This window comes from Rhinolophus ferrumequinum, chromosome 11, assembly GCF_004115265.2.
Source record: "Rhinolophus ferrumequinum isolate MPI-CBG mRhiFer1 chromosome 11, mRhiFer1_v1.p, whole genome shotgun sequence".
NCBI classification, from domain to species: domain Eukaryota; kingdom Metazoa; phylum Chordata; class Mammalia; order Chiroptera; family Rhinolophidae; genus Rhinolophus; species Rhinolophus ferrumequinum.
Window position 1 is genome coordinate 9,825,746 of NC_046294.1, and position 103,122 is coordinate 9,928,867.

The window sequence follows — 103,122 nt, forward strand, 5'->3', positions numbered from 1 at the left end:
GGTGGGGGCATTTGATGGTGTAGATTTGGGAGTCAAGAGCCAGGCTCCGCCCACCGTAAACTCCGCCCATCCCTGCGGGGTGGAATGGGCTCTGCACCAGCTGAGACTGCCCTCTTGTGGAAGGTCGATGGTAGCACAGGTGGTGGATGGGTGCCTCTAGCCTCCGGTGGCAATTTCATTCAATTGACACTTAGAGAGACTTCCATGTGGGGAACTCTGGGATGGGTTCTGTGGAAGGTGAAGAGAGAGAACCACATACCTGCCCTCAAACAGCATGTAGTTCACAAACACAGGTGACCAAACCGCAGGCCAGGATGAGAACGAAATGGGAGATCTGCTGGTGAGCAGTGTCCCAAGAGAAACACGTTTGAATGGGCCAGGAAAGATGGTTAGACTTCCGTTTCTGGCAATATGGTAGACAGCAAATGCTGAAAAGTTCTCCTGAAACAAAACACACACACACAGACACACACACACACACACACACAGGCTAGATAAAAATATTTTAAAACATATTTAGAAATGCATGGTTGAGGTGGCAAGAAATTAAGGATAATTTTCAGAGGTCAAAAATGACAAGAGCACATATCCAAAGAGATAATTGTTAGCAGAAGCAGAGGTTGCCCTGAGGTACCTGCTGATCCCAGGTGGCCAAGAACTTTATTTTAATGAGACAAAACCTAGAGCCTGAGCAAAGTGGACAACAAAATAAAATGCAGACCTTGAATAGGCTGGACAAGGCCCATCCACATTGGGGAGGGCAATCTGCTTTACTCAGTCTACCAATCAAATGTTAATCTCATCAGAAACACCCTCACAGACACACCCAGAATAATTTGAGACCAAATATCTTGGCACCCTATGGCCCAGTCTCATAGATACATAAAATTACACATCCCAAGTCATTTCAAGTGAGAATTGCACAAAGCAGTAAATAGTAGATTCAGACCTTCAAAAACTTTAGATGGAATTACGGTATATGTAATCTAAGGATGTTTCAGAGGCTTAAAGAAATAAAACTTAGTAATCAAAGATATAGGTAAGGAATGAGACTATTTTAAATGACCAGGGAGATTTGAAAAAAAATAAAATAAAGTAATACTTCGATCAATAAAAAGTATAATCTTCAAAACTAACAATCTAATGGACAGAGCAAACAGCAGATTAACAGCTGAAGAGAGAAGTAGTGAGCTGGACAACAGATCTGAAGAACTTACCCAGAATGCAGTACAGAGACAAAGAGATGGAAACTATGAAACAGAGGTTAAGAGACACGAAGGATAGAACAAGGATTTAAATAGGTCAGTCCAATTAGAATTCCAGATGGAAATGGAAACTTTCCAGAATTGATGAAAGACACAATCCTCAGATCCTGGAAACTCCCCCAAACCATGCATAATACGATAAATAAAAAGAAATATAGGGCTGACCAGGTGATTCAGGCGGTTGGAGCTCCGTGCTCCTAACTCCGAAGGCTGCCAGTTCGATTCCCACATGGGCCAGTGGGCTCTCAACCACAAGGTTGCTGGTTCAACTCCTCGAGTCCCACAAGGGATGGTGGGCTCCGCCCCCTGCAACAAAGATTGAACACGGCACCTTGAGCTGAGCTGCCTCCTGGATGGCTCAGTTTGTTGGAGCGCGTCCTCTCTACCACAAGGTTGCCGGTTCGACTCCTGAAAGGGATGGTGGGCTGCGCCCCCTGCGACTAGCAACAGCAACTGGATCTGGAGCTGAGCTGTGCCCTCCACAACTAAGACTGAAAGGACAACAACTTGAAGCTGAATGGCAACCTCCACAACTAAGACTGAAAGGACAACAACTTGACTTGGAAAAAAGTCGTGGAAAATACACACTATTCCCCAATAAAATCCTGTTCCCCTTCCCCAATAAAATCTTTGAAAAAAAAGAAAAGAAAAGAAATCTATACCAAAAATGTATAGTAGCAAAACTGCTAATCACTAGAGAAGATAGATGAACAAAGTAGTCTTGCAGCTAACTTCTTAACATCAACAACTGGAGCCAGAAGACAGTGGAAGAACAGCACAAAGTGCTAAGAGAACATAACTGTCAACCTTGAATATTTTTCGAAGATGAGGTTGAACAGATACATTTTCAGATAAAAAATTGAGAACATCCACAACTCTCCTCTCTCCTAAGGACATTCTAAATATGTTCTTTAGGAACAAAGAAAATAATCCCAGAGGGAAATTGTAAGATTCAAGTAGGAATGGTGAGGGAAGAAACATGTGAACATGGAGATAAATTAAATAAGCATTGATGGTATAAAACAATTGTAATGTCTAATTTATGGGGTTAGAAAAAAAAAAGAACCAGAAAATAATAACAAACGAATTGGTAAGAAGTGGTCAGAGTAGAAAGGTTTATTGTTTTTGGCAGGAGCACAAAATACTGACCAATTTTTGACTTTGTTAAATTAAATATGCATGAACTGCATATTGAACTGGTAGATCAATAAAAGGGAAAGAGGAGAAAAGTTGGCTATAAAGCCAAAAGAAGGCAGGAGAGGAAAAGAAATGAAATAAGAAAGGCAGGACAAACAGAAGGATGGGCAGCTTTCGGCCGGTCCAGGTGGGTGTCGGGTGGCAGGAAGGGCGCTGCTGATGGAAGGCACAAGCTCAGCAGAGGGAGGACAGCATGGTGAGTGAAAACATCATTGGGAATTGACGTGATACACCTCAAGCAGCCATGTTTCATGGACATGATGCTCTGAACAGGAAGCTGGAAGATGTACCCAGCTGGGTGCCCAAAACAATGAGCTCCGTTTTATTTATAATTCTTGAAGCCAGGATCTTTTGAACTCAGTTTGCAAGGACACCTAGTGCTTCTCCATCCTGTGGGGAGCCCAGGCATTTTTCATCCAGACTGTATCTCGCTCCTGACCTTGGCTAAGCAAAGTGGAACAAGCAGCCATACTGAGGGAAGGGCGGCTCTGACCAGAAGGAAGGAAGGGAAACCCTTGACCTGCCATGTGATGTACAGGGAAGTTTCATGCTGACTGATAGTTAGTGAGCATTTCCTATTGTGCCAAACATTTTATGTGGGATCCCCACCTTCCAGTTCACACAAAAACCCAAGTAAATAGGTTCTGTCCTTAGCGTATCCTTGCAGATAAGGAAACTGAAGTTAGAGAAATAATTTGCTCAAGATTCCACAGCTACGAAGCTATAGGGATAGGCTCTGAACTCAGGTCTTTCCGGCCCCAAACCCTGAGCTCTAACCATAGGCAATTCAGCCACATTTTTGGAGGGAGCACGGTAGGGGGAATTGTTTTTAGACAACAATAAAGACTTTGGCTGAATCACACAAGGAACCTCTGCCAGGAAATGCTCCCGCTCCATGGGACTCTAAACTCTGGACCACCCTCCCCCCAGCCCAAGTCAAGCTCACTCCTCCATCTCTGGGGTCCTGAAATTCCTCAGTCCTGACCACCATCCTGGAATCAGCCACATCAACCCTGTCTTCCTTGAGGTCCAGAGTTTTCAACCATAGTCTAAATATTCAGCACCTCAATATATATGCATTAGCTCTAATCACTAAGTCACTCATTCAACACAACTTTATCATGTGTTCTAGGTGCTGGGGACACAGCACTAAACAAAACAGATAGACGTTCCCTTTCTTACAGAGCTCACCTTTTAGTGGGAGAGTCAGAGAGTAAACAATAGACATAGTAAATAAGTAAATTATATGGAGAAAAGAAATAGAGCTGAGTAAGGGGGGTTAGGAGCACCAGGAAGGGGTTACAATTTTAAATAAGCTAGTGTCTCAGCCTGTCCCCTTCCCCAAATAACTTGCTTACAGATAGGCTATGGGAATGTGATCCCAGGGAACAGAGAGAGGAACAAGGAGGAGTGAAATAGGAAAATAAGGAAGGTCAATAAGAGGAAGCAAGATTGAGTTGGCCATACTGCGTGTGACTAGTGGTCTATCTCATGAAAAGGCTCTCAGAACTGTCCGCCACGTCCCACCGCCATTCCTGCCACCCTTGTACCAACACTGGGGTGACCAAAGGAGAGAGGCTGGCTAACACCCACAGGACAAAGCATCATGCCCATGTGATTGTAGGAGGCGTCCCTTGTGTAGACCTTCGAGGCGGGGCATTAACCTAAGACATAAAGAACTGCATGCTTTGTGCCCACTCCCACAGACACACCTATATGCCTCTACTCCAAATATCTGTGTCTCTGATTTTCCAGCCTTGCTCCTTCTAGGCCTCTGCCCAGGAGTCCATGTATATCCATACCTTCAGCCACTCTTCCTGCCGTATGCAGGAGATGACCAAAGGTATTCTCCCAGCTCTGCCTATGGACGATTTCCCTTCATCATTATCCTTTGGGGTCACCTCTGAGGCAGTGATACATCTTCTGTCCATTTCTAGTTAGTAACAGCCCATTATGCTGTCCCATTTGTGAACCAGGCCTGAGGTTTCCTCCTTCATCAAGGACGGCTCTCTGGAGGCCAGAGGTATGAGTTAAAAGGGATACATGGGTGCAACAGAGGTCGAGACCATCTTCTTCGTGTAACTTACTTGCACCTTCTGGGCCAGTCTGGGCCTGAAGCTGTTGTAAAATGAATCACCGCTGCCTTCTTCCTAGAGCTTCTCTCCTGTGTGTCGTCATACCTAGCTCATGGCGGGCCTGCCAGTGGCCTAGCCATTAGTGACCCATCGTCAGGCACAAGTCTCTAGCAGGGCCCACCAGGTGGTGATCTTCAAATGACAAGTGGCTCTCTGCTGCAGGAGTCATGGCTTTGCACCAGGATCCTAGAAGTTTGTGCTCAAATTCTCCTGCGTTAGAGCCTTCCAGAGATTCCAGGGCATCCTTATCCATCTGGGTGTCTCTGACATGACTGGAGTATGTGGGCCTTATAACCAGGGTGGCACAGCTGCTTGTACCACTGCCTGGACCTTTTGTGGAGCCTTCTCTTGCTCTGGGCCCCACTCAGAACTGGCAGCCCCCCCAAGTCACGTGATCAATGGGTCAGAACAGAAATCCCAAGGATAGTGTATGCTCCAAACTCCAAAGTGGCTACCACATACTGTACCCTGTTCTTGGTGGGAGGGGACGCAAGGTGCAAAAGCTTGTTCCTTACCCTAGAGACAGTGTCCCAGCATGCCCCAGACCTTGGGATCTCTAAAATCTTCCCCAGTATGTCAGCCACTTAAATCTTTGTGGGGTTTGTCTCCCACCTCATAGCACACGGACGACAGACGTTCTCAACCTTGTTGGTCTCAAGACTGCTGTATAATATTGAAAATTATCAAGGACCCAAAGAACCTTTGTTTAAGTGGGTTAAATAAATCTGTGGATACTTACCATAATATAAATTAAACTGAGAAATTTAACGTATTTATTTAATCCATTTTAAAATGCCAATAAGAAGCTCATTACGTGTCAATGTAAACAACACTTCCCCTGGAAAAATCACTAAGCAAAAAAGAGTATCATTGTTTTACATGTTTGCATATCTCTTCAATGTCTGGCTTTACAGAAGATTCTTGGATTCTCATATCTGCTTCTTCATTCATTCTGTTGAGCCAGGTTGCTTTGCTTGAAGTACACAGAGAAAAATCTGTCCTCGTGTCATGTAATTGGAGAAAGGAGAAGTATTTTTAGATAATTTTAGGTAGTTGCCTCTGATGGCACAACAACATTTGACAAGTGATGGTTTCTAAAGGTTAGTTGCAACATGGGATCTGAAATTGTATCAGTGAACTTTAATACACTGTTAAATTAGTACCCACTGATCTATCTTGCTTTGACGGGATCTTTTATCAATGCATGATTTTGTAATAACATGCCTCAGTCATTCTGGAACATACTGGCTCACAGAGTTATGCATATCTTCCAAATGTTGACATATTTCATTATCTAAGAACAAAAAACCACATTCATTAATATCATCTCTGATCCCATCAGAAGACTTTAAGTATTAGGAAGCTGTCAAGATCATGGTGGCAGATACGAGTTCTCTAAAATTCAAATTTTTACTTAAAAACTCCAATTTCATCACTGGCAACAAATGCTATCAGTTGTTTTCTTTAAAGTGACAGGTTCACTTCGGTCATGTTCAAAAAAACTGTCTGCCAAATCTTCAAATCTGAAAAACCATAATTTCAAGTAAAGATGGTGTTCCATTTAAAAAGGAAAAAGAAAAAAACCACAAGGTAGTTCAGCTGGCAAATCAAACAGCGCCAGTTCTCTTCCCATAGGTGACTATCCTACTCAGTATTCAGCATCAGTGCTGTATATGCACGTCTCACTTTGTCACATAGAATATTAAAGAGACAGGTGCGTAAGGATTATGATTTAATAATATTAATAACTTTCGCTACGTCATTGAGGACGTTCTTAAGTAACTAGCTATCTTTTTCTTTCTTCCTGTTTTTACTCTGAGTGCATGGGGTGATGAATTCAATGGCTGCTTGGACTAGTACAATTTAATGCTTCTGCTTTCATTCGTGTGAAGGCATAAGGAATGAGTTTTACGCATCATTGCTATTGTACCAGGCAAATGATGTCTTAATACTGTATTATGAAGATAGTTTTGACCTCACAGATCCCTGAAAGGATCTCAGAGACTCACAGGGGTCCGTGGACCTCACTTTGAGAACTGGTGGTTTCGAGGGACGGGCCGTGGTACTCAGAGCTGAAACCTGGCATTTTGAATATCCTAGCTTCGAATCTCCTGAGCTTTGCCTGAGACTGAGAAGCTCTCTTCGAGGGGCAGCCTTGGGGAGATTTGACAACAGGGTCACGCTGCCCAGTTGTCTCCTCTTTCCCGTGGGTAGGGTTTCAAGGCCTTTCCTTATCCTGATCATTCCCCACTGAACCTTTAAATGTGGTGCCTGCCGAACCCAACACTCCCTGTAGTGCCTGGAGTTGAGCAGTGATACACCCCGATACCAAATTTCACCTCTGTGTAATGATCCAAGCCTTAGAACCACCTTAGAGGGACTCTGAAAAATTAGGGAAGGAAAAATAAATCACTATCCTCTCATCACCTTGACAACCACAGTGATGCTGTGGCCTGGGTGGCCCCAAACAATGCTGACTCATCCTGAATGTACCGTTGATGAAAATCCCCAAGGCTGTTTTAGTCCTGCTACTGTTTAGCCACGTCATCCTGGCCCTTTCCTGTTGGCCAGGGGGCCCAAGAAGAGGGCCTGACATTCGGATCTGTTCACTTTATCCATAGACAGCTGTCCGGTGCTATCTTCTGGTGTCTGGAGTCCACGGGCAAAGACTTTACTAACCCTTCCCGCTTTGTGTGATCTATATGGAAATTTGAGTCTTGGATGACAACATTCCATAGTAAAACCACACTCACTGATGACGTATCTCTTCTGTATCAGTTTCCTGTGGCTGCTGTCACAAGTTACCACAAAGGTGGTGACTTGGACAACAGAAATTTGTCCTCCCAGTTCTGGAGGCCAGAACTCTGACTGATGTCAAGGCATCAGCCAGGCTGTTCTCCCTCCAGTGGCTCGAGGGGGGATTCTGTCCCTGGCCTCTTCCACCTGTCTGTTCTTTTCTATTCCTTTAAAGGCACCTGGCTTTCCTGGTGGTCATGGGAATGGAATGAAACACCAGTTCTCAACCTCATCCTGCAGCAACACAGCCAAGCGAGGGCATCTGTGGCTGCTACATGCCTTGCTGCTTCATGCAGGGAGTCCTGCATGAACATTGCAGCTGCCGGTTAATGCAATTCCTGGTGCCCCAGCTACACCCATGACACGCTGGGATTGACCCCCTCCCCACCATGGACTTGCCCTCCCCCCCAACACACATACAACATAGAAAGCTACTGTGTACAAATGTCTGCACAGAAGTCCAGGAATTGCCCAGGGCTGTCACTGTCCTCCCCTCCGCTCTGACCCTCCTCCTATCACGACTATCATGCTTTCATCCAGACAGCTCTATTTTTCGGTTTCCACCTGTCATCAAGCCCAGGATGCCCTACAAGTACAGGGAGTGGGTTGGCCAGGTATAGGAGAAGCTCCAGTTGTCCTGCAAGTGTGTGGCAGGCCTTGGGCAGGCCTGGTAGATAAGCTTGGCCCCACTGCAGGAGCCACATCCTGGCCACCCTGACAGAGTTGCAGTGAGGTTGTGCATATATGATGCTGACAGTGACCCTATGACCTGTGGGTGGTGGAACAGGTGTGTTACTAAGAAACCGTACCTGAAAGCCAGAACTTAGATTTAGATGTCACCGCTTCCTTTTGCAACCATGTAAAGTAATTGTGCTGGGTTTTTGAAGATGGGCCTGGGCGCCTAAGAGGTTAGGTAAGGCCCACTTTGGGACTTCCCACAACCTGGCACCTCTCACCTGGCCTGGAAGACTGTCAGGAGGACCTGGGAGAAGCCACGTTCACCAAGCATCCCCAGCCTGATGCCGCCATGAATGCTCGCTGACAGTGCAGCCTCTGTGTTTCCACACTCACTGGTAGCTGCAGCCAGATGTGCATGTGAGAAGGCTCATTTCACTCGCCTCCAGCCGAGCCATCTGCCAGGCCACTTCAGCATGTCATCGCACCGGGCAGGGAGGCTGCCACTTGTCTCCGTGTGAGCATGCTGCCAGAGTTGCCAGAACCTCTTCCATTTCAAGAGCAGTTAGATGATCTAGATTTTTATGTGAACACATCTGAATGTATAAAGACATAACTAGATGTAAGCACTTTTTAAAATTAAAAAACAATAACAAAAGCAAGAATACACACTTCGCACCATGTGGCCAAACGCTATCTGGGCTAAACCACATCTGTTTGTGGGCTGTGGTCACGGGCCACCAGTTCTGGTCTCCTCAGTACTGAAATTCTGCTCTCCAACCCCCTACACTGGCTGTCAATGTTAAACTCATGCCTGTCACTTCTAGCTTCAGTGACAGTCACTTTTAGCTTCAGAACGACGCTACTTCCTCTATCTACAAGAGGCAAATAGCCCCCACGTTTTCCCCGGGGAAGCAGATCCCCAGGACTTTCCCTAGTCACCTCACCCTAGGTCCTGGCCCTACACACTTCAGGGATGGAGACGGATCAGAAAGATAGAAACGGTGTTCCTATTTTCTTTGATGCTTTCCTCGCTTGGTTTTTTCCTGCTGGTCACATTGCTATAAGGACACGTTCCCTTCATCGACCACACCCCAAAGGTCACTGGCGGCAGGTCAGCACTCTCACGTGCAAGGCTCAGCCCTCTGGGATGACATCTGTCATATTCGCCACCCTGGAGCCCTTGCCAAGGCAGGACATAGTTAAGTCTGATGTGTCATGTACTTTGTCACCACACCTTGGTGAGTTTCCTCCAAGGACAGGTGGGGAGGCAGCGAGTCAGAACATCTGGGAGAGACTGGGACACCCCAGTCTCTGCCCACCTCATCTAAAGCACTTGTCCCTGACTGACGTGACTGAAATAGAATGAGGGTGGAGAGCTCTGCTTTCTCGCCATCACCCAGCCTTATGCATCGCCCCTTCAGGGGCTTGTCCCATCCGTCACAGCTTGGCTTCTTACCGGCTTGGCTTCTTACTGGCTATAAAATTTTAACAGCCCAGATTTGGATACTCTACAGCTTTTGCAAGACTCCATTTATGTTAGCTTTTAGCCTTCCTGATGCTATTCTTACAAATCTTGGCTTGGGACACTCTTTCCATTCATTTATTTAACAAATGTTTATTGAGCTCCACCTGTTTGCTAAGCACTGGGCAGTCACTGGGCATAAAACAGTGAAAAGTTAGACAAGTCTCTTCAGCAAATGGTGCTGGAACAACTGGACAGCCGTATGCAGAAAGTGAATCTAAGGCACAGACTTTACACCCTTCACAAAATTTAACTCAGAATGGATTATAGACCTAAATGTAAACCATAAAACTATCAAACTAGCAGAGGGTAAAAACCTACATACACTTGGGTGATGCTTTTCCACATATAACACCAAAGAGATGATCTGTGAAATAAAAAATTGTTAGCTGGATTTCATTAAAATTAAAACTTCTGGGGGTGGCCGATTAGCTCAGCTGGTTAGAGTGCTGATAACACCAAAATTGCCCGTTCGATCCCTGCATGGGCCACTGTGAACTGTGCCCTCCTTAAAAAAAAAAAAAAAAAAAAAAAAGCCCTCCTTAAAACCAAACAAACAAAAAATCTGCTCTGCAAAAGACAGCGTCAAGACAATTAGAAAACAAGCCACAGACTGGGAGAAAATATGTGCAAAAGATACATCGAATAAAGGACTGTTACCCAAAATATACAAAGAACTCTTAAAATTCAACAGAAAATAACCTGATTTAAAAAAATGAGCCAAAGACCTTAACAGACACCTTGCCAAAGTAGATACACAGATGGCAAATAAGCAAATGAAAAGATGCTCCACACCGTATGTCATCAGGAACATGCAAATTAAAACAACCTATTAGAATGGCCGAAATCCAGAACACTGACACCACCAAATGCTGGCGAGGATGTGGAGCAACAGGAACCCTCATTCGTTGCTGGTGGGGATGCAAAATGGTGCAGCTGCTTTGGAAGACAGTTTGGGGGTTTCTTACAAAACTAAATGCACTCTTACCGTCCAATCCAGCAATTGTGTTCCGTGGTATTTATTGAAAACTTACATCCACACAAAAACCTGCACACGGATGTCTACGGCAGCTTTATTAATAGTTGTCAAAACTTGGAAGCAACCCCTTCAGCAGGTGAATGGATAAACTGTGGTCCATCCAGACAATGGAATATTCCTTAACGATAAAAAGCAATGAACTATCAGGCCATGAAAAGACATGGAGGTAACTTAAATGTATATTACTAAGTGAAAGAAGCCAGTCTGAAAAGGCTGCATATGGCATGATTCCAACTATATCACATTCTGGAAAAGACAAAACTATGGAGAGAGTAAAAAGGTGAGGGGGTGTGGGGGTGCGCGGGGGGAGGAGAGATGAATCGGCAGAGCACGGAGGATGTGAGGGCAGCGCAACACTCTGTCTGATGATGTGACGAGGGGCCCACGTCACTAACACTTGTCCAAACCCACAGAATGTACCACCCCCAGAGTGGACCTTGGGTGATGAGGATCTGTCAATGGGCTTCATCGTTGGAAAAAGAAAATGGACCGTTCTGTTGGGTGATGTCAATAACGGGGGAGGCAATGCCTGTGTGGGGGCGGGGGGTGTACAGAAATCTCTGTGCCTGTCCCTCCATTTCCTTGTAAACCTAAAATTGTTCTAAAACATTAAATCTTTTTAAAAAAAAGTTCAACAAGGTCCTTGACCCAATGGAACATCTATTCTACTGGGGAGAGACAATCAACCAGTAATTAAGAGTATTATGTGCTCTGAAGACATTAAAACAGGACACTGTGACAGACATAAGGTGCTGAGACTCCATCAGGCAACTACTGAGGATGATCAGGGAAGGTTTTGGAGAGGAGGAGACATTTCAGTTGAAACCTAAAGAGAAGCAGCCAGCATGCTGTGACTTGGAGGAAGAGCAGCTCTGGCAGAGGAAACAGCACAGACAAAGGCCCTGAGGCAGGAAGTAGCTCAGCACAGGAGGGGAACAGGAAGAAGGTCCCTGTGGCTGGACCTGAGTGGACGTGGGGCTGCAGTGAGGCTGGAGGAGTGCAGGGGTCAGGTATCGATGGGCTTTGGGTCCAGGTGAGGGCTGCCTCTTAACCCAATCACACTGCAGGGCTCTAGGAGGGGACTGCTGAGGCCTGATTTTGATTTAGTCCGAGGTCTGTGTTCCTCTCAATCTCGACTCACCTGTGGGCTCTCTATGGCACCACACATGCTTCTTGCTGATGACCCTACTTCCTTCCTCACAACAGCACTTGCACAATCTTAATTGCATTCTGAGAACTTCCCCAGTCACTCAGGAGCCTGGGCAGTGGTTTACCCCGAGTTGGGTTACTATGAACCAGTTGTCCCTGCCACCAGTCCTCCCCCCTCCACTGGGCCTCAGCCTCTGCATCTGAGAAGTGGGCATGTGGGACCAAATGATGCACATGGCATTTCCAGTTCTATCATTTTGGCTTTGGATTGTGATCGGAAGAGGATGCAGCAAACGTGGGATCAGAGGAGAAATGAAAGTGAAAGAGGAGGAATTTCCTCCAGGCTCCAAGCCGGCTGGCAGAGGTGGGGGTGGGGAGGAGTAGGCAGGGAAGAAGGGAGATTTTTAGAAAGCTGGGAGGGCAGGGACTCTGTGGCCCAAACTTTCATTTCTCCTAAAAACACCCCATCGCACCATGTGACGCAGCCAGGCCACAGAAGCAGTAAAAGAGGAAGTGAGGGGTTCCCAGGATTTCTCAAGAAGCAGAGAGCTGGACAGAGGCTGAGCCGGGAGGGAGCACCAGAGGGGACGTGGAGGAGTGGCAGGGCAGGCTCTCAGGGAACAGGGAGGCGGTGGAGGAGACAGCAGAATGAGCCCCTGTGGGAGGGTTTCCCTCCCCGGAGTGCGAGCCAGGTGTCACAGGGGAGGTCACGACAGTTAAGAAAGGGCGACCAACCGGGGGGACCAAGTGGAAAGGAAGGGGAAGGGCAGAGAAGCGGAGAGACAAAGGGTGGACGGCGGGAGGGCGGGGCGGGGGGGTGGAGAGTCTGGTGGAGGAGGAAGAGTTAGGGGTGGGAGGAAGGAAGAAGAGAGAGTTGAGAATTAGGGAAGGGGGTAGAATCTGGGTAGCGGCGGAGGGACTCGAGGGGGAGAGAAAGAAAGGACAGGAGGGTGAAGGAGTAAATGGGGGGAGAGGAGTGAGCAAAAAGTAGTGCGACCAGCTGCGGGGTGGAGGACAAGAGTGGGGCCGCGGGGGAGGGCGGAGGCTCGGGAGGTGGGTAGGATGCCGGAGCCGCGCGCCCCGGGGGAGCCCCGAGGGCCGGGGGAGCGCCGGCCGCTGCTGGCGCGCAGGCTGCGGGGACCCCGACGGTGGCGGCGGGCGGCGGCGGCCGCGGTGCTGCTGGTGGAGATGTTGGAGCGCGCCGCCTTCTTCGGCGTCGCGGGCAACCTCGTGCTCTACCTGAACAGCGAGAACTTCCAGTGGGCCGGCGAGCAGGCGTCGCGGGCCGCGCTCGTCTTCCTGGGCGCCTCCTACCTGCTGTCGCCCGTCGGCGGCTGGCTGGCCGACGTGTACCTGGGCCGCTTTCGCGCCATCGTGCTCAGCCTGCTGCTCTACCTGGTCGCCTCCAGCCTGCTGCCCGCCACCGCCATCTCCGACGGTCGCCGCTCCTTCTGCGGCGAGATGCCCGAGTCGAAGCTGGCGCCCGCTTGCCCCTCGCCCGAATGCATGCGCCCCTCGCCCTCCCCCTACTGCGCGCCCACCCTCTACGTGGGCCTGCTGCTGCTCGCCCTGGCCGCCAGCTCCGTGAGGAGCAACCTCACCTCCTTCGGGGCCGACCAGGTGAGTCCCAGGGATGCCCAGGGAAAGGATGGACACGGGCGAGGCCAGGGGTCAGTCAGGATGCGCTGGCTCCCCGCGTGACCTCGGGCAAACCACTTCCCCTGTCTGGGCCCGGTTTCCTTATTTGAAAGAAGAGGGGGTTCTCATTCTTACCATAAGAACGATGGCAGCAATAGTAATAACCAGTAGTTGGCCCTCTTTGGCTATGTGCTACTTTTAACTCATGTCATCCTCTTAACTACCCATCAGGTGGGTAATGTTATTATGTCCATTTTATAGACAAGGACGCTAGGGTTTCATGACATTAATTGCCCTGTCCAAGGTCACATAGAGCGCAGGTCAAAGAGCAGGGATAGGGTAGCTGGCCTTCAGGCCTCACCATGGGCTTGTTCGGATCCAGCTCTGCTACTCACTAGCCAGGGGCACTCGGGAAAATATCTTAATCTCTGAGCCTTTCTCTGAACCCTTTGGACTGAGCATGGCACTTAGGAGACATTCAAGAAATATTTGCTAAATGAATGAGTAAATGCCTAACAAACATGGCATTTTAATAGCTCTCGTCAATAGGACATTAGACAATAATGTAAAATAATATATAATATGATTAAAACAACCACATGCGGTCTTGATGAGCAAAAACATACGCAGAACTGCATGCAGAATACGATTACCGCCAGGTGAAAAGATTAGGTGTCAACTAGAGGGGAAAAACTGGAAAAAAATTATAACAGTAGTGTAATCAGGCCACTGGACTAATTGTACATTTTCCCCTAATTGTCCCTGCTTTTCAAATGTTCTTTAATGGCATGTATTGCAATCATAAAGGGGACATTTCTAAAAGAATCATTGCATTCAGCTGGCATCCACAATCCAGTATCCGAAACAGTTTCCAGGGTCTTTGCCAAGGACTTACTCATCCAGCCTGTTTGGATTCCTTTGATTATGGCGCACTCAGTGACCCCAGAGCTGCCCTGTCTATTTCTCAGCCTTTCTTCGGACCAGGAGACCCCACTATCTGCCAGTAGGAATCTCTCATCTTCCCTTAATTCCACTCTTTCATTGACATCTCACTACACCCCCCCAGGTGCCCTTAATCTGTGCCCTTGACCTCACCGACCTCCAGAGGGCCTCAGCCATCCAGTGGCTCCTGTTTCTCACTCCTCCCGGTGGCAGAACTGGTCTGGAGGCCATGCCACTGGGCAGAGTCTCCAGTGGCATCAACAGTGACAACAGCTCCCGTGACCCTCCATTCACTGGGCCTGGGCTTTGGGCAGCTCGAGGCCACACTGGAAGACTGCCTTAGGGGTCTGGGCCTGACCCCTGGGACCGTTTGGAAACACTGACGTGATCTGTGGCAGGATGGACATCACTGGATTGGCGTTCTTTTAAATGGCTCTGGCTACAGGGCACAGAGTGGATGGGGATAACAAGAGTGGGGACACCAGAGCAGTGAGGGGCTGCTGCAAATTCAAGGGGGTCCTCAGAGGGGGGATGTGTGGGTGGGAGGGCTTGGCACCATCTGGCAGACAGCTCTACCCAGGAACCGTGTGTTTAACACACTGCTGGTTTCAGAAAGGGCCATCCATCTTTCCCAGCAAAGTGCTCTTTTATATCCTGAGTGGGCTAGCTGGTCTTCCCCTTAGAGTTGCAATTGCCATATTCATTTACACCCAATTAAGAAATGGAAGTGGCTGCCCAGAGTGAGACGTATTTAATTTTCTGCTTGAAAGTCTACAGCAAGGATTCTCAGTGAGTGGACGTGCCCATCCCTCAGAGGGCTCATTGCCAAGAGGACCTCTCAGAATCTCCAAGAGAAGGCAGTTGTAAAATGCATCTCTATGGACTATCATTTTATATTTGGGAAAGAAACAAAATGTTTACCTTTCCCCCAATGTAACTACAGAAAGTAAAGCTTGACAAAACCTTCCTGGCTAGTGGAAATGTGTATCTCTGGGTAGAAAGAGCGTGATGGAGTCTGAGATTTTCGGGTCACTGAAAGGGTTATGGGTTTAAAATTCTACAGAATCTTTTATCTAGAGCAGTGACCTCCAGTCCCCCCTGCTTTTTAGAAATGCAGATGTCCGGGCTCTGCCCCAGACCTGCTGAGTCAGAATCTGGGACCACGGTCTGGGAGCGATTGGGGCAGCCAGTGCCGCTGATCTGAGCCAGCAGACCGGAAGGGGGCCTGAGGCCTGACTGTTGCAGATTGATTCATATTCTGGATAAAGATTTTCAGTCCTTCTGCCCTTGCTGGGGGGCCTGAATATTTTTTCCTCTCACCCTTGGGCCTGTGTCTGGGACCACCTCTGTTTTCCCCGGTTGTGTCAACCTTGTTTGACTGGGCATATATCAGAGGGAGGCATGTCAAGGGAAGGGATGGGCCACAGTAGAAAACTCTGCGTCTCCAAACTGCAGAGGAAATTCTCGATTAGACTTCTAGCTGTTCTTTCAGTAATATGCGTACATCACATTGAATAAGGTGGAACAAACCTGAGGTCGTTACTGGCTTTCTTCTGATTGTAAAGGTGAGGCATATATATTATAGGTTGCTCCGTCAGAGACAAAGGGATAAATCAACCAGAAATGAACACAGAGGCATCAGAGATGTCTGTTGTGTATACTACTTGGTGACAATAAAAAAAAGTAATGTGTGTCCTGGGCATGAAGAAACAGCTGTGCCAACATGTACTGATCATTAACAAGCGACTCCCAAGAGAAGGGTTTATTCATTCATTTAACAGATACTTATTGAGTGTCTAGTTAGTGATCAGGGACTAGGAAAGTGCTGGAATGCCCACCCACTGACCCAAGAAGCGTCTCTGTGGGAGAGGGAGTGCAAGTACAGAGTATGTCATGACAGGGTGTCCATGTACCTCCTTGGCCCTCACTCTCACCCCTGCCTGGCAGGTCATGGATCTTGGCCGCCATGCTAACCGCCGCTTCTTCAACTGGTTTTATTGGAGCATCAACGTGGGAGCTGTGCTGTCCCTGCTGGTGGTGGCCTTTATCCAACAGAACATCAGCTTCTTGGTGGGCTACAGCATCCCTGTGGGCTGTGTGGGCCTGGCCTTCTTCATCTTCCTCTTTGCCACCCCCATCTTCATCACCAAGCCCCCCACGGGCAGCCAAGTGTCCTCAATGCTTAAACTTGCTCTCCAAAACTGCTGTCCCCGGCTGTGGTGCCAACGCTGTGCCAGGTAAGGAGGTGTTGTGCCAGGCTCTGGGTAGAGGGGGCCACCAAGCCTGGAGAAGTGCCTTGCTTCTCCTGGGGAGTCATGGTCAGTTGGGAGACATTCTGGTTCAGCCCCAATGACCTGCTCTCCAGTGGGCCAGAGCTGCCCCCTGTGACCGAGGATGGCAGTGGAGGTCAAGGTGGTGGTGGTGGTGGTGGTATTGGTGATGGGCTAACTGTAAAATGTTTGAGGATGTTAATGGTCTTGACAGTGATGCTGGTGATAAAGAGGGATGACGGTGTTAGAAGCTACCATGAAGATAGACACCGTCAGGGGTGATAACAATGGCAGCTGAGGTGGTGATGATAAAGATGATGGTACCAGGGAAGGTTGTTGGGATATAATATAAATAATTCTACACTACGCTGATGTTAAGTATAAGAAAGCCTAACAAATCAGGCAAACTGGCCCCTCCCCCATTAGCTGGCATCCAAGGAAGGAAGGCTCTGAATGACCTTGCACTTGCACAATGGCTCCCTTTGCCTCTCTCCTCCCTAAGTTAATCAACTACTTATGCTAAGCAAACCTGTCTCCAGACCTTGGAGGCAGTTACAGCTCCTGTCACTAGGATGTGGATGGAAAGGGTGTACAACATGCTTTCCCCCAACCCCGTGCATTGCTGTAGGATTTATTTTCATGATCCATTGATGCCTAAGAAACCACCAGAACTTAGTGGTTTAAGCAACCACCTTTCATTACCTCTCACAATTTTGTGGGTGACTGGGCCCAGCTGGGCACTTCTTCTGCTTGTGATGTCACCCGGGGCTGCAGTCATTTGGGGACTTGAAAGGACTACAACATCCAAGATGGCTCACTTACTGGCTGGCAGTCAATGTTGGCTGCCAGTGAGGCAGGCACCTGGGTTCCTCTTCATGTGGCATCGCCCTGTGGCGGGAGCATCTCACAGCAAGGTGTCTCGGTTGTGAGAGGAGGGAGCAAACATTCCAAGAGTGGATGTTCCAAAGCGAAGGAAGTGGAAGATATTGGTCCCCTTCTGTCGGTCAGCAGTCACAGGCTAGTCCAGATTCAAGGGCAGGGGAAATAAACTCCGCCCATTGCTGGAGTGGCATTTTGCACTGGGAGGAGAGAAGCTGATGATGGCCTTCTTTGAAAGTGACCACACTGGTATTGTTCCTTTTAGAATCTCAAAGAGTAAGGCAAGGCTCTTAGCCAAGAAGGGATCAGAAACCTGTCAGGACAAAGGGCAGAGGGTAAAGGTTGCCCAGTGGTTGATCTGTCCCCTAATAATGCTCCTTGTATGTCTACCTGTCCACTCCCTACCTCCTTGTCATGTCGAGAGAGGGCTGTCATGTTGAGGCGGATGGGCTTGGAGATGGCAAGAGGGGTTATTTTGGCAGATCAAGTCTGTGACAAGCAGGGACTGGGACTTCCTTGGGTCCCATGACAAATGGATGCGATGAGCCAAGGAAATCCCCCAAGACTGTTCACCACAATCTCTGGTCTTAACTCCCTTCAGGACCCAAGAGGACACAGCTGTAGGATGGAATGGGTCTTGATCAGCCACCACTGTGACAAAGGAGATGATGGTGATAATATTGACAGTGGTAGGGACAGCACCAAAAAAAACATGATGATAGTAATGAAAACTCCTCGGAGAGAATGGCTTTGGTGACTGAGCTCCTTACTAACGGTGATGGCAGTGAGGATGCTGGCACTGGTTGTGAAGGTGGCCCTGATAGTGGCGTGGAGGAAATAAGGGTTGAGTTGGAGGTGATGGCTGTGATAACTGGTGATTGGGGCGTAGGGTTAAACTAGGAGATAATGGTGGAGGTGAAAGTAGTGGCCATGGTGCTGGTGATGACAGCTGCCATTTTATCTGGTGTCCCAGAGACCCTCAAGGCGCCCGGCTGCTGCCTGACCAGAGGTCTCACCAGCCTGGCCCTTCCCCCCAAGAGGACATCGCCAACTTCCGGGTGCTGGTGAAGCTCTTGCCCGTCATGGTGACCTTGGTGCCCTACTGGATGGTGTATTTCCAGGTGGGCACCCCTGCCTCTGCTTTGGGAGGACTGGCTCCCTAGTCCCCTTACTAGTCTCATCTATCACCATAGAAGCCCAGGGTGTGCGGAAAGCGGAAAAGGGGTTCACAAAGTGAACTGCTGCTCTGCAGCAGCTGGTGGGGGCCTGGCACAAAGCCATCCCAGTAGTTAAATCCCTTGGGTGGCAGAGCACAAGGAGCCCTGGAGACAGGGCTGAGGCCCAGTGATTTGAATAAGTCACCCCATCTCTCTGGGCCTAGTTCCCTCGTGTGGAAAATGAGTGGTTTAGGCAAAGGCTCTACCAGCCCTGCAGCATTCAATATTCTCCAAACTTGGCATCTGAGGCCCAGAGAAGGTCTTCCAGTTGATCAAGGCCCCACAGCAAGTTAGGGGTAAGCTCAGTTGCACTGAGTACTTTGTAACAGTTGTTCCCATCCTGGCTGTGCCTCAGAATCACCTGCAGAGTTTTGAAAAGTAGGGATTCCCAAGTCCCACCCTAGAACTGAAATTGCTGGGGGAAGTCTCTGCTGTAATAAACTTCTCAGATGATCCTGATACTCAGCCAGGTTTGAGAACCCCTGCTTCCCACCACTCCCCAAAGGTAAGGTTAGTGGAGTGTGTGTGAGTGCATGCGTGTGTGAGTGCATGCGTGTGCGTGTGCATGCGTGCGTGTGTGTGTGCGTGTAGGGTGGTGCGTGTAGGGTGGGCAGCACCTAACCCAATCCCCAGACCACAAGGTGATTGCCTCCGGTATCTCCTTCATAGGCACCTTGTTTCAAGCTGCAGAAGATGAAAAGGGCCAGCCTGCTACTTGGGGGTGGCAGAGAGGTAGAAGGTGTCCGTGATGGGACAGGGACATGGTGGGAGGGTGTCCATGTGTGTCCATGGCTAATAGTCATACCGCTTGTCAGAATATTGACATCCTTCCATACCAGTTGATAAATAGCTGCTACCCTGAGCAACCCAAGTGTCCTGCGCTGCCCTAGACCCTCCTGTGGGACTCTCCTGGACCCCCTCCATTATATAACAACTAAAGGGGTAATGCCTATACCGGCCACCATGTCCAGAGCTATTCCAATGGGTCAGTGACTACACATTTCCTGGCTGTGTCAACCTGTGGGACTCAGCTTGGCCTTGGTGTCAGATGAGCACTTGCCGTGGGGACAGCCATGTCATTATTTCCCCAGGTCAACACTTATCCACGCCTACTCTATGCCAGGCCCTAGAGACACAAGTATCCAACCAGCTGTGCTCAGCTCTGGAATAAGGCCGCACGCACAGGTCACGGCCCTGGGAGCAGAGCAAAGAGAGCTCCCCAGCCAAGCCTGCTCCTGAGGAAGGAGGAGCATGGGGAGGGCACTTTCCCTTGAGGCCGGGGAGGGGACAGCTGCCCGGCTGCCTACTGTGTGCTACTGCTGAGGAATGCCTGCCTGGGAGTGGGAGCCTCCCGGGGCTGGAGGTGAGGTGGCCAGCTCTGTTCCAGCTTCACTTCCATCTCTCTTGGCAGATGCAGTCCACGTATGTCCTACAAGGTCTTCATCTCCACATCCCAAACATTTTTCCAGACTACCCTAGCAACAGCTCTGTAGTTCTCAGAGCCCAGGACAGCGCCTATAAGGTAGGCGACAACTCGTATGTTCAGCCCCAGTTCAGGCCGGGTTGGGGGCTTCCTCCTAGAAGAGGAGGAAGTGCAGCTGCCTTTATACTCCCCTACCCCAGTGGCACGGTGTCCTCGGTGGGTAGAAAAGGCACCTGGCCGGTGGGTGAACTTGTGCCACAGCCAGCCATCCTGCCGAGATGCTCAACTGCTCAACAGAATTCAGGCCAGCTTCACTCCCTCCCACTGCTTCTCTGAGCTGGCCTCACTGCCAATTTGCCCCAGGCCCTCAGATCAAGTGCACTAGGGTCCCTTCTCAACTCTGCCTTGTCCCCTCCCTCTCTGGGACACCTGCCTTCCACCAGGACCTTCCAAACCAATTCCTAGGCATTTCCGAGTTTCATAAAATCAAAGATCTTTAGAGCTGGCAGATGAATGACATATTTGCCACTCTACCTCCATTTCTTGCCCAAGGCAGACACCACTAATCAATCACGACATTCTTTATGTGGAGCCTGGGAATGTTTCCGGCAGCCACTACCAATTGATAGAAGTTAGAGGAACCTATTTGCCATCCCTGATTTAATCCCACCCTTAGTTACACAGCTGAGGTGCGTGCCTTCCAGAGAGAATAAAGGGCTGACTCTGGGTCACCCAGGGACAGTCTGGAGTCCAGGTCTCCTGGCTCCAGCCCTGAGTTCCTTTCACTCTGCTAGCCCGCCTCTCTTGGCTCCCTCTTGCCCAGATCCCAGAAGCCTGGCTCCTTCTGGCTAACGTGGTGGTGGTGCTGATCCTGGTGCCTGTGAAGGACCACCTGCTCGACCCTTTGCTGCTGCGATGCAAGCTGCTTCCCTCAGCTCTGCAGAAGATGGCGCTGGGGATGTTCTTTGGTTTTGCCTCCGTCATTGTGGCAGGTGTGCGGACCTAAGTGGAGGCGCGTGGGGAGGCAGGCCGGTCTTGTCTGGGGTCGGGGGAGGATGGCTCCTCTATAAGCTGATGATGCTGAAGCCTGGGGCTTGGGCCAAGGGTATCCTCCACCCATGGGTGCCGGTCTTGGCTTCCAGAAGATGCGATCTGAAGGAGACCCCCTCATTGAGCCCGGCCCCCCGTCATTTGACAGATGAGGAAACTCAGACCAGCAGAGGAAAACAGATTTTCCCCAGTGGGATGTAAACTCCCTGAAGACAGGGATTTTCTTCTTTTGTATTTACAGTTATGAATGATGCACGTGGGCGCTCAACAAACGTGGTGAATGAATGTTCTAAAGACACAGCCATGTGTTAGTGGCACATGGGCAATTTTTTAGAAAGTATTTATTTATTCTCTTCCTTCTTCCATTTCAAAAGGATTTGAAGCCACTTATAAAAAGGGGCTCAAGTAAAGCAGGCTTCTGTGCTATTGCACAAACCTCAGCCCTTTTCGCTTAGGGACTTAATCATCCTGAAGTTTCTTAGAGTCTCTGAGCCTCATCTTTGCAATGGGGATAGTAATTCATTCAGACCCAGTGCAGGGCCCAGGCTCTGCCCACATGAAACATAGCCTAGCCAGAGTGTTCTGAGGACTAAACAGGTGAAGTCTGTAAAGCACCTAGCACCATGCCTGGATCACAAGTAGGAATCAGAGGAATTAAAGCTCAACAAACAGTATTGGATTGCAAGGAGGAAAACCAAACTAGATGTTTAAAGCTCTGTACTTTAAAGCATTTTGTCCTATTTCATCATCACAATAACCCTGGGATTTTTATTCCTACTACCTGCATAAGAGTACTGGGTCTCAGCAAGGTTAAGTGATTTGCCTAAGGTCACACAGCTAGCCAGTGGCAGGGTCAGGATTGGAATCCAAGTCACCTAACTCCACATCCAGTCTTCATTTCACTAGAGCACAGCTGTCTCCTAAGCAGTGAAGGGGAAGGAAATAAAAGAAACTTGAAAGCCAGGTTACAAACTCTACTGTAATATTTGATGCTGTAGTAGAAGAGTCATGTGATACCATGGAAAGTGGACCAGCTTTGAAACCAGACACACTGGGGCTCAAATCTAGCCTCAACTACTTATTGACTATGTGACTCTGGGCTGGTTGTTTAACCTAAATTTCTTTCTTCATTTGCAAGAGTGCATATTAAATGCCTAGCACACAACAGGCTCTCAATTAATGAGAAACTGTTATTACTATTGAGTGCAAAACCTAGCTCTGAGCTTCCTAACAGCCAAGGCAAAAAAAGGGAAGCGTTAGAACCCAAATCTTGACACACACACCCTAGGCCAGTAGTCTTTTCCTTACCTGCTGCCTAGTCAGTCTTTGGCTACTTGGTGAGAATACCCACTACGTGCCAAGCTCTGCCATGGACTACGCTGCCTGGAGTGGGCCTGGCTGTAGTCCCCCCTCTCTCCCCCATCAGGATTCCTGGAGATGAAGCGTTTAGAGTACATTCATCACAACCAGACAGTGTCCCAGCAGATCGGGCACAACGTGTACTATGCAGCACCACTGTCCATCTGGTGGCAGATCCCTCAGTACCTGCTCATCGGAATCAGTGAGATCTTTGCCAGCATCCCAGGTACTCTGGACCCCACCCCTGCTCTTGCACCAGGGATGGGCTCAGCCTGGTGGCTCCTAGAAGTTAGAGGTTTCTTGGGCGTAGCCTCTAGAACTTGTCTGCATGGAGGAAGGCAGGGTTTTCTGAGTGGGGTTACAGTCACCCAAAGGGGTTTTATTAGCCCCTGGTTTGTGCCACGCACTGTGCTAGGCACTGGGGTTTTGGAGCTGGGGCTCACTCAGCTACAGGCGCAGGGGGAAGCTGGGAAACAGTCTCCCGAACAATACACCCAGTGGAGTGCTGTAGAAGTGACCATAAGGTGCTGGGGACGCCCCGGGGCAAGGTGAGGAGGAGACAGAACTCAACAGGTAGCAGCGAGGACCTCACAGGCAAAGGGAACAGCATAAGCAAAGAGCGGAGCCTTGTGGGGAGATGGGGGAGAAGGCCAGCAAGGCGCTGGGCTTTGTGGGTTGAGCCTGGTGCTGTTGAGGTTTCTCCCCAGGGCAACAGCTCCACCCCCAAGGGGATGGGGGCTGAGAAAGGACCCCATTAGAGATTTTAGACCTCTGGCTGTGTGAGGAGGAGGACTGGAGACAGGGGAATTTAGGAGGCATTTGCAGAGGCCCGGCAGGAAATGCCCAGGGCTGGGGTTTGGCCCAGGGCAGAGGGAACAGAGAGGAAGGCAGACATTAAGAGGAGGTTCTGAGGTTGAATGAAAATGACTGGGTGATGACACTAAAGGTAATCAGAAAGCATAGGGGGAGGGTGAACATGGCAGGGAGGTGGGCGAGGAGGAAACAGAGCTCTTGGGGCAATGTGGGGGCTGTTCAGGTGCAGGTCCACCTGCTGGGTGACATCACTGGTGCAAGGGCATCATCACAGCCAGGGGCCATCAATCATCCAGGGAAAGCCGGGATGGAGGCTGGCGGGGGTGAGGTGGGGGTTGTGGCCCAGTGGGCAGGGACCTGGGCCCCTGCTGTTCCTCCGCTGGCCCCTGAGGTCACCCATCCTCCCTTTGCAGGCCTGGAGTTCGCGTACTCAGAGGCCCCGCGCTCCATGCAGGGCGCCATCATGGGCATCTTCTTCTGCCTGTCGGGCGTAGGCTCGCTGTTGGGCTCCAGCCTGGTGGCCCTGCTGTCACTGCCAGGGGGCTGGTTGCACTGCCCTACGGACCATGGTGAGTGTGGGGGCCTCCCTGGAAGTAGGACACGAGTGAAGGGAGGTGTGGAAGGGAAGTGGCAACTGCTAAGTGCTTTGACCCCCAGCAGAATGAAGTAGCAAGCTGGACGCAGAGAATGGGCTTTAGCTAAAGTTGGCCAATCACCCACAGCATGGCTTCCCTTCCTTGGGCCTCAGTTTCCCTGTCAAAAAGGAAGCATGGAACTCAATGGACATCCAAGGTGCCTTCCTGCTTCTGGATCTCTGCCATTCTGGCTGAGGGGTCCCTTTTCCCTGTGGTATTTGTGTTTTAAGTCCCCTGAAAGAACAGCTAGCTAACTGGGAATTGTAGAGACCTAGGGCAGCCAGATGCTAGGGGCTATCTGCCCAGTGTCTTCAGATCCCACCTACCAGCCACACTGCTTCGGCTGCCAGCTCCAGGGGAGCCCTGCCCTGACCCAAATGTCAACCTCTTCTTTCCCCAGGGAACATCAACAATTGCCAGATGGACTTGTACTTCTTCCTGCTGGCTGGTATTCAGGCCGCCACAGCTCTCCTGTTTATGTGGATTGCTGGTCGCTATGAGAGGGCAGCTCGTAACCCGGCCTCCCAAAGCAGTCTCAGCAGGGATAGGGGCTGACATGCCCCCAACCCCACCCCCTCATTTCTCTCCACCAGAAAACAGACAGCGGCAGTCCCAGCTGGCGTTTCCTTCTTGGTTTATTCTGTACCCAACCTTAGGATGAAATGGTTCCCATAAATAAGGGGCATGAGCCCTTCCTCATAACCACGGTCCATGACAAGGGGCGGGGCAGAGGGGGCCTGGGTGGGAGTCCTTGCAGGGGACCAGGCAGGGGACTTGGATCAACAAGCACCAGAGGATGAGGAGGAGGCTGCCGGAGCCAACAAGGCTGGGCCAGGCAGGCCGGGAGGCGTCAGGAGCTGCCCCGGATCCTCTCCATGTAGCTGCGCAGCTCCTCGGGGTCCTTCAGTCCCATGTCCTCACACACCCAGCGGATGTCTTCCTCACCTGCCACCAGGATGGATTGCACGGCAGGGGCCCCCATGGGCTCCTCAGGCAGCTGGGCTGGGGGGGCTGGCGCAAACGTCACAAACTCTACACGCTTCCGCCGCCCCCCAGCTTCCTTTCGGGCCAGGGTGTTCGGGGAGCTGGTGGGGCCCCCAGCAGGCACTGTCGCCACAGTCAGGGCCTCCCCTCCCCCACTCTCACAGGGGCAGCCCCTCTCCCCCTTGGGCAGGCCAGGGGACTGCCGGTCCAGCTGGCGGCTCAGTTCCTCCTGATCTGTGCCCAGCCAGACCCAGTTGTGGGGCTGGGGGGAGGCAGGGTCAGTCGCGCTGTCGGGAGGCTCCTTGCGCTGGTAGCGCAGCACGAAGACCACACCATTGGCCAGGAAGATGAGGATGGCCAGACAGAAGATACCCAGGAGGGCGTACATGCCTAGCTCTAGGTCAGAGACACGCTGAGGGGCAGGAACCATCTCCTCTTCCTCTTCCTCCTCCTTAGCCTCTACCTCCTCTTTCCCAGCCTCTTCCTCTGCCCGCTCAAACTTGTCCCTCACACCCCCACTGCTCCCCACACTGCCTGCTGCCTGCCCTTCCCCACCCATGCTGGTCTCTATGGCTGGTGAACTCCGGGCAGGGCTGGATGGGAGGGCGGGGGCCGGTGTGGGAGCAGGAGGCAGCCCTAGCCAGGCAGTGCCAGAGGCCAGGGGCACGCGGTGGCGGCCTCGGCGGCAGGGCTCAGGTGGGTGCAGAGACACATGCAGGGGCAGCCCCTCGGGGCCCGCCCCACTCACCACCACCCCAAGCTGGGCACCCCGCCCCTCGGCTGGCAGGACGGCGCCGGGCTCCTCCGCCGAAACAGAGAGTCCCAGGTCACGGTGATCGTAGAGCTCAGCGGGGGCCAGGGTGTGGTCAGAGAAGGACAGCCATAGAGAGAGGGCCACCTCCTGTGGGGTACACGGACACAGGCAGAGACACGCGAGAGCACGCACGCATGCACACAGAGACCACTCCCACAGAGACAGGCCACACGGAGGGGGAGAGACCAGAGAGAAAACAGACACAGGCAGATGGACAAAACACAGGGAGAGAGGGGACGTGTGTCAATCACCTGTTGGCCACTCAGCCCCAGCGTCTGAGTCATTGGGAGAGTCCTCAGTTAAAGCCATCTAATCAACCTCCCACTGACACACTCCAGACAGACACTGTTTGATCATCTCCAGCCGAAGAGAGCTCACTACCTTACAGGGCAGTCAGTCCTCATGAAAACCCTAAGGTGAGGGGTTGAGGTACCACCCATCCCCCTGTCATCATCCCCCATCCGGAGATGTTGATTTCATCCCCCTGATCCCCAGCTGTCACCTGCTTTGGGGCGGGAAGGGATGACTGTGCCCAGCACGTGGCTGTGACCTCCCCGGGGTGGGCAGTGCCCCGGCTTAGGGCCAATGAGATGCCCATTACTGGCTGCACACGAAGCTCCAGCACTGAGACCTTGTCATCTGTCACAGCCAGCGCCTGCTCCCCCAGGATGGAGTCAGACAGCGGGGAACGCACCTGAGGATGAGAGGGAGCTGGAGGTGGGGGTCCTCATACACAGACGTCCTTTTCCCTCTGAGACCCCAGCGGCCCCACAAAGGGATCTGGTTACTGTTCCCAGCATCCACACAGGCTGCTCCCCCCAATCCTTTGCACCCCAACCCCATGCCCTGTACATACCTGGACCCCAATCCCACGCGTGGGGGACAGTTCCCTCCTCTCTCCAGACCTGGCCCCACATGCCTATCCCCAGCCCTTCATACCTAAAAATCTTCCCCATTACACGGACCACCGTATTCTCACCCAATCCCACTGGACTCATACCTCCCCAGGTATACCCTGGGCTCCTCTGACACCCTTCACACCTGCCCATAAACATTCTGGGGACCACCTACACCTTCCTCAGGAGGTCTGCTCACCTCGATGGAGGTGACGCCGGGCTCTCGGCCCACCAGGATGTGGCCGCCCTCCAGCGAAGCTACACGCGGGTCCTGCACGCGGGCGTGCGGTGCCACGAGGTGGGACACGTCCAGTAGCCAGTCGGGGCCAAGCAGGTGGGTGAGGCGACGGCCACCGTCCAGCGGGTGGGCCGCAAAGGGGACTAGGAAGCGCACGTTGGCGCGCTGGTACTGCAGACGGCAATTGCGGGCTCGCCGCTCTGCCTCCTCCGCTGCAGCAGCCTCCGGCTCTAGCGCCCTGCGGAAAAGTGGCAGCCCAGGGGCGGGCAGCCCAGGGGCGGGGCATCAGCACGGGCTCCGCCCCCAGCCCACCGTTCTTCAAACCCCGCCCACAGTTCTACCAGTTAGATCAGGTCCCTCCACCTGCAAGCACTGCGCACCAGCCCCATTCCTGATTGGTGCCTGTACCTATCCATCAAGCTGCTCTCACCCTCCCGAACTCGGGGGGGGGGGGGGGGGGGCCCAAGAAGAGTCCCGCCTGTCATGGGGAAGACCAAAGACACTCACTCTCTCAGGCCTGGGAGATCATGTTTCAGAGGCTTGAGACCACCTCACCCTTCGGCTCTGGTGGGACCCCCCCATATTTCCTGAGCTAGGTGCCATCTTAGGCTTGGAGGATACAGCAGTGAACAGAATAGACAACCCCTGCTTTCAAGGGCTTACATTCTAGGGGAGGGGGGTGGGGGGACGGACAGACCACAAACAAGATGGATCAGATAATACAGCATATTAGAAAAGGGTCTGCACCATAGAAGCGTGGCAGGGAAGGAGAGGGGGTGTGGAGGTAGGCAATAAGTGGTCAGAGGCTGCGTGGTGAAGGGCAGGGATGGATAGAAGGAACTGCAAGCAACCGGGCAGCTTTTCAGACCCCAGCTCGAGCCCATGGCTGTGTGCCCCAGGCCTTCTCTCAGTCCCAGAGCGACTTCGCCAGGACAGCCAGCTTCCACAGGCCTCCACTCACCCTTCAGCTGAGCTGGGTACCCTCCAGCCTCGGACCTGCTCCAGGGTGGTGTCAGTCAGCTGGATGCGTAGGGGCAGCAGTGGGGCCCACACCGTCAGCCGCAGCGACGCCCGCAGCCGGCGCCACCAGAAATCCACTCTCACCCCCTGAGCACCCCGGCTCTCCTTGCCAGCCACAAACACAGTGTCACAGGCCTCCGACACCTGTGGGAGGACAAAGGGTAGCGGGTGGGCTAAGCCAGGAAAGACTGGTTGGACCAGAGCCCTGACCCCACTCCCTAAGAGGGGGCACAGTTCTGTATTTTACTGTAGTGCATATCCTTAGATGAGATTTCACCATGCATCCGGCATCCATTCTCCCTGGAGGAACTAAGTTCACTTGGGGCTCAACTGGGGAAACTGGCTATTTGCACACAACAGTATTTTTCTCCTGACAGAGGAGGGTTTGAATCCACAAATTTGTCTCCTTGTTAGTGCTGGCCTCTGACTTTGGTGCTGGTGCTACCTGGCAATCAGCTACAGGGAGGTAGGCAGAGGTGGAGGGACAAGGCAAACCTACCCACCGGGAGCCCTCAGGTAGGAACCACCTACCCGGGATGGCCAGGATTTAGGAAATACAGGCTCTGGGCTTCCCCTCTTAGAACTTCAAAATGAGGAAAGTTGCCCAGCCCTTTTTTACCTCACAGGTCATTATGAGGCTCCAATAATAATTATTGTAATTATTTTTATCATTATATCGTTATTTTTATAACAGTAGGTGCCATTGTTTCAGGTCCTGCTCTCTGCTGGATACTGTTTTAGGATCTCTTAATTCTTACATCATCCCTAAAATATATTCCCATTTTAAAGCTTAGGAAACTGAGGCTCAGAGAGGTTGAGAGACTTGTCCACAATCACACAAGTAGTTGATAGCAAAGATGGGTTTCAAACTGAAACTTTTTGATCCTAAAGTACGTGCTCTTAACTCTCCCACAGCAGTTCATTTGCCAATGCAATAACGAACATGGAACTGCCTAAGTTGGGGGCGGTTGGAGTTGCATAGCTCCCACTTGACTCTGGAGAGAGGAGGTGGGAACAAAGGAAGTTGAAGCTGTGGCTCCCCCCATGAGGTTTCTGGTATCAAAAAGAAGCTGTTATCTTAGGAAACTGAATGCGGAAGGAGGAAAGAAGAATGTACATCACTGCATGCACAAATGCATACTCACATGGGGTTGGCACGTGCCACTCACCTGCAGGACCTGTGCATTGGCTGACTCACAGCCAATGTGCTCTGTCACCTCCACCAGAGCCCCCCCACTGTCCACGGTGACAAGGCGCACGGGGACATGCCGCGGCACTCCAGTCAGTGGTGCTGTATTTACCAGCTCCTCGGCCTAGGAGTGCAGGAGGAGCTCAGCCCAAGCTCTTCACCTCACTTGGCCTCCCACCTGGCTGGGCAGAGGGGGGACCACTTACCTTGGCCAGTGGGACAAGGGCTCTTATGTCACGCTCCGATACCAGGATCTCCCACACCATTTTGTCCTTCTCTGCTTCGGGGGCCTGGCCTGGGTACTCCAACTGCCACGTGACAGGACGAGTGACTGCCACGCCCCCACTAGTGCCGTTGTCCACCAAAAAGTCCACCCATAGGAACTCAGACAGTTCAAGGGGGCTGCTGGCCAGAAGAGAGAGAAACTGAGTCCTTGCTAGCAGCCAGGCACTGTCTTAAGCATTTCCTGTATTCATGAGGTAGGTTCTATGATTATCTCCACTTTATAGATGAGAAAACTAAGGTACAGAGATTATATAACTCGCCCAAGGTCATACAGTAAAAAGTGGCAGGGCTGGGATTAGACCCAAACTTCCCGGTTCCAGAGCTCAAGCTCGTATCCACTCTTGGCCCCTGTAAGATTAGCCACTTTTCTTGCAGCCATTTAACTCCTCCCTCTCCCCGGATGCTTGCTAGCTCTCCTGCCTTCCTCGGCCGCCTCCACTCAGACGTCTGCCTTCCATAGCCACCAGGCTGGCATAAACCATCTGATTCAAATTCTATGAGGGAGGAAGTTGCACTTCCAAGCCCAGGACGGGCACTCGACCCCCTGAATAATAACCCTCACAGCTTCCTGTGATCAAGCACCTGATATGTGGCCTGGATGCTGGCCATACAGTATCTTATTTCATTTTCACAAACCCGAAGGGATGCATTGTTATCCCCATTTTACAAGTGAGGAAACTGAGGCTCTGGTGGGGAGGGTAACTGGCTTGCCCAAGATTATTCATCCAAAAGATATCAGAACTAAGATTCAAACAGGAGCTACAAAGCTCATGGCCTTGACCCAGGCTCAGGGCACGAATATAGGAGTTTGTAAACTGTAAGAACTGCAGCTGGGCTTTGAGGAATATTAATGCCCCCCAAAAGGGACCCATTTGGTGTTGGTGGGAGGTGGGGTAGTGACTGTGAGGGCTGTAACTAGGTGGCCAGGATAGGTGGGCATCATCTGGAATAAGACTCACAGACACTCACCGAACCTGGCACATGACTAGGGATGGATAAATAGTAGCTGAATGAATGAATGAATGAATGAATGAATGCTATATTGGCTTTGTGCTGCATCCTTGGAGGAGTCTGCTCTTTGTGTCTACTGACATGGGAATATGGAGGCAGTAAGGCAGCCCCCTTCCCTGGAACCCCATAAATCTACCCACCAGCCCTCCCTCTCTGCCCCCGGTTGAGGGAACTGCACACCTGGAGTCTTGCCCTGTGGGCCCGGCACGGTGGCAGGTGATGAGGGTGGTGTGGTGCTTAGAGCCCTTGAAGCGGTCCAGCTTGGCAGTCCAGAGGGTGGGCTGGGCCGGGCGGGCAGCCGTTACATGCAGCCCCTTCTTCACCTTGATCCTGGGGGGAGGACACAGGTCGTTTGTCAAGGTGGGTACTGAACTGTGGGCAGGATCCAAGGGGGAAGACAAGAGGCTAAAGACAACAGGTTCCTGTCTGGCCTCCCCTGGCTCAGGTCTGAGTATCCTCCTCGCCATTCTCCGACTCAGAAGGACCCCATCTCAACACAGGTCATGCCATACAGCTCTCCTCCACTCAAAGACCCCTTATGATGCCCCACTGACCACAAGGTCAAATCTTAGCCTGGCATTTGTGGTCCTCCAGGGTCTGGTCCAGTTTCTGCAGCTGTGCCATCTTTCCATCACTCTTTGCGTTAGCTACCACATACACGATGCCACGGATACCTCTAAGCCTTGGAGTGAGCTGTGCCTTCCGCCTGGCCTGCCCTTCCTTTCTTCGTCTGCTCATTCTTCAAGCCTCCAACAACTCAAATGTCATGTCCTTTAGAAAGTGTTTCCCGTGACAGGATGAATTTCTCCTTCCTCCACCCGCTAATTCAAGCCCCCGCAACACTTTGTACCTTCATGAGAACATATAATCCAGCGCATGTTTGTCCAGCTCCCTGCCCTACCACTGGGGGACCCTTCGTGCCAGGTGGGGGCGGCCTTGCTCTTCTCTCCAGTGTAGAGATACAGGGCTGGGCATATTTTAAGGTCCAGGAAAGATCTTATGAGTGTGTGTGAGTGAGCACAGGAGGGCATGAGAGACAGGGAGATGGGACAGCCACCTGAGAGACCCATAGGGACGGGACACACACAAACCCAAAGATGGAACAGGCAAGTCACACTCTGCAAATCCTTGTCACTGGGAATGGGTTGTGGGGCTACTCGGTGGAGGTGGGGGGATTCCTACAGAAAGGGACACAAAGAGGAGGTCCTTGCTGTGGGGAGGAGTTGGGCTAGTCCAAAGGTGACGGACCTGTGCCGAGGATAGCAAGTGGGAGACCCTGTAGACGAGTGTGACGGGGACAAATACCCCTCCTGGGGCAGGAGAGCATTAACCACCCCAGGCACTGCACTTGCCAGTTTCCAAACCCTGTCCTATTTCCCCTCCCTAAAGCCTCACAGCTGCCCTGTGAAGCAGGCAAGTTCGCCCCACTGGACAAAGGAGTCTTGGGGATGTGTCAGGATAGGGGAGCTTCCTATTTCTAACTCCAAGTTCAGGGCTATGCCCACTGCTGGGTCCTGCCTGCTGCCAGGGCAACCACAGCACTTGGCCTGTAAGGGGTTTGGTGGACTCATATTTGCAGCGGTTAAGGATTCTAGTAAGGACCCCAAGAGGAGGAGTTACCTGGCCAGTCTTCCTGCAGAGGTTCCTGCCTCCAACCCACCCCAGGACCCAGTGCTCACCGCAGGGTCAGGACGCTGGCTGTGAAGTTGTGCCGAAGCAGGAGGGTGGCACTGAAGAGCTGGCCGGGCCGCACGGGCACATCAGGCACCCGCAGAGTCACTGCCTCATCCAAGGGCACCTCCTGGTACTGCGGTGGGTCCGCCGGCCGTAGCTCCACACTGCCCACTGGGAGGGCCTGTTCCCCGGGGTCCTGCTCCCCACCAGGTCCACAGCCCCCAGGGCCCTCGGCGGCCAGCTCCAGCGTGTAGGCCAGCTCAGCCCGTGTGATGGAGCCCTGGGAGAACCAGTGCGAGGGCAATTCCATCTCCACCACACAGGCACCCAGGGATGGCTGCAAAGACACGATGGCCATGGTTGGCCTGCAGGGGACGGTATTCCCAGCACTCATGGCAGGAAACCCAGAGCTGAAGTGGTCCCTGACAGGCAGGGCCAGCATGGGCCACAGACAGATCCAAGGTGACACAGTGAACTAGCAACAGGGCTGGAGCTAGGTTCTCCAAATGCGTCTACAGGGCCACTCTTCTACCTTTGGGGACAGTCTCATTCCAAAGTGAACAAATTCCAGTGCCTTCCCCTAACCATGCCCCAGGACCACCCTGACTACAACTCAGATTTCTCAGAATCCCAAAGTCCACAAAATACCTCTTTTCAGTGGATTCCTATACTAGAATCCAAAATAGTGGAAATTGCAATTATAAAAGTAATACTGACAAGCATGCAAACACTTGCTGAGGGATTGCTCTGTGCCAGACACTGCATTCATCTCATTTATTCTTTATTCCAACTCCACATGAGGTAGGAATTGTTATTACCCCATTTTTCAGGCGAGGAAACTGAGATTAAGTTACTTGCCCAAAATCATATACAATAGACTGAACCCCATAAGGGGCCCCAAATAACCCTTTCACAGTCTCAGGAAAGCTAGGAGAGCAGGAATGAAGTCAGGAGGTCCGTGAGCCCCCAAACTTCCCAGGAGTGGTAAGCCCTCTCTTCCCTACTCCAGGACCACCCTCTGGCTGGTGCAGCGGCAAGGCCAGCCTGGGTGGGGCCCGCCCACTCACCTGGAATCGGCAGGCTCGGTGAGCAGTACCTGCAGGGTGCGTGGCATGGAGCCGGGCACAAGGCAGGCTGCCAGGCCCTGGTGGCCAATCCTGCCCTTTGAGGTGGAAAAGGACCCGGGCATGGGGCTCTGCTGGAGTCACAGCTGCTTCCACAGACACGGCCCGTACGTCCCATGGGACTGGCTGTTGGTGGGGCTCAGTGACCCGAGGGACAACCTGGAGGGAGAATGGAGGTGTTCAACAAAGCAGGGGCTGGGGGGAAGTGAGATCTGGGAAGATGGGATGCCAGGCTTCCAATTCCAGCCTGGCACGAGAGAGGCTTTATGGGCCTCAGTTTCCCCCTCTGGAAAACAGGAAGCACAGCTGGGGCTGGGGCAGGCCCCTGAGCCATACACAGTGGACCTCAGCTCTGAGTCCTGTTAGTCTGGGAGTCCCTGGCACTCCCTCCTTCCTTACCTGCTGAGTGGCAAAGGGTGGGTAGGAGGCCCGGAGAAGTGGCTGGGCCCTGGGCCAAGGCTGCAGCAGCAGAAAGGTCTCCGATCGGGAGCCCAGAGAGGAGTTGGCAGGTGGGTAGCGGCCCACCTGCTGCACACGGAAGTGCTCAGGGGCACCCAGGAGCTCCAGGGCTGCTGGCAGGTAGACAGGGTCCAGGGGGTCCTGGTCAGAGTCCACTGAAGAGGGAGAAGGGGTAGAGATGGTGACAGCTCCAGTGGCAGGGGCTGAACTGAGCTCGGTCCTGGGCACAGTGGCAGTGGCAGGGGAGGAAGAAGCAGGTTATTAATATCCCACACCCCCAGAATGTGGGGGGAATCTCCCCATTGCACAGATAAGGAAGCTGAGACCCAAAGAGCCTTATGCAGGTAGCAGGTGATAGGGTCAGCATTTGAATCTGAGTCCAGCACTGGATGCCAGTCTCGAGCCGTTCCTTCTTCCATCTTCCACAGACCCAGGCCTTCCTCCCTCCAGTAGAACCTTCTCCATGTCTCCTCCTCCCCCATTCCTATTCTCTACCTAATTGCCTCCGACACCAAGGCATTTGTGGGGTACAGCTCTCCCCAGGTGAGCTTTGTAGTAGAGACCCTTCTCTGTCCCCGGGTCCTTGGCCAGACTTAGCTGGGCATCCACCCTCCCTCAACCTATATCATCACCACGACACTCTCACACCGGTTTCCCAAATTTACTCCATTCTTCCCTGTTCCAACTGGGTCCTGGAGTGCAAAAGTGGAAAGGAACCATCACGGTGGGAACCAAAATGGTGGGAACCGTGAGCCTGGAAGAGAGTCTGGTATCCAATAACCAGAAGGACAAAGGACCACTAAAACCATATTTAATTTGTACCAACTATTAATTAGCCTTAATAATATTAATAATAAACATTTTTTAATACAAACTGTATGCAAGCTACCATTTTAAACACTTTACGTGTGTTAACTCTTTCAGTTTTTGTAATAACTCTGAGAACTAGCTTCTATTACTATTGATCCCATTTTATGAATTTGAAAATGAGGCTAAAAGGTTAAGGTATTTGCCTGGGGTGCCACAGCTGTGCGTGGTGGAGCTGGGAGTCAGAGACTAGGCATCAACCACTGGACCACCCTGCCTCTCCACTCTCCACCTCTTTCTCCACCCTCTGCTGTTTGCAATGGTGTTCACTCCCTAGACTCTGGTTCTCTCCCTCTTCCTTCAGGGCCAAGAGTGAATATTGTCTCCTTAAGGAAGCCCTCCTTGATTGCTTGCCCTCCACTAGTCCCCTCTGTCATTTACACCTTTGGTTGCGTCCTCTGAATTAGTTCTCCTCTGGTGTATCAGCGAGGCCTTGTCTTACTCATGCTGGATCCCAAACTGGGCAGTGCTCCCTAGATAGGGTGTACTGAGAGCCTGGAGACCTGCATTTGTGTCCTGACTCTGCCTCGATGAAGGCTGGGTCAGTAAGTTAATGTCTTGGAGCTTCCGTTTCCTCCTCACCTGTAGAATTGGCATTTAGTGACACTGTGGACAGGGGAGGGCTTTGTAAACTGCGGAGCAAAGTCTGGAAGAGGGGTTATTGCTGCTGCATAATGGATGTGACAAGGCTTTCCTCATCCTTCCGTGTAAGGGGTTATTAGGGCTCCCACAGGGTCCCCTGGGGAGGGGAGCAGGTGGCTGAAAGCAGCCTCAGGGCCAGCTCCCTCTCCGTCCCACTGCTGGGCTGGGGGCGTGATGGTTTCAACCTCCTTCAACACACCAGCACCACCAGCACCACCAGCACCACCAGCACCACCAGCGAGCACGTTTCTGAGACACTCCACCCATCACCCCCCCACCTCCAAGTGTAACAGGTAAGTGACTAGGCTCCCTGGGAGTAACCCCTGGCCTCCCTTCCTCCTCCTACTCCACTGCCTGGATAATTACAAGATGCTCCAAGGCCTGACTCCCACTGACTCCCAGCACCCAGAACTCAGCTTTGTTGGTGGGTGAGGTGGGTAGAGAATGTCTCACTATGCCTCATTTTTCCGTGGCATCGCCCACCTAGCAGCCACAGCCCAGGACAAGGGCAATATGATCTCCACCCTAGGGCAAAGGGGAGTCACTGCCCCTTCCTCCAGTGATGGGGATCCCCATAAGGGCTCAGGAAGGCACTGATGGGACAATAATCTCTTGGGACTCCAAGGTCAGAGAGCTACTTGGGGCAGGGGGAGGGTAGCTACATATCTCTTAAGGACTCAGGAAAAGGGTCTGTTTTCCGTTCCTGGGGATGGGGGGTGGGGTTGTTGGTGGGAGGAGGCTAGGAGCCACGGGGTGCAGCTCTATGGAGGGCAGATTAGGGAGCCGGTGCGCCCAGGACAGGGGGCAGCCGGGTTAGATGCCCTGGCTGGAGGGGAAGATCGCGGAAGGCGCGGGAACCGAGTCTGGGGGTGACCAGGTGAGCCCCGGGACCCGGCTGGTTCTGGGTCAGGAAGGAGTTGTCAGGTTGTGCAAGGTGAAGGAAGCAGTGGTGGCGCGCGGCTGGAGCCAAGATCCCGGGGTGAGATCTCGCCAGCCCAGGGCAGGCTGAGGGCGAGCCCGCTGGGGTTTAGTCCGAGCACCCGCAGGTTCCCCACTTCTGGGCATCCCTCGTGCCTGGCCTTGGCCGGGACCCAGTCGCCCCTCGCCCCGCCCCGCCCCGCCCGTCCCGCTGACCTCTCAGGACGTCCAGGGCGAGGGCCACCAGGAGGCAGAACCAGGGGCCGTAGGGCCCCCGGGGAGCCGCTGCTGCGCGCCCCGCCATCAGGGCGCACATCCTTCCCACCGAAGGAGGGGACTAGGCGGGCGGCTCAGGTGGCCGCGGGCCGCCGGGCATCTCCCGCGCCCGCTCGGCGCCGGCCCTATCCGGCCGGCTGAGTCCTGGCCGCCGCCTGCCCGGCCGCCCGCCCGCGGCTGCAGTTCCCAGACAATGGAGCGGGAGCTGGAGCAGGAGGTGGGAGGGAGAACACGAAGCACATGGGCTGCCCCTCCGCCCCGCCGGGTCCTAGTGCCCTACGGATCTCCAACCACCCGGCGCCCCCACACTCAAAGTCGGCAAGAAGGCCACTTCCCTGGAGACCGAACAGCAGGAAACTGACCCACCTCTGCCAAGAGGGACGGGACGTGTTCTGTGCAATCCCTCTCGGAAGCTCCTGACAAAGGAGGAAAAAGTCACTTCCTCTGCCTCTCCCCCGCCCCCCAAGCAACTCACCTGTAAAGGCATCTGACACCTGAATCAGAACCAGAATTCAGAGACAAAGGGGACCAAGCTGCAGGCGTGGAAAAGGAGTGAAAGGGAAGCCAATAGAGCTACTGGGCCTGCCCTGACAGAGGCCTGAGCCACTCCTGTGACGGAAGGTCTCCAGGTGCAGGCAGCTGGAGTGTCGTGCCCAGCCCCAGCCCAGAGAGAGGCCTGTGGGCTTCGGAAAGCCTTGCCTCTCTCCCAGCCTCGCCTGCTGGGCAGTGTTGGGAGACGTTCCATAGCAGGGTTTCTGGCTGAACCTTAGCATCTCCTGGGCAGTTTGTAAAGAAAAAACCAGGCCCAGGCCCCTCCACAAAACAACTGATCTAATCTATGCGCAGGGTGGAGAACCACAGTGCAGGAAACTCCTGTCTGGTAGGGGAAGAAGGGAGGGCAGGCAAGTCTCCTGGCTGTGGGCCAGCCTTCGACAATCCTGCAGATGGGGGTAGGAAGGGGGTGGGGTGCCAGTCAGTGCCTGGGAGTTCTGTGATGGGGACATGCGTTCCTCATTCCTCGTTCCTCACACTCCTGGAGGGAAGGGTACCTGGTACCAGCCTTCATTCCTGCCTCCTCCTCTCCTTCCCTTTCTCCAGCTTCACACTGCCCCTGCTGGAAGAAGTCAGGAAAGCTGAGGGCTCTACAGAAAATGTGTTTAGCTGTAGAGGGAGAAATCAAAGCGATCTATCACAAACTTGAAGTAAATACATTTTAGACGGAACAAGGTAGTAAAATAGCGTGCACTTTATTGAAAACCAAACAAGCGCTGATAAAAATATATATCACTGCAGTTGTGATTCCACATCAAACCTTAATAGTAAGAACAGGGCATTTATTCACTCCTCACGTCATGTGCCGGGCCTGGCACAGGACACCCACGTCCACCAGAGCCTCAGGAAGAATGAGCCCGGTGGAAGGGTCGGCAGGCTCCCCCTGCTCCCTGCAGAGCATGTGAAGGGAAGGGGCTATAGTACGTCTCTGGCGTGTCTGCTCCGTGATGCTCCCAGGCCACTGGGGTGGCCCTGATCGGCCACTCCTTGGTGGCAGTGAGTGGAGACTGAAATGGAGACCCGCCTGGAGCTGTGCAGACACAGAGAAGAGTCATCCTTCCTCCTCAGCGTCTCTGAAATCCTGAGGGATCTGACGGCCACTGTAGGGTCCTACTTGCAGGCACACGCCTACGTAGGAAGCAGTCATCTTTTGCTTTGGCTGAAGGGGAATCAAGATCCTGAGAGGAATCACTCTCTTCTTGACATGAAGCAGCCACAGCGATACAGCACAGCAGCGGGCAAGCAGGGGGCCCGCTGGCGCGGATTAAGGCACTTGTAACAGACTCAGTGTACATCTCGGCCCCAACCCCACCTCCCTTCACTCAGGTCCCATATGCCCTGCCTCTTCTCCATGCTGGGCAATGAAGGGGATGGGAACTGGCCTTGAGGGACCAGGATTTGTTTGGAGTACAGGGCTGGAAGGAGACACACAGGAAGGGAGCTGGGGACTTGGCAAAAGAGGAGCCAGAGGGCAGGAAAGCCAGCGCATCAGGAAGAAGGTGAGGTGGTGGAAGAGTCACGGGAAGCCAATGGCAGTGATGTTTGCTGAGAGCAGATGCGGAAGCTGGTGGGGAGGCCCATCCAAGCTGCCCTGGCTGGGACAGGGTGGGAGCAGAGAAAGTGGTAAGAGAACCAACCCCAGACAGAGGACCAGCAGGGGGAATGGCCTTCCTCCCTCGCAGCGAAGGGGTCTGGCGCAGAGAGAAAGGTTCTGAGGGTTCAGAGATGGCAAGAGAGGGGCAAGGGGCTGGCAGGAGGGCCTGCAACCCAGAAGCAGCTCAGCTCTTTGGTATGACAAAGGTGGCGTTGTCAGGCGTCCTTCTCACTCCTCCTCCATGCTCCGGAACCCCTTGGCTGCTCGCCTCTGCCGCGAGCGCATTTCATCCACCTGGCGCTCTAGCACTCGCACCTTGGCCTCCAGTTGGGCCCCCGAAGCCCGGCTGCCAGTGAGCCGGCTCAGCAAGGCGTACAGGGTCAACAAGGCCAGGAGCAGCACGGCCCGGGTGGAAGGGTCGGGCACCGACCTTACCAGCGCCACAAAGCCGGCCAGGAAGAGGACAAGCTTCAGGCCCCACAGGATCCGCCCCAGCAAGGCCAAAACCAAGCCGAGGAACAGGGACAGAAACCAATAGACGACCAGGGCCCCTGCACCCCACAGCAGGAAGGTCTGGACCTGGCTGGGGCTGAGCTTCAGGCCCTCGGTGAAATGATCTCCTAAAAGGGGGAGAGTTACAGAATCAGTCAACCTGGAGTGGTGAGGGGACATGGGGGAAAGAACCAAAAAAGGGGGAGGAGTTAAACCTCTTTGCAAAGGAAAAATCCTTTCCCACAGGGTCACAGAGATGTGAGCTTAAATCCCAGCTCCAGTGCCTACTGGCCGTGGATAGATTCCTTCCCTTGGTTGAGTCTGTTTCATCTACAAAATGGGAGTAATTCTCTGGGCTGTGGGTAACGGTTAAATGAGAGACTATGGCTTAGCATGATGCCTCTCCTGACACGAAGCAAATGCCTGGTAGGTGGTAGTAGTTATTGGCCTACTCTTATGCTGGCCTCTGGGGGGACCTGGGAGGTGTCGACTAGCTGGGGACAAGTCTAGACCCTGAAAAGATAAACTCTTGCAAATAGGAAGTGGCAGGCTAAGCTCCCACCGACCTAAGCAGTTCTCTGTCACTCACCATCTAGCCCCAAGGCATTCAGCAGTTGTGCAGCGATCCCAGACAGAGCGAAGAAGGCCACAGAGATGGCTGAGGAGATGGCCCACGTCACCTGAGACAAGGTCTGTGGAAACAGCAGGGCTGAGCTGAGTCCATAATGAATGCTGCTTTTCTCCTCCAAGCCTCACCGGCACGGCCCCGGCAAGGCCAGGCAGGAACATCTCCCACCTGCTTCTCAGCCAGAGGTTTGCCCACCTGGGCCTGGCTGAGGGGTTCCTTCCCCAGCCACCTTCCAGTGCACAGAGATGGACAGCAGGCCATTTCTCTTTCCAGGGCATCTGGGCCCTAATTCAACTGATTTGCTGGAATACTTTGCTGGCAGTAGTAAGTGTATGTGGGTGGGGGTATCATCTAATCCCTGCTGTAGTCACCCTGTAAAATTGGGGTCCTCCTAGCGTCCCAGGGAATCATGGAGGTGTGTGAAGTAACATTTGTAAAGGACTAGGATGATTCCAGAAGAAAGGAGTCAATCCGTCCTACTATACTATGGATTTTATAAATGATTATCTCAGCTGTTTAGTATTACCTAGCAAAAGTCTGCGACGCCATGCTTGGAAGGCCATTAGGTAGAAGAGACAAACCTACTGTAAGCCCCTGAGTCAGCCCCACCCCCACCTCTACAGGTAAAGGAAGGATTCAGGTCTTGATATTTTGCCAATTTAAGTCTTAAGATCAAATTTAGACCAAAGTCAGACTCAACAGTCACCCGTGACTTAGGTTTGTAAAGATGGCTAATTTCCCAGGCTTTCGGGCTAGAAGGGACAGGAACAAGGCTAAAGGTGGGGACAGAGGTAAGGGCCCTCGGGTAGGAGTCAAACAGTGGGAGTGCAAAAGGCAGGTACTGTCTGGCTTCATTTTGTGGAATCTGGGGCTCTCTGTCCCAGGGAATCTGACACACAGAGGATGTGGAGTCAAGATGGGGTGGCCACCAACAATGTCTCCTCCTTTATGTTTCCTCAACGTATGTAGTCACTGCAGGGACAACCCTCCTTACCTCAGAAACCAGGTGCATGGTCTCTGGCCCAATCCAGGCGTCCAGTGTTCCACGCACAGATCGGCCTATCTGGCTCAGCAGATCAACTGGGGCCTCCCTCTTCTTCTGGCCTGGCTGCCCAAAGTCTCCATGGGCCTGGGACGATGCTGAGTGGAGGAGGACGAGGGCCACTAGGACCATCAGGACGACTTTGAACAGATGCTTGCCCCATGGCGAGCTGCTGCCTGAGCCTGCCATGGCTGGGTCTGCAGGGAGAGAAGCACAGGGTGAGCAGGGAGCCAGAATTGGCACAGCAACCCACTGTCCCAGACCCACCTCCAGCACCCTCCTCCACCCCTACTCTGTTAGCTAAGAAAGGCAAAACTGGGACTTCCAACTTAAGCTGGGCACAACCGTCTGTTTCACGGGTTCCTCTTTCACATTCTTTATCACTTGCATATTAATTAACCAGCGAGTAGAAGCCAAAGCCTTAGGGTGGGTAAGAAGATCTCTGTAAGGCTTACTCCAGTTCTAAAAATCTGGAGGCCTGTCTCTGTGTCTCAGGTGCTACGGGCATAAAAGAATTATAAGACTATAAGTCTTTGTCCCCAAAGAGGTTATAACCTATTTAAGATAAAGCTGACACATATAAAAAAATTTTTTTTAAATAGGATTACCACTGTATAACGATGTAAAGAAAAGTGCTTGGTTGGGTGCTCAAACACATGCCATTTGCTCTGTAGGAACGTCACGTGACCTGGGTATTAACCTCCTCCCCCTTACTGGTACAGATGAGAAGAAACTGACACTTAGGAGGTAAGCATTTGCCCAAGGTCACCGGGCTAAATAGGAATAGGATTTGGAGCGAAGCTTCTGCTCCCAAATCGCATACTCATTGGGAGTGAAGAGAATACAGTGACTCTCAATTGTGGCGCCTCCCTGGAATCACGTGGGCACTTCACAAAGGACTGATGCCACTGTCCCAAACCCAGAGGTTCTGATGTCACTGTCTGGATGTGGCCTAGGCTTAGACCTCCAAAAGCTCCCCAGGTGATTCCACTGTGCAAAGTTGCGACCCACTGACAGAGAAGGACCCCAACTCCTCAGCAAAGGGGTAAAGCACAACCTTTAAGGAAAGATATTATCATTAATAAAAAACTGTCCATGTGCCATCTATCTCATTTAATCCTCATAACAACCCATCAGATAGGAATTGTTATTATCCCCCATTTGACTGATGAACAAATTGAGGTAGGATAAGAAATAAAGTGGGGAAACCAGGATTTGAATTCAGGTGCATCTGACATCAGACCTCTCGCACACACCACCCTGCCGAATGGTCTCCAACAGAAGTCTCAGAAGTGATTTAGAAAGTCATACAATAGATTATTCATGAGCTAAGATAAACTTGGCATCTACCAATTATTTCCATGAATTATGGGTCACAATTCACTTAACTACTTTATGTTTTGTGCTCTGATCTCTTCTGCTTCATGATGCTCTAGGCAAGTTAAGACCCAACTGAAGCAGGTCTGGATCAGCCAAGAAAAATATTTTCAATCCCACCTTCTCTTTGCCACCATGCTTGCTTGAGAAATGTCCAAATACCCTGTTCTCTACTAGGCTCAGGAATGAACCTGTAGCTCCAGGGAGTTCCCATGATTCAGATCTGATAATCAGAGGCTGAGCCAGGTCCCTAAAGCGGGAGCAGCCAGGTGCTTGAAGTTTTTGCCGTTACCAGGGCACTCAGGGAGTTGCCCAGAAATCAGAGCCAACCAGATGAAGCAGTGGGAAGAGAAGATGTTCCTTTTCTTGTTTAGTGAGAAGGAGGAGGGTTTGAGAAAGGGTTATTTATAAAAATATCACATTCAGGGCAATTTCTGGCTCAGAAACAGCTGCTCTAAGTTCCTCCTGAGACCTGTAGGATCCCCAAGCAGGGCTGCAAAACATGCAATTCATGTGGAACAACCCCAGGCTGGGAAACTTACTCTTTCTGGCACAAATCAAGAACCAGATGGTTCCTGCCTGCCAGTGCTGGGAGATGAGGGAAGCACGGGTCAGTCCCTGAGCTATCTGGGTCATAACCACACCGGGGACTTAAAGAGCAGGGTTGCTATCTTGGGTTGGATTCTGTATCCAACGACCTCCACCAGGAGGGATCAGATGTCACCTCCTCGGTTCTAGAAGGTCAGGGTAACGTGATGTGAGTTGCTCCCCCACCCCCATGCCAGCCTCCACTTTCAAGTGGCCGCCTGCCCCAATCAAGGGAAACTGGGGGGGACCTTGAAATAAACTGTCCACAGTAAGACCAGCACTGCCCTGCCAGCTGACCTTCTGAAGTGCACCGGAAACCTAATCTAACAGGATTCTGGAGTGTGCCCTTTGCAGATAGGAGTACAGATTATTGGATGGTCCATTTCTTTGAATTGTTTTAACAGGATACCTTCTCATTTCTTCCAGGTTAATCCCAGGCAGCAAGAATCTGACCCACCACCATTATGCCTCTTTACTTCAGCCCAGTCAAACACTCGTAACAAAGAGAAGCCATGGTAATCAAGAGCAGAAGCAGTCTCAAGCGCTGAGAGGAAGTGTCTTAAGTGTCTTCACCCCCCTGCCTAGCCTCAGACCAATAGCAGGCACTCAACAACAAATTGTGTGTGTTTGTATACATACACATTTACATTGTGTGTTGTTTTATAATTTACAAAGTGCTTATTTCACTATCTCATTTAATGCTTACAACAATCTTATAAGGGATTGCTACCACCCACGTTTTACACAGAGAGGTCAAGTGGCTTGTTCAAGTTCACACAGCAGAACTGGGACTTGACTTCAGAACCCCAGATCTAAATCTTGCTCTTTTGCTCGTTCCACACCCGTACGCTGCCTCAGTAAGGCATGGTCCCTACTCCCAAGATGCTTAAAGTTCTCCCTAAAATCAACATGCTCAAAGTGAGAGGACATCAAGATTCCCAGGATTAGACCACACACCAGGGGATGACCTGTCCACTGAGCTTACAGGTCATTGTTTTGTACCAAGAGGTATAAGGAAAGCAAAAAATTGGGACTAGACCTGCCACTGCTGTTCAGGCAACTGTAGTATGGCGCAAGCAGGGCCAGGAGAACCCAGCTGGGCTGGAGAAACTGCTTCATGTACTGTAGTAGTGAGGAGGCACTACATGTTTAGGTGTGGTTTGCCAAGAGTGCAGGATGGGGCGGTCCACACACCCCCTGCCAAGACTCTTTGCTCTGGTTCGTTTCCTTTCACATTATGAATCACTACATGGCAGGAGGGGCAGCTGACTTAGTGCCCTCTGCTGGCCCTGATTTCTCCATCATTGTCCAGAGCTGCCCCTGTGGAACGGTGGTTCTCAACTCTGAGAGCCCATCAGATCAGCCTGTGGAGCCTGTCAAAGCAGGGATGCCTGCCCACCTAGGGCCAACTTTCCAGACTCTCCCAGAGAGCTCCGGCTTTTGTTTTCAGAGCTCCTGGGACTATCTGGTGCATAACTATAATCAGCAGCACAGGGAAAAGCCTACTCTAGGCAAAGCCCTGAAAGTGTAGCAGTATACAAAGGACCCTCAACTTTCCTCCCAGGCTCAGTTCTGCCACAAACTAGAAGCCACTACCTCGTGCCTATTACTTAATCAGAGTTTCAGTCTCAAGTGGAAAATGGGGTTAAGTGGGGTTAAGAGTTACTCCAAGGAGTTAACATGTTTCTGCAAGAACCTGGTACACTGTAAACACTTACAGAAGTGTTGCAAATGGCCAATATACCACTCATTACATTGTAGCAGAATTTAGCAGTTTATATGCCTGCCTCCCCAATTAGACTTTGAGCACCTCCGGGTCAGATTTGACAACTAACTTTTCTTGGAATCCGTAGCGCCTAGCACAGAATGATGACTAATACGTGCTTGTTAAGTGAATATTAGAAGGCCGCCAAGAAGCCATGGGGAGGTGGGGACAGGGGACTTATTTTAAAGTTCATCCAAATATGCAGCGGCCACCCTAGAAAGACAGCTGCATTGAAAGAAGGCTCCTAGACGGGCGAAGCTGCCACTGAGGGGGATGAAGTCAGCGTCCTGGCAGGTAGGGGCAGCCCTCGCTAAACCCTTGACAGCTGCTGCCCAGCAACTGTTTGGGGGCAGGGTGACAGGCAAAGGGGCAGTTTCCCAGCTTCACGGCGCCCACATGAAGGCCCAGCCTCCTGGAGACAGGGTGTCAGCGGCATGCGCTATTTCGAACAGTGCGTCCCCTGCCAAGCCCTGCTGGGTGGCATCGCTGGCAAGGGACCCGGGGCGGCGCATGGGTTCGGGGTACCCCAAAGAGCTCGGAGCGAAGCCGCAGGAAGCTGCGCCGTGGGGTGGGGGTCGGAGACGGCGTGCTCACCCCTGCCTCGTCCCCCAACCTGGCGGCTGCCGCGCCTCGGCCGGACCTGGGAGCAGCGTTTGCACCCCTCTGCTCCCGGGAAACGCGTGTCTCCCGTTACCTAGTAACGATGCCCCCAGTTGCATAGCAACGAGGATCCGGGTCCCCAGTCGGCTTCCCGCTCGCGCGACGTCGGACCCCTCCCCAGTGGTGCTCGCCTGGCCTCGCGGCTCCGCCCCGGCACCGCCTGTGGTGGCTGCCGCCTCCCCAGCCCTGTCTGCCCCAAAGCCCGGGTCTCGGCTCACACTCACCGGGCTCGGGCCACTGCTACCCTTCACGTGCGACTTCGCTAAAACGAGCCACCAAACCCGCGCCTTAACTCCGGGGTGCTGGTTTTCCGTCTGCGCACGCGCAAGGCGGGATGTGCTCCGGTGCCGGCCGCTCCCTCCAGGCCCAAACCCGGTGCCGTGTACGCATGCGCCTTACTCTCGCTTGTTTTTTTCTTTCCGACACGGTGACGAGTGGGATCGGGAGTTCGAGCAGGGGATGGAAGTCTCTGGCGGGAAAGGGGAACTAAGTGACTATATCTGGGCTGTAGAGTGGGTAAACTGGGTCTTTGAATTTGGGGTCGAAGCCTCTCCAGCCTCTGGGCATTTCGGGCAATGTAGTTCTCGAGTCCCGTGATGCCTCGTAGGCATTGTTCTAAGGAAGGGGCGCCCGAGAGCCCCTAGTCTTTTGAGAAACTTTTCGCGCGCTAAAAAGGCACAAAGGGAAAAGGTGTTTGACGTGCAGTTAGAGGCACCCAATGGTGGGGAAATGCACCTGCACCTTCTGAGAGCAATTTCACACCCGGACTCTGGAGATGGCTCCCAAAATGTTCATTTAATTTTATGCAAGGAAAGGAACAAACTCCCAGACCTGAGCTCTACCAAAAAAAAAAAAAAAAAAAAAAAAAGGCGGCATGGCGAGGAGGAGCGACCAAGGATTTGAAAGGAGGTGATCCCTTGCTGGCTTTGTGATTCCAGGCACGTTGCTTCATGTCTCTGAGCCTCATTCGTTTCCGCATTACTATAAAGTACTATAAGGTCCTAAAAATACCATTTCACAGTAGGTGTGGAGATTCACTGAAGTAACAGAATGAAGATTTTAAAAAAAACATCCAAGCTGCTGTCCAAATGTTGTGATCACATTGGCTGCCATTGGAAAGCTCCCCTCCGATGTTAAAGCAGTTCCTGAAACTCAACACTCTAAAATGGAACTCTTTTTCCCTCCTCTACCTGAATCAGCCTTCTAAGTCTGCCTTCTTCCCAGATCACGCACTCAGTAGCAACCAGTCAGTCATCAATCCCAGTTGTTTCTTTTCTTCAGACGTTTCACAGTACATCTCTCATCCATCTTCCTCTGTCTGGATACTCATCACTTCCTGCCTCTGCTAAGGGTCTCTCTGTCTTCCCCAGCCGTCTCTGGTAGCATCCTGGAAATAGTTGGAACTTTACATTTGCTTTTGAGATTGTTTCTGATTTGTAGGACTACCACCAATCTCAGGTCACAGACTTTCCCGTGCAAGAAATGTAGCTTTCCCCCACTATGACTAGCTAATTTCTTTTCAACTCTTTCTATATGAGTGGTGGAAACAATCTCAGACAGTTCAGGGTTCTTCCCACCCTTGATTTTTCAGGTTATACAGACCTTTTGGAAAATTAACATGGGGGTGGTGGCGGGAGGGGGTGGGGTGGGTGGGGGGATTCATCTAATCCTCAGTGTCTGTTGTTTGAGCTGCATTGTCCTGCCCAAGCCTCTGTCATGTCAGATGAATTCGAAAAGAGTCTGGAGACTTTGCTAGAAGTAAATTATAAAAATTAATTCAAGGGCTTTAGAGTTTGCAAATTGGAAACGCAGCTAGGCAAAAAACAAACAAACAAAAACAAACAAACCCAGGTGTGTCCCAAAGAAGAAAGAAAAGTTAAGAGTTCATATAGTTAAACGAACATTTTTGAGAATTATCAGTCCTGCATTCTTAGCCCTAGGATTGGTCCCAGGTGGTTATCAGTCAGGCAGTCTGGATGATGGATGCCAGGTGGTCCAGGAGATGGGCACCAGGAGGTCTGGTCTTGTCAGTAGTCTGGATACGTGAGTCCTTCAAGAGGTAACCAAAATTATCTGGAGGTCTGGTATATGTCTGGATGCATATCCAGGCATTGATGCAGGACTGGAAATTTCAAAAAGTTTAAGTTCCCCTGCTAATTAGAACAAGAATGGAGTCTTTCCTCATGCCTCAACCTTCATGTTAATAATTTTAGCAGCTTGGTTAAAATGCCTCAGTTTTATATATCCCTGATCTTCACTCTTTCCTCTGTCACTTGTCCACACAGTTTGCCACAGAATCTACCTACGAAATGCAGCTTCTTTGGAGTTATTGGCCAATGTGTTCTCTTGCTTTCCAAGCAGCCTTGGCCCTGGGAAGCAGGGCATAGAGTCCCTTTCTTGGGGATCCATCAATAACTACGCATATATACCTTTCTTCCTGTGTCTCCCTTCCTAGCCTAGGGAATTTTTATCTCCTCTGTGGGAAGGTTGAGATTGGGGGAAGTAGGGAGGAATCTGAGATCAAGTTCTTACCTGTAATATTTACTCCAAAATCAGTTGCCCTGAATCCTTTCTATCGCCTGAGGGGCTGGCTTTTGAAACACAAAAGGCTGGAAAGGACTCCCCTTTTCCTCCATCCTTCTGTCACAGCCATAAGCTCCCCAATATAGGGATACCTCTGGGTTTGCTCATAGTGGGAGCCCCAATGCCTAGTTCAGTGCCTGGACTAGCATACAGTGGGTCCTCCATTAAGATCTGTCAAAAAAATGAATTACTGGGTCTCTTGCCTTCCAGTCTGTCCCCTTCCAACCCATCCAGTAATATCTTCCAGAGGAATCTTCTGGAAGTGTGGTTATCATTCCATAGCTCAGTGGCTGTTCTTCTGCCAGCCCAATCAAGTCTAACCACCTCTAGCTCAAGACCCCACCTAAACAGATCCATTTTATTTCCTACCACAGCCAAGAACTTAAGATGCCTGGTCTGTCAGGCAATCTGTCATTCAACCAACAACAGTTATGAAGTTTCTGCTATCTGTCAGGCATTGTGTTACACTCTGAGAAACAACAGTGACCAGAGAGCACAACTATGGTTCCTGCCATCAAGGAGTTTATGGTCTAGCGGAGAACCCAGACATCAAACAGATCCTTGTGAATAATTGATTATAGTTATCCAAAGTGGCTCAGAGGAATATTACAGACTACTGTGGGCACTGAACTTCAGTGAGAGGTCAAGAAAAAGGCTCCAGAGGAAACACCACTTAAGGTGAGGTTGAAGTTTATTTTGGAGGGGATGGGAGAGGAGGAGAAGGGAGGAAGTTGAGGAAAGTGTTCCAGGTGAAAATACTGGAACCAGCCAGAGTAAGTTTGAGGACTTGAAAGACCAGTGTGGCTGGAGAGAAGATGGGGTGAGACTATGGTGGTCGGCATGAGCTAAATGGTGCAGGACTTGGGGGCAAGTTTCCTCTGCCAGAAACACTGTTCCTCATTCGGGTCTCAACAAAAATGTCACCTCCTCAGAGATGCCCTCCCTGAATACCCTGCTTAAAAGTAGCCTATTCCTCCCATCCACAGCAGCTCCTATCTACTTTACTCTGATTTGTTTTATTCTTAGCACTTACCACTCTTTGGAATTTTTTTTTTTTTTATGTGTTGATTGTCTATATGTCTATGGCTCCCCCCTTCCCCGCAATAAAGTGTAAGCTCCAAAGAAACCTTGTCTTTCTTATTCACCATTTGTATCTCCAGTTATCAGCTAGGAGTTACCCAGTCAATATTTGTTGAATGAATGCAAAGCCTGGAGAGTAGTGGGAACAGATTTTTCATTGAAAGTAGATCACTGGCTGTTCCGTGGAAAATGGAGTAGGAGGAGGCCAGGTTGAAAACAAGACCAATTAGGATGCTATTTTATTGATGCAGGGGAGAGATGACAGTAGTTTGGCTTGGCTTTCGGGATAATGATAACAAACATGAATATTTATATTTTACTTACTATGTGCCAGGCTTCGTTCAAAGCACTTTTTAAATATCAACTCCTAGCAATAACCCTATGGGTTGTTAGTTCAACACTTGTTATCACTGCCCTATTTTACAGATGAGGAAATTAAGGCAGAGAAGTTCACACCCATTACTAGCTGGGTGGAGCTGGGATTAGAGCACGCAATCTGACGTCAGAGTCCATGCTCTTGGCCACTAAGCCATAATACCCTTCACACCTGCAACTTTTATTCTTCTCTCCAAGCCTTTGCTTGTGCTGTTCCTCCTTTTAGGATTCTTCCCTTCTATCTGAATATTGCCCGTCTGTTAAAGTCTAGCTCATTCACACCTCTTCAGCAAAGAAGACTTCACCGACCATACCTGGATGTCCTGCTGGTTGGTCTGGATCCCTTATAGTCCGCACCACGTTCTGTACATGATTTCTGGGAGTACCTTATAGATATCCACAAAGAACCCTACACCATCTGAGTTGGAAGGGAGGTGGAAGTCATGTAGGAAAGGGGAGATCGCGGAGCAAATTGGTAATAGGGACAGGCCTAGAACGGTTTCTTGGTCGGTGTTAGTTTCTCAACCCGTCTGCGTTGGCGCTTTCTTCACCGGGTCTCCTAGCAGAGTCTCTAAATTCTCACTGCATTATGGGAAATGTAGTTTCAGATCTCCTCCCGCGGCCCCTCCCTTCTCCCGCACTCGGCGGCGCTTAACGGAAGGAGCCGAGCCGTTCCGGAAATAGTCGAGTGTCCCGTGGCGGGCCCTTTCCTGCCCGGCTGCATTCTGGGAAAGGGCAGTTTCCGTTAGGGGCAGGAGGCTGAGGCGCGCGAGCCGCCGCAGTCCCACGTGAAGGGCTAAGGGAACATCGCTCGACTGGGGCAGCTCCCCGCTCGCCGCGGGGCTTCCCGGAAGCAGCGGGGAACCGGAAGTGGCCCGCGGCAGGTCAGAAGCTAATCCCGGAGCCCGGTGTGTGGCGCCTCGGAGCGCAGCGACGGCGCCATGTCCCTGATCTGCTCCAGTGAGTATTGGCTGCGGCCGATCGCGGGTCACAGGAGGCCGGAGAGCCGAGCGGGAGGATCTGCGGGCTTCTCAGGCGCCGGGGCAGGGGCGGAGGTGAAAACGGGGCTCCTGGGAGACAGGGCAGCGGCCTGTCAGCTCGGAGGTGGTCCTCCTCCTTAGCGTGGGGTGCATTTGCGCAGCGCTTCACAGTTTACGTAACGCCTCAGGTTTATTGTCGCAGGCATTGCTGAGCTTAACCACCTCGTTTACGCAGTGGAAACTGAGGCCTGGACACAGGGAGCTGGTGCAGGGGAACCAGCTCTGGTGTAGGAATCAGGATACCCGAGGGCTTCTGCAGGGTCCGCCTCCGATTGGCTTTGCGATCTGGTGCAGGGCCCTGGGCCTCAGTTTCCCATCTGCAAAATGAGGGCATTGTACTGGGTTTTGTAGGGGGTCCCGCTCGGGTAGGCAGAGCTTCTGCAACTTGTGAAGGGCACAGTGAATTAGAGGTAGTGACAGGGCTGGAAGCCAGGTCTCTAGCTTTCAGCCTCGGAGGCGAACATTTGTAACGCCTTTATTGGTGTACAGCGCACTTCCAAGCCTGTGAGCTCATTTTATCCTCACGCCAATTCTCCAAAGCTGAAATAAAGGTCCGCTTTCTCAGACGAGGATGTTAGGCTCCGGGAGAGTGTGGCTTGTCGAAAGCTGCACAGCTAGTAAGTGGCCGAGCAGGGTGATGGAGCCAGGTTCTCTGACCCGGAATCCATGCCTTTTTTTCATGCTTGTATCATCTTTCCTTTTGGTATTTTATCGTGGCTTGCAGATGTTTTCCATCCTTGTTGTTTCATCATCCCTTTCTCTATTTGCTTCCTAATTCTCAAGCCCTTTACTCTCAGAGCCTCTCCATAAATCAAAAAGAAAAAAAAGGGGGATGGGGGGAGAAGGAAGGGCCCTGACAGCTAGGAAAAGGAACCCTTCACATTGAAGAAATCACAGTTTGTGGAGTGTTTTCACATTCACTGTTTCCTTTCAGTCTTGAGGAAGCTCTTTTCCATCCAGCACCATCCTTCCTCTCATTCACTCATCTGGTAGGTGTTTACCGAGTGCCTGCTGGGGATCTGCATCGTACTGGAAGCCAGAGACAGCTGCAGTCTCCTCCTGGAGGGCTGCACAGACCACTGAGGCAGGCGTGTAAATGATACCTCTGTTGGGGGTGACTGTGAGGATGAGAAATCAATGGAGAGTGTTTACAGTCGTGCATGGCAAACAATGAAATGTATCATATAGCACTTGTCACATTGCTTTATCATTTCATAGTCTGACAGTCTATCTAGGCTCTAGACTGAGATTTGAGTGGCTTAATGTGTGTCTCCAAAGCATCTTTGTTCAGAAATGAGACGGGCAGCGCTGATTGACTGCTCTCCAGGGGCCTGGCACATAGTAGTTGTGCAATAATTATTTGTTGAGTGTAGGAGAAGCTAGATAGGTAGCTGGAAAGCATGCTGGGGACAGTACAAAACTGGCTTGGTGTCATGTCTTAATTCCTGTTAGTTCAGTGTGGGAACCCGGGGTCTTGTTGGGGCCGGCAGCAGGTGAGGCATCCCCTTGGCCCAAGTTCCCTTTCACCCCCTGAGCTCACGGCCTGCCTTTTCTCCACAGTCTCCAATGAAGTGCCAGAGCACCCATGTGTGTCCCCGGTGTCTAATCATGTCTACGAGCGGCGGCTCATTGAGAAGTATATTGCAGAGAATGGCACAGACCCCATCAACAACCAGCCTCTGTCTGAGGAGCAGCTCATCGACATCAAAGGTGCCTAGGGGCTGCCTCAGTCCAGGGTCATCTTAGCTCCGAGCCTGAGACGGGGGAGGTGGTGCCAGCTCATGGGAGGAGGGGCTAGTGCCCTGGCAATGCAGACTAAAGGGAGAAGAGTGGCGGAGAGGAAAAGCAAGGGTCCCCTGGGTTTTGGTTCTTCATACCTGCTTTTCCTCTCTCGGCAGTTGCTCACCCAATCCGGCCCAAGCCTCCTTCAGCCACCAGCATCCCGGCCATTCTGAAGGCCTTACAGGATGAGTGGGTGAGTTTCTGGAAGAGAACTAATATCCTCCCCACTTGAAGAGAGTGATCACTGGACTAGGACTTGGGGGTGGGAAGGATGGAGCATTATTTTCTCTTTTGTGGGGCAGGATGCTCACAGAGTAGGAGACTGGTTGTTGAAGTCACACAGATCTGAGTTCTACACTGAGCTCCGCGTGCCCTTGGACAAATCACTCGTATTCGAGTCCTGGTTTTCCTGACTGTACAACACAGATTAGTGTCTGTCTCTCGGGGTTTTGGGAGAATTAGAATAAAATTAGATTAGAAGTTGCATGACATGAGGGACTTGTTTAATTCATTGGTATATCCCCAGCACCGACAGCAACACCTGGCACACAGTAGGTGCTCTAAAATAGGAATGAATGAATATATCTTGAGGGACTGCCTGGCGCAGTGCCTGACACAGTGAGGGCAGTCAGTAAATAGCAGCAGCGTTTTTATTCCCTTTTGGTGAGGTGATGGCATGACATCTGAGATTTGCCAGTAAATTAGTGGAGCTGGGGGTGGGGAAGAGCTGGCTCCCACTCCTGTCCGTGTGCCCAGTGTTGGGGCAGGGGCTAGGAGCTCAGGAGTCGCTCACTCTCTGGTTCTGGGCCACTCAGATGGTGCTGGGGTCACTGATACTGTTCTAGGCCGTGAGCATTGGCGGCAGTGTCCTCTTCTCGAGGGCTGACGCTTCTGCTGGGTGCACCCCCTCAGAGTGGTATCCCCCCTCCCAGGATGCAGTCATGCTGCACAGCTTCACTCTGCGCCAGCAGCTGCAGACCACCCGCCAAGAGCTGTCCCATGCGCTGTACCAGCACGACGCCGCCTGCCGTGTCATTGCCCGTCTCACCAAGGAAGTCACTGCTGCCCGAGAAGGTGCAGCCTCTCCCCACTCCCCCCACTCGGGGCTGGTCCTGCTTCATCGTATCCCATTTCTAACATTATCTTCTCTCTCAGCTCTGGCTACCCTGAAGCCGCAGGCTGGTCTCATCGTGCCCCAGGCTGTGCCAAGCTCACAGCCAAGTGTGGTGGTGAGTGTCGTCTCCCGGCTCCCCCTCCGCCCCCAGCCCCCGGCTCCTGGGGCTCTCCTCCTGCCAGGGTTTTTGACATTCCATGCCTCTCACCTGCACCTTTCTTCTCTTCAGGGTGCAGGCGAGCCAATGGATTTGGGCGAGCTGGTGGGAATGACCCCCGAGATTATCCAGAAGGTAGGTCGTGCTTTCACTTGGTGGGAATGCTGATGGGCCCTCACTTTTCATCAGCTGCCTCGAGTCCCATGTGAATAAAAATCCCATCCATTTGGGGATAAAGGAGGGTCGTGCAGAGCACAGAGTCGGACCAGACTGCCTGCCTGGGTTTGTATTTTGATGTTACCACTTTTAAGCTTCACGGCCTTGATTTGACTTAATCAACCCCTCTGTATCCGTTTCTCTTGCTTTTAAAATAAGAATAATAGTGCCTACTTCGTAGACTTGTGGGAATTTAACAGACTGTAATTACTGATAAGTGCGACTTGTAGCTCTTCTTGTTATTGGGGTTCTTGGCAGATATTAAGATATTTTGTTACACGTTTTCATGTTTTTTCTCTGAGGAAGACAGGACAGGAATTAGCATTTTTATTTTACAGATGAGGAATCTTTGACTCAGATTCAAAGGCGCAGCTCACAAGAGGCAGAGCTGGCCCGCTCCCAGGTCCAATGCTCTGTTATATTTCTGAAATCCGCCTTCACAGGACTTGATAGTTTGTGTCTTTTCCAAACAGTTCAGATTGTCAACCTGCATCTCAGCTCTCATCTTAGTGGCATAGACCTGGTCTGGGAGCTCTGCCATTTATCATCTCTGTGGCCTTGGGCAAGTGACTTCACTTCTCTGAAGCTCAGTTTCCTCTGAAACAAGGTCATCAGCACCCGCCGCATAAGGTTGGAGTGCGAGTAAAAAGAGATAATGCTTGTGAGCCTTTAGCACAGACCTCGGCAGACAACGAGTTTTGGGGGTCACTTGTGAAGGCGTAGATGTGATCAGCATCCAATATACTGTTCTTGGAAAACTCGTTTGTCTCACGTCGAGTTCATTCCCCTCTCTTCCCAGCTTCAAGACAAGGCCACAGTGCTGACGACGGAGCGTAAGAAGGTGAGTCCTCTCCCAGAGCCAGAAGAGAGAGGTGGCCTGGTGGCCTTGTTGACCCCTGAGGAGAAAGGGGGACGGCTGAATCCTGCGCTCACTGCCGCTTTTCTTGGGGGGCTTTTCTTTTCCTCAGAGAGGGAAGACTGTGCCTGAGGAGCTGGTGAAGCCAGAAGAGCTCAGCAGATACCGGCAGGTGGCCTCTCACGTGGTGAGTGGCCGGCTCCCTGTGAACTTGGAGACATGCTGTTTGCTGGGGTGGCGTGGGCCAGCCTGCAGAGCAGTGGGCAGAGAGCTGAGTTGTCAGGGCTTCTCGTCCTGCCCAGCTTTCCCAGTCAGGCAGTGAGGGACGTGCTGCATCCAGGCAGCAGGCCAAGTGCAATGGATAAGGAACAGAAGTCACTTGTTCCCCGGGGCTGGGGATGACGGTGGGGGAGTGTGTGGCTCTGGCCTGCCTTGATCCGGCCATGACCGGGTTCGGTGTGGCTCTCTCTGCACAGGGTCTGCACAGCGCCAGCATTCCCGGCATCCTCGCCCTGGACCTCTGCCCCTCCGACACCAACAAGATCCTCACTGGTGAGAAGCGGCCTGGCCTGGAGGGTGCACGCTCTTGTCCTCGTATGGGCCTGGGGCAAAGGGACCTGGAAGGGCCTGACTCATTTGGAGATCTCATCTCGGTCCTCTCCAGGTGGGGCGGATAAAAATGTCGTCGTCTTTGACAAGAGCTCTGAGCAAATCCTGGCCACCCTCAAGGGCCATACCAAGAAAGTCACCAGTGTGGTGTTTCACCCTTCCCAGGTAAGGGCTTCTAGCCACTCTTGGTCCCTCATTCCTGAGCCCTTTTCAGTGGTTTAGGTCCCAGAACCAGTCCTTCACCCCCATGCTGTCTCCCTGGTGAAGTGAAGTGGGTCCGAGAAAGAGCTCTGACTCCAGAGTTGGCATTTAGGGGACTCTGTTGGGAGTCATGGGGTTCCCCTTTACACTATATAGAGTCCACTAAAGCAGGGGCCTTCGACCCAGGAGGAAATGTGTACCCTGGAAAAGCATATTCATTGAAATAGTTTATGTTAGGAAAAGGAAAAATCCTCCCATGTTTATAATACAAACTACAGAAAACAAAGCTCAACCAAGTCTTGAGTTGCGAATCTGAGGAAGTATTCCCGTGGTCATCCAGCATAGGGGGTGCAAACTACACTGACTGTCGAAAGCGGTGTGGGTTAAAATAGATGGAGAATTGCTGGTTTGATGGTAAAGGCAGGTCATGTTACCAGGTTAATGACATTGTGGGATTTGAATCTTTAGAACTAGGACACTTGGGGTCTGGACTGTAGGACGGTGGCTGAATCAGTGCTGCTCAGTCAGCCTTTTCCCTGTACCTTAAGGAGATTAAAAGAGTAACGTGAATTTTTCATAAAACTAGTTATTCAAATGAAAGCACTCCTTTCCTGCTTACTGGTGTTAATATTTCTCTTATGAAATCACATTGATGAAAGATGGTAGGTTTTACCTTATAGTTTTTAATGTCCTAACCAAAATAATTGGTTGGTGACACTGTAAGTCCTCTCTCTGTCACATTTTTTCCTTAAGAATCCTTAAGTGTGGGATACACTGAACATGCCCTTGCAGCTCCTTGCAGACCCAATACTGTTCAAACCTGTGCTATCCCAGATAGTAGCCAGTAGCTACATGGGTTATTTAAATAAACAAAAATAAAAGATTCTGTGCCTCAGTTGACAGCCACATTTCCCTCTGGTCCCAGAAGCAGGGTGTAGGAAATTGCACTCTGGTGCAGTTATCCTTTTCACCACTAGGTGGTGAGGCCTCTCCAAGCCAGATGCTGTCTGAGTTACCATTTTAATATCGTTTACCATTGGTTCGCTCAGGCATCAGTGGGTGAATGGATGGTTCCAGGCAGGGCAGGGCTGAAAGGAAAAGCCATTGTTAGCGTTGTGTCATCCCCGCCCCGTTCATGAGATCGTTATGGTCCACCCAGTCTCTCTGATGTCCTGCCTCTGCTTTCCTTTCAGGAGCTGGTGTTTTCTGCCTCCCCAGATGCCACCATCAGGATTTGGTCGGTCCCAAATGCCTCTTGTGTACAGGTTGTTCGGGCCCATGAGAGTGCTGTGACAGGCCTCAGCCTCCACGCCACTGGTGACTATCTCCTGAGCTCCTCTGATGACCAGGTGTGGTCCCAGCCAGAGCCCTGAAGAGGCCTGCTGGTCCCCGAGCTTGAACATCCCGGGAGGAGGGCACATCTCACCAACCCAGCTGGTTCCCCAGAACCCCAAGGAGAATGTCTCCTCTCTGCGGAGAAGAGCTGGCTTTACCTGGGTTTGCTGAGCCAGGGTCTCTGCTCTTCTGAAGGGCACCCACTTCCTTACTGGCTCCATTCTCTCTGCTTTTTCAGTACTGGGCCTTCTCTGACATCCAGACAGGGCGTGTGCTCACCAAGGTGACAGATGAGACTTCTGGCTGCTGTAAGTTGTCGCAGAAGCACTGCGCTCTTTCCCTTTATTTGCTGTTTATCATTTATTTTCATGTTTGATTTGCTCATTTGTTCTTGTAAAAATACATTTGCTGCCAGTCCCTGCTGAGTGCCATGGATTGTGCTGGGCACTGTGGGGCATGTGAAGAATAAGGAACCCACCTTTTGCTACGCGTCGCCTCTCCCAGCGGGCTCTGACCACAGGTCCATCTCCCCTTCCCCACAGCTCTCACCTGTGCGCAGTTCCACCCCGATGGACTCATTTTTGGAACAGGAACCATGGACTCTCAGATTAAGATCTGGGACTTGAAGGTAGGACATGGTGGCCTCCATTTGAGGCCTAAGGGTCAGTGTGATTAAGTGCTTACACACCTGGCCCTGGGGGTGTCCAAGGGTGGAGAGAGAGTGGCTCTGTGTGTGGGACATGAGAGGAGTGGCCTGTGGTCCCTGGGCCGGCCACCCACCCCTGCTATCCCTGTTAGCTGTCCTTCCCTGAAAGACGGAGGAGGACGTCTCAGACGTAGGAGTTCGGTGAGCTCCATTCTCTCTCTCATGACCCTTGGGTGACATTTTCCTGTCCCCCCCAACTGTAGGAACGCACCAACGTGGCCAACTTCCCTGGCCACTCAGGGCCCATCACCAGCATCGCCTTCTCCGAGAATGGCTACTACCTGGCAACCGCGGCCGACGACTCCTCCGTCAAGCTCTGGGACCTGCGTAAGCTGAAGAACTTCAAGACACTGCAGCTGGATAACAACTTTGAGGTGTGCCCCTCACCCCCAGCCCTCTCTGTTGCCTCCTTATCTGTCGGTTATTCATTGAGTTAATCTAAACTGCTGTTCTTTATCCCCACCTGCCCCTTAGTTTCTGTTCCCCTCGTGTGACCTCTGTTCTGGCTCTGGCAGGTGAAGTCGCTGATCTTTGACCAGAGTGGTACCTACCTGGCCCTTGGGGGTACTGATGTCCAGATCTACATCTGCAAACAGTGGACGGAGATTCTTCACTTCACAGGTGGAGGGCCGGCCCTGGGGTCCTGGGGTCCTGGGGTCCTCGGTGTTCTGGCCCAGAGGGAGTGGGGAAATCTCACTGGGTTAGGAATTTCTCGGGGCAGGCACTGACTTGACTCAGCAGCCATTAGTCACAACCTGAGGCAGTAGAGTTTAGTGATTAAGAAAATGAACTCAAGGCTCAGTTTTCAGGTTTAAATGCTGGCTCTACCACTTCAAGTCATGTGACATTGGGCAAGTTACTTACTTAAGGTCTTTGGGGCGCAGCAGTACACGTTTAGTGGGGTTGACAGGTTTAGAGGAGTGTGTGTGTTTTTCGAACAGTGTCTGGCACATAGTAAGGATTGACCATTGTTACTATTCAGTACTGTGACTTGGTGCATTGTGGGGTTAGAGCAGGAGTACGAGAGAGCCAGTCTTTGCACTAATGGAATTTCTAGTCAGGTTAGGAAGGCAGACATAAATGACTTCATAAATAATTATTTAGTTGCAATGGTAAGTGCTAAAAAAGAAGAGTATAAAATGCTGAGACAGTGGATAAGAGGGTCGCTAACCTAATAGTTGTCTGGTCCCGGGTATTTGACTTTCCCTTTCAGTGTTGTAGCTTCTCCATCTTTAAAATGGATATATTGGCAGTGCTTTGTAGATTGTGCCAGCTGGTGATGCGGAGGTGGCGTGCGTGGTGGCCGGGTGCCTGCTGCACACTTGGGAGCTGAGTGGCAGCTGCTGCTGTCTTTGTTGATAAAATTTTCATCCTCATTAGCAGGTTGTGGGCAGGATGCGAGATATTTCTCCCACCCCCACACTCCCCTGAGCCCTGCTCAGTGTGTTGTGTTACACAGGTGTCCGAGCCTAACCGTACGGCCTGGGCTTTAACCCTTCACTGGACCCTGCCGTTTGGGTGTGGAGCAGAGTGAGGTGGGGTGGCAGCTGGCAGCACAGGGGACCTTGTCGTGCAGAGCTGCTCGGCCCCCGGTGTGATCGGCACTTACTAGAAGGAATGGGCACTCACGTCGGGAATTAGCCGAGTGTTGTCCAGCGGCTTCTGCCCCTGCTGCAGCCCTGCCCTGTGTCCGGGGCTCAGGCTCCCTAGAGTGGGAACCCCATGAGCCAGAACGAGCTGCTGGACTATTCTAGTTACGAGCGAGGAATTAGAAGTAAATAGATACCAACAAGCCGATGATTGAACTTTAAACCAAACTGAAAACTCAGCTAACTGGTTACAAATGGCAGGTAGTGAGCTGTGGAAGGGCAGGACTCGGGGGTCTCAGTGCCCTCTGCCAGGCTCCCAGTCAAAGCAAGCACTCGAGCTGAGCTCAACTGCAGTTGCCCCGAAAGCTTAGGTGACGGGGGAGTTGACAGTCCTCGATTCGTTCAGCCCGCCGAGAAACACTTGGGTGGCTGCCGTGTGCTGGGCACCTCCTGGGGCCCCGGCGTACGTGTGCGGGTCAGACGAGAAGCCCACCCTCGGGACATTAAAGTCTTGGGGAAAACAGACAAGTAGTCACACGCAGTGTGACGAGCCCTGAGCGGGGGACTGGTGGGTGCATGCTTGTCATCAGGGGTCGGTGCTCAAACCCAAAGCGGAAAAGCCTCTCACCATTGCCTCTTGTCTCTCTCCTCAGAGCACAGCGGCCTGACCACAGGGGTGGCCTTCGGGCACCATGCCAAGTTCATTGCTTCCACAGGCATGGACAGGAGCCTCAAGTTCTACAGCCTGTAGGGCCTCTCCCTTTGACGGGAGCTGGGCCTCATCTCAGTGGTGGGGTAGACTTAGGCCTGGGGGTGGGGGGAGGAAGGGGAGAGAGACTACTGGGGGGGAGGGGTCACGGGGCGGGACATCCACATCATTTCACTCTGGTCTGGGTGGTGGCCTGAGAGCCGTGGCAGCATGGACCACCCTCAGCCATGCAGCTTCCAGGCCCGACAGGAATGGACATGGAGGTACAGCTGTCACCCTCGGCAGGCTCAGGGTGGGGGCCCAGGGCCTCTCCCCTCATGTTGGTCACTGAGTTGGTGGTGGTGGCCATTCTGCATCCGCCTTGTTTCAGTTCCTGGGAGACGGGGCGAGGCTGAGCCAAGGGAACTGAAAGGGTTGGGTACGAGGGCTCATGCAGGATTTTGTAAGCAGTGATCTAGTTTCATTAAAAAAAGAACAATAAACATAGCCACCTCCCTGTGTGTGTCTGTAGCAGGAACACCCGGAGCTGGGGGGGTCCGGGGAGGGAGCACGGAGCTGGACATTTGCTGTCAGGAAGCCAGTGTTCGTTTCATGGCTCCCTTACCCCACCCCACTCCAGCCCCCCATTTTTGATTGCATGACAGAAATCAGAGAAAACAAAAATAAGTATACAAGCCATTTGCCAGAATGTATCTTCCATGTCCCTGCAAGCCTTGCCATTGTGTTTAGAGTGTCTCCTGTTGGTTGCGCTGCCACTTGCCTTGTGGGGTGGGCTTCCACTTGAGCCTGGAAGGGAGGGAGAAGTGCAGGGAAAAAGGGCCTTTTGTTGCGGTAAGGAACTGTGAGCATATGAGTATGGATTCTTTGGTTGCAGGTGAGAGGAAACCTGTCCCCAACTGGCTTAAATCAGAAAGGAGATTTTTGTAACTGGCATTTGAAAATCTGAAGTACAGCCGATTCCAGGGGAGACAGCCAGTAACTAGTAAAAAAAATGAGAAAATGAATGGACCATGTAGGGAATTAAATAAAGTAAGGTCATGTGACTGGTTCAGCTTGGGTGGTCAGGAAAGGCCTTTCTGAGGTGACAGTTCAGCTGAAGTCTGAATGACGGAACTGAAAGCCAGGAGGACTTGCAGGCGGGGGAGGTTCTAAGGCTGGAGCGATGAGGTGTGTGGAGGGAGGGGGGGGGCCAGTGGGGCTGGTGTGTGGAGGCTGAGGGTGGTGCCCGGGGTGTGGCCCAGGGAGACCGTTGGTCCCCTTGAGGAGCCATCCTAGTAGTGGGGGCTGGAAGCCTGATGGGGTGGGTTAGAAAGTGAGCTGAGAAAGTGGGAGTTAGCGATTATGGATAAGGAATTGTGGCCCGAAGGAGAGCTAAGACGTGGGGTGTTACCTGGCGGGGCTGTGGGTCCAAGCATTGCGTCCATATTGAAGCAACAAGACCAGGCGTGTTTGTTGGGTCAGTGTTGCATGGTCACGTACCTTGGGGCATGCCATGTCCCTTGGAGGGTCAGAACGCTTAGTAGCTAGTAGAACCTTTGAAAACTCCTGCAGGAAAGAAACTACTGAACTTTTAAACCCAGTCTCCTCAAACCTTTGACCAGGAAAGCCTTTGTGTGTATCAGTAACCCCTATTGTCCGTGAAACTCGCCTTTTGGGAAACATGCCAGAGTTTTAGCCATTTGTAAATAGTGCTGCGGAGGAGATCTTTGAACATGCAGCCTCTTGTTCGCTCAGGTCGTGGGGGTAACTTCCCCAGAGCAGGGTGACGAGGCAGTGTTGGGAACATGGAGGTTTCCCAACATGTGCCAGTCTACTTCGTACCAATTTGAGGGTATGGCTCAGTGTATGACTATGTTGGTCTTGTATATCCTCAGCCAGTTTGGGGTATTATGATGTGAAAGGTATGATTATCCTTTTTAAAGAAAAGACCCAAGATGCAGTTCTCCTAAGTCAAGACAAACTTCAGGAGTGAAGGGTGGACTGATAGAGCAGCGTCATTCAAAGTGGGGCGAGGGTTGAGGGCATGGGGGGGCTGCATGGTTCTGAGTTAGACCCCGGGGCTAGGCCAGCATTAAACCATCTATCTGTCTAATGGTTTCTGGCTAGATGTTGATTTGCATTCTTCAGGCCTGCCCTCATTTCTAGGGAAACTAGTTAAGGAGATAAGGACAGGTTCTTGGGGGAATCCATGGGTTGCTAGGAGCAGCATGGTCCCCCTGAGGTTGTGTGGAGTGTCTGAACATACGTGCCTTTATCTGCGGGGATGGGAGGAGCGTGCAGTACACCTTAAAGGGACGTTAGTCCTGCCGCACCCCCAGTCGGTGCCACACCACTGCCCCAGGACCTGTGTGGCCTGGCTGGCCTGCTTCCTGGGAGCCTAGTGTGTGGGTCACACGGCTGAAACGCCTTCATCTCTGTTCCGTCTGCCCACTCCAGTCAACAGAAGAGCTGTGTGTTAAACTACATCTATTTTCTCACTTTTTTCTTGAGACAACCTTGCTTTTAGCTGTCAGCCACTGGGCATCTTGCCTGCTCTCCCCGGGGCCTCTTACAGTCCAGGGTAGGAGGTCGGAGCGTGGACTCTGGTCACAGGCTCTGGGCTTGGGATCCGGCTCTGGCACTTACTACCGCTGCTGCTGCTGCTGCTGCTGCTACTACTATTTCTACCTCTACTACACTGCTTGCTCTCTTGGAGTCTCCCTTCCCAAAGACAGGCCCATTTCACCAGAAAGCCTGTGGTGCCTGCCCCTGCGCTGCCAGGTGAGTGACCTCACAGCCTGTGGTTCGTGGCTCTGGCATAGCTATAACCGTGTTGCCTTAGACGTGAGAATGCCTTCATCTCAACTAGATTGTAATCCTGAGGGGGGACTGTGCTCTGCTGTCATTCCCTTTTTCCCTGTGCGTGCTGCTGCTGGGTGGCAGACAGATTCAACCTCGGGGCTCAGTGCAAATCCCAGGCTCTATGTCTCTCCTTGGGATGTAAGAGCAGAGGGATGACAGATGGAGAGCTGTCAGACCCTGCCTGCCATAACTCCAGGTTTTGGCTCAGCTGCCTTGTAGGTGAAGCTTTTGGAAGCCGGTTTTGGTGGATTCTAAAGGGCTCACCTTTTCTGGACCCATGTTGTTAGGTTAATGAGGTTTGTATTCGGGGTCTTAGGTATCCGAAGGGAAGGCGTTTGGAGGTGTAATCAGTGCTTATTGTATCCCACGTGAACTTGAGCCCTTGGAGGATCCATGCCTGGACCTGCGCCTGAGGACCCAGTCCGCTGCCCCATGTCCCTCCACTGGTGACGGTGAGGGTGTGGCTACACGGCCGTGCTCCGCACTGGAGCGCTGACCAAGGCGACCACGAGGGGGCACTGTAGTTACACTAGCCTGCCCACAGCCGGCCCCAGGACAGCCCTACCTGGCAGGCGCTGTTCTCCCCACTCTACAGGCAAGAAACAAGCTCTGAGCCCCAAGCTCTAAGGCCACCCAGTAGGGAGTGGAGCTGGGATTTTAAGCTGTCTGGTTTCAGAGATCAGTTGACTAACCCATGACCAGCTAAGACAGGACGGGAAGCTGATGACCCACTTCAGTTTCTAGAAGCCTAGTGTGGTTAAGTGTGCGCTCTGGGAGTCAGAGCCCAGGTTCGAGTCCCAGCCCTGTAACTTTCTGACCTGTGTTTTTGTGTCAGTTCTGCATCTACAAAACAGGTAATGGTGCCTGCTCCGTCAAGCTGATGGGGATGAGGGAGTGCAGCCCTGGGGACAGCACATGCGAAGCACTCCATAGCTGGCTGCTGCTTTCTGCCTGCACTGGCATCCCGGACACTGCTAGGGGCCATGGTGGCCCTCGACTCTTGACACCTGTGTTACAAAGGTTTGCTCTGCCTCTGCCTTCTCCATAAATCAAACGTATTAAGGCTCTGATGAGGAAGTGGCTGGAACATAATCTAGGCAGAAATGTCAGGGCACGGAGCTGCACTTTAAGGAGTTAAATTCTACTTAAGTTGAAATACTCTCCCCCATTTATTTAAGGCAAAGCACCACAACATCAGTTTGATCTCAACATAGTGTCAAGTGTGAAGAGCCTTGGGGTGGGGAGCGGAGATGGAGAGATGGAGACGGGAGTCCTTTGGGTCTGACAGAACTGCAGCCACTGCCCCTGCCTCCCTCCCTAAAAGGGCAGGAAGAGAGAAAACCCGACAGTTCTGCTTCCTGCCACAGGTCAGCAAAAGTGGTTTGTTATCACGCCCATTAGGTATGACTCAATGGTTCCCAGGGCTCAGGTTCCGGCTCGAGCCAGGAGGTGGTTTTAGGGGACGGAAGAAGTTTTAAGTTAGACAAAATTTGGATTAAATTTTGGTGTCTAGGAAAGTCAAAGCTTATATTATTTTCCTCTAGGGAAATCATGGGGGACCTAGTGCTGCAGTGACCTTCACTGTTCATATACTTTGTACATTTGTTTCTGCAAATAGAACCCTTTGGCATAGAAGTACTGAGAAAATCTATGTACAATAGGTAACCTTGGCAATTGATAATCTATCAAAAATCTTGTACCCATATACACTTGACAGTAGGAGGGAAACACTTGCACTGTCACAAGTGTAACACAAAAAGAGTAAATGGATACTTTTATGATTATATATAGGGTAGGGGAAGGTCTTGTCATATTCAAAGATAAAAATAGCCATTACATAATTCTCTTACATAGCAAGATGAAAGAACCCCATGAAGAAAAACTAATGGCCAACTCAATGGGAAATGTATAAGTTGGGGATTTTGACCCCTTGACTAGTGAAAGCTCTTTATAGACAAGGAAAGAAATGTATTTGGGAGAATGGATAAAAGACACCAAGAGGCAATTTATAAGACACAGTGGCTATAAAGATGTGTGGCTTCTAATCAAAGAGGTCCATTTAAATCAGCAATGCTATTTGCCTTATAACACTCAGATTGGCACAGATTTAGAATGATAGGATCTGTGGTGGCCAGGCTGTGGGGGGCAGGCACCCCTACCGTCCCAGAGCCCAGTAGTTGGAAGGGGTGTAGCTTTTGACCCAGCAGTTCTAAGAATTTCTTCCAAGAAAATAGTATGCAAAGAATTACATGCTTACGTAATTGTGTTCAACACTTGTTATCTTTAACAATAGATGGTTTCCAGCAAAGGGAGATCAAATATATAGTTCAACCACAACATGGAGGAGAATGCATCTGTTAAAAGTGATAAGAAATAATACAACATGCCTGTGTTTAAAAACAATGTTAAAGAGAAAAAAGCCAGTTATATAATGTGATTCCAATTGGTATCTATAGAAACACAGCATGGATACCATTCATAGGCACCTTTCCATGCTGTTTGAAAGGCTTATAATGAGCTTGTATGATGGAGGCAGAGGCAAGAAGGATAGAACCAGAGACTTCACCCCTAAGAGCAAGCCAGCCTGGCTCCTCCAACCAACCATCACGCCAAGAATCCTCACTGCACACTGACCCTGAACACTATGTCCTCTAGGCCCCTGCACAAGCCAGGAAGTTGGACCGAACTGTCACAGAGAAGGTGGTTCCAGACAGGGACGTTACTTAACTGACTTCCATAGCAAGTGTCTGGATCTTCCTGCCTGAGTGTCCTATTCTGCTGCCTCCAGCTAGAAAAGCCTGAAGGCAGACATTTCCTCTAGCCTCTCCTCATCTTGGGCTGTAAACCTATCCTCAAAAAGAAGAAGAAGAAAAGGGAAGCATTCAGTTTGAGGTAGGAGGAAGAGACATTGTAGTAGTTAATCTCATTCAGTAAATGTTGGCTAACTGTTCTGTACTACTGTAAGGATCCTTATCTATTAACACATTTTATCTAGCACCCCTATGGGGATAGGTATCCCCATTTTACAGATGAGGAAACTGAGGCCCAGAAAAGTTCAGTACTCAGTATCACACAGCTAGTAAGAGACAGAGCCAGGGTTGCAATGCAAGCAGCCTGGCCCTGGGGTCCCTCTATTTGACCTGTATCCTGAAGACAAGAAAGATGGACTAGGCTAGAGTGGGGGAGCCCTGCAAGTGTCAAGGCCACTGGCCAGGCTCGAGCACTATCGTGTCCACGTGCCGGCTGTCTTAGCTCACTCCCTACCAAAGGCCCAGGAGAGTGTCTGAAGCCAAGCTCCGACACCCCACCAGGTTATTCTGTCCACCAGAGGCCAAACCCTTTACCCACCCCACCTCCATTCCCAGCATAGAAGGTCTACATGTCAGTCTGGAAAGGTCTTTGCTGCCAAGTCAGAGATGAAGGCAAACGAAGGCCAGCATCATAGCGAGCGCTGGCACTGACTTGTCTGGTGGCCGTGCCCATGGTAGCTGGTGGCACCAAGGCCAACAGGCTGCTTGTCACCCTGTGCCTACCATCCCTATGTGGACTAGTCCTGGGGGGATGAAGGTGGGGGTAGGGAAGCTGGGGATCAGAAAAGAGTCCCCACATCCTGTAGTGGAAGGCGGGCCGGCTCAGCATGGGACCGGGAGGAGCGCTTTCAAGTTGGGTTCGGTTCTTTTGGCCCCAGAATTCTGGGTTCCCCTTCTCCACCATGGCAGCCGAGCAGCGTGTCTGAGGCACCCAGTCAGAACTGCTGAGTCTGTGGGACGGTGACACGCCCCCACGGCCCATTAGCCCTGCTAGTTTCCCACTCCCAGCTCTTACAGTGGCATGACTGCCAGGACTTTAACCCTCCTCTTCTTTCACTTGTCCTGTCCTCTCTACCTGGAATCATGTCTCTCCTTGCTGAGAGGCAGAGTCTCCCAAATTCAGCCCTGGGAGACACTGGACTCTACCCAGTATTTATAATAGAGGCCACAATTCTGAAAGGACAGAGCTGACACGAAGGAACTAGTTTCTAAGACAACAAATTCCGTTCTAGTCGTCACAAAAGGCCTTCCACACCTGCTTTCAGTAGGCTGGTTTATTGAGCCCCTTCACCCTCTGTTGCCTTCCTGGAGCCTCTGAGCCTGGACCTGACTCAGGCCCACGAAAATACTGATGCCTAGGACCAGGGCAGCAGCCACCAGCAAAAGGACCACCCAGAGGAGAGGGCTTGGGTTGGAGTTCCTGGTGGAGCCTGCCGAGAGAAGGATTGGAAGGATTTCAGGGCTGGTGCAGACGAGGTGGACCCCGTCTACATCTGTGGTTCCCCACTGAATGCAGTTACACAATCTCCTGCCCTCACTGTGGCTGGAGCTTCCCCGTTTTGTCAGTACACCCTGGTCACTAAGGCCCAACGGGCCCGCCCACCTGCCCTGGTACCTGAGGGCCCCAGCGTAGGCTCCTGCCTGTACGAATCCTCAAAGCCCACCGGCCCCGGAGAGCTCACAATGTCCTGGGGCCTGGCAGTGTCGTTGTGACGAGAGGATCGTCGACGTCCTGCCCAGGGGAGGGGTGGCATCTTGAGCTGGTCTCTAGCCCCTAGTGCCCCAGAAGCCAGGACCAGGCCTGTGGACACATGAAAGAACACAGAACCCACCCCCACCCCCACCCCAGACTCACTGGCAGTCCCAGAGCCACAGCTAGTTGAGCAAGTCCTCAGCCCTGACGGGGAGCAGGCAGAGGCACTGCAGAAGAAGTAAACCTGGTGGGAAGAGAAAGGTCAGGGCACGGGGCTGGCTTGGCACCGTGGCCAGGAAGCACTGAGGCTGGAACACAGGGTCCAGGACCCAGGCCTGGCGGGCAGGACAAATACGGGCACGTTGGCCGGGGCTGAGATGACGTAGAGCCATATGTATGGCTTCCCAGTTTGGAATTCATGCCTTCCTCCTGCCCGATAGCCCACGGCTGTAGCAGAGAACCTCATGGGCAGGAACCACTGCACTTGGTAGAGCGCCAGCCCGCAGCCTGTTCCACCATCACCTCCTCTGATCGCAGAGCCCCTGGGGAGGGCTGTCTTGCTCCCTGTGCTAACCATGGATAGAGGGGATTTCGAGAAGGTGGGGCTCGACCATCCTGCTGCCTCTCTTCCTGGCCCCTGGTAACCAGTGACACACTGCTTCCAGAAACACAAGGCCAGGGGCAGCTCCTGAGGGAGGAGAAGCAGGAGGCGCTGACCTGAGCCAGCACCCGGGAGGCCCAACCAATGGTGCCCCTTCATCTAGCAGGTTAGGGTCTTGGCTCAGAAAGAGGCACACAGTTGCCCTAACAGGTGCCAACCAGTGAAATCTGACTGCATCTGACATAATATGCAGCGATTTAAAACATATAGAGTGTATATTAACGTGCAAGATACATATTGTTCAGTAGCGCAAAAGTTATACAATAGTGTGTGGCTTGTGTGTCGTTTCGATATTATGTAGAAAATACCCAAAATATACCCAAGTTTACCTGCTGGAGAACTTTCTAGACTATAAAAATTCAAAGCAGAATTACACTGAACACATTACGTCTAGAGTCAGAAGCCAGGCCTTTGTCAACACCACGACCAGTGCCCGGACGTAGGATTGCTGGCATCAGCACTCGGCGTTTTCCTTCTTTCCTCTTGTGTTGTTTATGGTTCACCTCTGGGGTGACCCAATGCCAGGACCTGGGCTCACCGCCCTTCAGGACACTTGGTAAAACCAAGCCTGCCTGTGAACCTTTGCGTCAGCTCAGAGGGTGCTGGAGGGATTGGTGATGGCTTATCCCACTTAGACAGGGAGCAGGCACAGAGATTCTTACCGGTCCCCTGAGGGCCCTCTGGGAGCCCACGTCCAGGAGGGCGAAGGTGGCAATGGTGAAGCGCTGGTAGTGAGACGGGAAGGGCAGCTTGGCCTTGTCCAAGGCTATCATTTGGGTCTTGTAGCTGTCACCGTGGAAAGGACATCTGACAAGGAGAGAAGTCAGGGAGGCCACCTACCGAGGGGAGGAATGGCCAGCAGAGGGAGCCCTGGGGCAGCTCCCACCACTCACCCGTCTGACAGGATGGGCCACTGGGGCTGCTGGAAGGGGTTGGCGCCGGGGGTGGCCCAGCACTGGTGCAGCACCAGCACCAGACTGGGGTCTGTCCTCTGCAGGAGCCGCACCTCCACCGGGACAGGCTCCCGAAGCAGCCTCACGATGGGGTACTCCTCCTCCCGGTAGTAGGAGCGGAAAGTCTCATCTGCAGGGAGAGGGGCTTGTGAGCCCCTGTGGCGGGGTGCGCTGGGCATCAGGGAAGTGGGGGCAGGAAGAGAAAGCATAGGACACTGTACCTTTGGCGATCCGCAGCTCGAGCCGCAGGGGGCCAGACTGGGTCACGGGGACTGGCGAAGGGGGTGGGAAGATGGACGCCTGCAGGGGCAGGAAGTTGCTGGCATTGAAGACACAGCGAACATTAAGCCTGAAGTTCAAATGTGAGAGGATGGGGGAGAAGACACAGAATGAGCGCATCCTGCTTACATAATAAACCAGGTACTGAGTATGTGGGTGCAACAAACAGGGCCCATTACAGCAGGGCGGATGGGTGCCACCTGGGCAATCACTGTGGTGACAGGCAACCCCTGCCCACCTCATCTTCCTGGGACAGCTCAAGTTTGCCATGCCAGGCCCTCTTCTAATGCAGGCTTACAGCAGGATGGAGACACCTTGTTGTAGCGTTTGAGCTGCCTCGGAGCCTGACAGCTGAGTCTGGTGGGAAGGCCCGGGAGTGGTCCTCTGACAGATCGGCTTAGCATTCACCAGCCGAGGGACCACGAGCAAGTGGTTTAACCTAAGCCTCAGTTTCCCCAAATAGCAATGGCCCTCTCTCTCGGAGGGCTGTGGTAGGATCGGGTGAGGTCACAAGACAACACCCCAGTGTTGTCATTGTCGCTGTAGTTGTAACTGGTCTGTCACTGGACTAGTGTCCCTGCACGTCTTGGTGTGGCCACGCCCAGCATCCTGAAGTGTCTGCAAGAGCAGCTGACCCCATGCCCCTCCCCACCAGCTCCTGAGCGCTGTACATGTACCTCTACATAAGTCAGAGCCCTGGATGTGAGCCCAGACTGGGGGCCCCAGGGAAAGCATCCTGCAGATGGAGACAGTTCTGGCACAGCTGGATGCTAACGGGCCCCAGGGATTCCAGAGGCCTTCCGTCCTAGAGCCCCCTGCCCTGGAGCCCCCCTGGAGCCCCCCCCCCCTGCGTGCTTCTGATAAGCTGCAGCTGTTCCCTCTCCCAGCTCCCTTCTTCTGGGAATCTCTGGTCACTGGGTTGAATTCTGGCTAGCTCACATCGCCCTTAAATCCGAAGGTCTGAAGAGGGACAGCTTTGCCCCCCACCCCCACTCCTTAGCATTTCAAAGCAAAAGGTACTTGACTGATGCCAGCACCCTGCTCCAGCCTTCATGGCAGGTAGGGTGGGGAGAAAGACACTTGTGTGTCCCATTGGTGCCAAGCACAGAATTTCTCCAATCCACAGTTAATGTATTGGCTTCTCTCTGAGACGGTAAACAGGGTGAGGTTGGTGCCTGACTCCTGGAGTTCCAAAGGCAGGGGTGACAAGCACAGATTCCCGCAGAGGCACCCCACCTGCACCCTGGGCACCTGGGGTCGTTGTGCCACCTGAGTCAGCAGGTCCTGGCAGCCCCTTTCATCAAAGGGTTCTCCCCCTCTGCCACTCCTCCCACCACATCCTCAGAGAGCCTCAGCCCAGGTATCTTCTGCCTCATCTGTGGCTTCATAACTTCACATGAGGAGGTGACAACAGCCACCACAGTCACAGTCTTAGCTTCTTCCTGGGGCCTGGAGGGGGACACTTTCAGCTTCATTTGTGGTTGCTTAGTTTCTGAGGATTCCAGGCCCTCGCAGGTACTGCTATGGCTTCTACCTGCCAGGCGTGGGCAAAACCCAATTAATGGTCACAGCAGCCCTGACTGGGGGGTCCGGGGGGGTTCCCCCTGCCTAGTTGGGGAGGCTGGGAAGAGGTAAGTGGTGGCTCTTCTCAGCGCAGAGAGCTGGCTAGTCGAGTCTGAACAGGAACCCAGATGGCTCCCAAGCTGGTCCTAGCTCCCTTTGCTCCCTTCACTCCCAAGCCCACAGCCCAGCCTTTTCGGGGAAGGCTGCCCCTCACCTGAAGGTGCCATCCCGTGTGACCAAACCCTGTGGCCCCATTTGGACATCGATGTCAGATACTAGCTGGTTCTCATAGATGAGCTGGTTGCCAATCACCTGTGGGAGGAGACAGTTGGTGAGGCCCTCCCAGGGGCAGTACCGGGCGCCAGCCTGAGGCCCCCTTGCCTACCTGGATGGTGGTGCCGCAGTGGGTGAGAGGGAAGTGGAAGACTACAAAGGATCCCGTCTCCTGGGTCGGGGAGCAGCCGGTGGGCGCGTAGGCCAGGTGGATGCCAGCCAGTGAGACCCTGTGTGCCAAGGCTGTTTCTCGGGACACCACCAGACTGAAGTGGCCATGTGTGAAGCACTGGACAGTCACTGGGACAAAGAGAGGCTGATCAGGGCCTTGGGGGTTAGTGTCCATCAGCACAGACACGGGGATGGGCTGGTGACAATCAGTGTTTAAGCGTCGGCCTAGGAGTCACAAGACCTGGATTCTCTCTTACTCTCCACTTGGGCTGTGTCAGCTGCAGCAAACTCTTTACGGAACCTGATGGTTGAACTATAATCTAAAAGTAAGACCTCCATTTAAGTATCATCCACGCTGGATCTTCTAGTCTAAAGGTAGGGGGACATGTAAAGGTAGAGCTATGAGTAGTTCCCTGGGAAGACTTGTCAGACAAGCTGGGATGTGTGGCTCCCCCCAATCTCATGGTCTCTTCTGCAGTCATTCTGGGGGTCAGACTCTGCTAGGAACAGGGTGTGAAGTGGTTTCAGCATTAGGGGTGGGGTGGAAGAGGAAGTCCTCCTGTTGCTTCAGACTTCAGAGGATGGCATCATGCTTGGCGTGGAAAGTTGTACCTGTATTGCCATAGTAACAGGGAACCTCTCTGGTGTCGTCATAGCAGCAGCCAGCTTGCTGACAGGCTTCCTTTGAACTTCTTCTCACTATGCAGGGGATGTGCCCAGAGGCCACCTGGCACCGTTCCCGGGACAGATAGGTACCTGGGGTTGGTGAGAGTGGTGAGGACATGAGAAGGCGCCAAGTGGGCAGATTTCCAGGAAAATGGAGGCAGGGGGCTTCTTGAGCCCCGTAAAGGGCTGCCAGGCTGCCTGATTCCAGAAGGCCCTGACATAGGGCTTGTGTACACAGAGGAGTCCTATGTACCTTTGTCAGTTGGCTTGGCAACCCCCCAGTGCTCCAAGATGCCCCACTGGGGGCGAGCCAGGGTGGGGTGCGTGGGTCCAGATCCAAGGGATGGTGAGGCCAAGGTTGGACGGTCGAAGCTGTGCTCTGGGACGGGGTGAAGGGGATGAGTATGAGCGGTAGAAAGTGAGACTGTGGTAGGTGGCGCCAGGTGGCCGTCCAGAGTCCAGGTGTAGTCAGGTTTGGGACAGACCAGGGTGACATCTCGTGCTACATCAACATGACCATCGGGCAGCACAACTTCTATGAACACTGTCAGGTGGGAGTGCCCGTCCTGCAGGTGAGAAGGCGACAGGAGAACAGTTAGGTGAGGCTCCCCAGCATCTAGGCAGAGGAGGGCTCAGCAAGAGCCCAGAGGAGAGTTAGGTAGGAAGCTGGATTTGTGGGAGGGCCACAGGAAGTGCCTGGGCTCAGGAGTTAGTCTCCCTCATCCACTAGTCACTGAGTGATCTTGGGCACCATGTGTCCCCGGTCCGTGAGGGACCTCCTCAGCCTGACACTGTGTTATGCCAAGGTGGCTCCCAGCCTTGGGACTCTCTCCCTGAGCAGTGAGTGGTCCCTACCTTCTCCAGCACGTGGCAGCCTTTGTAATCAGCAGAGAAGACTGCAGGTCCCTGGGGCTTGGCTGTGACCCAGTGGTAGCAGATGGAGCAGTTGTTCACCTCAAATCGATTCCCAAATTCATCTGGAGTCAGGGAGGGGAGAGAGGGATGGAGGGGAGGGGTCCGGGAGGGGAGAGAGGGATGGAGGGGTCAGGGAGGCTGAAGGGTGAAACCAGAGCTGTAGGGGTCTGCTGAGCTGACTCCCACTCAGGAGCAGAAGACCTGGGTTCCAGCCTCAGCTTTGCTACTAGCTTGCTGTGTGGTCTTGGGCAAGCCCCGTCTCCTTTCTGGTCTCAGTTTCTATATCTGTGAGGGAATGGGTAACTTTAGCTGGTCTTAGGGTCTTTCTATCTCGGGTTCCCTGTTGACAGCACACAGCAGCAGGCAGAAACAAAAATATTGTGGAGAAATAAGTAAGTCTTAGGCAGTGGGCTGAACATTTTACAGCAGTTCTTTCAAACTTAGTCACCTACATTCTGGGGAGGAGGCAGGTGAGTGAGGTTTCCTAGGTACACACAATAAGGGGCCAAACGAGGATTTGAACCTGGGACTTTGTAGAAAGAGCTGAGCCTGTTTGCCAGGTTAACTGGCTATTTCAGTCGTTTGAGGACACCTGCTAGGTGTTCACCCACTTCATCAGCCAGAACAGCCAGGGCACCCTCTGGTTGCGAGTGCACCGTCTGCACCCCTGTTCAGACCACATGGCGAGGTTGGGGTCATCTTTCCCATCTTACAGATAAGGAAGGCTCAGAGAGGTCAGACTGGTTGTTGGAGACCACACAGCTTAGAAGCTGCAGATTCAAATCCTGATTCCAAATCCACCTCCCTTTTCTCCATACTAGGCCATACCCACTAGGGCCCTGCCACTCAGAGTGGTTTGGGGACCAGCACCCTGGGCATCAGCTGGGCGTGGGCACAAATGCAGAGCCTGGGCTACACCTCAGCACGACGGCCAGGTGAACCCCAAGCACACTGACGTGGGAGAAGCTGCCCTGGGCAACCAGGGAAATCGAGGCTGGGAACTCGCCTTCCTCCCTCCTCCTCCCTGTGTGGTGGTGGGGACTGCCACCCTCAGGCTGGAGGGAGGCCCCTAGTCTTCCTGTTCCTGCTACAGGGGAAGGGTCCCAGGTCCCCACTGCAGCCTGGGAACTGGGGTCTGCGATTCAGCTGGCACTCACCCACCACCTTGAAGCGAACAGTCTGGCCTGACTGGGGGAACACCAGCAGCTGCATGCCTTTCACCCCACAGTCGTAGCTGTGCCGCAGGCCTGGGACACCAGGCTCGGGGTGTGGCCACCGAGCCAGTCCCAGAGTGACCAGCAGCAGCAAGGCCACACAGTGACCGCAGGCCGTGACCAAGGCTCCAGCCATTAGACCCCACGATGGCTCCTCCCTGTCACCACCTGCTGAGGGCTCAGGCCTTATATGGGGGAAGTGGCCTGTGGGAACTTCTAAGGGCAAAGGGGGCCCACCTGGAGGGGCCGCCTACTTGGCCACCAGGGGCTATGGTGAAACTCCTGCCCTGAAGGCGGGGGAAGACACCCCTGCAGCCCAAGGCTCAGAGGGGCTGCTCTGAAAGCTGCCCCTCACCCTGGCTTTCTGCCTCACAGCTGGGGGTCGGTGCTGGCTCAGCGGAGTGATTCTGGCTGAGGAGGAGGGAGCTTCCTAGGAAAGGTGGGACTGCAGCTGGGCTGTGGGCTGGCTCCAGGGCTGGGGACCTCAGGCCACTGCCCTGGTGCCCAAGTCCCTTGTTGCCCCTCGCTGCCCAGTCAGGCTCTCCAGGGCCTCCTGGCAGGGTTGAGCTGCAGGGGCAATGGTGGAGGGCAGCAGGCCAGGTTAGTTCACACCTCAATCCTCAGGGAGCGTGTTAGGGGCCAGCAGAGCAATCCCCCATGTCACGGCTCTGCCCTAAGAGTTTGCAGCTGGACACGGGTGACAGGTGAGTACATAGCACCTCATAGAGCTCTCCTGAGAATTAAGGCAACTCATAACACCATGGCTATTGCCAATAAAACCTAATAAGAATGGACAGCTGTTCGTAAATGTAACCTGGCCTCCTAGATGGGATCCTGGAACAGAAAAAGACATCAGGTAAAAGCTAAGGAAACAGACTTTAGTTAGTAACGATGTATCAACTTTGGCTCATTCATTGTAATAAGTGTAAGGCATTTATTGTAGGGGAGGCTGGGTGTGGGGTATATGGGAACTCTCTGTGCTATCCTCTCAGGTGTGCTGTAAGCCGACAGCAGTTCTAAGGAATCAAGTCTATTAAAAACAAGCCTGGCTCGCAGTCGACAGTGCGTCTGTGTGCCAGGCACAGTCCCAAGGCCTGGCTTATGTTAGCTCATTACGGGTCATCCTCTGAGGGACGGCCTGTCACCACCCGCTTTCCATGGAAGCCCTGAGCCCAGGGCTTGGCACAGTCCAGCTCCGCAAGTGCTAGTGAACGTCGGTTTACAGTCTGAAGCAGCAGGGGAGCATGTGGTTTGATGGTTAGGAGCTTGGTTCCAATCCAGCACCAACCACTTTTTAGCTGTGATCCAGACACATCGTTTTTCTGAGCTTTGGGTTTCCCAGTTTGTGAATTGGGGCTGAAAACGATCTCCTCGTAGGGTAAACAGGAAGACTGAAAGAGACAAATAACGGGTGTGATAAGTTATACGTGGTAACGATTAAAGCTTGGCAATGATTACCTGTTAGGTGCGGAAACGGAAACTTGGCGGGTGGCTTGGGGCAGAGCAGGTTGAGACACTGGACCCAGCCATGGGGGTGGGGTGGGGGGTGGAGGTGTTTCTGGAGGAAAGGACGCCTGAGCAGAAGTGTGAGGACCCAATGGGCACAGGGGGTGGTGTGGGGCGATACTGAGGGAATTTGGGGGAGAGGAGGGCATAAACAGGGTAGAAACAGTGGCTTCAAATTGGCTGGGGCTCCTGGAGGGGGAAGAGCTGGGCTGGGATAGAGGAGACGCGGCTGGAGGGGAAAAGGGGCTGGAGAGGAGACTTTCCCCCTGAGGGACAATGGGAGGTTTGAATAATTTTTTTTTTTTTGATTCACCTGAGTTTTATAGGTTACCCTCTACGGGGGTAGGTCAGTCTTCCCCAAGTTAAAAATCAAAGGGAATATCTACTTCTGACAGATTCTGAAGAATAAGGACTAAGCTTCTGTACTTTGCACTCTAGTCTAAATAGAGTGAAGTAAACGCCCTCCAAGAAATTTTTACAGCAGTCTCTTTGGTGAAAATTAAAAGACTTTTCAACGCCTTGCCGCGGTTTTGAGGGGTTTTCATGGGGCCAGAAAGAAGGTGCTGGGCCAGGATTACCGGATAGGGAGGGTCTGGACGGGGCACTGCGTTTCCCAGCACGGTCGCTCTGAAATTTTTACTTTTGAAATAATTTCAGACTTATTGCAAAGAATTTCCATATAGCCTTCACCCAGATTCCTTAAATATTAACTGTTAACTTCTTTTTACATGAGTTTTGGCTCTCTATGTGTTCTCTCTCTCTCTTTCCCTTCCTCTTTTTCTTCCTCCCTCCCTGTCTCCCTCTCTCCTTCCCTCTCTCTTTCTCCTATACCATTTGAGAGCTGTTTGCAGAGATGACTAATTCCCCCTTTACCTGCCGTGTACATTTCTTAAAAAACAAGTAACCACAGTAAGAAGATCAAAATCAGGAAACCAACATTGCTATAACTTAACAGTGTAATCTCTAAACCTTATTCAATCCACCAACTGTCCTAATGATGACTTTTATGGCAAAGGAGGAAGATGTTTTTCCTCTAGACTGGGACCCTGTCCACAGTCAGGATCATGTGTCTTTTTTTTTTTTCTTTTTAAAGATTTTATTGGGGAAGGGGACCAGGACTTTATTGGGGAACAGTGTGTACTTCCAGGACTTTTTTGTCCATGTCAACTTGTTGTCCTTTCAGTCTTAGTTGTGGAGGGCGCAGCTCAGCTCCAGGTCCAGTTGCCCGTTGCTAGTTGCAGAGGGCACAGCCCACCATCCCTTGGGGGAGTTGAACCAGCAACCTTGTGGTTGAGAGCCCACACTCCAACCAACTGAGCCATCCGGGAGCTCAGCAGCGCTCAGCTCAAGGTGCCTGTTCAATCTTAGTTGCAGGGGGTGCTGCCCACCATCCCTTGCGGGACTCGAGGAATTGAACCAGCAACCTTGTGGTTGAGAGCCCACTGGCCCATGTGGGAATCGAACCGCCAGCCTTCGGAGTTAGGAGCATGGAGCTCCAACCGCCTGAGCCACCAGGTCAGCCCCAGGATCATGTGTCTTTAGCCTCCTGCAATCTGGAACAGTCCCTGTGTCTTTGTCGTTCATACCCTTGACATGTTTAAGGAGAACAGGCCAGTGACCGTGCAGAATCGCCCTCATTTGGGTTTGTCTGCTGTTTCCTCCTAATTAGATTCAGGTTGAGCATTTTGGGCAGCTTATTATTTTGCTCGGGCTGCTATAACAAAATACCAGGGACAGAGAGTTCTTTTCTCACAGTTCTGGAAGGTCAAAGTTCAAGATCAAGGTGTCAGCAGGTCTGGTTTCTTTGGAGGCCTCTGTCCTTGGCTTGCAGATGGCTACCTCCTCACATGGTCTTTCCTCTGTGCACATACACCCTTGGTGTCTCTTTGTGGGTCCAAGTTTCCTTTTCTTGTAAGGACACCAGCCAGATTGGATTAGGGCCCACCCTAAATGGCCTCATTTTAACTTCAGCACCTCTTTAAAGGTCCTATGTCTAAATACAGTGCATTCTGAGGTCCTGTGGGTTAGGGCCTCAACAAATGAATGTGGAGGGGTGTGTGTGAATTTGTGTGTGTGTGTGCGTGCAAGAGTTCAGGTTTAAACAGGCAGGAATACCCCAGAAGTCATATTGTGTCCTCAGTGCATTCTACCAGGAGGCTCATCATACTGCTTTGTCCTATTGCTGATGATGTAAATTTGATCACTCCAGTGAGATGCAGTTGGCCGGCTTCCTCCACTGAAAAGGTACTATGTTTCTCTTTGTAAATAGTAAGGATCTGATGGGGAGATACTTTGAGACTATGTAACTATCCTGTCCCTCCGCAAACATCCACTTCCTGGTGTGGTGGTTCTCCATCATTCCTTCTACATGTCTTTGCTGTGTCTTGTGACCAAGATCTTTCTCTGATGGGGGCTGGGAGGCTGTAGGTAGCAGAGAGAACAGCAGCCGGAGGAGTTGAGAGACCTGGATTCCATCCTGTGTTCATTGCTCAGGGGTGAAAGGACCTTTCCCCACCTGTATAACAGGGATGAGAATGATGATGGTGGGGGTGGAATTAAACACAGAAAGGTGTTTCCTAACCCATCCGTGAGGAGAGCGTGTCTCCCAAGGCTCTGGAAAGGCAGAGAAAGAGCAAGGGAGCTTCCTCATGGCCAAGGGCAGAAGAATGCCTTTGAGAAAAGTGGTGCCAAATTCCTGGAGAAGGGGAGCCTGAGCCCTTGGTTCTGATTCCACATTTGTGCAGAGACTAATGGGTGCCAGAGCTTGTCAGCCTGGGAAGGATCCCAGCTCCTCAGCTCATTGGAAAAGTCGCTTACCCACATAGTGACTCCATTTCCTTATTTGAGTAAGGGGGCTAATAACAGCACCTAACTTGTAGGGTTGCTGTGAGGATTAAGTAAGAGAATCCACATAAGGCACTGAGAAGAGAACCTGCACGTGGTAGTCGTTAGAAGATGACAGCAATGAAACCACCATTATTCTTATTGATGGGAGAGAAGGTCAGATCTGAGTCACTTGGAGTCTTGGCCTCCCCCCCACTTGGCCTTTTCCTAAACTTCGGTTTATTCATCTCTTTCTTACTTTTAAAAACTTTGTTTTTATTTTTTTTAAAATTGGATTTGAATTTCTTAATCTATAAAATGGGGTCAAGAATAAGATCAACCTACCATGTTTCCCTGAAAATAAGACTGGGTCTTATATAAATTTTTGCTCCAAAAGATGCATTAGGGCTTATGTTCAGGGGATGTAATCCTGAAAAATCATGCTACGGCTTATTTGATGGTTAGGTCTTATTTTTGGGGAAACATGGTGAGATGCTGTGAGATTTAAGTGCTCATTAAGCGTTAGTTCTCCGTCCCATGTCTTCTGCTAATAAAAACTAGGGACAGAGAGAGGGCGCTGAGGGAGGAGGAAGGAGCCAGCAGAAATACAAGGGTGGCTGTGAGGACTAAGTTCGCTAATACATGTGAAGTGCTAGGCTGGTGCCCGGCAGGCACCGTAAAAGTTAGCTGTTACTGGGGCCGGCCCGGTGGCTCAGGCAGTTAGAGCTCCATGCCCCTAACTCCGAAGGCTGCCGGTTCAATTCCCGCATGGGCCAGTGGGCTCTCAACCACAAGGTTGCCAGTTCAATTCCTTGAGTCCCACAAGGGATGGTGGGCTCTGCCCCCTGCAACTAAGATTGAACACAGCACCTTGAGCTGAGCTGCCTCCCGGATGGCTCAATTGTTGGTTGTAGCGAGGGCTGTCAACCACAAGGTTGCCAGTTCGATTCCTCGAGTCCCGCAAGGGATGGTGGGCAGCGCCCCCTGCAACTAAGATTGAACACGGCACCTTGAACTGAGCTGCCACTGAGCTCCTGGATGGTTCAGTTGGTTGGAGTGTGGGCTCTCAACCACAAGGTTGCCGGTTCGACTCCCGCAAGGGATGGTGGGCTGTGCACCCTGCAACTAGTAATGGCAACTGGACCTGGAGCTGAGCTGCGCCCTCCACAACTAAGACTGAAAGGACAACAACTTGACTTGGAAAAAAGTCCTGGAAGTACACACTGTTCCCCAATAAAGTCCTTCCCCTTCCCCAATAAAAAAAAAAAAAAAAAAAGTTAGCTGTTACTGTTTGTAGTGGGTGGCGTGGTGGCACCCCCAGAAGATATGTCCACATTCTAACCCCTGGAACCTGTGAATGTGACCTTATTTGGAAAAAAGGGCTTTGCAGATATAATTGAGTTAAGGATCTCAAAATGAGATCATGTTGGTAGTTCCTAAATCTAATGACAAATGTCCTTCGGACAGACAGGCTGGAGAAGGAGGTGGCCATGTGAAGGGGAGGCCGAGGCTGGAGTGATGGAGCCACCAGAGCTAGAAGAAGCAAGGGAGGATCACCCCTAGAGACCTCAGAGGGGGAGCGGGCCTGCTGAGACCGAGATGTCAGACGTCTGGCCTCTAGAACTATGAGAGAATAGATTTCTGTTGTTTTAAGCCATCAAGTTTGTGGTACTTTGTTATGGCAGGCCTAGGATGCTCATGTGCTATTATTTTTGTGAGGATTAACTGGCATATTAGTTAATAAAAACAGAAAGTTATTAGTCCCCAAGGTTGTACCCACTGCACAGAGGTGACACGGAGGCAGAGGGAATGGCACCAGGCCATGGAAACAATGAATCCAGAAAGGGTCACCCCAAAGGAAGTGAGAGGCCTTTATGGGTCCAATCCCCAATACGGGAGATTCATTTTGTTCAGCAAACATTCATTGGGACCCCTCCCACATGTCAGGTCCTCTGCTTGGCTTTGGTGATGAGGAGATAAAATAGGAACAGTCTCTGTCCCCAAGTTGCTGGTCATGAGGGTGGGGAGAAGTTGTGTGAAAAAGTTACCATGGAGGACAGAGGTGGCATGACATCAAGTGAGGCAGAGATGTGGGAGGAGGTAGGGTCTGTCTGAGAGGATTAGCAAAGGCTTCCCGGAGGAGGCAACCTCTGGCCAGGGTTTTGAAGGATGGGTAGGAGTCCGCCAAGAAGCCAAGGGAAGAAATGGTATTCTAGAGCAGGGAGCAAACAGCATAAGCAAGGGCACAGAAACAGCCTGGTGGGTACAGGGTGTGAGGAGGTGGTGATGAATACTGACTGATGATAGGTTGTGATTAGGGAACAGCAGAAATGAAGGTGGAGACATGGGCAGAGCCGGATCACTGAGGCTTATTGGCCACGTGAGGAGTTAGGCCTCCTCCTGTGGGTGATGGTGTCACTAGGGAGCTCAGCCTGGGCCTCCACAACGTGCTGTCATGCTCTGCTGCGTGTCAGCAAAACTAGGGTCTCCCGAGTAAGGGGGCTGCAGGATTCCCGGTGCCTCCTGAGTAAGGGGGCTGCAGGATTCCTGGGGCCTCCCAAGTAAGGGGGCTGCAGGATTCCTGGACAGGCCTTACCTGCTTCCTGTTGTGCATCTCACTTCCTGTTTTACTGACCTCTGAAGAGGCCAGAAAGGAACATGAAAACCCACTTCCTAAGGCAGGGGCAGAGGGAGACAGCTGGAGAGAAACCCAGTGCTGGGGGATACACGGGCCCGTTCCCTTGACAGTTTGTGAAACACCCTCGATGCTATGAGCATCCGCTCTGGAGCCCAGAGACACAGATGATCTCAGAAAGGGGTCCTGCAGGGTAAGTAGGGAAGGAGAAAAGTGCATTCCAGGGAGCAGCAATGGCCTGTGCAGAGGCACCGAGGTACGTGGATGGGGGAGCTGGGGACAAGAGGAAGGGGCCAGGGACTGGTGGTTGGTGTGCGGGATCTCAGAGGCTTTGGGAGTCTGAACAGCTCCCACAGGCAGCAGAGACGCCACAGAGGTCTGTTAGGCTCGAATTTGTCTCTCCCCGCTGCTGTGGGTGAGGGTGATACAAAGATGGACCCGACTGACACTCTTTCTGACTGTGACATCAACTTCCAAGCTATGGAGAAGGTTGTAGTTCAGAAACCAGGGCCTGTGCCCTGGGGGCAGCTGTGTCTGTTTCTAGATCCTGGGGGTCCCTGGAGAGGGCTGGGCAGAGCTGAGCTGAAGGCCCATCCCTCCCCCTCCACCCCAGTTTCCTATCCCAGGGCTCAGAGAAGCCGGACTGAAGTGGCTCCGTGGTCACCCTTCCCCACCCCGCCTTCAGCTTGGGACACTAGCTTCCCTGGGCCCTTCTCCCTTCCCTTAATCTATAACCCCTCCAGGTAGGCCCTGGCTGCACTGGCAGCTGCGACAAAGCACATGGCCCTTCCCTCTGCTCCCCCAAATTCTGTTCGGCCCCCCAGAGGTCATACATCAGCATCAGGGCAGACAAGAAATAAGAGTAACGGCAGCTGGCTCCTGTGGACACGGCGCCAGCCTCTGAGCCGAGCACTTTGCTTGTTCTCTCCTCTGATCCCCGCAGTGGGGAGGGGAGGCACCCCTGGAGGCTCGTGCCTAGAAGCCGCTGCCCTCTGGCAGGACCTCGCTGCTGCTCCTGCTCCAAGCACCCCGGACCCACAGGCTCCAGCTTTCCATCCCAGGGGCCAGCAGCCTCAGCATCCCACACCCCCTACCCCGAACCTGATAGACATGCCAATGCCCATGCTGCACCCCACACCTGCTGGACCATCAGACACTCGGGGTGGGGCCCCGCACTCTGGGTTTCACAGCCCTCCAGGAGGTTCTAATGCTCTCAACGTGAGGTTCTAACACGCAAGCAAGAATGGCTGGTCTATATCATTTTGGGCCTTTGCCAAAGGCCCTGACCACCTTGCTCAGGACTCTGAGCTCCTCAGTGGTCCATCTGACAGTCTTGGTGTCCCGTCCATGGCACCAGGCTGGCCCTGCGGAGGTTCTCTGATTGGATTTTCTCCTTCTGACACTCAGCCCGAGCCTGAGTCTCCTGGTGGCAACAGGTTCCTGTCCCCTGCTTCCAGCCAGCAAGCCCTGCCCATGGTCCCTATTGCTCCTGTCTAGTCACCAGACTAGTCCTCTGGAGATTTCCTGTTGCAGTCCCTGGGGCTGAACCCGGCGTGGATGGGGGGAGCACATCCTGCCCACCCCTGGCATCCATCCTTCACATGGAGGTGGAGATGGTGGGATCTGGCTGTGGGAGTACGTGCCTGGAAGCCCATTCCCACGGCGGGAATGCAGCTGAGGGCCCCACAAGACCAAACATCATCACCGCCTTCCTTAGAAAATGCCTGAGGGCCCTGCTCATTGCAAGTACTTTTTTAGTTTGTTTTTGCTAACTTTTCATAAATTGTCCCTGGGGAGGGTTGGGAGATGGGATAGGAAACCAGGATTGAAGGAATGGTCAGATGAGTGGGGTTTCAGCTTTGAAAAGGGTTCAGTGGGAAGAGCTGAGGGAAGGAGCAGAGGAGTGAGGCTTTCAGGCAAGACGCACCTTGGCAGGGCCGCAGTGAGAGGTTGTGCGGGATATTCACTGCCCGAGGGTGCTGGGTGGAAGGAGGGCTGAGATCCCCAAGCCCGACGCCCTGGGGCTAAGATATGTCTGTAGGAGGGAAGGGGAGATCTTTCTCAGCCCAAAGAGCAGTTTGTGCAGCAACCTCTGCACTTGGGGGGAGGGACTGTGCAGAAGGAGTACCTTTTAACAATTCATGTTTTACTGCTGTGAAGGGACTTGCCTGAGGGCCACACAGCTAGAGAGTGGCAGTGCAGAATCCAAATGCTGGCAGTCTGGCCCAGAGTCCCTCGGGTTACCTGTGTGTCCTTAAAGGACGTCCGTGGGTCAGCAGGTCAGGGTGGGGTGGTGGGGATGAAGGTACTTCCCAGAGTAGAATGGAAACATGCCCCTATTTTCTAGGGTGGGCTGCAGGCACTCGGCTTTGGGGGAGATGAAACCCCCGGCCTGACAAAGAGGAAAGGAAACCTTTTCTTAGTGCTGCTGATGTGGATAATCAAGGCTCTTACTGATCTGCTGTCTTGGGACACAGTGAAAAATATTACGCAGTCACACAGTCACAATGGTTTATTCATTTTTCACTCAGAAGTGCAGTCTCTCAGCCAGTTTATCAAGCACCACGCTCTGTATTAAGCTTGTGCCTAAACGGAAGATTCTTGTAGACTCAGTCCTATGGAGGGGGTGCCCTTAGACCTGATGGGGGTGCTGAGTTCTTAACATGATTTATGAGTACCTCCTAGGCGCTGGGACATTGAAGGAATGGTCCCTGACTCCCGGTAGCTTTGTCAGCAAAGTGGAGTAAAGACTCAGGGACAATTAAACACAAACTTACATAGTTCAGTCATCTTATCCTAGGGCTTTGAGTGCATTTTAAATAAAACCTGTATTGCCATTGTCCTACGCCTATACCCACTTTTTCTCCAGAGGGAAAAGCAACTGATTTTTATAAGCACCTACTATGTGCTGGGTGCTTTGTGAATAAGGGCATCTCGTCGGCACAGCCTGTGAGGCAGACACGGTTGCTCTGTTCCCAGCCCAGCAAAGGGAAGTGGCTTATCTCCTGGCCAGGGACAGGATGGGCAGCCAGGCTCCCACGGTCTTTGCCCTGCCCTCCTGGCAGGAGCCCTGATGACCCCTCACGGACAGGCAGTTACGCTGCCCGGCTACCTCAGAGGAGCGGAGGGGGCAGCCCAGGGTGGTAGACAGATGGACAAGACACACTTCTGCACACCGGTCACTCTCAAGAGCACCGCCCTCTGCACACTCGAGCGCACACTTTTGGGCACATGCTTATCTCCCCACATGCAGTAGCACTGGCTTCTGCAAAATCGTCTTTGTAAAGGGAGAGGGGTGAGCAGGGGCTGCCGGCAGTTATGTCCCTTCCCCATTGATGGAGATTCATGTTACTTGAACACCAGTGGGACAACTCTCTGTTGGCTGTCCCCGCCTCCCCCCTGCCCCCCCTGAACACATACATACACACACTCTGGGGTTGACAGCTATTTCCTCCCTCAGTTTCACTCCTCTGCCTCGTCCTGCTCGGTGCCTCTCGTTTAGCCACTGCCAAGAGCTGACTGCCTTCAGGGCTGGAATCCTGTGCTCCCTCTGTGCCCAGGTAAGGATGTGGTGGCCCAGGGACTGGGCAGCCTTAGTGCCCTCTCTTGACCCACGAGAGAAGGCACAATTTTACCAGGGGAGAGGACTGTTAACAGCAGATGGCAGAGGGTTGGGTTTACCACAGACTGGAGGGGACCTGCTCCAGTTGGGAAGGATTACATTTTCTGAGGCATCAGTAGGTGCCAGGTACAATGGCAAACCATTTAAGCCTCTCATTCCACACTCACAAGCAGTCTGGGCAGGATGATTACATGGCAGTCTTAGGGTAACTGACCCAAGATCACCCAGCCAGGAAGTCGAGGATCTGGGATTCAAACCCAGGTCTCTGATTCCAAAAGCTTGCGTTCTCTGCCCCCAGCCCCCTGCCAACACTGGGCTCCCTCAGAACCCTGGGAGGCTGGGGGCTGACTCCCTGCAGCCAGAGGACCAAGCTGGATGGGCCTCCAGGGTGCAGCAAGACTGTGCTCAGTGAGCATCCTCACTGGACTTAGACAAGCAGCTGCTGATCTGCAGGGGATGTTTCAGTGCAGAGAGGGGATGGCACTTGTCTATCTGCTGGGACGGGAGTACCGGCTCCACCACTGCTACTGAAGGACATTGGGCAAGTTGCTGTGCTTCTCCAAGCTTCAGTTTCCTCTTCTGAAAAATGGGGTGTCATCGGTCACTGCGAGTATGATTGCCCGGCAAACTCTAAAGCATTCTCAGGAAGAAAAGGGCCCACCTGCTCCCCACCCACCTGAAGAGCCCCAGCTCCAAAGGGCTTATCTGCCAGGAAAATTCTACTTTGATATTCTGGAACCTCATCCTACAAAGGAACCTGGTTTCTGGAGAAGGGAGTGGACTTTCTTATCCTGGTCCACAGTGCTTCCCTTGGAAAGACAAATACTGAGGACACCCTCCACACACACCTTTCCTTCTCTTCTTCCTCCATCATCTCTTACTTAGAGCAGAGGGAGAGAAAAGAGAGCAGGCTGAGTGCTAAATTGTTGCTCCTCTACATGTCTGTGTTGTTTGGGTGGCTTTGGGCAAGTTATGTAAACACTTGAGTCTCAGTTTTCTCATCTGCAAAACGGGATGGAGAGAAGTACTGGCAATCTTTTGTGTAGAGCTGTGAGCAAGAGAGCACCTGTGTAAGGGACCTAGCACAGTACTGGTGTGCCGTGGGGGCCCAGGACAACCTGAGTCCCCACCCCTGTTACCCATCCCCTACCTCCTCTGCCCTCACCAATGTCAATCAGCTTCACATCCGATGGTCTCGGGTTCTGGATGAGGCTGTGGGTGTGCACATCTGGGGCATCTGCACATCTGCCAGAGGCTGGTTTCTCTAGCGCTTATCTGAGTAGTTGCTCCATTAATATCTGTTGAATGAGTGCCTGAGTGAGTGAATGAATGAATGAATGAACGGGCTGTGTTTCCTGGGGCAGGCAGAGCAGCTGTGGCTTCTACCTGGCAGGGGAGAGGTCTTTTGGCCCCACTAGACCTCCAGAGTCCCAATCTGGTAGTTCCTCCTGCCCAGTTCTCTCCCCACTCTTATCTTATTTCCTCTCCAACTATCAGAGGAGGGGCTGGTTCCATTGTTTGCAGTCAACACACCCAACCAGCCACCACTGTGGGAGCAAAGGGCCCCAAAGATATCTGTGGAGAGGCAAGGTCTGGGGTTGCTGTGGTTGGGGGAGGAGGTGTCCCTGAAAGGCATAGACTCCTTCATCCCCCAGGCCGGCTGAACCCTCCTGCCCTTTGGGTGGGGCCTCCATCATGCTTCAGCTCACTGGGAACTGGGAAAAGGAGTCCTGCATGGCCTGACTTTGTTCCTCTTTCTCCATGTGACCTTAGGCTATCTGTTTAACAATCACACTGACATGATGTAGCTTACTGTGTGCCAGACTTTTTTTTTTTTTTTTTTTTTTTTTTTTAAAGGTTTTATTGGGGAAGGAGAACAGGACTTTATTGGGGGAACAGTGTGTACTTCCATGACTTTTTTTTTTCCAAGTCAAGTTGTTGTCCTTTCAATCTTAGTTGTGGAGGGTGCCATTCAGCTTCAAGTTATTGTCCTTTCAGTCTTAGTTGTGGAGGACGCAGCTCAGCTCCAGGTCCAGTTGCCGTTGCTAGTTGCAGGGGGCGCAGCCCACCATCGCTTGCGGGACTTGAGGAATTGAACTGGCAACCTTGTGGTTGAGAGCCCACTGGCCCATGTGGGAATCGAACCGGCAGCCTTTGGAGTTAGGAGCATGGAGCTCTAACTGCCTGAGCCACCGGGCCGGCCCCAGACTTTTTTCTAAATGCTTATATATATGTCTTTTAATTCTCTCAGCAACCCTCTGAGGTTAGGTCCATGTTGCAGAGGAAACAGGCTCATGGTTCAATGGCTTGTCCAGTGCTGCCCAGTGAGGAGGCCGGAGAGCTGGGATGTTATTTCCCTTCACTCAACTTGACCGATCCCCAGGGGCCTCATGCCTAACAGGAGAGGGGGAGACTCCCCTCTGCTGGCTAGGGTTCCCTCTTGCCCCTGCACTGCTCACCTCGGTGCCTCCTTCTCTCCTTCGCAGCACCTGCCATGTTGGCCAACGTCACCATGAAGCCGCTCTGCCCCCTCCTGGAGCAGATGAGCCACCTCCAAAGCCACCGCAACTCCAGCATCCGCTACATCGACCATGCGTCCGTGGTGCTGCACGGGCTGGCCTCAGTGCTGGGCCTGGTGGAGAACGGACTCATTCTCTTCGTGGTGGGCTGCCGGATGCGCCAGACTGTGGTCACCACGTGGGTGCTGCACCTGGCGCTGTCCGACTTGCTGGCCACCGCCACCCTGCCATTCTTCACCTACTTCTTGGCCGTGGGCCACTCATGGGAGCTGGGCACCACCTTCTGCAAGCTGCACTCCTCCATCTTCTTCCTCAACATGTTTGCCAGTGGCTTCCTGCTCAGCGCCATCAGCCTGGACCGCTGCCTGCAGGTGGTGCGGCCCGTCTGGGCGCAGAACCATCGCACGGTGGCCGCGGCCCACAAGGTCTGCCTGGCTCTCTGGGCCCTGGCCACGCTCAACACCGTGCCCTACTTCGTGTTCCGGGACACCATCCCGCGGCGGGACGGGCGCATCATGTGCTACTACAACGTGCTGCTCCTCAACCCTGGGTCCGACCGCGACGCTACGTGCAACTCGCGCCAGATGGCCCTGGCCGTCAGCAAGTTTCTGCTGGCTTTCCTGCTGCCGCTGGCCATCATCGCCTCCAGCCACGCGGCCGTGAGCGCGCAGCTGCGCCACCGCGGCCGCCCGCGGCCCGGCCGCTTCGTGCGCCTGGTGGCGGCCGTGGTGGCGGCCTTCGCGCTCTGCTGGGGGCCCTACCACGTCTTCAGCCTGCTTGAGGCGCGCTCGCACAGAGACGTGACGCTGCGGCCGCTCGTGTGGCGTGGGCTGCCCTTCGTCACCAGCTTAGCCTTCATCAACAGCGTGATCAACCCGCTGCTCTACGTGTTCACCTGCCCCGACATGCTGCGCAGGCTCCGGCACTCGCTGCGCAGCGTGCTGGAGAGCGTGCTGGTGGACGACAGCGACCTGGGCACCGGCAGCAGCCGTCGCCGCCGCTCCTCCACTGCCGCCCCGGCCGCGTCCAGCCCGCTGCGGCCGGCGGGTCTGCTCGGCTGGCTGCCCGGCTCCCGCGCTGCTCCCCCCGCGATGGGCCGGGAGAGATCCCAGGACGAGAAGGGGCCCCTGAACCGGATGCTGAGCACCACCTCCAGTTAGAGGCGCGGCCGGCGTCGCCCTTCTCCGCGGAAGGTAGAAGCAGGGCAGTGATCCAGCGCAATAGCATCCTGAAGGCACCGTCGTTAAAATGTCGATGCCCGGCTCCAGCCTCCGAGATCTTAGTTGAAGGGCAGGACCCGGGGATCTGCATTTTAAAGAGTCCTGCGTGACTCAGTGAACCAAATTAGAAACCGAATTTAAAGCAGTTTCCAAAAGCTTTGCAAATTTTACTGTGCTTGAGTCACCTAGAGATCCAGCTGGAATGCAGTCTGATCCAGCAGGCGGAGCAGGGGCGCGGAGATCTGCCCCCAGGCGGCGGTGTCAGTGCTGCCCGTCCACGCACGCAGTTGGACTAGCCCGGGTTGAGACCTAAGACTTCTCAAACTGGAGTAGTGGACCCCCAGACACACAGCATGCATCTCCCTGGAGCTCACCTTTACCAGGTGACGGCAGGGTGTGTGTGTGGGGGGAGGGGGTATTAAACCAGTGACGTATTTTTGGGGTTGAAAAGTGAAAGGTTTGGGGAGCACTGTTCCAGTCTAACCTCTTCACTTTAGCCATTTTGCCAGGGTTTATTGAGCTAGATGCTTTATCCCACGTCCTTGAAGGGCAGGTTCTATTAGCCCCCGTTTTTACTCATTAGCAAACTGAGGCACAGGGAGGTAAAATATCTTTTCCAAAGTACAGGGTCTGCATGCTAACTATTAAGCGTGCCTGTTCAATTACTAGTTAGTAAGTGAAAGAACACTTTAACATACCCAAGGTACTTAAGACAGTAGCTGTGTGGAATCTCTACCCTTCTGGCCCAGCACTGCCCCGTGTCTACGAGGTGGAAAAAGCAAAGGGGTGCCATGGTCAAATGTTGCGGAAACCTGGGCTAACCCCAGTGCAAGGGGCATCTTTACTGAAGGTCCTCAGTCTTTGGTACCGCGTTTCCCCGAAAACAAGACCCAGCCGGACCATCAGCTCTAATGCGTCTTTTGGAGCAAAAATTAATGTAAGACCCGCTATTCTATGACACCTGGTCTTATTTTACTATAATTTACTTTATTATAGTAAAATAGACCGGGTCTTATATTAATTTTTGCTCCAAAAGACGCATTAGAGCTGATTGTCCGGCTAGGTCTTGTTTTCGGGGAAACAGGGTATTTGAATGTGCATGGAGCTGCCGAGATCACAGTACATGACATTTGCTAGCTAATCTGACACCTGTGCATGCTTGGTGTTCCTTGGTATGCCCTGTGGGCTGTCCATCCCAAGATCTTTGGAGCACCCACCTCCCGACCATACAGGCTGGGCAGCTGTCATTCCCATTTTTAGACGTGAAGGGTAACTTGTATTTGTCACTGCACGTCCACTGCACCATGTCTATTTCCTCTACCCACCATGGACTTGAGGACAGAGACTGACGTATTTGCTCTGCATCCCAGGACCTGTTATAGGGCTGGTGCCAGTAAACGTTTGGTGGATGAAATATGAGGGGAAGAGCCAGGATCTTGGGGTCTTGGTCCAGTTCTCCTTGTGCCAGCTCCAGGCTGAGGTCCCTGAAGGCTGGGCTGGCGACCTTACTGTTTACTCCCAGTGGCAAGAGTGGCCTGACCCACAGCAAGTGCTCAGCAAACTGAACAGTAGATGTACGGCTGACAGAACAGATGTCCATTGTAACACCTCCCCCAGATTCCCTCCCACCCTCCCCTGCTTTACTCATAGCACTTCCACCATCTGACACACAATATATTTTACTCGCTTATTATGTTTTCTCCATCAGAATGAAAGCTCCTTGAGGACAGGAATTTTTGTCCGTTGTCTATATTCCCTGGTACCTAGAACTATGCCTGTACACAGCAGGCATTCAATAAATACTTTATTGAAGACTAACTGGGCATGAGTTAATCAGATCTTCGGGGCTTCTGCAGAGTCTGGTACAGGAAGGAGGGTGCTAGAGAGGAACCCTGCTCCCTGCAACCTCCCCATTTTTCTCTTTCAGTGTTGAAAAGTGGGGTGGAGCTGGATTCAGTTTGCTGGGTGATGGGGTCAGGGGGGTACAGAGGTATCCAAAACAGCTCACGGGAAGGTGTGGGGGAGCTGGATTCCTGACTGCCAGCCTCCTGGCCTGGGCTAGATGCAGGACCTTGAGAGAAACATACACATTTTGGGGAGTCACCAGCTCCCTGAGGAACCAGAAGAATTCACTCTCCTTGCTTTGAAGGCACTTGGAGAAGGAGAAGGGGAGAGGAGGGAGCTGAACCTCTTCCTGGCCCACAGGCTTTGCCAGGTCCCAGGCTCCCTCTGGGCCTCTGTCCCACAAAGACCTGCCCCAGACCCCTCAAAGGCTCAGAGCCCCATCAGAGGTGGGGTCCCTGTTTTGGAGCCAGAGTTGGGAGTGGCAGGCCCAGCAGAGGTGCGTGACCAGTGGCCCGAGAGGTGCCGTGTCCCACACGGTGGTTGGCTACAGGAGGCCTCCGGGCTGTCCTGAGCTCAGACCTTGGCGGCCGGCCGCTGGGGTGGCTGCTTCTGCAGCAGAGTCAGGGTGTCCCGCTTCTCGATGGAGCGCAGCTGCTTCTTCTTCGCCCGCTTGAGCTTGGCGGGGTTTTGGATCTGGGGGGCGGGGTGAGGGCAGGACATTAGTGTGGCTGGGGTGTCGGGAAAAGGGAGGCCTGGATTCGCAGCAGGAGACCGGGTGCTGAGGCACCGCGAACGCAGCCCCCAGCCCCCCAGGCACGGCAACACTCACCACTTGGACAATCTCTGCCTTGCGTTCATTTTCCAGGCGGCGTTTCAGGTTCTCGGCTCGGCGCTGCTTCTTCTCCTGGAACGCACAGGGGAAGGGGCTGTGGGTCTGGGAGCCGAGGCAGCCCTGGTCGCTCAGGCCCCAGAGGAGTGAGAACTGGCAGAATTCCCAGAGGGGAGGGGAAGGGCCTCTTAGCCTGGGTCTAGGCCGTTCTTGGCGGTATGTGGGTGGAGGGCCAGGCAGGAACAATGCCTGTGCCCATGGGACCAGAAGCCCACCATGGTGGGAAGGCCCTGACTCCACCTGAGAAGGTGGGCACCTGGGCAGGCAGCTGAGGACAGGGCCTCAGACGGGACTGGGGGAGGGGGTGCTTAGACACAGGTGGCTCCCCACCTAGACACTCAGGCACATGCAGACACTGGGCCCTGGCACGGGCCCCACCTCAACTGCCAGGGCTCCCTCATTCCCATGCTCTCTCTCCCTGAAGCCCACGTGCGCTGAGAACACAAGGCTGGGGGTGAGGACTGGGCAGGGGTGAGGACTGGGCAGGGTGGAGGCTGCAGAGAAGAGGCTCCGGTTCAAATCCTGCCTCGGCTCCTTCCTAAACGGGTGACCTTGGCTGAGTCGTTTAATCTCTGTGAGCCGCAGCTCCATGTTTAAAGTGAAGATGCTCACATCAGCTTGCTTTGAGGAATAAATGAACGAATGCACGTACAGTGCTTGGACGTATCCGGCCCAGGGCAACACTTAGAGCATGAATCTAGACGGAATCTGTCTTGGGAATGGGAAGCCCAGGCATTTCTGGCTTTGCCGACTGCTGTCCCTGGTGGGGCTGGGGCGGGATGTGGGCGCTGAGGTTGCTGCATGGCCAGGGGCCCTTCTTGGCTTTGGTAACTCAGGGGAGCAGGGGTAGCCTGGGCCCCTGGGAAGAAAGGAGAAGTAAGACTTGGGCTCCTAGAGACAAGGGTAGGTCTGGGTTGGGGGCAGTGATAAGGCTGTTTTGCTCAAGAGGGAGTCGGGGCCACATAGGAAGTGACATAAAGGCTCAGCACATGGCGGCAGCCACACCTTCTGTAGGACCTCGACCATAGGCTGAGCTGGGCGACTCAAAGCAGGGAACAGATGACCGAGTGAATAGCCCAGTCCTTCCCCTCCGTGGCCAGACTGGGACCACAGGCTGGGGCGAGGTGTTTGACTCCTCCTGAGCTCCAGGGATTGCTAGGCGGATAATGTCTCACTGACAACCCGGCCTGGTGGGCGATCACTGGCCAACACCTTGCTTTCTCTGTGTGGCCTGCTGGGGCTTCCTAGAGACTGAAGAGGTTGGGCATGAGCCTCTCACGGGGTATTTCTGGCCCTGGGATGAGCGTCAGGGAGAAAACTGGAGGAAAGTGCAGGCATCCTCTTTGCTGATGTGTGGGACCACCTCTTGGAGAATGACAGAAACAATCTATGCCTCTCCCCCCTGAGCAGGGACCCCCGGGCCTACCTCGCTGAATGCTCCTATCACCAGTGGGGGCCACTGCGGGCTTCGTCCTGGGCCTCCTCCCCATCCTTGAGCCTCCTACAGAGCCCTGGGCTAAACTGCATGTTCCACTGGCCTTGCCTACCCTGTGGTCCCAGGTTGCACTTCTGCTTCTGGCCAGGCTCCCTGCCTCCCTGGGGCCCTCAGGCTTGAGAAAGGCTCTTGGCCAAGTTAGCCTCCCCCTGGGCACCTGTGCGAGCTTCCGCCTCCCGCCAGGCCTGTGACAGTAGACTCTGGCTCAGCCCGAACTCCAGCCTCAGCCTGGCGGGCCGGCCCCTCACCTGCCGGCGCCTCTCTTTCTCCTCCTCCAGGTGCCGGGCAAAGGCCTTGGCCAGCTTCCTCTCCTGCCGGTCCTTCATCTTCCGCTGCCAGGATGTGCGCAGGGGCTTGTCCTGAACCATTTGGGAGAACCTGGATGTGGGAGAGGGGACACTCATGGATTCTGTGGGACGCACCGGTGCCCTCTCCTCTCAAGCTCCGGGCTCTGAGCCTTCTTCCCCTGAACCCAGTGAGAATCACCTCCCCACCTGCTGGCATGCTGGACAGTTGACCCTCTGGGTCTGCAGAGACTCGGGGCAGGAAAGGGGTCTGAACATGCTGGCTGCCATTTCTTATGTGCCTCTGAGGTGGGGATCTCGTTCTCTCCATTTTACAGAGGAGCAAACCAAGGCTCTGAGAGGTTAAATAACTGCCCCAGGTCACCTTGTTCCCAAATCCCTGTTTGTGACCGCAGAGTCCAGGCCACACAGCCTCTGCCACGAACTTGCTCTTCCCCAAGCGCAGTCGGCTAGGGCGTGAGTGCCTCTGGAGATGGGGCTCACTCCCAGTTGGGGGGCTGTGAACGGGCACAGTTCTCTTAATGATTCAGCATCTCTCTCCCCAGTAGGGAAATGTGAAAATGGAGTGGGCACGGCAGGTCATCAGGGGAAGTCTTGATTTCCTTAAGTGGGAAATCCTTTCTTAATGGGAGAAAGGAGATGATCTGTGAGAACGCACACTGCAAGGAGTGTGGGTGCAATGACACGCCTAGGACGTGCTGTGAAATATTCCAGAAAAGAAAAAAAAAAGAAAAAAACATCAGAGAGCAAGATGACGCTTGACCAGTAAAATGCTGAGGACTATGGAAGCTGGTGATGAGAACGTGGGGTTCATTAAACTGCGCTCCCCTCAGCTGTAGGTCTTTTTCCTGAACTCTAGGCCTGTTTGGGTGCCCCGTGGGCCTTTTCTCCTTGGCAGATCCTCTCATCGGGGCCTTTTTGCCTCCTCCAATATCTTAACTTGCGAAAGAGTTCCTGCTCATCCACGTCCATTACGTGGTGCCCTGACCTGTCACAGCAGGTCGGCGGTCCTGTCCCAGCCTCTGAAGGCTGTGATGCCTCCAGGGCAGAGCCCACTCCCATCCACGGGGAAGGCTCGATATGGCTGTCTTCTCCCCTTCTTGCTTCACAGGAGTCTGGCACACACAGCTGGATTTGACCCCACACCTGTCCATATTCAGGCTGATTCTGCTCTCCCTCCCCCCACTCTGCCTGACAGAGCTCAGCACACCCCCGCACTGTTCCGTCTCCCTGTCGCCAAGGGCCTGCTGCGGAAGACCCGGCCTCTGAAGCACAGAAGAATGAGGCTGCAGCATGACCTTCTTCCCTACCCCAACAGGGGTCCGAGAAACCCAAATGGACCAGGCAGTGGGGACCTGGACAGAGCCACAGGACACAAAGCTGCATCTTTCTGGAGCAGCACGGCCAAGCAGAACTCTCTGTAATGGTAGAACTGTTCACATTGATGCTGCCCAAGAAGGAAGCCACTAGTTACTTGGCTGCTGAGTACTGGAAATGTGGTTGGTGTGACTGAGGAACTGAATTTTTAACTTCATTTAATTTTAATCAACTTAAATTGAAATAGCCACATGTGTCGGTGGCTAAGGTATTGGGCAGGGCCGTTCCAGAGCATCAATTTTACTTGGAGATCGGAGGAATATAGGCCTGGGTTCCAAGGCCCGAATCCACCACTTACTACCTGTGTGACCTTGGGCAAGGTAGCCTCTCAGCACCTTCCCATGTCACATGGAGATGAGAATCATTCTCATCCCAAAGGACAGTGGGAGGATTAATCGAGACTTGGCCTGAGAATCACTTAGCACAGTGCTCTGCACCTAGTAGATGCTCAATAAACGCCACCCTTCAGAGAAGGGAGCCAGCACACCCAAGGTGGCACTTAGCATGAGCAAGGAAGGTGGGGCTGCAGCCAGGCCTTTCCAGCTACCTCTATAGCCCCCTTTGCTGGGACAACTCCTGGAGCAGGTGCTGCCTCCACTGTCTCTGGGCTCACTCACCAAGATCACAAACATCAATTCGATGGCCCTTTGGCCCTTATCCACAAGACCTGCCTGAGATTCTGAAGGTGTTTTAATTCTACTGCAACAGCTTCTGCTTTCACACGGGACCTCCTACGGTCTGCTCACCGTTTCTCTGCAGAGCCTTGGCTTCCTCATATGTAAAGTGAGGATAAACCTGCTGATTCACAGGGCTGATGTGCAGATTAAACCCCATGATGCATGTTGGTCCCTGTGTCTGAAAAGCCATCCCCTGGCCAAGGCCTACTGAAGTGCTTAGCAGTGTCCTGTATACTCAGTCAGTGCTGGTAATACTTTCTATCACAAAGGCAAATAACTGTAACAGATAATAGTGGGTGAAGACCTCACTGCTTTTTATCAAGTCACAGCTGGTTTACTTGCTTCTGCCTCCCTCACTGGCGAAGGCAGACAAACGCAAATGCCTGTTGAATGAATACACAAAGGAGGTTCTTCGGAGAGATGCAGAGACCCTGAAGAGAAAAGCAGCACAGAAATAACCATGCTCCCCGGGCCCCGGATCCCAGGGCATTTTACCACACTCTGATTATAATTACCAGTTTGTGTGAGCTCTCTCCAACCTAGGGGCTGTCTCCAGGCTGCACCGGTGCCCCAATACCACAGAGAACCCCACCCCTGCCCAGCTGCCCCCCCCCCATTTCACCTCTTCTTGGAGCGGTCCTTCCACACCCGCCCCGATTTGGGCTTTCCCTTCGGGATTACAAGAACCTCCATCTCCTCCTTCAACTTCTTGGGCGCTGGGGCCTGGTCTGAAGATCCTTTTCGCTTCTTTGGCCCTAGGCCGTCTCTCCCCGGCTCCCCGGCGGGAGGTGGCTTGCTCGGCTCGTGCTGACCCCGAGGGGAGCCGGATGACTGGGGTTTCAGCTCCTGTAGTGGCGGCGAGGGCTCCGGACCTGGGGCTCGCTGACCCGGGTAAGGCTCTGGTGATCCCGGGCCCGGCTGCAACTGATGTCCGGGAGACCCCGGCACTAGCGCCTCCTTACTGCGGGCCACCTCCGCGTCCGGTTCTTCACGGCTCTGGAAGAACTGTGGTGACTCCCCACTTGGCTTTAGCTGACGTCGGAGGGATTCGGGACTCGACTCCTCCTGTCTTCGGGGCGACTCCAGGCCTGGATGTTGCTGACTCTGGGGGGGCCCTGAGCCCGGATCTGCCTCCCTGCGGGGGGACCCCAGGCCTGCCCCCTGCGGTAGACTGGGTGATCCCGGGTATGTCACCGGCTGACGTCTGGGGGATCCCGGGCCGGGTTGCCGCACACTCCGAGGAGACTCGGGCTCTCTCGTTTCTTCTGGGTTCAACTCAAACTCCACAAGGACCCGTCTCGCCCGCAAAACTGAGGTGGGACGATCGGTGGATTCAGGCTTTAGGCCTTCCAGCCGCCGGCTGCGCCTCCGCGGTGTATCCATGGCCCAACCTGAAAGTTTCCCGAATCCGACTCCACGTGCAGCGCGTGGGGCAACTGGCGCTGTTCTATGACGTCAGCGTCCGCCACGTTGGTGCCGGGCAGGAGCGGCTATCGCCAGGGCAGCCATGTTGGTGATGGGCAGAGAGGCGGGGTTGGTGGCCCGAGGGGCTGGGCTTACTGTGCGCATGCGCAAAGCGCGGTGGTGAATTTGCTTGGGATTGATGAGCGAACGAAGCCTAGCTTGAGATCCCGGTTTACCTTTCCTGCAATTTCCTGGGGAAAAGAGAGTGCAGGGGACCCATTTCCTGGAGAATGGAGCCCGTAGGCAAGGCTGGATGAAAACTTGGCCACTGACTCCTGTGTAGTAAGGCAGGGGTCCCACCCTCTTTGGACCTCAGTTTTTTCACGTGTAATATGGGTGATTTTGCACTCGCTTAGTGTATCTAAAATGACCCTGTCTGAGTACTCCTAATTGCCAAGGTAGTACCTGGAGGATCCTGGAGGTGGGGAAGTCCGGAGTTACCGGCGGAGTTACCGGTGAAATGGTCATACCTTTGCCTTCTTTTCTCCCACTCTGTGCTTAAGTATCAAATCTATGATTCGCCCTTTTCAATCAATATTTCCAACGTTTACGCATGAAGTTGAGGTACCAGTAAGATGTATCACCTTTGTCCTGGCACACCTGGGCCCTCAGCCTCACGGCATACCCTCTCGATTCTAGAGACAGATTGGATGGTCTCTGAGCTTCCTGTCAGAGGAGACTGGTCTTTGCCCCAGTGTGTGAACCTGCCTTCTCCCCTCCTTTGCGTGAGACCCAGGCAGGGCTTCGTCATTCACAGCACAAGTCTTTCTTAGGAAGAACATCTTGGAAGTTGCCCAACTGTATCCCCGCTCCACTGTTATTCTTAGAACTGCCTGGGGATGGCCCTCTGGGATCCCAGGGCTCCTGTCCTGCTGTCCCAGGGGCTTCTTTTAGAAAACCTTGTTTCTCCAGCAGAGGGGTTGTGAGAAGGCCTGGGAAACTGTCCAAGGATGCTCAGGAGTCACAGGAGAAAGGTCAGGGCAGACATGCGAGGCCTCCGCGCTGAGCACAGCCCCCACCTGCTCAGTCACTCTGCAGTGGCAGGTAGAGCTCAGCCTGTCTTGACTGTGGATCAAGGAGGAGGTAAAGAGGTTCCAGACAAAGGTTCCTGAAGGATGGAAAAGTGGACTGACAAGCCCTTAACACATCTCACTCCTTGGCTGGTGCTATGTAACATCCACAATACATCCTGATGAATTCAGCCTGTTGAAATCACCTCCCCAAAGGTAAGACGACGGCATGGGTTCTCCAATGTCCCTCCATGTCATCAGAAATAGCTGCACCCTTGGACTGTTGTCATGTGTTAGTCCCTGCCTTCCTGGCCCCTTTCAGAGGCTCCTTCTGCAGGCTCTGCACCCTCATGATCCTGGGCCAAGGAACGCCCTGCAGGGAGGCTTACCTCAGTCTCCTGCCCAGCAGTACGGCTCCCCACTGCAGAAGCAGCTCGGCCCTGTCCTTGCCCAGCTCTTCCAGCCCCCAGCTCTTGGTTCCTTCAATTCCTGCACCTGCCTGGAGACCTGAGTGGCCTACTGCTCAGAACCAGGTCCAGTGTGTGTTACCAGGGTTATTGGAGGAGACCGTATGCCACCGCACTACCACTGTCCTGTGTCAGGTCCCCTCAGCTTCCTGCGTCCTGAGCTCCTGTCCTCAGCTGGAGGGATGGCTCTCAAATGCTGGATGGATCACATCCAGGCCAGGCTGAAAGTACTGCAGAGGGTGATCTCAGGTCCCTGCCAGGGTCGTGTGAGAGAAAGAGATGTTTGACAGACATGGGCTCTGTGGGTACCTCTGGAATCATGTGTGGAGACCCTTTATCAACCTAGGCACCCGGCGAACTGTGGCCCAGACCCTCCACTCCCACCTGACCTGTTTGTCATTGTCACTGTCAGTGGTGTGCAGGGCCCCAGAGGAGACCCCTGAATTTTTCAGAAAAGTCTGGTGTGGCATTTGGGACTCTGTTCCCTCACACTCCTTTGCTTTCTCCCGCAAACATCCCAGCCTCCTTACCCTTGGGTGGGAGGACGTTGCGGGGGTTCTCACAGTCCCCCAGAGGACCCAGCAGGATTGAGCCCCACTTGCCTACGAAGGTATCCTGGTCATTCAGGCATCCTCTTTTGGCGTCTTCTCTGTCCCTGCCTCACTTTCTCACTGGTAGGTGCTCACTGAGGTCATTTGCTGAACAGACTATCTGCACTTAAATCCTTGTCTCAGTCAGCTCTGGAGGAACCCGGCCTAAAACACTGGGGCAAGCAATTGTTGGGCCAGGTATTCTTCCAAGTACTCTATATGTACAGAGCCATGTAATCCTCACAACGACCCTGTGAGGCAGGTGCTGTTATTACTCCCATTTCACAGATAAAGAAACTGAAGCACAGAGAGGTTGGGACACTTGTAAAGATCACACAGCAAATCAGTGTTGTGGGATCCTCACCTAGGCTGTCTGACTGCAGAGCCACAACCCTTAAGAGTAAATCTTCTGTTACCCAAGTAAGGAAACTGAGGCACAGAAAGGCGAAGGTGCTTGCCCAAAGTCACACAGCTCTACATCAAGGAGTCAGGAGTACAGTTCCAGAGCCGGCATACTTAGCTGCCTTGCATCTGCCTCTCACATGGGCCTCGCTCGCCCTTCCTCACACTGACCCTGGTCTGTATACTGGGAGCTGCTGGGTGCCATGTCGCCCCATGGGCTGGCCATGGCTCTCTGTGCATACACACTGGGCAGACTGCTGAAGGATTATTTATGTAACCTGAGATCTGCTGACTGATCATCTGCACCCAGAGATGACCAAAGATACAGATCAGGTGTTCTTCTCTGAGCCATTGATACTCCACCCAGCCAAGGGTGCTGCCATTGAGAGCGTGTGACATATCAGGGGCACACATCACCACAGCCCTCTGCTCAGGACCACAATCAGAGATAAGCAGAGAAAGGGTTGTGGCAGTCACCTGAGCACTAACTGAGCACTTCCTAAGTGCTGGGCCTCTCCTGGGTGCTCGTTTAATCCGCTGGAGTGCGGATGCAGGAGGGTGATGCCTGCACCAGGAGGGTGCTTCATAAGCATTTGCTGAACGTGGGAATAGATGTCCATTATGACCCCCTCAGGGCTGGATGAACAGCCCTGGTTTACCAACGAGGAAATCCGAGGCTGGGAGAGGTTGTGATTTGGTGCCTGGCGACTTAAGGAGAAGGTGCCTGGTGCTAGGACAGCCCTGGAGCTCAGGGCTTCCTGACTCCACATCCATGCCCCTACTCTCACATCTGCCAGGCCTGGGGGCCGAGTATGTGTAAGGACTTGGCAATTGGGATGCTGCTGAGTGTGGCTGGAGTGAGGGCAGGACCTGAGGAGGCAAAGATGTCCCTGGGCTGGGGCTGAGTGTGAGCACACAGGTCCAGGCTGCCCTCTCCTCCACTCAGAGGTCTCTTAAGTATGTGAAGTCAGCTTTCCTGTAGCTTTCCAGAATTGTCTTTTTTTCTAGGCCCAACATCTGCTCCTCCAGCTGTCCCTCCCACTCTTGGGAAAAGACACTAGTTCTCTACAACCATTCCAGAATGTGGTGCCCAGAGCTCCCTCAGGCACCCAGCCGGGATGCCCCACAGAGCTCCAAGGCATTTGTCACTTCCCTACTCCACCATTCCTTTCAGTGTGGCCAGGTCCCCATCCTCTTCCCGACCGTGAGCCATCAACTGACACCTCGAGTCTGGTTCCAGCTGCTGTTCCCCGTATCCCAGTCACGAGCTGTTGGTTTTTCTGGACAAGTGCCGGCTTTGTCATTCGGCCTTGCTACATTTTGTTTTGACCTCGCTGGAGACCCGGCTCTCCTCCTTCAGTGTTTGCTCCCCCTCCTTTGCGTGTGTGAACCCTGAATCAGGCCCTGCCGAGAAATTGCAACAGGACCACATTATTATGTCACTTCTTATCATGAGCAGTCATCTCAGAGGTTCATCGTTTCTTTGTGTTCCCAGCAGCTCACAACGAGTCTCAGATTCTCAAGAGGAGGGGCAGAGACCTCAGCAGAGGGGTGAGGGGGATGGATGGGAGTGGAACCTGAGACCCCTGCTGTGAGACCCCCTCTCTGTCCCCATAGAGCGTCAGCAGGGTGCAGAGAACCTGCCGGGGCTGGGAAGGGACCTCCTTGCACAGCTGCCGTGTGCTGTATACCTGCAGAGGCTATCTCCTGATCCGCTCACCGCATCTGCATGTTTTGCTAAAACAAGAAGCGGGCAGACCTGCTATCCCCAGGACGACAAGTCGTCCTCCCCCTCCGCGGGCCCTGCCAGCCTCCACAGCACCTTCCCCGGCCCCAGGCAGACCAGGGAAGGGGTGAGGGTGGGCTGGGGAATGACCACTTGGGCCAGGTGGGAGGTAGATACCCCAAGAAGCATGGCAGCTCACACCCCATCTCACCCTCACCCCAGTGTGTCAGACAGCAGTGTTTCTCAAACTTTGGTGAGCATCAGAATCAGACGGAGGGCCCATTAGAACAGATTTCTGGGCCTAACCCCAGAACTGATGATTCAGTAGGTCTGGGTGGGGCCGAGATTCTGCATTTCTAACAAGCGCCTGGGAGGTGCTACTGCTTGTCTGTCACCCACACTTCGAGGCACCGTGTCCTGCAGGACAGAATGCGTGATGCCTGAAGAGCTGCCCTGCTTCATCTGTGCACAGAGCAGGCGCTGAGTTCTCCCTACCATTTATTTTTTCACCAAATATTTATTGGATGTTTCTTCTCTGAGAGGCACTAGGAGTATGTCAGGGAAAGGGGCCGTTGTGGCCCCTGCCTCAGTGGCACTTATGTTGTCTTGAAACACTTGAATCTCCAAACTGTCCTTTGAGGAAGGCTGGGCAGGAATTGTTTCCCCTATTTTACAGGTGAGGACACAGCATCGCTGAGAGGTTATGTGACCTCCTGAAAGTCACACAAGTGTAGAGTGGCAGAACTTGAACCCAGGACTTCTCAACTTGAAATCTGCCCGCCATCCACTTGTCGTGAGCCATCCTGGCTTCATGGGGTTGGGTTTCGATGGCAGAGCTACAGACTTTGGATGTGTGTCAGTGGGTGAGAGCTGGGGGCTTCGTTCTTACGTATGGAAGGAGAGCTTGACAAACAGGCACATCCCATGCCCACACACCCAACTCTCAGTTCCTAAGACCACAGAGTTTCACAATGAGTCACTCCCCCTCCCTTCCTCTCATTTGCTTATCCCTCCCCTCTCATTTCCTCTAACATCTGGATTCTCTACAGCTCTGGCCCTTCCAGTGTGGTATCTGCTCCAGCGAGGAATGTCTTCCCCAACCAATATGGCGGCCTCGTCTCCATGGCAACCCTTGGAAACCTGCCCTTGGTGACCAAGGCGCAAAATATGAGGTCCCTTTTTGGAAGCAAGTTTGAGGGTGGAATCTGCTGGCCCTGTGGCTGGCGAACCTCTTTTCTCCATCTCCTCACCCTCCAGCACTGGAGTAAAACCGACCCCGGATCTCACTGAGCTGCTGAGATGAAGTTCCCCTGAGTCGACAGGCTTGTGTCTCTGTTCTTCCCAAGGAGCCTCAGGAACCTCGGGTTCCAGGTGGAAGACGGAGCAGCTGTCCCCAGAATCCACTGGATCAGCCAGGCTCCTGCTTGTGGCTCCCGCACCCCAAATCTTGCTCTGTCAAAGGACTGTTATGGAAACAAACAGATCGCTTCTCCCCAAAAGACCCTTCAGTGCTTACAGATTCAAAAGCATATCATTTATGGTAAATTTTACAGACATAAAAATTATAGCAATATTGATGAGAAGACATTTTATTGCAGTGGATTAAAAAGAACAACCCACAAAAACATACCAAGTCCACCTGAAGTTTAGATGATAGAGATTTGTCCAGAGTGGCTACCAAGCGTGGAGGGTGTTTGCAGGTTTGCCTCATTTAATTCTCATGGCCGCCCCCTGAGGAAGTTCATCCTGCTCTTTTTTAGAGGGGAAGGAGCTTGTCAACTCCTTGCCAACAGAGAATTTGAATCCAGGACTCTGCCTCCAAAGTGGATGCCTTCACCCACTCTCTCTGCCTCTGTGTTGTAGGCATTTGACCTAAATCAAGAATAAGTCCTGATTTTCTATTCTTTAAAAATGAGGCACAAGGCAGACATTTCAGGGCATTAAGAGTGCCTTCCATACAAAGCAGGGGCTGATCAAAGGGTTATTCTGCTTTTTAAATTTTTCAGTTCAAATTAAAATATTATACAACAATAAGATACTATCACTCTCCGAGTGGTTTTAGCTCTGCCTGCGAGATGACTCAGGGTAGATCTAGATAGCCTCCTTTTTAGGAAATTAGACACAAAAGGTACAGGAGAGTGCATTTTCTAAAGTTGGCTGCAACAGTATCTCCTGTCCACATGCTCTTCCTCCAGTGTGACCTTGACACTCCTTTCCTTGAGTAAGTGGGGTCTGTGTTTCCCCACTCCTGAACCTGGATGGACCGCTGTGATTGCCTTGGCCAAAATACTATGGCAGAACGGTTGCCATGTGACTTCAGAGGCTAGCGTATGAGAATGCCGTGTGCTCCTGCCTGGCTGTCACAGGATGCTCACTCTTGGAACTCAGCTGCCATGCTGTGAGGAAGCCTAAGTCATCTGTGGAGAGACCACATGGAGACCAGTGAAAGTGTTCCAGCTGACAGCCCAGCTGACGTCCCAGCCGACAACCCACATCGTCTGCAAGGCATGAGTGAAGAAGATGCTTTCAGATGCTTCCAGATGACAGCCCCCGCCTGTCAGGTCACTCCCAACTTTGAGTCTGCCTAGCAGAGGTTCCAGAAATCATGGGGCAGAGACAACCTCCTCACCCTATGCCTGTCCAAGTTCTGTGCTATAGAATCTGTGAGCATAGTGAAATGGGGGTTTCCCATCACAAAGTTTGGGGGTTGTTACACAGCAAAAGTAACTGGAACAAAGGGTATTTGCTCATAGTCAGGGGTCTGTCTCAAGGGAGAAAATCTTGTGGCATTTTTTGGGCACCCTTTTCTGGGGCAGATGTAATTGGCAGGGGTAATACCCAATCATGGCCCCGTTATTTTATTAGAGGCAGTTCGGATGGTAAACCCTTCCTTGTTCTTTAGTCCCCATATATTAATATATGCTGCTTGCATACTTCTTTATTATTTATTTTCCATTGACTAGAATGTCAGTTTCCTGTGGACAGGATTTGTTTTTTTCTGTTTTGTTTGTTACTGTGTTCCAGGAGCCCAGATTAGTGCTTGGTACTTAGTAGCTG

General features: G+C 52.7%; 7 protein-coding genes across 11 annotated transcripts; 3 read left to right on the forward strand and 4 right to left on the reverse strand.

Moving 5' to 3' along the window:
- Window positions 1–12,696: 12,696 nt before the first annotated feature.
- Window positions 12,697–24,706, forward strand: SLC15A3 (solute carrier family 15 member 3). The gene is made up of 8 exons (XM_033120222.1): window positions 12,697–13,401; window positions 16,309–16,598; window positions 18,484–18,631; window positions 20,139–20,249; window positions 20,974–21,142; window positions 22,627–22,785; window positions 23,786–23,941; window positions 24,408–24,706. The coding sequence occupies exons 1-8, from the start codon at window positions 12,844–12,846 to the stop codon at window positions 24,560–24,562; spliced, it is 1,746 nt and encodes a 581-aa protein (XP_032976113.1). The 5' UTR covers window positions 12,697–12,843; the 3' UTR covers window positions 24,563–24,706.
- Window positions 24,625–36,575, reverse strand: TMEM132A (transmembrane protein 132A). Its single transcript, XM_033120223.1, has 11 exons — window positions 36,345–36,575; window positions 33,642–33,856; window positions 33,186–33,401; window positions 32,124–32,455; window positions 30,625–30,774; window positions 29,355–29,550; window positions 29,129–29,272; window positions 27,901–28,103; window positions 26,901–27,177; window positions 26,308–26,499; window positions 24,625–25,892 (listed from the first exon to the last, which is right to left on the reverse strand). Exons 1-11 carry the CDS (start codon window positions 36,442–36,444, stop codon window positions 24,858–24,860), a joined length of 3,060 nt encoding a protein of 1,019 aa, XP_032976114.1. The 5' UTR covers window positions 36,445–36,575; the 3' UTR covers window positions 24,625–24,857.
- Window positions 36,576–37,627: 1,052 nt separating this feature from the next.
- Window positions 37,628–49,684, reverse strand: TMEM109 (transmembrane protein 109). 2 transcript variants are annotated; one of them, XM_033120326.1, is made up of 4 exons: window positions 49,455–49,684; window positions 40,665–40,909; window positions 39,632–39,734; window positions 37,628–39,170 (listed from the first exon to the last, which is right to left on the reverse strand). In XM_033120326.1, exons 2-4 carry the CDS (start codon window positions 40,899–40,901, stop codon window positions 38,779–38,781), a joined length of 732 nt encoding a protein of 243 aa, XP_032976217.1. In that variant the 5' UTR covers window positions 40,902–40,909; window positions 49,455–49,684; the 3' UTR covers window positions 37,628–38,778. The 2 variants fall into 2 exon arrangements, with proteins under 2 accessions (XP_032976217.1, XP_032976216.1); XM_033120325.1 differs by lacking the exon at window positions 49,455–49,684 and adding an exon at window positions 45,327–45,484.
- A 172-nt stretch (window positions 49,685–49,856) lies between these two features.
- Window positions 49,857–59,940, forward strand: PRPF19 (pre-mRNA processing factor 19). Its single transcript, XM_033120327.1, has 16 exons — window positions 49,857–50,100; window positions 51,741–51,890; window positions 52,079–52,155; window positions 52,895–53,036; window positions 53,118–53,191; window positions 53,306–53,368; window positions 54,249–54,290; window positions 54,418–54,492; window positions 54,782–54,857; window positions 54,970–55,079; window positions 56,309–56,464; window positions 56,689–56,758; window positions 56,993–57,078; window positions 57,360–57,530; window positions 57,672–57,777; window positions 59,399–59,940. The coding sequence occupies exons 1-16, from the start codon at window positions 50,082–50,084 to the stop codon at window positions 59,494–59,496; spliced, it is 1,515 nt and encodes a 504-aa protein (XP_032976218.1). The 5' UTR covers window positions 49,857–50,081; the 3' UTR covers window positions 59,497–59,940.
- Window positions 59,941–61,537: 1,597 nt separating this feature from the next.
- Window positions 61,538–88,147, forward strand: PTGDR2 (prostaglandin D2 receptor 2). Of its 4 annotated transcripts, XR_004424302.1 has the most exons (4): window positions 61,538–62,214; window positions 63,131–63,315; window positions 63,474–63,662; window positions 64,589–64,712. XR_004424302.1 is itself a non-coding variant. In XM_033119084.1 (3 exons), the coding sequence occupies exon 3, from the start codon at window positions 86,574–86,576 to the stop codon at window positions 87,756–87,758; it is 1,185 nt and encodes a 394-aa protein (XP_032974975.1). In that variant the 5' UTR covers window positions 61,538–62,214; window positions 63,131–63,315; window positions 86,566–86,573; the 3' UTR covers window positions 87,759–88,147. The 4 variants fall into 4 exon arrangements, 3 of the variants coding, with proteins under 3 accessions (XP_032974975.1, XP_032974973.1, XP_032974974.1); XM_033119084.1 differs by lacking the exons at window positions 63,474–63,662; window positions 64,589–64,712 and adding an exon at window positions 86,566–88,147; XM_033119082.1 differs by lacking the exons at window positions 63,131–63,315; window positions 63,474–63,662; window positions 64,589–64,712 and adding exons at window positions 83,918–84,017; window positions 86,566–88,147.
- On the reverse strand, window positions 66,154–73,629 carry ZP1 (zona pellucida glycoprotein 1). Its single transcript, XM_033121271.1, has 12 exons — window positions 73,437–73,629; window positions 72,220–72,341; window positions 71,618–71,930; window positions 71,311–71,454; window positions 70,640–70,827; window positions 70,469–70,566; window positions 68,634–68,761; window positions 68,353–68,542; window positions 68,122–68,266; window positions 66,961–67,042; window positions 66,721–66,837; window positions 66,154–66,535 (listed from the first exon to the last, which is right to left on the reverse strand). Exons 1-12 carry the CDS (start codon window positions 73,627–73,629, stop codon window positions 66,393–66,395), a joined length of 1,863 nt encoding a protein of 620 aa, XP_032977162.1. The 3' UTR covers window positions 66,154–66,392.
- Window positions 88,148–89,481: 1,334 nt separating the features above from the next.
- On the reverse strand, window positions 89,482–95,933 carry CCDC86 (coiled-coil domain containing 86). Its single transcript, XM_033121865.1, has 4 exons — window positions 95,029–95,933; window positions 92,296–92,425; window positions 90,493–90,567; window positions 89,482–90,356 (listed from the first exon to the last, which is right to left on the reverse strand). The coding sequence occupies exons 1-4, from the start codon at window positions 95,787–95,789 to the stop codon at window positions 90,237–90,239; spliced, it is 1,086 nt and encodes a 361-aa protein (XP_032977756.1). The 5' UTR covers window positions 95,790–95,933; the 3' UTR covers window positions 89,482–90,236.
- Window positions 95,934–103,122: the final 7,189 nt, after the last annotated feature.

What these genes read in the sequence shown, in the direction of transcription:
- SLC15A3 (XM_033120222.1), top strand. Translation starts at nt 12,844, where the DNA reads ATGCCGGAGCCGCGCGCCCCGGGGGAGCCCCGAGGGCCGGGGGAGCGC. An exon ending in CCCAGGACAGCGCCTATAAG is followed by an intron (nt 20,250 to 20,973) that starts GTAGGCGACAAC and finishes CCTCTTGCCCAG; the next exon opens with ATCCCAGAAGCCTGGCTCCT. An exon ending in GATCTTTGCCAGCATCCCAG is followed by an intron (nt 22,786 to 23,785) that starts GTACTCTGGACC and finishes CTCCCTTTGCAG; the next exon opens with GCCTGGAGTTCGCGTACTCA.
- TMEM132A (XM_033120223.1), bottom strand. Translation starts at nt 36,444, where the DNA reads ATGTGCGCCCTGATGGCGGGGCGCGCAGCAGCGGCTCCCCGGGGGCCC. An exon ending in CCCACAGGGCAAGACTCCAG is followed by an intron (nt 29,551 to 30,624) that starts GTGTGCAGTTCC and finishes TCTGGCCAGCAG; the next exon opens with CCCCCTTGAACTGTCTGAGT. An exon ending in GTACCCAGCTCAGCTGAAGG is followed by an intron (nt 27,178 to 27,900) that starts GTGAGTGGAGGC and finishes ACTTTTCCGCAG; the next exon opens with GGCGCTAGAGCCGGAGGCTG.
- TMEM109 (XM_033120326.1), bottom strand. Translation starts at nt 40,901, where the DNA reads ATGGCAGGCTCAGGCAGCAGCTCGCCATGGGGCAAGCATCTGTTCAAA. An exon ending in CCATGCACCTGGTTTCTGAG is followed by an intron (nt 39,735 to 40,664) that starts GTAAGGAGGGTT and finishes CTGTTTCCACAG; the next exon opens with ACCTTGTCTCAGGTGACGTG. An exon ending in GAATGCCTTGGGGCTAGATG is followed by an intron (nt 39,171 to 39,631) that starts GTGAGTGACAGA and finishes TCCCCCTTTTAG; the next exon opens with GAGATCATTTCACCGAGGGC.
- PRPF19 (XM_033120327.1), top strand. An exon ending in GCAGCTCATCGACATCAAAG is followed by an intron (nt 51,891 to 52,078) that starts GTGCCTAGGGGC and finishes CTCTCTCGGCAG; the next exon opens with TTGCTCACCCAATCCGGCCC. An exon ending in TGACGACGGAGCGTAAGAAG is followed by an intron (nt 54,291 to 54,417) that starts GTGAGTCCTCTC and finishes TCTTTTCCTCAG; the next exon opens with AGAGGGAAGACTGTGCCTGA.
- ZP1 (XM_033121271.1), bottom strand. Translation starts at nt 73,629, where the DNA reads ATGGCTGGAGCCTTGGTCACGGCCTGCGGTCACTGTGTGGCCTTGCTG. An exon ending in TGCCAAGCCAACTGACAAAG is followed by an intron (nt 71,455 to 71,617) that starts GTACATAGGACT and finishes CACCAACCCCAG; the next exon opens with GTACCTATCTGTCCCGGGAA. An exon ending in AGAGGGCCCTCAGGGGACCG is followed by an intron (nt 67,043 to 68,121) that starts GTAAGAATCTCT and finishes TCTTCCCACCAG; the next exon opens with GTTTACTTCTTCTGCAGTGC.
- PTGDR2 (XM_033119084.1), top strand. Translation starts at nt 86,574, where the DNA reads ATGTTGGCCAACGTCACCATGAAGCCGCTCTGCCCCCTCCTGGAGCAG.
- CCDC86 (XM_033121865.1), bottom strand. Translation starts at nt 95,789, where the DNA reads ATGGATACACCGCGGAGGCGCAGCCGGCGGCTGGAAGGCCTAAAGCCT. An exon ending in AAGGACCGCTCCAAGAAGAG is followed by an intron (nt 92,426 to 95,028) that starts GTGAAATGGGGG and finishes TCCCACATCCAG; the next exon opens with GTTCTCCCAAATGGTTCAGG. An exon ending in AGAAAGAGAGGCGCCGGCAG is followed by an intron (nt 90,568 to 92,295) that starts GTGAGGGGCCGG and finishes TGTGCGTTCCAG; the next exon opens with GAGAAGAAGCAGCGCCGAGC.